This window comes from Chiloscyllium plagiosum, unplaced genomic scaffold (genome assembly GCF_037043375.1).
Source record: "Chiloscyllium plagiosum isolate Xiang-an unplaced genomic scaffold, Cpla_swu_hap1 HiC_scaffold_37, whole genome shotgun sequence".
Lineage (NCBI taxonomy): Eukaryota > Metazoa > Chordata > Chondrichthyes > Orectolobiformes > Hemiscylliidae > Chiloscyllium > Chiloscyllium plagiosum.
In genome coordinates this window covers 31,831,576-31,953,471 of record NW_028270175.1, presented here as the reverse complement: position 1 = coordinate 31,953,471, position 121,896 = coordinate 31,831,576, and the positions used below count along the sequence as shown (strand labels likewise).

The window sequence follows — 121,896 nt, the reverse complement described above, 5'->3', positions numbered from 1 at the left end:
GATGCTTCAGCTGTGCATGACATAGATATCTTAAATGGGGGGCTTTCCTTCCAGAGCAAATCTCCAACTCGTTAAGAACAAATGCTCTCTATGTTCCTAGTCAGATGCTGCAAATGTCAAGTAACAAGATCTACAACAGGCTCATAGGAAAAAAAAAACTTGTACTGGGACAGGAACAGTATGTCTCAATTCACAATAAATGATGGACAACTTTTTTTTAAAAAATGCTTTGGTTACAAGAGTCAAGGGCTAACTTTCTCAAGCCCAGTAAAGAGTGGGTTAACATCTTTCAGGTGGTTGTGATGCTATTCTTCCCATTTTCTAAAAAAAAAATCCAGATCCTCTGCCTGAAGGCTTTGATATACTGTGACATGGCTCCACAATCTAGGCTGTCACTGTATTCAAATGTGTTGTTAGAAAGTGTGCTAATTAGGACGATCACCAATTTTTGACAGCCATAGCAACAGCAACCTAACTTAGTTTGGGGAGGCAGGGAAGGAAGTGGAGATGTGTGCCAGTCAGGGTTCAGAAAGGAGATCTATACACAACAGGAGAGATAGCCAAGGTATAAAATGAGTTTGTGTGTTTGATTCCTTACACATAGGACAGGGGTTTTATTCAATGCTTTAAAATGTCGGATCTGATGCTTATAATTGTTTACTTCACTTTAGTTTTTGATTGTCAGGCACCACACTCTAGGAAACACACAGGACAGAAATCAGACACATTTAATCAAATATAAAAGATCCAAACCTTACAATTTATATCCTTATCAAAGAAGATGCTGCCAAAGTCATTGAAGGGGATAATTAAGATTCCTCATAGGCTGAAAATTAATAAACAGGGAGGTATTTAAAAGGATGATTGCCATAAACCTTTATAAATTATGACGAGATGGAATATATTGGAGGATGCTGAAGGGTGGGCAGTTTGAGTCATAATCTTCCAACTCTCCTTCGATAATGGGTGGTGCCAAAGAATGGAGAATTGCAAATATTATACCATTGTTCAAAGTGGGTTATTGGTTTGTACTTGCTAGATTCATCCTATCAGCTAAATGTGTGCGTTTGTGTCGGGGGGGGGGTAGCAGAAGTGAGCATTTAGAAATAGCATTCGAGGATAAAATTAAAAATTGCTTTAGCATAGGTTCAATAGTTAGGGAAAGTCAGCGCAGGAAATTTGTGTTTAAGTATCAAAAACTGCACAGGTGGGGGAAGAGATGTAGCAAGTAAAATCAATACAGCCTTCATGGACTTTCAAAAGATATTTCATAACATGTCACATCACAGATTTCAAATTTGAGCCGTGTAGAATAAATGTGGCATTGGCAGAATCAGTACAAATGTTACTGAATGACAGGAAACAGAATAGTGTGACTGGTTTTCAGACCGGAGAGAGAAACAGTAGTATGGCTGCCTAGAATTCGCAATTGGATTCACACTGATGTAGCACGTTTCCATGTACTGGAAACTATATTTATTAATAAGGAGGCCCCTCTCTTTGGAGACAGTAAGGACATTTACACACATTGCGCCTGTTTCAACTCACTGAAATAACTGATCGCCATTCACTTGTTCATTTTTCAAGAGAATGCCTTGATAAGTGAAGAGTTATGTAACGTAGTCAATGATTACCCCACCGCTGATTCACACAGATCAATGGGAGCACATAGAGGATCTTAGCTCGTGTAGATGCTGATAGAACTAAATGGTTATTTCAGTAAGGCCACAACTGGAACTTCATGCTGTATTCGTTTCACCCTGAAATCAGCTGTGCTCCCATGGTTTCCAACTCTATCCTGGGAACAGTACAAAGACAGATTGATTTGGTGTGGAAGGGGAGTCAGACAGCTGCTCAGAGACACTCAGACTGAGCAGTGACCAATGCATTACCACAGCAGGCAATTTTCCCATTAACGCAGCAGGCCGGACACCTCTCTGGTTTAGTATCTCAGACAGGAGAAAAAAGAAATGGGGCTTTATCAAAGCAGAGGCTTTGTATGCTCCAAACTCTGGATTTATATATTGTTTTATAGGCACCCTCTCATATGGCTTCCCTTCAGAATGTGACAGAATTAGGATAAAATTACAAGGAAACTACAAATAACAGAAATACCAAGCTTTATATAAAAATATTTGTTTCCCCATATTTACAATATCAAAATTAGGTGAAAAGGAAAATAGCAAACATTGGCGAATACTGATTGATCATAGAATCCCTAGCGTGGAAGCAGGCCATTCAGCCCATTGAGTCTGCATCAACCCTCCAAAAAGCATCCTACCTAGACCCACCCTAACTCCACATTTCCCGTGGCTAATCCACCTATCCTGTCCATCACTGGACAATATGGGCAATTTAACAATGGCCAATTCACCTAAACTGCACATCTTTGATCTGTGGGAGGAAACTGGAGCGCCCAGAGGAAACCCAAAGCAGACATGGGGAAAATGTGCAAACTCCACACTGAGGGTGGACTTGAACTTGGGTCACTGCTGCTGTGCGGTAGCAGTGATGCAGTTGAACAATTTATTTTCCTCATCACCGTCAATCCCTCCACTTCTGAAGGTATCAAATACAATCCACTTACAGTGGCACTAACTGCCCTCCTGTACCTTACCTAACACAATGTATTTCATGTGTAAGTTTGGACAGGAAGCAACAGACTCTGCAGTTACAACAGGTATCATTTCCAACATGGATCCTATCCTTTCCAATTGATCTATAGACTGTCGAAGGGCGGTACTGTTTCACCAACTAGAAACCTGGACAGTTTGATGTTATCCAACCTTCCAGCATTTCTTACTTAGGTTCTATAATGACCTGAATTAATAGCGCCTAATTCACCCCAGCCTGGGAAATGTCCAAACTGGGAATTTTCAGGGCATCAAATCTCCCCGCATTGAGTAAATTCTAGGCCTTTAAGACTCACTTGCATTAAAAGGAAACAGAATGGGTATTACCCTAGCAATGGTCTCAAAATTCTGCACACTCAACAACTCAGTTATTACACACTCAGCAGTAATCCTCAGAAGACAACCTCGCTGCTTGAAGAAGGAAGTACATTTAAAGTGGTACCAAACAGAAAGAGTTTAATGGCTGCACTGTGTTCAGATGACAAGTTTGCAGCAGCTATTTTTCAGACGTTATGTCAATCAGATAAGCATTAATGAAAGGTAAAAGCTGCCAGTTATCAGTGACAATATCAACCTTTGCCATATCGTGCGCCTGCTCCAGACTGAGCAAAAGGTGGACTCGAGGGGGTAGGAACAGAAAAACCTTGTAAGACTCTGGGTCTGACTGCTGCGAAACCACATATTTTTGAAAGTGCAGGTTTACGAGTTCACTCAGCGGTCTCTGAACTGTCGTAAAGCAGAAGCGACTGAGAACAGACTGGCTGGATCCAGTCTGGAGCAAGGATTCCCAGAACTGGTTAAAGAGTCGAGCCTTCATTTCCAGCGGCCAATTTGTCGGAACGGGAAGGGCCAGGAACAAACGGGCGAAACCGATGTCAACAGGTTCAAGCTGGCTACAACACGTACTGCCGTCCTCCCTGGTAAAGACTGCTCTCGTGTGTAAAGTGACGGGAAAAGGTAGATGCGGCTTGAAAGCCAAGGAGAAAACATGAGGGTTTCTGCTTAGGAAGAGACAGGGTACATGGAGATCACTCAGTGGCTCGTAGTGGGTACTCCTCAGGTCAAAACAGAGATGCACAGTGTAGATTTTGTGATACTCAGGATCGACTTCCTCAGCAAAAGTCAAATGGAATTTCATCACAATAGTAGGAGCAAATCCGACATTTTGGAATTGGTTCAAGTAGTTCTGTAAGGAATCTTCTTCAAAGTCCTTCACGGTTGTGTCTCCGGCAGGACCGAGATTGGAAAAGCCTTCTTCTGGGACTGGAATGAGTTTCAGTACGGGGTGTTTTATTGGAAGAACAGAGATGGAGTGATCTGCACTCTCTGACATTAGGGATGAGAGTGATCGCGCCTTTGCCCGAATACAGTTCCCTGTCCCCGGTGCCACGATTCCTGCGAGCTTCTCGTGGGAGAGGCAGGTGAGTAAGGCATAATAGAAATGGGCATGGTCCTGAATGTCAATGTCCTGGAACTGGGCATGAACGTGCTGCAGGAGGTCTGCAAGGTCACTGAAGATGGGCTCCACGTTCTGGTGATGCAGAATGCTTTTGCACACTGACAGCACTGAGTTACCCATTCTCCAATCACCCTGCCTGCACAGGTCGGAAGCTTGAACAACATTCAGTAAAAACTGAACTGTTGTCTTTTGCAATATGGTGGGTTCCTTGGCCACTCTTGCTAGGACCTTGAGGTGCCATATGAGTTTATGAGGAGACAGTTGCTTTGGTGGGAGTTCCACAATCAGCTTGCGCAAAGCCTCCCCCAGTGAAACAGGCCATTTGGAATCCTCAAAGAGGTGCTGAATGCTGTCTATGAGATTAATCATGTGTGGAGCTAAGGTGCAATGCCTCTGGTACAGCTTAACCATATATTGAGTCAGCTCCGACATATACATTTCACTGGCATGGAAGCAACTCACAAATATGTACACGGCTTGGAAAAACGTCACAGTATGTCCTCGGCTTCCATTGGCATCCACCAGTTTGTATAAGGACACAAGGTAGTCAAAGATCTCAGCAAGTCCTCTTTCCTCCTCAGCACTGTCAAGGCACATAAGACTCACCAGGTTGAGACGAGACATCATTGTGCTGCTGTCGTTAAAAAGTGTGGGGAAAAGGCAAGCCGCCATCTTTGGCGTGAACAAAACTGGAAGATTCTCTTCCAGGTTAGAGTTAATGGGGCGGTTTTCAGGAAAGTGAAGCAAGCAGTCCATGTAGAAGAGCTTGACAGAATTGCTGAGCAGTGGATGCTGGGCCATGCAGACCAGACGCTTCAACAGGAAGTTCTCATCCTCGGCACTGAAGAGACTATCAGTGAAGCTGGCCTTCATGTGCAGCATGCTGTGCATCAAGGAGATATCCATTGTCCCAAACAAACGCAGTAACTGGGATCGGAAAATGGCTGGAGAAAGCGAGCGCACCATAAGGACCACCTGGATCAATTCGTGAAACAAAGCAGCTTGGGATACTGGAGTTAGAAGGAAGGACTCCTCCAACAGCAGAGTCACTGAAGACTTCAACTCCTTTGTCTCAATGGTCGACGGTAATGGAGTCAGATCGGTGGTTGTGGTGATGGCTAATAAATCCTGTGGCTTTTCCATCACCTTCCATTTGATTTCCTCGTTCCTTGTCAACAATTCTCGGATGGCTCCATCTGACACATCGCGCGACCCCGAGAGTGCGCGGACTGCATTTTTCAACGCTTGGATATACAGCAGCGTGTAGGCCTGGTGCAGCGGACTGACTTCCTTTTGCTGGAGGGTGTGCAGAAGTTCCAGTTTTCTTGACAGGAGCCCTGGGTGACATGTTTCAAATTCTCGAAGGCAGTCGCACGCTAGGACCCTGAGGGGCCTGAAATGTCCCCCGTATTTGCGATCATTAGTGTCACACACTGCATCAAACAGTTGGGTCATCAGATTGTTCAATATTTTCGCATTGCTGGTCAGGTGATCAGTGGCAATGACTATAGTGGTGACTGAAAGCAGCAAGTGGCATTTCAGATTGACCGACTTGGGTACAAAGGGCAGCTGTGAGTAGATGCTGAAGATTGACTCTGCTGCCTGCTCAGCCACCCGAGAGCTGGTGAACAGCCATCCTGGGAATTCCTGAATTATCCCGAGAATCTGTATCTGAAATGCAAATTCAGACAAGAAATATTACAGACCCTGAGCACCAATCATTGTACAGCTCTCTGCCACATCTTTCTTAAGATCAGGTGACTAAATTGAGAAGCCCAGATCCCACTGAACGCAATCTACGATGAGGTCACGAGAACAGATGTGAGATAAATAAAGAGTTAGTGATTAGCTGACACCAAACTTGAATTCTGAAAGGCTGTAGATTCAAAGACTGGGCAGACGCTGGCTAGCATTAATAAACTCCTGAAAGTTACACTTTGGGGATGAATGAATTGATATGGGAAGGGGGTCTGATGAGACTTAATGTCAACGCATTGAGGATACAGAGAACGACAGAAGGTAAAGTCAGCATTATCCTAATGGACCAAAGGGCTGCTCTCCCATTAGAGAGAGATGATGGATGACTGTTTAATCTGAGGGTCACTATGCCTCAGGCGAGGGGAGAGAGGTTGAGAAGGAGAGTCTTTAATGGTAACTCGGCTCATGCGGGAATTGAACCCACACGGTTATTGTTGCTCTGTATAATAAACCAGCTATCCAGACAACTAACCAACCAACCAAACCCTGGCAAGTAAACAAATATATTAAGGGCTTAGATGTGACAAATGAGAAAAAAAGATTAATTGAGTGATTCAGCTGTTTAAAATGTTTGTAAGGAATAGATGAAAGATTACTACAGGACAATGCAACCTCATTGCCTGAATTTTGCAATGGCAGCACAACTATCCCAGTATAATCTAAAGTATTTCCTTTATCATTGCCCACTGGTTTTTAAAGATTTTGATTCAGTGACCTCTGAAAGCCAATAAGGAGATTAACTCAGAACCTGATCCCTGACAGACTGCACGTTTACACTGTTAATTGGAAACAGTTTTACAGCAAAAGGAGGCATCTTCCCAATAATTCAGCTGTCACGCTGCGCAGTGAGAGCTTTACATACTTCAGGAAGATCCCAGTTTCAACACCTGGTCAGCGTTTGGGAAATCAGCATTAGCCCGGGCAATAGACAGGGGATCCAGTTGACCTCCCCTCCCCCCCCCACCCAACTGCTACCCAGATGAAAAGAACACAATGAGTGTATACAGTGGATGATGCTTTGACAGGCCTCAGCTGCGAGATTAAAACAGCCTGCTGATCTCTGGGCTGAAACGTGACAAATGGCCACTTTGTTGAGGTATCAGATTGCATCTTAAACTGTGAATTTACAAAATTAGCAGAGAAAATTAAAGCATCAAAAGTCAATCCATGCGCTCTCTCAATACAGCAATCTTTCACTAAATCAGGAAAGGAAGGCAAAGTGACAGGGTGGTGTCGTACCTTTACGTTTTCACTGATCTTCTCATCTGCCAGGACCCTCAGGAGATCGTAAACAAAGTTCTCAGTTGTTGTGCTGGCAAGAAAATGTGACGGACTGGCATAGAATGCTGCTACTTTCTGGGACCATTCAGAATTTGACACTGCCATGGCACTGGATTACTGCAAAATAGAATACATTGCAAGTTGAGCGTGTACTTGTGCCACAAACAAACCGAAATTGCTGGAAAAAAACTCAGCAGGTCTTGCTGCATCTGGGGCCAGAAAGCAAAGTTAATGTTTCGGGTCCAGTCACCTTTCTTCAGAACGACTTCAGAACTACTTTTGTGCTCCTTCTTCCCTCCCACCAAGTACTCACTTTCAACTGAAGCAGGGCTGCAAAGCTAACCATCATCACTCTGGGCTCTGATCTTTCAGGGGCACTGAGATTAACAGCAGCTCAGCAAAGGCAATTAGTAAGTGTTACAGTCATCGTGCATTTCCCCCCAGCATTGTCGAATAATACTAACTCCCCAAACATGTGCCAATAAGAGAATCACACTCAATCAGGGCTGTTCATATTTGATCATTGTGAGCCCCATGTTCTGTGTTCTTCAGTTATTTTATGGGGGGGGTAGGGCTGGAGGGCAGGTGAGAGTACATAAAGTGGAAAAGCCTCATCCACTATGGTGGTGCATACATTTCAAGGTGCTCATACCAACATACCTTGGTGCTTTCATTTAGGATTTATTTACAGAAGGGGCAACAGCACTGAAGTAACCCCTCATCACAGGGGTGCAATAATTCAAATAAGACTAAGCAGTAGATCAGAACAGTTAGGGACTAGATTGCTTGGACTCAGAAACCAGATTTCTTGAAGTTCGAGGGATTACATGGATCAAGATGGCAGCGTGAATACCATGCCGTGGCTAAAACCTAGGCCAAGGAACGTGCTACTGGAGATAGTTCACCATTGTTCAGTAGATGAGTGGTAGTTGAGAAATAAATTGTATCACACTGGGTAAACATTTAAGCTCACAGAGGGGCTTCAATCAGGCTGATGTGCCTGGTCAGTTCCCCTCCAACAAGGAGCCTCTGTGGACCAGTTTGTTGCTGAAATTGTTCACTGTCCAGTTCCAAACGAGAAGCACTGAGGGTTCTCTCTAACTGAGTAGAACAAATGGATCTTTTGAGAATGTCATGTCCAAGCTGGTTTATGTTCAGCGCTGCACAGAATAGAGCTGCTGAGTCAGCTGGCTTCAAAGAATCCCACCCATAAGGTTAACCCTTTTCCTCTCCCTTTCAGTTGAATGAACTGCCTGCACATTTTGTCCTTCTGAGAACTTATCCAAAATGTTTAACATTCACCTCGAAAAGAATTTTTGTATTTTAACAATTCCTTGTATGCGAAATGCTTTAAAAAATGTTTGAGACTTCGAGGCATTAAACTGGCAAAGAATTTTTTTTTTAATATTCATGCGACTGCTACAAGTAAAGGAACAAAACAAGCACCATCTGGTATTTAGGTGACAGAAGACTATAAATTGAGTTTAATCTCTTGGCTTATTGACCTACACCAAACAAATGGTCTTGACAGACACCCTGTCCCTGCTGTTTCACATACATCTCAAGTTTCTTTTCAGAACTTATTCACAATTGAGCTATCAGCACGGATAAGTCAATTCCAAAACTCTAAGTTCCCAACTTCAAACAGGCAAACAAAAACTAAAACACAGGCGCAGACAGTAGCAAGTGGCCTGATGTTCAGTGACAAGACTATAGGGTTTGGGGTCCTTGTGACTGGATGCACATTCTTACATGGAAAATGTTAGCAAACCCTTGTACGTAAAAATGAGGGGATCAGTTCCTGCTATCAACAACTTGAATAGAAAAAAGGAAATAGCATTTACTTAGCAGCTTTAACACCACAAGCACATTACAAAGATTGACATCAAGCTACATGTAGGGCAAGATAGAAGCCAGGCTAGTCCAACTGGTTTATTGAAATCACAAGCTATCGGAGTGCTGCCTCTTTGTTACTGCGCCTGACTAAGGGTCAGCGCTCTGAAAGCTTGTGATTTCAAATGCATCTGTTCGACTATAACCTGGCATCAAATGACTTCTGACCTTGTCTACCCCAGTCCAACACCACATCATTTTAGGGCTGGAAATGAAAAGCTTTAAAGAATGCCTTAAAAGACGAAAGGGAAACAGAGACTCATCTGGTACAAATCCCATTTATGTTCAAAGTGCAGGCAAGGAAGAAAGATGGATAACAAATTCTACAACCTGAGGACATCCTGAAGTACTTGACAATGATACTTTTAAAGTGTATTCACTGTTGCAATGTAGGAAATTGGAGTTACTGATGACCAGCGTGCAGTTGCATCAGAGGAAGGAAAATGACTGTATATTGTACAAATGTAGGCAAACTGCGAGAGCACAAAATCAGCACAGGATTGGTTGGTGAGTGGGACTGGGTTTGTAAATGAGGCTCTACATTACCATATCAACAATAACTTACAATTGTACATTGATGCATTTATTGTAATGTGGGCCCTCCATCTTGAGCGCAATGATTCTGACACAGCAATATGACAGTATTCTGTGAAAATGTATTTCTAACAGTATAATGATTATGTAAACAAGACAGACTAGTACACATCCTTCAGAAGGCAACTGGCTAAGTATTTGAAAAGGAAACATTTGCTAGGCAATTGCAATCCTTTTTAAAGAACTGACAGACACAATGGGCTAAACCTTCATGTTGAATTATAGATGAATGCTTTGTAATTAAAATTGATATAGATACATCACCAGAAAGATTAGACAAGGTAGATCAAGATGGTCATGTGCAGAGTTGATTAATACCAATCTGGCCAGATTAAGGACAGCTACAATTAGCCATAGATTAGATCTAATTATAATTACAATTTCTACTTAACTTGAAAATGGACAGACAGCATTCACTGTTAAGGAAGCAAAGCAAAAACTACACTTCAACAAGGTATGGGAGCACATGCAGCAAGGGAGTCAACAACTTCAAGGAGGGAAGAGTGCAGCTGACAATGAGAGGGGAAAAGCAGCCATTAAAGACAGTACATTTCAGACTGGAAGAAATCCCACAATGACAGCAGCACATCAGTACACTTTCTCTCACATCAGTTCTGTAAAATGAGTTGTCCAGTATCTTCTAGTTGCAATTGCCCAAAGAAGGCTTTCTTTTCAAATACTTAGCCAGGTGTCTTCTGAAGGCTACAGATTGGTCTGTCTAATTTATATATTCATTATACAGTTAGAAATACTTGCTTTTTCACAGAAGACTGTAACATTGGAGTGTCAGAATCACTGGGCTCAAGTTGTTGGGCCCACATTTCAATAAATGACTCAAAAACAGCAGCAGCAACTTGCAATTATGCATCGGTTATGTACAGTCTCATTTCAAAACCTATTCCCACTCACCTACCCAATCCCGTGGCGATCTTGTGTTCCCAGAGTTTATCTGCATTTGCACAAATTTCTCCCATTCTGAACACAAAGTCCCTTTGTGCACCATTTTGGACAAAGTAAAGGGGTAATTATGACAGGGAGAAAGTGAGGACTGCAGATGCTGGAGATCAGAGCTGAAAAATGTGTTGCTGGAAAAGTACAGGTCAGGCAGCATCAAAGGAGCAAGAGAATCGACATTTCGGGCATAAACCCTTCTTCAGGAATGAATGACAGTATATTAAAGATGAAAGACTGCTGCAACTAGAAAAAAAAATCAAGAATCATTAAACATGGACAACAACAGGTTTGAAGTTTTGCTATCACAGCTCAGAGAGGAAGAATAGCCACATGGACCAGCTTCTACACAGTATACTTATAATCAGAAGGCTTCAAAAACACTAAACCCATTGATTACTTTTCATGAAAATGCACCCTGTTACATGGGCAAGCATTTCAAACCAGAATACAGGGTCCAATAACAGCAATCAAATTAATGACCAATTATATTATTTTTAATCAGATGTTGACCAGGAGTCTATGCTTTATGCACTCCTTGACACAGCATAAAGTGTGGCACTGGGAAAGCACAGCACATCAGGCAGCATCTGATTTTGGACATAAGCCCTGCATCAGGAATTTATTTTTAAAAAAAGTCACACTAGGTTATATTCCCAACAGGTTCTTCTCATTAGCACACAAGCCCATCATGTAAAGCACATCCTCCCCCACCCCCAGTTTTAAAAAAACCCAGGCTGGACTGGAAACATTAACTGGTTTCTCTTTCCACAAACGCTACCAGACCTGCTGAGTTTCTCCAGCACTTGGTCATCATTTATGGGTCATACTGGGAAGCAACGAGTGTGTCTGCCTGGATAGGAGGCCCGGTGGGAGCAGCGGGCTGGCCTGGGTCGGGAGGGCCGAAGGAACCGGGTAGGACACCCACCACCACAATCAGGGCGACACGCTGCTGCGAGCCCGGGAAAAGCCGCGACCTTCGCTCCACGAGTCACCTGATTGCAAGCACCGTCACATGACTGTAGCGGAAGGCAGTGACGTCATTGCGGGGCACGTCCCGCCGTGCTGCTTCAACGCCATCTTTGATATGGGCGGAAGCATTTACCCCTCCCCCCCCCCCCGTTAAAGGCAGCTTCTTTTTCATAGAAAATTAACCTTCATCTCCAATCTCTGATCTAGTTGTTGCTCCTTCCTTCTGAGCAGCCCAAGCAAAATATCTATTTATTTTCTTCTCAAACTGCTGAGAGATATTACACACTCTAGAGCAGGTGGGTTTTGAACCCAGGCTCAGAAGTAAGAACTTTACCACTGCATCACAAGAGCCTTTTCTGTTTAGTTTCTAACATTAGAGTGAGGGTGGCGATTTTACATAAATGCTCACAGGTCCCACTTAATAGTTTTCTATAATTTAACAGGTCTATAATGATAAATTGTAATCTCTGTGAAATTTTAAATTTCCATCACCAATTTTACAGTAAGTAAAATTCACTTTCAAATGAGTGGTAAAAGTGGTCACAACTGGTGTATTCATAAGCCTTTCAATTTCAGAGCAGGAGGAGGCCATCACAGAGTCATCGAGATGTACAGCATGGAAAAAGTCTCTTTAGTCCAACTCATCCATGCCAACCAGATATCCCAACCCAATCTAGTCCCACCTGCCAGTACCCATCACCCTCCAAACCCTTCCTATTCATATACCCATACAGATGCATTTTAACTGTTGCAATTGTACTGGCCTTCACCACTTCCTCTGGCAGCTCATTCCATAGACGTACCACCCTCTGAGTGAAAAAGCTGCCCCTTGGGTCTCTTTTATATCTTTCCCCTCTCATCCTGAACCTATGCCCTCTAGTTCTGGACTCCACCACCCCAGGGAAAACACTTTGTCTATTTATCCTATCCATGCCCCTTATGATTTTGTAAACCTCTATAAGATCACCCCTCAGCCTCCACGCTCCAGGGAAAACAGTCCCAGCCTATTCAGCCTCTCCCTTTAGCTCAAATCCTCCAAGCCAGGCAACATCCTTTTGATGTTTTATGCTATGTTGTATCACCCCTGGATTTTGAAATCATGTTTGTACATTAAGGTCTAGGGCATTTATATATATCAGGAAAGGAGAGTGTGGTGATTGGAACATGGTCATCCAAGTTTAGAATATCAGTCCTGATGAAGGGTCTTGGCCCAAAACGTTGACTTTCCTGTTCCTCATATGCTGTCTGACCTGCTTTTCCAGCTCCACATCTATTAACTTTGGTTTTCAGCATCTGCAGTCCTTACTATCTCCTATAGAATATAAGTTCCCTGACTGGGGCTGTAAACCTGGTCCAATCAGGGAGCCCTGGTTGACAGACATAACCAGAATGTTCATCCTGGCCAAACTGGCGATTAACAGGTCCAGGCAGCGGGCCGTGGAGGGGGTCGTTAGGGCCGACTGCCTGCCCCTCTTCCGCGGTTACGTTAGAGCCCGGGTGTCCTTGGAGAAGGAGCATGCGGTGTCGACCAACACCCTGGAGTTGTTCAGGGAGAGGTGGGCGCCGCAGGGAGTGGAGTGCATCATTTCTCCCTCCAACTCTATTTTGATTTAGTCCCTACCCTCCCCTTCACTGTTTTGATCACACAGCACTGCCCTTTGATGCGAAGGGCAGTGTTTGTCACTGGCCACCCGGGTGTTTTTCTATCTTCCTGGTGGTGGAAATTGAATAAAGATTGGTGCACTTTGTGTCTTTCACTGTGTCTCACACCTGCACACACACACACCATGGGTGCTGGGGGAAAAAATAAGCACTACCGCACTTAGGTGGTAGTGTGGGGGAGAAAAAAAAAAAAAAAATAAATAAACAGGAGTGTCAACATGATGTTCTGGCTTAGTTGGTTAAAGTACTAGCTCGGTAAACAGTGAAATTTGGGGTTCAAATCCTAGCTGTGCCTACACATAAAAAAAAAGAGAAACAGGAGATTCAGTGTTTGTCACTGGCCACCCGGGTGTTTTTCTATCTTCCTGGTGGTGGAAATTGAATAAAGATTGGTGCACTTTGTGTCTTTCACTGTGTCTCACACCTGCACACACACACACCATGGGTGCTGGGGGAAAAAATAAGCACTACCGCACTTAGGTGGTAGTGTGGGGGTTAAAGGGGAAAAAAAAAGAAGGAAAAAAAAAGAGAAAAAAAAAGAAAAAAAAAAGAAAAAAAAAATATAATTCAGAGGAAGGGCAGTACTTGTCAATAAAAAAAAAGAAACAGGAGATTTGGCGACTTGGGTGTTTTCCCTTTAAAAAAAAAAATAACCAGAATGTTCATCCTGGCCAAACTGGCGATTAACAGGTCCAGGCAGCGGGCCGTGGAGGGGGTCGTTAGGGCCGACTGCCTGCCCCTCTTCCGCGGTTACGTTAGAGCCCGGGTGTCCTTGGAGAAGGAGCATGCGGTGTCGACCAACACCCTGGAGTTGTTCAGGGAGAGGTGGGCGCCGCAGGGAGTGGAGTGCATCATTTCTCCCTCCAACTCTATTTTGATTTAGTCCCTACCCTCCCCTTCACTGTTTTGATCACACAGCACTGCCCTCTGATGTGAAGGGCAGTGTTTGTCACTGGCCACCCGGGTGTTTTCCTCTCTTCCGGGTGGTGGAAATTGAATAAAGATTGGTGCACTTTGTGTCTTTCACTGTGTCTCACACCTGCACACACACACCATGGGTGCTGGGGAAAAATAAGCACTACCGCAGTTAGGCGGTAGTGTGGGGGTTAAATTTAATAAAAGGAAAATAAACAGAAGTGTTCAACTGCTTGTTCTGAAAAAAAAATAACCAGAATGTTGCGGAGTGGGGTGGGCAGGTCTGAAGACCTCCTAGTGGATCTGCTCCTGGACCTGGCCAAACTGGCCATAAAGAGGTCCAGGCATCGGGCAGTGGAGGGGGTCGTTAGGGCCGACTGCCTGCCCTTCTTCCGCGGTTACGTTAGAGCTCGGGTGTCTCTGGAGAAGGAGCACGCGGTGTCCACCAACACCCTGGACTTGTTCAGGGAGAGGTGAGCGCCGCAGGAAGTGGAGTGCATTATTTCCCCTTCCAACTCTATTTTGATTTAGTCCCTACCCTCCCCTTCACTGTTTTGATCACACAGCACTGCCCTCTGATGTGAAGGGCAGTGTTTGTCACTGGCCACCCGGGTGTTTTCCTATCTTCCTGGTGGTGGAAATTGAATAAAGATTCGTGCACTTTGTGTCTTCCACTGTGTCTCACACCTGCACACACACACCATGGGTGCTGGGGATAAAATAAGCACTACCGCACTTAGGTGGTAGTGAGGGGGTTAAATAAAAAAAAATAAACAGGAGTGTCCTACCGCAGCAAAAAAAAATAACCAGAATGTTCATCCTGGCCAAACTGGCCATTAACAGGTCCAGGCAGCGGGCCGTGGAGGGGGTCGTTAGGGCCGACTGCCTGCCCCTCTTCCGCGGTTACGTTAGAGCCCGGGTGACCTTGGAGAAGGAGCACGCGGTGTCCACCAACACCCTGGAGTTGTTCAGGGAGAGGTGGGCGCCGCAGGGAGTGGAGTGCATCATTTCTCCCTCCAACTCTATTTTGATTTAGTCCCTACCCTCCCCCTCACTGTTTTTGATCACACAGCACTGCCCTTTGATGTGAAGGGCAGTGTTTGTCACTGGCCACCCGGGTGTTTTCCTATCTTCCTGGTGGTGGAATTTGAATAAAGATTTGTGCACTTTGTGTCTTTCACTGTGTCTCACACCTGCACACACACACCATGGGTGCTGGGGAAAAAATAAGCACTACCGCACTTAGGTGGTAGTGTGGGGGATAAAATAAAAAAAAAGGAAAAAAAAAAAACCAGAATGTTCATAGCAGGCAGGGCAGCGGTAGATGTCCAGTACATGGCCACCGCCATCCGACGCCTTAAAACGGCGGTGCTCGGACCCGACGTAGTGCACCAGTTGGACGATGCTCAGGTGTGCGGTGGAATCCCGTCCGCGCTCACCCCAGCCCGGATGGAATTTCACATTGGCCCCAAGGTCCCGTACTTCCCGCGGGAGCCTGTGCCCCACAACCTGAGCCGCCTCCGAAATTTTAATTTTGTCTCATTTAGGGATATAAAAAGGAAAGCCCTGTATAGACTGCTGCTGCACACCATCCACCTCTTCTCCCTCATCCACCTCCGGACACGCCTTGGCATGCCCATTTGCCACCGGGCGGTGGGGATCCCCAGTGGAGGGCTCTCTACGCAGGAGTCCTCCCCCTTTCTCTCGGGGATCTGGGGTGGAGGGTGCTGCACGCAGCAGTCCCCTGCAACCGCAGATTGCGGTGGTTCACGGACTCCCAGCTCAACTGCTTGTTCTGTGGCGCTGTGGAGTCCGTGGACCATATATATATTGGGTGTGGGCGTTTGCACTCCCTTTTTGATTTCCTTAAAAACCTTCTCCTCTGTTTCTGGCTGCACTTCAGTCCCACGCTCCTGATCTTTGGGCACCCAGTACGGAGGAAGGAGGGCAGGTCTGAAGACCTCCTCGTGGGTCTGCTCCTGGGCCTGGCCAAACTGGCCATCAACAGGTCGAGGCAGCGGGCCGTGGAGGGGGTCGTTAGGGCCGACTGCCTGCCCCTCTTCAGCGGTTACGTTAGAGCCCGGGTGTCCTTGGAGAAGGAGCACGTGGTGTCGACCAACACCCTGGAGTTGTTCAGGGAGAGGTGGGCACCGCAGGGAGTGGAGTGCATCATTTCTCCCTCCAACTCTATTTTGATTTAGTCCCTACCCTCCCCTTCACTGTTTTGATCACACAGCACTGCCCTTTGATGTGAAGGGCAGTGTTTGTCACTGGCCACCCGGGTGTTTTCCTCTCTTCCGGGTGGTGGAAATTGAATAAAGATTCGTGCACTTTGTGTCTTTCACTGTGTCTCACACCTGCACACACACACCATGGGTGCTGGGGAAAAATAAGCACTACCGCAGTTAGGCGGTAGTGTGGGGGTTAAATTTAATAAAAGGAAAATAAACAGAAGTGTTCAACTGCTTGTTCTGAAAAAAAAATAACCAGAATGTTGCGGAGGGGGGTGGGCAGGTCTGAAGACCTCCTAGTGGATCTGCTCCTGGACCTGGCCAAACTGGCCATAAAGAGGTCCAGGCATCGGGCAGTGGAGGGGGTCGTTAGGGCCGACTGCCTGCCCCTCTTCCGCGGTTACGTTAGAGCTCGGGTGTCTCTGGAGAAGGAGCACGCGGTGTCCACCAACACCCTGGACTTGTTCAGGGAGAGGTGAGCGCCGCAGGAAGTGGAGTGCATTATTTCCCCTTCCAACTCTATTTTGATTTAATCCCTGCCCTGCCCTTCACTGTTCGATCACGCAGCATTGCCCTTTGATGAGAAGGGCAGTGTTTGTCACTGGCCACTCGGGTGTTTCTTTGCTTCCTGGTGATGGAATATAAATAAAGATTTACAAACTTGTTATTCTTTGTTGTGCCCGACACCTACACACACACACAACAAAAAGAAAAGAAAAAAAGGGAAAAGAAAAAAAAGAAACAAGAAAATAAACAAGAGCGTCAGTAGTCCTGTTCACTACGAGCTCTGAGCTATCTGGGTCTGTGTCATGTACTCTGCACGTGTAAATAAAGAGTGACTTGGTGACGGGATACTGGCCTTCATGGAGCTACTTCAGTAAAGGTGCTAATACTGATCCCTGGGAACACCAGTACTAAGAGGAGAAAGTGAGGACTGCAGATGCTGGAGATCAGAGCTGAAAATGTGTTGCTGGAAAAGCGCAGCAGGTCAGGCAGCATCCAAGGAGCAGGAGAATCGACGTTTCGGGCATAGGCCCTTCTTCAGGAATGAGGAAAGTGTGTCCAGCAGGCTAAGATAAAATGTAGGGAGGAGGGACTTGGGGGAGGGACGTTGGAATTGCGATAGGTGGAGGGAGGTCAAGGTGAGGGTGATAGGCCGGAGTGGGGTGGGGGCGGAGAGGTCAGGAAGAAGATTGCAGGTTAGGAAGGCGGTGTTGAGTTTGAGGGATTTGACTGAGACGAGGTGGGGGGAGGGGAAATGAGGAAACTGGAGAAATCTGAGTTCATCCCTTGTGGTTGGAGGTTTCCTACGCAGAAGGTGAGGCGCTCTTCCTCCAACCGTTGTGTTGCTATGGTCTGGCGATGGAGGAGTCCAAGGACCTGCATGTCCTTGGTGGAGTGGGAGGGGGAGTTGAAGTGTTGAGCCACGGGGCGGTTGGGTTGGTTGGTCCGGGTGTCCGAGAGGTGTTCTCTGAAACGTTCCGCAAGTAGGCGGCCTGTCTCCCCAATATAGTGGAGGCCACATCGGGTGCAGCGGATGCAATAGATGATGTGTGTGGAGGTGCAGTTGAATTTATGGCGGATATGGAAGTGTCCCTTGGGGCCTTGGAGGGAAGTAAGGGGGGAGGTGTGGGCGCAAGTTTTGCATTTCTTGCGGTTGCAGGGGAAGGTGCCGGGAGTGGAGGTTGGGTTGGTGGGGGGTGTGGACCTGACGAGGGAGTGACGGAGGGAGTGGTCTTTTCGGAACGCTGATAAGGGAGGGGAGGGAAATATATCCCTGGTGGTGGGGTCCGTTTGGAGGTGGCGGAAATGACGGCGGATGATACATTGTACATTGAGGTTGGTGGGGTGGTAGGTGAGGACCAGTGGGGTTCTGTCCTGGTGGCGGTTGGAAGGGCGGGGCTCAAGGGCGGAGGAGCGGGAAGTGGAAGAGATGCGGTGGAGGGCATCGTCGACTACGTCTGGCGGGAAATTGCGGTCCTTGAAGAAGGAGGCCATCTGGGTTGTACGGTTTTGGAACTGGTCCTCCTGGGAGCAGATGCGGCGGAGACGAAGGAACTGGGAATATGGGATTCCCGTGTCGATTCGGTCACCCTTTCCATTTCTATCTCGGGTGACCGAATCAACATGGACATTTACTATAAACCGACCGACTCCCACAGCTACCTAGACTACACCTCCTCCCACCCTGTCCCCTGTAAAAACGCCATCCCATATTCCCAGTTCCTTTGTCTCCGCCACATCTGGTCCCAGGAGGACCAGTTCCAAAACCGTACAACCCAGATGGCCTCCTTCTTCAAGGACCGCAATTTCCCCCCAGACGTAGTCGACGATGCCCTCCACCGCATCTCTTCCACTTCCCGCTCCTCTGCCCTTGAGCCCCACCCCTCCAACCGCCACCAGGACAGAACCCCACTGGTCCTCACCTACCACCCCACCAACCTCCATGTACAACGTATCAATCGCCGTCATTTCCGCCACCTCCAAACGGACCCCACCACCAGGGATATATTTCCCTCCCCTCCCCTATCAGCATTCCAAAAAGACCACTCCCTCCGTCACTCCCTTGTCAGGTCCACACCCCCCACCAACCCAACCTCCACTCCCGGCACCTTCCCCTGCAACTGCAAGAAATGCAAAACTTGCGCCCACACTTCCCCCCTTACTTCCCTCCAAGGCCCCAAGGGATCCTTCCATATCCGCCACAAATTCACCTGCACCTCCACACACATCATCTATTGCATCTGCTGCACCCGATGTGGCCTCCTCTATATTGGGGAGACAGGCCGCCTACTTGCGGAACATTTCAGAGAACACCTCTGGGACACCCGCACCAATCAACCCAACTACCCCATAGCCCAACACTTCAACTCCCCCTCCCACTCCACCAAGGACATGCAGGTCCTTGGACTCCTCCATCGCCAGACCATGGCAACACGACGGTTGGAGGAAGAGTGCCTCATCTTCTGCCTGGGAACCCTCCAACCACAAGGGATGAACTCAGATTTCTCCAGTTTCCTCATTTCCCCTCCCCCCACCTCGTCTCAGTCAAATCCCTCGAACTCAGCACCGCCTTCCTAACCTGCAATCTTCTTCCTGACCTCTCCGCCCCCACCCCACTCCGGCCTATCATCCTCACCTTGACCTCCCTCCACCTATCGCAATTCCAACGCCCCTCCCCCAAGTCCCTCCTCCCTACCTTTTATCTTAGCCTGCTGGACACACTTTCCTCATTCCTGAAGAAGGGCTTATGCCCGAAACGTCGATTCTCCTGTTCCTTGGATGCTGCCTGACCTGCTGCGCTTTTCCAGCAACACATTTTCAACTCTAGTACTAAACCTTTATTTCACTGTTATGTGCTGTTTCCTATCACTCAGCCAATTTTATCTCGCTCTTGCTGCTTTGGCTTTAATTCCATGAGAAATAGGTTTGCTCACCAGTCTGCTGTGTGGCACTGTACCAAATTCTTTCTAGACTACCATGTGCACAACATCAATAGGATTGACTTAATCCTGAAAACATTCCAGCGAGTTAATTAAACACAATTTGCCATTAAGAAAAATCAAGCTGTCTCTCCCTAATTAACCTGCACTTGTGCATGTGACTGTTAATTTTCTCCCTCATTATTGTTTCCAGAGGTTTCCCAACCTCCTAGTCTGTAGTTGCTTGACTTTTTTTGAACAAGACGGTAACAATTTAAATTCTCCAGACCTTTGGCATCAATCCTCAATCTAAGGAGGACTGAATAATTGTTGCCAGTGCCTCTGCAATTTCCGTTTTCAATTCCCTCAGTAGCTTTAATGCATCTCATCCAGTCCTGGTGTCTTGTCAACTTTAAGTACAGATAGTCTGTACAACACCTCCATAATTTAAACCCTCATAGTGACTTAATTTCTTCCTATGGGACCATGGCCTATGGTGAATTGTAGGGAAAGGTGAAAAACATTTGTTTAATCCTTCAGCCTTGCCCTATACCTTCATATATAAAACCTTTTTAAGCCCTCATTATATAGTCCATACTTTTTTGCACATCTCTGTAACTTCCTTGCAGATTTGTTCATCTACATCCTTCCCACTGGTTTGTGACCTTTAGACTTAGCTCATGAAGTATTTTACATACTATGTCCTGGTGGAATCCTCTATCGTGTCCTCTGTCTTGACATACTTTTTTTGTATTACTTCATGTCTGTCTGAAAAAAGATCACTGGACCTGAAACATTAACTCTTTTTTTTCTCCACAGATACTGCTAGGTCTGCTGTATTTTTCTAGTAATTTATGTTTTTGATTCATATCTGTCAGTACATTGAATTTTAAAACCTTTGGTTGTATTTGCAAAATATATCTTGGTTTGAGACTCACTCAACTTCTAGAATTTCTTCCAGCCCTATGTTGAAACCCTTGAGTAAGTTTCTTTACTCCTGCATTACATTTATTTGGTCTGTTGATGTTCTGCCATCCTGTAACCTTTCAGCTCCTTGACCTATTTCGATTCAATATTTGCCACCTTTCTCCTTGTCTTCAAACTTATTCTCCAGATTATTATCTCACCCTGAAGCTCCATGGCAATGTTGTGTTGTTATCCCACTGCTGCAAAGAATCTCATTTTCTTTACCTGAATGTTGCCTCCAGGCCAGCATCTTACTGGTTCCTAGAGACTGGTGAAATACAGATGCTTATAATGGTGGCTTGTTACAATACTGAATGTTGACCATACCACAGAATCTCTGTCCGAAGATTTTTTTTCATTTTCCACTCTGGTGTTTCATACTCTGTAACAATTTATTTGGTGAAATATGTGATGCAATGATTTATATATCTTGTCCCCTCTGTACACTGACTGTGCATCTTTACTCTAACCATGGAAGAGCAAGGCAGTAATTTTTCCACCCTATATAAGACATTCTGAGAATACAGGTGTGAGGTAGCTTTCACGTTTGTGGCTGCTTGGGGGGAGCTGGATGAAATCCATGCAGAAGATTAGCTCTTGCTTTCAATGCAACGATTCCAACTTGAAAATGGGCACGTTTAGACATTTTGTTGGGGTCAGCTGTGACTGTTTTCATTCTCAGTCAAAATAGCTGGTTAATATTCACTGTCTTGACCAATAAATGAAGAATGGCCAACCGTATGCAATAATGGAAGGTTTTTATGTAGCAGTATTCTCATGGTTATAGGTAGGTAAGAGAGAAAACTGAGCCAACACGACTGCCTTCTTTGGCTCAATAGCAAAACTTCTGCCCCTTAATTAGAAGGGTTTGCATTTGTACTATACTTCAGAGTCTTGTACTCACAATCTTGGGTAATTCTTCAGTACAGCACTCAGACTGTGTGTCTTTTTCATTACATGAATGAGTGGCTCATCATTGTATTTACACACAAACTATGGGTTGGAATCAGAATACTTGAATTAGTTTGACATGATTTGGATATGTCAATGTTGGACTGGGGTGGACAAAGTCAGAAGTCTCACAATACCAGGTTATAGTCCAACAAGTTCATTTAAAATCACAAGCTTTTGGAGCACTGCTCTTTTGTCGGGTGAAGTGTGACATTTGATATGTGCATTACTGTTTCAAATTAGTTTGCAGTTCAAGGACTATCCAGACAAATATCAACTCCATCCTGACATACAATTACAATTTAATTGATAACTTGTCTTTGGTGTCCCAGTGCCTCAGTTAGGTTGTAGATAAGTGATGTTTGGTGTAGTGGTCAGAAACGGCTCAATCTTTATCTTTGGTCTGTACTGAGTTAACCAAATCATAACTGATACAGTTTTCACTCAAATCTATACTTAAGCCCTGTTTATCATTTCATGAAAAACCACTCGGGTCTTTGTTTAGTGGGCACTGAAGCCATTTGGGGTACGACTACGTCAAATTCAACCTGGAAACTTCTGTTTATTAATCCAATGGATTAATAATACACTGGCTAAGGCTTTTAATTAAAATGTTTGAACAGAAAGGAAGAGAAACAATACATGTTGGCAATAATTGGAAGTGTAACTCAGTTCCCCCAGGGATTATGATGATGAAACTTTGAATATAATTCAGAAAGAAATGCAGATGAATATAAACAAGTTTTAAGAACCAGCTATGTTCATATATATCCCTCCCTACACTGACACCATTTAAACAGAGTCAAGGTCACACTAATTAAATCAGTGCGTGTTGAACCTCTCCCTTTCACTGCCCTTTGGTTCTCAATTCTGAAACAATATCTTCCAAGCAGTAATTTTACAGATATCGTTATTGTGAGGACAGCAGTGAACCATCCCATTATTGTCCTCCCGCCAACTACATCACTCAGATCATTGAAGGGAAGACTTTCTTAATCCCTTCTTTGTGTGTTATTCCCTTGGGGAAATACTGACTTTGGTGCAGTGTTTCCGTGAAATTGGAACTATATGTTGCTGCTAAATGTTGATGAACTTTGTCAAGTATTCGGATGTTTTGTTCAAAAATAGCAGCAGAACAACAATAAACAACTCTTGCCCTAGACTCAGTTGGCAGTGTCCTGCCACCTGAATTCAAAGGAAGTGAGTTCAAGTCCAATATTAGGACGCATTATCACAGTTGTTTTCCTGAGGCCCTGTTACTCTTTTGGAAGATCTGCCCTTCAAAGGAAATATTTAACCGAATTGAAGTTTTCTCTAATGAGTCAAATGTTGAAAATTTCTTGGTCCTTTTGGAAATAGAATAGGGAATTTCCCTGGAGTCTTGCCCAGAAATGCTCTTTCAATCAACACTATTAGGAAGTGGATTGAAGTTCTGTTCTTATATAAAATAAATCAAAGGAAGAGTCATCTACTTACCAGAGCTGAAAATGTGTTGCTGGAAAAGCGCAGCAGGTCAGGCAGCATCCAGGGAACAGGAGAATCGACGTTTCGGGCATAAGCCCTTCTTCAGGAATAAGGAAAGTTTGTCCAGCAGGCTAAGATAAAAGGTAGGGAGGAGGGACTTGGGGGAGGGACGTCGGAAATGCGATAGGTGGAAGGAGGTCAAGGTGAGGGTGACAGGCCGGAGTGGGGTGGGGGCGGAGAGGTCAGGAAGAAGATTGCAGGTTAGGAAGGCGGTGCTGAGTTCGAGGGATTTGACTGAGACAAGGCGGGGGGAGGGGAAATGAGGAAACTGGAGAAATCTGAGTTCATCCCTTTGGTTGGAGGGTTCCTAGGCGGAAGATGAGGCACTCTTCCTCCAACCGTCGTGTTGCTATGGTCTGGCGATGGAGGAGTCCAAGGACCTGCATGTCCTTGGTGGAGTGGGAGGGGGGAGTTAAAGTGTTGAGCCACGGGGTGGTTGGGTTGGTTGGTCAGGGTGTCCGAGAGGTGTTCTCTGAAACGTTCCACAAGTAGGCGGCCTGTCTCCCCAATATAGAGGAGGCCACATCGGGTGCAGCGGATGCAATAAATGATGTGTGTGGAGGTGCAGGTGAATTTCTGGCGGATATGGAAGTATCCCTTGGGGCCTTGGAGGGAAGTAAGGGGGGAGGTGTGGGCGCAAGTTTTGCATTTCTTGCGGTTGCAGGGGAAGGTGCTGGGAGTGGAGGTTGGATTGGTGGGGGGTGTGGACCTGACGAGGGAGTGACGGAGGGAGTGGTCTTTTCGGAACACTGATAGGGGAGGGGAGGGAAATATATCCCTGGTGGTGGGGTCCGTTTGGAGGTGGCAGAAATGACGGCGGATGATACTCTGTACATGGAGGTTGGTGGGGTGGTAGGTGAGGACCAGCGGAGTTCTGTCCTGGTGGCGGTTGGAGGGGTGGGGCTCAAGGCCCTGAAGAAGGGCTTATGCCTGAAACGTCGATTCTCCTGTTCCCTGGATGCTGCTGACCTGCTGCGCTTTTCCAGCAACACATTTTCAGCTCTGATCTCCAGCATCTGCAGTCCTCACTTTCTCATCTACTTACCACCCTAGCCCAATTTTTGATAGGATATCAAGATCAGTGATATCCAGTCTCTTATCCAATCAAGGTGATTGCTTCATTTTAGTTTGTTTGATGTTCTTTGCTGGTTGTATGACCTTGCAGTGTGATCACTTAAAGGGGCTGTTTCAACCCTCCCTGGGAACAGCCTAGGTCAACTTCTTGAATGATAGACTTAGGAGCAGAACCGCCACTGAAATCACATTTGCCTGCCGTTCCATTTCTGACAAAAACATCCTGTTCCACTGCCCACCTTATTCAACATGTACTTCTTGTTTGGGTGCACAGAGAAACTGCCCAATTCTCTGCCTTACTTTTCTTTTGCTCTCTGGACTCGGTGTCCACTGAATCACACTCCATCACCCCACCCCTACCCATCCCCTGTCATAAATACTACCTTTTCCTAGCTACTGTCAGTTCTGAAGAAGGGTCACTGGACTCGAAACATTAACTCTGATTTCTTTTCAGTGACGCTGCCAGATCTGCTGAGTTTCCCCAGAAATTCCTATTTTTGTTGAAGAAGAAAGCCTAGATAGGAGAGAATGGGGACTACGAATGGGTGAAAATGAGTTTGCTGAGAGCAAACCATGTTGTGATAGGACCCGGGTGTGTAGGCACGTTGTAGACATAGAAGCAAGTGTTGAATCCCTAAAATTATTGTACTCTTTATTGAGGTCCTGTTTCTCCTGTTATGACAACAAGACAGCTGCATATTCACATTTAGGGACACCTCTATTGAAAACAACACTGGTGATAAAGCACTGTTTGATAAATAAAAGTTGTTTCATCTGGCAATTAATTAGTTAAGGGCCAGGTGACTAACAAGTAAATCTTGTCCGCAGCTAGACAGGGACTGTCGGATTATTATTGCCAGTGTCTAAAAGAGCTCATTGTTCATCCTTTAGGCTTGTTATCTCACACTATTTTGCATGTAAGGTGACATATTGGTTCAAAAACTTGCTGGAGTGTGCCTAACAGTCATTGGTTTCATTGCTGCTTATGGCACATACTGGTGCAGACAGCATGCTCTATTTACTCCTACTGTAACTGCTCCCTGGGAGGGACTGCATGGTAGAATTGTAACTGTTGTTTCTAGGAACATAGTTTGTTTTGTTTCAAAGCTTTTGATATACGTCTCACTTTTACCCTGAAATATCATTGCCAAGATGTGACCTTGTAAATGTAATGCACATTTACAGTGGCTCTCAGATAGGCAGCGAGATGGTTAAGACATAACAAGTCTGTCAAGTTTCACCTGTTTCCTGTGGCAACAATCTCTAACTAGAGGTTTCACTACGTGTATGAACAACCCTCGTTCAGCTCAAAATGTTTCTAAATCACCTCCCCCCTCCTCATCCACCGAATCGTTTCCAATAACTTGACCTTGCTGAATGCATCGCAGTTAATAGTTACACTTCCTGCAAAATAGTAACAATGTTGTAACAATCTTTAAAAAAATGTATTTGAATCATTCCATACCTCTCCTTCCTTGAGAAAGACTAACGTTTGCTTCAGCTACTCTCCAACAACAAAGAATCAACCATTACTGTTTATCACTCAACAGTGTTAACATCACTGACCCCCCTCCAACCCCCAAACATCAACACTGTGGTCGCCACTGAACAGATTACCTAACTGGATCAGCTTTGTACTGTGGCTGCAAGAGCAGGTATAATGCTGAGAATACTACAGCACTCATCTCTTGACTCCCGAAAGCCTTTCCACCATCAAGACACAAGTCAGGAATGTGATAGAACACTCTCCACTTGACTAGATGAGTGCAGCTCTAACAAAACTCAAGAATCTTAACACCATCCAAGATGGAATATCTCCAATTAGAATTGGAGGTCTACAGCATGAATGCAGGCCCTTTGGCCCAACTTGCTCATGCTGCCCATTTTTCACAATTTAAACTCGTCCCATTTGCCTGCATTTGGTCCATATCCCTCCATACCTATCCCATCCATGTACCTGTCTAAATGTTTCTTAAATGGCAAAATTGTACTCACTTTCACCTCTACCTCTGGCAGTCTTCTAGAGACTCAACAGCCTCTGTGTGGGAAAAAAACACCCCTCTGGGCCCTTTTGTATCTCATCCCTCTCACCTTAAATCTATGCTGTCTAGTTTTAGGTCCTTCTACCATGGGGAAAAGCTGTCTGCTATCTAACTTATCTATGCCTCTATAAGGTCACCCCTCAGTCATTGCTCCAGGGGAAAAGGTCCCAGCATATCCAACCTTGCCTTATAACTAAAACCTTCTGGTCCAGTTTGCATTAAAGTAAATCTTTTCTGCACACTTTCTAGTTGAATAATATGCTTTCAATAGTAGGGTGACCAGAACTGCATGCAGTACTCCAAATGTGGCCTCAACAATGTCTTGTACAGTTGCAATAGTCAATGTTCTGACCAATGAAAGCTAGCTTGCCAAGAGCCTTCTTCACTGCCCTGTCTACCTGTGACTCCATTTTTAAGGACCTATGAACCTCTACCCCGAGATCTCTTTGTTCTATAACATGCCCCAAGGCCCTACCATTAACTGTGTAAGCCCTGACCGGGTTTGCTTTACCAAAATGCACGTGTCTAAATTAAACTCTACCTATCTTTCCTCAGTCCACTGGCCCAAATGATCAAAATCTCACTGCATTCCCAGATAAACTTCTTCACTGTCCACGATACCACCAATCTTGATATCATCTGTAAATTTACTAATCATACCTCCTAAATTCTCATCCAAATCATTATAGAAATGATGACTAGCAGTGGAAAAGCAATCCCTGTGGCACACTGCTGGTCACAGGCCTCCAGTTTGAAAAGCAACCCTCTACCACCACTCTCTTCTACCTTCAAGCCAATTTTGTATCCAATTGGCTACCTCTCTCTGGACCTCGTAAGATTTAACCTTACTCAAAAACCTACCATGTGATACCTTGTCAAAGGCCTTGCTAAATTCCATGTTTACAACGTCTACCGCACTGCCCTCATCTATTTTCTTGATTGGTTAGAAACCCCATCCAACACATTGAACATTTCACCCTTCATCACCTATGCATTGTGACAGCAGTATGAACCAGTGATAAGATGCCCTGTAGCAATTCTTCCTTCCCCATCATCTTCCAAACTCAAAGCTGCTGCCATCTAGAAGGACAAGGGCAGGAGATATATTGGAACACCACTACCTGCAAGTTCTCTTTCAGGGCATACCAGGGAATATGTGGCTGTCCTTCCACTGCCACAGGGTTAAAATCCTTCTGTACAATCACATGTCCATTTACACCAGAAGGGCTGAGTGGTTCAAGATGGTGGCTCACCATCACCTGTTTACGGACAATTAAATATGATCTTATCATCGAGACTCAAATCCAAAGAATGGATAGAAAAGGGATGAAATGTTGAGTGTGGACTTCTTCATGAGGTGGATAAGAAACTAGTTCTGAAAGGTAGAAGGAATGAGAACTCCAACTTCTTGTCTGCAAGCACTGGGTCGAGCAAAGACATTTGTATGCTTAGGGGATGGGCTCGGAGTAGTCAATGATATGGAAGAGAGGTCACACAGGAAAGTTTTGGCTCAGAGGGCAGAAGAAATATGCAGAAAAAGTAATGTCATTTGAGATCAAGTTATTGATTCGAAAATGTTGGGTTTGGGCCTGAGGAGGTGGAGGCTGTTACAGCCAATCATCTCCTAAAATCAGTCATTAGTTCGCCAAGCAGCAGGGACTACATTGGATTTTGAATTTCATTTCCACGGGAAAATACCTCCCTTCAGTCTCACCCAGCTTATAAGTAATTTATACTGACGAGAACTATATTATTTAGACATGGGTCTTCTGGTCAATGTAATGTTACGATCAACGCTACACAAAGCATCAGGAGAACTGCAATAATATCAGAGTGTTTTGAATATATCAGTTGCAATGAAACGACACTCATGCTCATTTTAAACATTGCCTCTACTCCACATTTTCCAAGTTATTTCATATTTACAGCATTGGCAATTTAACTTTTTTCTATTTTATTCCCATTCTTTCGCCTTTTATATTATATGAACTTTGCATTATGGCTAGTTTTGCAATAATGACTTTAGTATTTATTATAAATCAGTTTAACAAGCTGAGGTAATTCATTATGAGCTGAACGATTCTTTACTTGCTTTTATCTCCTCTTCTCTCTCAGGTGCTGACTTATGCTGGGATACAGTTCAGCAAGCTTAGTGGGGCGATGACTTCAGGTGAACACTGAACAGTGGTGGGGCTGTTCAAACATCATAGACTTCACTGCCAGCCTATCCCTGTCCTCATGACTGTATCTTCTAACAATTGTTGGATAGTCGTGAAAAGACAAATATTATAGCCATGTGAAATACATTAGAAGAAATTACAGGAAAGACTGAAATAGATGGTGGGACAAATAGATGAGTTTGTCAATTTAGGACAAAATACAACAAAAGATGGTAGACGTGACACAGACATTGGAGAGATAGAGATGTGTAAAGATGAAGCATGTGTTCACTACATAAACATTCAAGCAAAATACTTATAAGATGCTACATTCTATTCACTGTCCTGAATATCTCAAAACCCTGGGCACTAAGATCAGTGGAAGAAATTAGCAGCTTGTGAAAAGTGGAAGAAAGATGTATACTTAAAAATTCCATACGTAGACTGTAAAACAAATGAAGAAGGACTTGAAATGGTAAGACCAAAACAAACTCTAAAATGTGACATCCAGGAAAGAATACAACAGCATTCTAGCCTTTGATTAGTGCTGAGAAGCTATAAAGATCCTTCCCACAAGGCAAAGTGGAGAGCTGCAATGTCAAGCTAATACGCGTTGGCCAAAGGTCAAGCAGAGCACATTCAGCAAGCTATATCAGAAGATGACTAGCTGCAACAGCTCAAGAAATCCTCATCTGTGGGCAAGTATCCAACATGTCCCCATGACATCATGTTCTTTTTGGAGGAGAAAGTGAGGACTGCAGATGCTGGAGATCAGAGCTGAAAATGTGTTGCTGGAAATGCGCAGCAGGTCAGGCAGCATCCAGGGAAAAGCGCAGCAGGACTGGAGATCAGAGCTGAAAATGTGTTGCTGGAAAAGCGCAGCAGGACTGGAGATCAGAGCTGAAAATGTGTTGCTGGAAAAGCGCAGCAGGAGCTGGAGATCAAGCTGGAACCCTTAATTCCTGAAGAAGGGCTCATGCCCGAAACGTTGATTCTCCTGCTCCTTGGATGCTGCCTGACCTGCTGCACTTTTCCAGCAACACATTTTCAGATCATGTTCTTTTTGGTAACTCAGAGACAACTAGGACTATCCAGGAATGTAGTCATCGAAGGTAAACAAAATCATATTTCACCAAATTACACATCAAGGGATGCCAGACTGTATACAAATACAAATGGGCACAGAAAAACCGAGAGGCTGGTGCATAAATCTATTTATTGATCTGGTATAAGGACATTGATTAACTAATACAGACATGGGAAACCCAACAAATCCATCAACCTCAACTATTGAGAGAATCTTTCCTTCCACATACAATTCCTTCTGAGCTATGATGTTTTCCATAACATAAGAACATAAGAAGTAGGAGCAGGAGTAGGCCATCTGGCCCACTGAGCCTGCTCCGCCAGTCAGTACAATCATGACTGGTCTTTTTTGTGGACTCAAGCTCCACATACCTGCCTGCTCACCAGAACCCTTAATTCCTTTACTATTCAAAAAAATCCATCTATCTTTGCCTTAAAACATTCAACTAGATAGCCTCAATTTCTTCACTGGACAGGGAATTCCACAGATTCACAACCCTTTGAGTGAAGAAGTTTCCCCTCAATTCATTCTTAAATCTGCTCCTCCTTATTTTGGGAATATGCCTCCTAGTTCTAGTTTCATCCGCCAATGGAAACAACCTCCCTGCTTCTATTTTATCAATTCACTTCATAATTTTATATGTTTCCATAAGATTGCCCCCCATTCTTCCAAATTCCAATGAGTATAGTCCAAGTCTACTCATCTCTTGTCCAACCCTGACAATTATGGAATCAACCTAGTGAACCTCCTCTACATTGCCAGTACATACTTTCTCAAGCAAGGAGACCACATTTGTAAACAGTACTCCAGGCGTGGCCTCACCAGCACCCTATGCAGCTGCAGCATAACCTCTATTTTTAAACTCCAACTGACTAGCAATGAAGGGCAATATTCCATTTGCCTTAATTACTTGCTGCACCTGCAAACCAACTTTTTGTGATTCATGCACAAGGTCACCCAGGTCTCTCTGCACACCAGCATGCTGCAACTTTTCACCATTTAAATAATAGTCCATTTTGCTGTTATTCCTTTAAAAATGGATGACCTCATACTTAGCAAATTGTACTCCTTCTGACAGGTTTTTGCTCACTCATCCACTTTATCCCTCTGCAGACTTTCCGTGTCATCTGCATACTTTGCTCTACCACTCAGTTTAGTGTCATCTTCAACATTTGATACACCACAATTGGTCCCAACTCTAAATCATCTATGTAAATTGTAAACAATTGCGGTCCCAACATTGATCCCTGAGGCACATGACTAGACACTGATCACCAACCAGAAAATCACTCATTTATCCCCATTCTTTGTTTTCTGTTAGTTAACTTATCTTTTATCCATGCTAATACATTGCCCATAACATTGTGCACCTTTATCTTAGGCAGCAGCCTTTCGTGCAGTGCCTTGTTGAATATCTTCTTGAAATCTAGATACACCACATCCACTGGTTCCCCATTGTCCAACATGCTGGTCATGTCCTCAAAGAATTCCAGGAAATTAGTTAAACATAACCTGTCTCTCATGAACCCATGCTGTATCTGCCTGATATTTGTCGGAACCTTTGCTATCTGTTTTTTATATTCTGAACTAGTTTACTCTCATAATCCATTTGACTTTTCTTTACAGTTTTCTTCGTGGCTTTGCGTTGACCTCTAAAAATTTCCCAATCCCCTAATTTCCCTCTAATCTTTGCCACTTTCTGTGCATTTGCTTTCAAAGACAAGATTACATCTAATGTCTATTTCACAAAATTCCCTTTTGCATTACAATGTGTAACTGTGATTAACATATTCACCACTATGTTCAGTACATCTGGTGTACCTCAACAAATTGTGTGTGTCAATGGTCTGCAGTATATTAATGCACCATTCTGAGACATGAGCAGGAAATGTGATATTCAACATGTTATCTCATCTACTCACTACCCTCAGTTAAATCGTCTTGCAAAATGCAATGGCTGTACTGTGATCATTAAATGTAAAGCAACTGGACAAGGTTTTCAAATAATTATGTTAATTCTATGTGCTACTTCTCTAGGCATTGGTTTACGATCACTAGCAACTCTCACAATTTGGAGGCAAACCCATGCAGTTGTTCCTATCCAAACCCTCTCCAAGCAATTGTAGAGTCCAACATGTTGTTGGAAAGAAGAGAGAAAATAATACAAGAGCATGGTCAATGAGTACGCAAACAGGTGTACTAAACTGGAACAGGACAAATGTATGAGTTCAACAATTTCATACAAACATGAATTCATGTAAAGAAACTAGTTGTAGTGCCCACTGTAGGTTGCATTGTAATAATGATTGTCAAGTCCTATGTAAAAAAAATGTCATATCCAAGTTGCATATCGTAAACCACTCACCACACAGGATCATGGCTCTGATACTGACAATAAACCTAATATGAGACAACAACGACACATCTACAATAAATGATACACATTCATCCTTGATGAAATATAGCTCACGCAGAATGAAGCTACACCGTCACATCGTGATAACTGTACAAAGATCTGGTTGTGTCGTATGCTCGTCAAGATATTATCTGAGTCTATAGGTATATCTATTATCATCCTATATTCTATATTCATGTTTATTGAAAAACAGGCTCCCATTCTTTAAATGGAAAAGTGTGGGACTTTGCATTGTGGCATAGATTTCAGATAAAACAGATCTGTACCTTTAAAACCCTTACATGACATCATGACCTGTGATGTTCCAGTACAAAGCTTACCTTCAATAACACTCTCTGTATCATGGAATGATTCAGCTTATGTGTGTGTAACATCAGTAAGCACAGAACCTAAACTATGGGTTGAAGTCTGTGATATTGCAAATATTTAGTAATGTAAATAAACTTGAAGATACCGGCAGTCTCCAGGTTGCAAAGGACTTCTGTTCTTGAATCTGTTCACATGTCAGTTTGTACACAAATCGGAAGGAGATAGTGAGGACTGCACATGCTGAAGACTCAGAGTCGATAAAGTATGGTGCTGGATAAAGCACAGCAGACCAGGCAGCACCTGAGGAGCAGGAGAGTCGACGTAATGGGCAAGACCTTCATCAGGACACAAGTCAGAACACAATGCAGGACAATGGAAAATAGCTGTTTGTGAGTATGTGGAAACAGTTATATATTGGATCTTTAAAATTAACATTAATGCACTTCTATAGGGGATCATGTTTGGAAGTACAAGTGCTCATAATTCAGATATTTGTAAATGGGGGTAAAATGGTTTGTAAAAACCCTCTGTATCTGAATTGTCAACCACCCAGTTTCGTGGTATATATTGTACAGGCTAATGTGGTAAACCACAAAATGCACCCTGACTCTGAGTACAAACATGGGTAAACCACTCCCAATTCGCAATTTAAATCCAAATAGTAATACATCATTTCAAAATGAATTTATCTAACAAATCCATTGTATTAAAATATCAGTAAAATGATTTACCTTAAGAAACCAGTACACCCACATCAAGTACTTCTCCATTTGTAATTTTTCTATTTTTAGCTTGCAGTATTTTCTTAACTCAGTCCTGTACTGGTAATGTCTGAAACATTAAACTGGGATTTTTCTTTTAAGTTTGAGAGCAATTTGGCAGCTAATCGTAAGGTCGCAATTAGGAGGCACCAATTAGGAAGCACACACAATTAGTCTATGCGGTGAATTTGCATTTGCAGATACACTGTACATTCTCTTTTGCTCAAAAAGCACACAGTCAATCAGTCAGTGTGACATTCTATAAATTCATACTTTGGAAATAAAACCAGTCTGACTCTAGGTTGGTATACAGACAGACTTGAACCTCACAGCTTTAATGCATTGTCTGAGCTGAGATGACACCTTTATTTTATATACTGATAAAACCTCAAGTTATCTCGGCATTGTGACTTAAAAAGATTCTAGGATTTACATATTAATCAATCCACATTCTAAGTAATTAATAACTTAACAGCCACCTAGGTTTGTCTAATATATTGTACCAGATGTATGACATTTTGATCTTTTACTTATAAATTCTGTGTTCTATGTATCCCGCCCCTGCACTCTGAAAGCTTGTACTTTCAAACAAACCTGTTGGACTATAACCTGGTGTCATGTCATCTTTAACTTTGTCCACCCCCGTCCAAAACCAGCACCTCCACATCATGCAAGTAAATGGTCATGGTAATAAAAATACAAAGTGCTGGAGAAACTCATCAGGTCTGGCAGCATCAGCAGAGAAAGAGAGAAACAGAGTTAATGTTTTGACAAATCACAATCTTGGTGATAGATGGTTATGGGTTTCAAAGCAGAACACAAGATCAAGCCCATTTAAGGTCAGTTTAGATCAACAATGAGGGATTGACTGAGGACACAGTGAATCAAGGCATAAAGTATGTGATGCATTGACAGAAAAATATTGTTTCATTTTTCTGGGTCATAAGCTGGGAGAAGTTTTTATTTAGTCAGGTGTTGATGCAGACAGCATGCAGGTAATTGGAGACATGTCAGAGGAGTGGTAAATCTGGGTATTATATTATGAAAGCTGAGTCCATGCCTACAAATGTTGTTAAGGAGCAATGTGTAATGAAGCAGGAGGAGGGAGCAAATGATAGGTCCTTAAGGAAACCCAGGAGATGAAAACAAAGGGACGCAAAGGAAAACTAGTACTGGAATCACACTGGCTGCCGTGAGACAGGTAGGAATTGAATTTCATGGAGACAGATAATAATGAAGTATGTTAGAGGAATAGGAAACGGTCAGGTGCTTTGAATAGTGTTGATGTGCCAGTGAGCATACAAAGAGATAATCCACCACAGAGACAAAGGAGGTTATTTATAATTTGGTTGTGAGCACTGAGAAAATCTAACTGAGGTAATTAGAAGAGGGAGCTTAGGTGTGTAGTGCTAAAGGATAGCAAAATGTTCCAGAACCTTAAAGAAGCAAGGTAAGTTAATAAGGATTTTTTAAAGTTGAAAATATTCACAATTGTGGTACTTAGCTTGAGTACAGAAGAATATCCAGTTTGAATTTTTGGTCTGTGCTAAGCTCAGGAATTTCTCTGTTGAAGTGGCAGGTAAAGATATTACAATAGTCTTCGAGAGGTGGTTTACAGAAGCATAAAGTCAGCCAGGATTCAGGGTAAGTTAGCTGAATTATTGTCCTGCAACCCTTGCTAGAAAACTTGAGGATGTTATTGCATGGTGAAATATTTGACTAGATTTATTGACTAAGCTGTTGTTGCTGCTTTTCTCAGAGGAGGACTAGGCTTTAAATCGAATTGGAAATGTTTAATTGTGATCAAAACAACTCGAGAATAATGTCATCAATTCACAGCTAAACGGTGTCTGGCACAAGGCTATTGATGTTTGCAAATGGACTTGCACAAAAATGCAGAAACCAAGAAGTGGACTTTGAAATAAGAACAGAAAAACAGGTCAAGCAGCATTTGTGCCAAGAGAAACATTTCAGATCCTTGTCCTTTTGCCAGACTGTATTATGTTTCTGAAAAAGTGGACCTTTCTGTCTGAGTTTCACTTCTGAAAATTAAAACCCAAAATCCATAATTGTTCCAGTTCAGATTAACAGATGAGGTTGGGATACTTGAGGATCAATGAATGGGTCATATCTAAGCAAAATCAATATAGAACAAAACAGAGTTGGGTGAAGGTAAAGGGGAAATAAATAACTGATTGGCCTTCTTGCATTGACTCTTTGATCAGGTTTATGAGATGTGGAAGCTGAGGCACTGCTATTGAGTTGACCTCATTCATGCCTTTTAGGGAAGGAAATCTTTTGTTTTTACATGATCCAGCCTAGAAAAGGTCAGCAAGGCAGTCTATGTGTGGAACTGCAGGAGAGGGGTGAGATACTAAACGAGTATTTTGCACCAATATTTACTGTGGAGGAGGACAAGGAAGCTAGAAATAAATAGTGGGGAAATAAGTAGTGATATCTTGAAAAGTGTCCATATTACAGAGGAGGAGGTGTTGAATGTCATAAAATGCATAAAGGTAGATAAATCCCCAGGACCTGATCAGGTCTTTCTTAGAAGTCCGTGGGAAGCTAGGGAAGTGATTGCTGGGTCCCTTGCAGAGATATTTGTATCATCAATAGTCACAGGTGAGGTTCTGGAAGACTGGAGGTCGGCTAACGTGATGCAACTGTTTAAGAAAGGTGGTAGGAAAAGCCATGTAACTATAGATCGGTGAGCCTGACATCAGTGGTGGGGAAGTTGTAGAGAGGATTCTGAAATATAGGGTTTTTATATAGTTGGAAAGGCAAGGACTGAATAGGGATAGTCAACATGGCTTTGAGTGTGGGAAATCATGTCTCACTAACTTGATTGAGTTTTTTGAAGAAGTAATGAAGGGGATTGATGAGGGCAGAGCGGTGGACATTGTTTATATGGACTTCAGTAAGACCTTCAAAAGGTTCCACATGGGAGACCGGTTAGCAATGTTAGATCTCATGGAATCCAGAGAGAATTAGCCATTTGAATACAAAATTGTCTCAAAGGTAGGTGGTGTGTAAAGGGTTGCTTTTTGGACTGGAGTCCTGTGACCAGTGGGTGTGCTGCAAGGATCAGTGCTGGGTCATTGTTATCAATGTTTTGGATGTGAATATAGGAGATATGGTTAGTAAGTTTGCTGATGACACCAAAATTGACAGAGTAGTGGACAGCAAAAATGGTCATCTCAGAGTACCGATGGCACCTTGATCAGACAGCAGGTGGAATTTAGTTAAGATAAATGAGGTGCTGTAGTTTGATAAGGCAAATCACTTATAACTTAATGATAAGGTTCTGGGGAGTGTTGCCAACAAAGAGACCTTAGGGTGCAGATTCATAGTTCCTTGAAAGCAGAGTCGAAAGTAGATAGGATAGTGAAGAAGGCATTCAATGTGCTTGCCTCTACTGGTCAGTACATTGAGTACAGGAGTTGGGAGATCATATTGTCGCTGCACAAGACACTAATTAGGCCATTTTTGGAATACTGCAGTCAATTCTGGTCTCCCTGCTATAGGAAAGATGTTATGAAACTTAAAAGGGTTCAGAAAAAATTTACAAGGATGTTGCCAGGGTTGGAGGGCTTGAACTATAGGGAGAGGCTAAACAGGCTGGGGCTATTTTCCCAGGAGCCTAGGCTGAGGGGTGACTTTATTTAAGTTTATAAAATCACAAGGAGCATGGGTAGGATGAATAGGAAGGGCTTTGAGGGATATGGGTCAAATGCTGTCAAATGGGACTAGATTAATTTTGGATATCTGGTCAGTATGACGGGTTGGACAGAAAGTCCGTTTTCATGCTGCACATCTTATGATTCAGTCCCAGGGGAAAAAATAATGGTCGGCTCTTAACTGCAATCTGAACTGCAAACTGCAGATTGCTCCAACTTGCAGATCATACTAGTTGAAAGAGGCTAGCAGCCTCCTTTTTGAGGGCAATTTGTGTTGTCTTTACCAGTGATTCTTACATCCAGAGAGTGAAGGCATATTAGTGGAGAAAGAGTTCCTCTTTGTTTTGCAACAAGACCAGTTACCACCTTGTGCAGGTGTGGACTATGGTGATAGCTGCTTCACTTTCTCTAACAGAACCAAGGCCTGCTTGGTTGGTGGTGTTCAGTGGTTGTGACACTGTATCCCAACATGAGGCAACATCTTCAGGAACGGATGGGGGCACCTTATCCACTCTTCTGATCCCTGATGCATTCTTCTGATCCACCTTCCTGATCTCAGATGCAATTCCCTGATTCGTGAGCCACTTCTCTGATTCCTAATGCAATCTTCTGGTCTATTCTCTTGACCCCTGATCCACTCTCCTGATCCATGCCTGATCCACTCTCCTGATCCCTGAAGCACTCCTGATCAATTCATCTGATCCTGGAGCCACTCCAGATCTATGACCCAATCCTGATCTCCTCTCCTGATCTCTGAGCCATTTCTGATTAATTCTCCTGATCCCTGAGCCACTCACCTGATCCATTCCCAATTTATTCTCTTGATACTTAATCCACTCTCTTGATCCCTGATCCACTCTCCTGATCCCTGAGCTACTCTCCTGATCCACTCCCTTGATCCTTGAGCCACACCTGATCCACTCTCCTGGTCCCTGAGCCACTCTCTTGATCTTTGAGTCACTAATCTGATCCATTCTCCTGATCCCTGAGCCACTCCTGATTTATCCTCTTGATCCCTGATCAACTCTCCTGTTCCACTCCCTTGATCCCCGATCCACTAACCTGATCCCTGATCCACTTTCCTGATTCCTGAGCCACTCTCCTGTTCCACTCCTGATCCCTCAGCCACTCCTGATCCACTCTCCTGATCCCTGAGCCACTTTCCTGATTCCTGAGCGTCTCCTGATCTCTGAGCCACTCCTGATCCCTGAGCCACTCTCCTGATCCCTGATCTACTCTCCTGATCCCTGAGCCTCTCCTGATCCCTGAGCCACTCCTGATCCACTCTCCTGATCCCAGAGCCTTTCCTGATCCCTGAGCCACTCCTGATCCACTCTCCTGATCCCTGAGCCTCTCCTGATCCCTGAGCCACTCCTGATCCCCTCTCCTGATCCCTGAGCCACTCTCCTGATCCCTGAGCTATTCCTGATCCCTGAGCCACTCTCCTGATCCCTGAGCCACTTTCCTTATTCCTGAGCCACTTTCCTGATTCCTGATCCACTCTCCTGATCCCTGTTCCACTCCTGATCTGAGCCTCTCCTGATCCCTGAGCCACTCTCCTGATCCCTGAGCCACTTTCCTGATTCCTGAGCCACTTTCCTGATCCCTGATCCATTCTCCTGATCCCTGAGCCACTCCTGATTCCTGAGCCACTTTCCTGATCCCTGATCCACTCTCCTGATCCCTGAGCCACTCCTGATCCACTCTCCTGATCCCTGTTCCACTCCTGATCACTGAGTCTCTCCTGATCCCTGAGCCACTTTCCTGATTCCTGAGCCACTCTCCTGATTCCTGAGCCACTCTCCTGATCCCTGAGCCACTTTCCTGATCTTTGATCCATTCTCCTGATCCCTGTTCCACTCCTGATCCCTGAGCCACTCCTGATCCACTCTCCTGATCCCTGAGCCACTCCTGATCCACTCTCCTGATCCCTGTTCCACTCCTGATCCCTGAGCCTCTCCTGATCCCTGAGCCACTCCTGATCCATTCTCCTGATCCCTGAGCCACTCCTGATCCACTCTCCTGATCCCTGAGCCACTTTCCTGATCTTTGATCCATTGTCCTGATCCCTGAGCCACTCCTGATCCACTCTCCTGATCCCTGAGCCTCTCCTGATCCCTGAGCCACTCCTGATCCACCTACAAGTCAGAGTTTGCGCAGACCGAGTGCGATGACGTAAGCCACCGATGCCTGCGGGGACCGCGTGATGACGTCATCGCGACGTGCCCTTGCTGCAGTTTAAAGCAGATCCGGAGACCCCGTGCATTTGCCAACGCCCGGTGGAGACGGTCGGTTTTCGGGGGAGGGGGTGAGTGTGGGTTATGGAGGGGCGGAGGGAGCGATAGGTGGACGGGCCGGGAGAAGAAAATCAAGGGGGAGGGAAGAGAGGAGAAGAGAGAGCGACAGAGGAGTGGGGCTGAGGGGAAAATGCCCCTCTCCCTCCTTCCCGGGCTGTGCCGCTGAGAGCCGGCCCGGCCCGGCCCCGGGCCTCGCTTCCTGCACCATCCTCTGGGGTTGGCGTCCAGAGCGGGGCGGTGGCGCCCTGGGGGGCGGTGGGGGGAGGAGAGCTGGGGCCGGAGGAGATGGGATCGGTGCGGTACCTGAGGCCTTGCCTCACCGGGTGTCGGTGTCGGAGCCGGTCCCGGGGCAGCGCCCTCCCGGCTCGCTCTCTCTCTCTCTCTCTGATCCTGCCGCCGCGGCGTTTGGAGCCTTGGGGTGGGGCTGTGTGGCCCCGTCCGGGCGCTTCCTGCCCTCAGGGTCTGGGAGGGTGGAGAGAGAGAGAGAGAGAGACACCGCCAAGGGGGATGAAGGGCGACGCCGCTAACTGCTGCATTTACTCGGCTCCCACCGAATGCCGCAGTTTGGAGGTGGTTTCCTTCTCGGAATTCCAGCTCCGAGCTGACCTTAAACAGCATCCTCCATCTCCTCTCTTTTTTTTGTGTGTGGGAGAGGGGCTGGGGAAGTGTCTTACTGAAAACTAAAACAAATGATCAGAAGTGGGTTTCCTGCTTTTAGTGTTGCTCAGAAATACAAACCATTTAAAGAGGAAGTTAAAAGAGTATGATATCTCAATGTTGCTATTTTCCCCTTTTTTTAAGTAAGGCTTATTTTGCAGTTTGGGGAAAATGAAAATGGGGCCAAGCCTGAGGAATAAATTGGCAAACTTTGTCCGTTTGGATGTCACTCAGTGGTCAAATGTTTGCAGATTTCTCATTTTCAGTTGGGGAGTTTTGATCAGGTAGGGTATTGTATAGAAAATGTTCTGTCAGCTGTTTGGGGATTTGACTGCAGTGAGGCTGTACTGCTACTGGAAACAATAGGGCAGTATGAACAGCTCGAGTGTTTTCCATAGAATCAGATATTCTGTACACTCTTTACAGCCTGCAGTAGAGCCTTTCTGTGCAATAGTCTGCTGTCCCTGTCATTGAAATATTCAAAAAGGTATTGCTTCATTAGGCTGATACCCAGTGTTGATGGAAAGTTGCAATATGGAGATTGTATGTTTCCTCTGGTGATTTGCTTCTGAATCACAGATCAACAGTTGTGAAATTGATATGATGAGGAAAGTCATAGTCTGCCATTGGTGAGTGTCACCAAATCACTCAGCAGTATTAGTAAAACATGTTGAATTGTTCTTTTCTTTGATTCCTGCATTGAATCAAATTTTCCTGGGATGTGAATTGTTTGTAGAACTGAGCCAGGTTGACGTGTGCAGTTGGTATGGTGTATGTGTTTCTTGGGCATGAACTGTTTCAGTAACAGGAAGTCTGCAAAACTGCTTCAGCTAATCTGTTGTAATCGTGACTGAATCTGTCTTTGAAAATGGGTTAGGTTTAGTTTTGTTTTTCTAAGTTGATGTTCGCTAGCATTCTAGCCAGAGTCCAGGATTAGATCTGGCTTCCATTTGAAATGGAAACAGGCTACTGCAAATAGTTGAACAGTAATAAAATGAGATTCCAGTTTTTGAGCATCAGATTGACCTTTATCTGACCAAATCATTGATCTGAACCATGACCACTCACTGTCCACAGTTGCTATGTAACTTGCTGAGTATTTTGGTTTATTCATCTTTTCAGCATTTGTTACTATTATTTCACTTGTATTTGAATTTCCTGAGTGTCCTCAGCTAGGAAAGGGGGAAAATGAATCCTGGCAAGACTAAGCCAGAAAGAATGTAGCATCTAAAAATCTAGAATTCTGTATCAACTGTTTTAAGCTTGATCAATTCAAGGGCACGATGATCAAATGTCCTCAGTGACCCAAATTTGAGTTGATCAATGTGGACACCTTTTTAATAATCTGGCAAAACCCATGAGTATAATTGAGAAATTGCCTGTTGATTTAATGTTACATTAGGCGCTCTCCCCCAAGGGAGAATTATGGAATCTTGAATGTGCTGCAGTATTTAGTCCATTATCAGTGTTGTCTCTTGCTTGAGTTGTCTGATAGGACTATTCCACTGTTCTTTCTCTAGTGTTGCAAATTTCCGTTCACTTGTTAAAAAATCTTAACTACTGCATGTAGATACACTTCGGGTAAGGCAACTTCAACCTGTACCTTTTTTGCTCAACAACTTTATTCAAAAGAAAGTCGTGATGTATCAAATTTGTGCCATGGCCAACTTTTTACCCCCTAAAATTAAAGGAAGAATAGATCCCCCCACTTCATAACAGATGCAGATTGCACAATCTGGAAAGGTGGTACTGTGATGCCATGTCCTTGTCTGGTTTTGTGATTATCAAAGCAAAAATGAAATTACTTGCCTTTTTTTTTTGAATTTGGCTTCCTGTGAGGATATATCACTAGTTGTTCAGATCTTTGCTATATCTGAATCTTGGTTCACTGATACATTTGTTGTTTGCAGGATAATAGGATGACTACCTACTTTCAAGTGTTTTGGTTGTAATTTCTAGTGAATGTTGTTTTCTATTGGTTGGACTGTCTCTAATATTAGCGTAGAAATGCAGCATTGATAACATTATAAACTCCAATAACCAAATTTGTTATGCTGGGAGCTGATCTCTGCAAACCAGGCAGCCCTGGGGTAAGTGTTTGAAAATTACCAAAGTTGAGATTTTGTATCATAGTTTCTGTATGACTGCATTGCTGGGATTCTTAAAAATCCTAGTAACTACAGATTCTTTCGGGGTTGGTGGAATTTAATAGTTACCACTTGAATCTAGGCTTTACTTTGACAAGTTGTTTCCCCCTGCCTATCTACCTGACCTCTCCGCCCCAGCTCCCACTCTGGCCTATCACCTTCACCTTGACCTCCTTCCGCCTATTGCATTTCCAGTGCCCCTCCCCAAGTCCCTCCTCCCTACCTTTTATCTTGGCCTGCTGGACACACTTTCCTCATTCCTGAAGAAGGGCTCATGCCCGAAATGTCTATTCTCCTGCTCCTTGGATGCTGCATGACCTGCGCTCTTCCAGCAACACATTTTCAGCTCTGATCTCCAGTCCTCACTTTCTCCCCTAAGTCTCTATTTTAAACTTGTATGTATTCATGTAATTTTTCTTGGTTACTGGATGCATCAGATTTGCTGTGCTTATCTTCATGTTGCAACTTTGCTGACCTAGATTCAGATACTAACAGTCTTCGGTGGATATCCTGTGTCTGGTGCACTTTCCCCACCTGTTCTAGCAGTTGGTAGTTTCTTGAGCCATCATGAAACTATCCAGGGATGAGTCTTGTGTATGTTATTAGTAAATGGATTTTGCATCTCCCAAACTGCAAGCTTTGCAAGTGATTAACAATTTTCATTGCACTGTTTTCTTTTAAACTGAGCTTTGGTTTGACTTTCATTAGTTTCAAGAAAATTTGGGCTGAAAGTTGCAGTCTTTAAATTGGCATTAATGAATGTAGTCTGACTTTCTAGTACCTTGTGTACCTCTTGGTAGCTTTTGATAACTGAGTTGGCCTCATCTTAGGTTCATGTTTTAGTTGTGATTTAGGTTTGGCTATCAAATGATTTGTTTCCCCAGAGACAGTCTGTATGGTATCTGGTGTTGGATAATGTCTGCTTTTCGTAAAGCTTTTGCTGCAAGTTCTTTGTAGTCTTCACACCACACCTGGATGGACAAGAAAACATTGTGCTAAATCGATTCTAAATGAGATTGCGTGTTGTAATGGTTCTGACCTTTTGGACGTTACAAATTGTGGGCCAATTTTCTCTGCTTGCCCACTCCAAAATAGGGTTGACAAATACCTTGGGTTTTGAGTCTTCTGACTCCCCTTGAAGCATTTCCACTTTCTGCATGTGCAACATCCTTGCCTGTGATAAACTCTATTTTGTTGTTTGTGCGTATTTGGGCACTACCAGTTTTTACTGGCAGTGTTTCAAAGTGTGCATGTGTAGAACCTGCCACATGTGTATTGAGAACAGTTTTTGCAGCAGTCAGGAGATGGAGCCTTTTCATTTAGTCAACTTAGACATTGCAATCGCTGTCATTTTCCATGAGAATCCATGGAACTGAGCAAATTCCCTCTAAAGGAGGGATGTTGAAACTGACATGGAGAGGGAACAGTGCTTTGTTTGCACTCACTTTTGAGTATTTCTTTGTCATTTTTCTCCAACTGATTCTCTTGCCTGTCATCATAGAAAAATGAATAAGGAAAACACTTACTTGATTTACTCCATCCAAATGCTTATGATGGTTAGACTTACTACCCACATCTTGGTAGGTTTGAAAAGTGGCAAAATAAAATGGAGTTGGTAGAGCTGGAAAAAATCCACTTTACCCTACTCTCTGGATGGTCAAACCAAGCCCTGTTGTGATAACCTAGTTAAGAAATTCTCATTATTAATGAACTGGCCTGAGAGCTCTAGTTTGACAAAACAGTGAATCCAAACTCCCTTAACTGTTACACAGGTCCCTCCTTCGGGAAAGAAATACTCTTCTGCTCTTGTGTAGCTTTGATTTTACTATTTTGTCTAAGCACTCCAGGTGAAATCATTGGTTTGCAAACAGCACATTATATGCCAGGTAATAGCTAGAGTTGAGTTTCTGTCTTACCATCCTTACAGAGAATAAAACTAGTGTGTTGATGCCCATGACTCTTCATCAGCTAATGATTAGCAAGGAAGTATTGTTAGACATTGGTTTGTTTATAGATTTGTAATGAAGTTTGGATGCTATGCTGAAATTAACTTTTGGTGCAACAAATTGACTTGAGTCAGAATAGCATGGTAGAGGTTTTTAAAGAAATTCTGTATTGGCACATAATGTCACTTCAAGCTTGCTTTTTGCAGTGAATGTTAGGAATTAAGCTCTAAATTTCAGACTCTGCCTTTACAGTATGTCTCTGATCCCCTGATGAAGATTTTGGTGCAGGAAGTCTCCATTTCATCAACAGAATTGACAATTGATTTGTGCACTTATTATTTCAAGTCAGGATGTAATGCATATTCTACTGTGACTCCATGGCCAAGACAACCTCTCAATAGTTGAAGCTGGAATTCTGTACAAGGAATGGTATGCTTGATGGTTTCTTAACTCTAATAAATTAGTTAAACTGGCAAAAAGGTTCTCTCAAACCTGTAATTTGGTAATGTATTCATTCTGTTATGCTTTGGTTCCTGACCTTGTATATTGCCAATTTGCTGAGATGCATGTACAAATATTGAAATGCAAAAGCCATAATTGCTTGAGTGCATGGCAGCCATAACATGACTAGGCATGAATGTATGTTAGTGCAACAATGGAAGTTCCAATTCTATTTTCTGCATGGAAAACATCTTAAACCTTAAGATAAGAACATGAAGTCAGGCCATAAATGTCTGGATATAGGTTTGTTTGCTGAGCTGGAAGGTTCCAGCTCAGGGAGCAAACCTACATCCAAAACTCAACCTGAGCTACAAATATTACCTTGCTAACTAGGAAGGTCACTTGGCCACTTGAACTTGCCCCACCATTCAACAGGATCTGACACTGTGTTCACTTTCTTGCCTTCCCATAATCCTTGATTCCTGTACTGATCAGGAATCTAATTTTCTCCCTTTTTTAAAAAATATACAAGGACTGCTTCCACAGTGCTTGATAAGGAGTTCCCCCACACAGTCCCTCTTCACATTGACACCTTTCTATTCCTGAGACTGTGCTCTCCAGTCCTAGAATCTCTCAGAAGGGGGAAACCCCACCCTCCAACATGTCAAGGGGAACCTCGATCAACCAAACGTCATGGGCAGACATTATTTCATTTGGATAATCCGGTTATTCAATTAATCGATTTAAATGCCTTTCCTCTGGGGCTCAGTTTTTAAAGTCTGCTCCCTGTTCAGGAGGCTGCACCAGCACAGTGCGTGAGACCTTGCCCCTGACACCACCTTTGCACATAGCCGCAACTTTTTACTGCAACATTTTGACAGTTCCACCTTTGTCTGTACAGACAAATGTTTGAGAGATTATCTGGGAAAGCAGGGTTTAAGATCTACACGTGTAGAACTCCAGGGAAAGTGTATGGGGCGAGAAGGAGGGTGGCAGACTGCCATTGGAGTCTCTGCCTGTTTAATCACTATAAACAAAAGACATGATCACTATTGGAAACGTCTTTGTAATGGTTCCATCAGGACCTCAAGATTTCATTCGGTTAATCGCGGTTCCTCTGTACTCTACCAACCTCAAGAATTCCATCTTTCATTAAGATCATCCCTCATTCTAAATTCTTGTGTTGAATTGTAACCTTTTTAGCCTCTGCTTGTAAGACAATTCTTATATACTAGGAGTCCATTCTAACGAGCCTTCTCTGAACTACCAATAGTATTTTGTTTGAGCATTTGACTTTTTTCTCCCACTTTGTAGGGTTCCAGATAACAGCTTAATTGCTATAAAGCCAAGTGGCTTTAATGTGCTTAAGTGAATTCTGTACAGATTGGCTATTGAGGATGTTGGCTCTGAGTGGGTCTGACAGCAACAGCCAAATTCTTTTTACATGGGCAATGCCACCATGAGTGCCAAAAGCTCAGTGACCCAATCTGTCCAAATATTTTCCTGTGCTCCATTGGTTGCAAGAGACCCACGTTTTGAAGGCTGGTGTTTACACCTCACTGATCATATTTTCAAAATGCTCTTCCAAAAGCTGTGCAGAGCAACAGCTTGTCTGTGACAATTGACTACTTAGTAAATTGTTACAATGTAAGCGTGTCCTCTTCCAAGATCACTGCTAGTTGTAATTAGTGAGCTTAGTTGATGGAAAACATTCACAATGAGGCTTCAGTTTTAGAACTTGAACTTTTTTCTAAATCAGCTGTTAATTAACATGTGAAAAGGCAACTATTTCTGTGAACTGTCTCAGGATTGACTTCCATGTTGATTTTAATGGGTAAATGTTTAGCCTTTCCAGAACCCATGTAGGATGGGTGGTGCCATGTAATCGGACTGTTCACGGGGCAGGAAGGCTTTTGCCTTCTAGGCTGAATAATTTAATGAACCAGAATGTAAATGTCTTCCTACTGAAAGGATGTTGTGAAACTTGAAAGGGTTCAGAAAAGATTTGCAAGGAAGTTGCTAGGGTTGGAGGATTTGAGCTATGGGGTGAGGTTTAATAGGCTAGGGTTTTCCCCAGAGTGTCAGAGGCTGAGGGGTGGCCTTAGGTTTATAAAATCATGAGGGGCATGGATAGGGAAAATAGACAGGTCTTTTTCCCAGGGTAGGGGAGTCTAGAACTAGAGGGCATTAGTTTAGGGTGAGAAGAAAAAGATGTGACCTAAGGGGTAACTTTTTCACACATGGGTGGTATGTGTGTGGAATGAGCTGCCAGAGGAAGTGGTGGAGGCTAGTACAATTATAACACTTGAGGCATCTGGGTGGGTATATGAATAGGAAGGGTTTGGAGGGATATGGGCCAGGTGCTGGCAGGTGGGACTAGATTGGGTTGGGATATCTGGTCGTCATGGATGAGTTGGACTGAAGGGTCTGTTTCCATGCTGTATACGTGCTATATATCTGACTGTTCTGATGTTTTGATATCGCTGTCTAGAGCTTTTACCTCTACCACTTAGGACAAGAGATTCTTTATGCCATGGGAGCACTGCTATCAGTTCCCCACTAAACATGCCACCCTGACTTGAAACAGTTGGATATTGCTGGGTGGTCATATACTTGAAGCCCCTTTCTAACAGTACTGGGGTGTACCTTTTGAATCCTGTCTCTTCCTGCATGCTGCCATTGTCTGCAGCATTCTAATCAGTAGCTTGCTCCCGTACATTTGAAGGTAACTGGATTGGCAAAAAAATCTATTGACATCCATATTCAGTGAAAATTAAGTTTTAGCCCAAATGCTGATTCTAGAAGCACAAATTCACCCTGAAAGTCTGACCAAACTTGCCTCCAAACTAAATGAAGTCCAGGTTTGAACAACCATTGATCAATCTGTTCTGTAATTTGTGTAAAGATTTATGGGTAGGTAAACAGTCTGATCTGTAATGTACTGCTACTTGAACTTGGAAGCATAATGGTCTGCAGTAGTAATGTACTGAGCAATGTTGAATGCACATTGCAAGAGTACTTGGGTGTGAGGTGCTTTAGGATGCTGTGGTTCTGTTCCTTGGTATGGTTTGCTGTCCTAACTGCAGTAGTACTTAAGATTTGAGTGAAGATTTAGGCTGAAGTGATGACTTTGCACTGAAAGTTGCATTAATAGAAATTGTTTTGTTGTTTGACTTAGCATGGTTGTTTGACCAGCAAATTTTGGTTTGTGTATAACATAGCTGAAAAATCAGGAATTTGTAGCTGAGCACCAAATCCACAATAAACATGAAAATCCAAATTTTAATGGAGGTTGGCATCACTATCTAAGGAACTCAGTTGAAATGACTGAAGTAGTTTGCCTATAGATTAATCCAACTCTTGTTTGCACATCCCATGTGTTTTGATCTACCTTGGCTTATTATTTTGGCAATGCTTTTTCACCATACTTGTTTAGAATCCCACAGCTACAATATTCTCTCTTCCAGCTGTACAGCCACTGATTTCTGCATTCTTCCAATTCTGAATTAAGCACCTGCCCTTCTGAATTTAAAAATTTTTATGATAACTCTTCAGCTGTCTAAACCTCAGGCTTTGCATTTCCTTTTAGATAAGTGTCATGGGTGGTTTAATTCAGGAAAACAGTTTTAGTCATTTTGCCTTCCTACATGTGCTTTATAATAGCCCACTGATTCTTCCCTCCCTCTCTTCTTCCTCCTCCTCCCCCCCCCCCACCCCCCCTGCCCCCCCAAACAAAGGAATGGGTCTAGACAGAATTGCAGTCTCTAGCTTTGACATCTCTAAACAGCTTTTATTTAAAAAAGCTATCTGTATGCTGTCCACAGCTCCAGTTCTCAAAACATTCAGCAAGCAGGCAGTAGCCTTGAAGGTGTTTAGCATAGAACCATAGATTCATAAAATCCCTACAATTAAAGCTTAGATAATGGATCAGGCCTCATCTAGGTTGTGACCTGGTCAGGAACTCTTGCATATCTGTGCAGTATATGCCCCAAAGTGAAAATCATACCCCAGACTAAAAACCCATTGACAGAAAAAGGGCCTTCAGCACATCAAGCCTGTACTAATCAAAAACCAGCACTGAAATATTCTAATCCCCATTTTCCAGCATTTGGCCCATAGCCTTGTATGCCTTGGAATCAGTGCACATCTAGATATACTTAAATGTTGAGTTCTTGCCTCTTACCATCCTCTTTTTTTTTTGATCAGGCAGCAAATTCCAGAATGAAAATGTTTCTTCAGTCCCCCTCTAAATATTGTGCCCCATACCTTCAATTGAATTGTGCCCTTTTCAGATTAAAACAAACCATGCAAGGACTTGTTCAGAAGTAAAATATTTTCCACCAATGTTGCATGAAAAATGGATGCTGACTTGCATTCAGGGACTCTTAAATCAACACCTTGTTGCCTTTTACAACATTGCATTTCTTAGGCAAACCTTTATCAACCTGCTTCATTTTCAGGCAATCTAATGATAGTGAGAATCATGTAGCAAACCAGTTGGAGGTTGTGGTGAAGTTGGTATTTCAAATTTCTGTGGAGAACACTGGTAAAATATTGCCCCTCTTTCACCTGGAAGTAATTATTTTGCCAGGAGAAACTTAGTTGGTGACTTGAAGTTTGCTTAAACAGAATTTAATTTTTTGTTTGGCCTGGCCACCTGTGTTGTGATGGAAGTTAAATCTTTGCATTTCTCCAGCAGGGAAAGAGAATGTCAGCATGGCCTGCTGAGTGTGGACTCCAAGTAAAGTCCCACTTTTTTCTTCCCAGCCATCTTTGTCACCCTACCACCTCTTCCTCTCCCCTCTCCCTTCTTCTTCTTCCCCCCCCCCCCCCCCCCCCCGAACAAATCAAAGGCATAAACCTTATCTTAAACCCAAGCTCTGAATTTCTTCCCACTCATTTTAAACCTTTCTTTCTCTGCTGCAATCCATCCAACTTGATCAATTGTCTTTGCTTGTCTCCCATAATGTTACCTAGTGAATAATTTTACTTTGAAGCTGCAGTTTCAGGGTTTGAATTATAGGATGAGGCTGAATAGACTGGACAATATTGCCTGGAGGCTGAGAAATGACCTCTTTGTAGAGGTTTATAAAATGTGTGGGTACGGTAAATAGGCATGGTCAACATGGTCATTTTCCTGGGTTAGGGGAGTCAAGAACTAGAGACCATAGGTTTATGGTGAGGGTGGAAAGATTTGAAAGGGTCTTGAGGGGTGACTTGTTCACACAGGGTGGTGTATGGAATGAGCTGCCACACAAAACTTAACATTAAAATTCCTCTAGATGAGTATATGATTAGGAAGGGTTTAAGAGGGATATGGACCAAATGCTGGCAAATGGGAGTAGATTGGTTCTAGGATATCTGATCAGCATGGATGAGTTGGATTGAATGGTCTGTTTTTGTGCTGTATATCTGACTCAGACTTCTGAAGTGCCTTGAGACTTGCATTTTATCTAACACCTGACATGACCAATGGACGTCTTGAATGCTTTACAGTTAAAGCATTAAGTGCAGTTTCTGAAGGGAGTGTTGCATGTCCTACAAACATGTAGGATAGCTACTGGATTGTAGCTGAGCATCAATTGTGGCACCTTTGAAAGTTGCTTAGTTACTAAAGGCACTCAGCAAATACTAAGTTTCTGTATCTTGGTAGGTGAAGACATTGGTTTGCAGCAATTGGCACTGAAGTGTGTTCATTGCCTGCAACAAGACACACTAAATACAATGTTTTGGTGGGGAAACTAACATTCCATGTTAAGGTTAGTTCTCCATAGATAATGGTTTCATAGTAACTTCTCTCCAAACATGGTGTATTTGTATGGTGAAAGTTTACTTGAGAACCTCCTGTCAATTGAGACTTTCCCTTTGGTTCAAGTCTCTGGATATGTCGCTAGTGCACTATTTAAACCATTGAGCATAGTCTGCATGTTGAAGGTCCTGTTGGATTTTGACCTTTCAATTCATGAAAATGTCCAAGTGAAGATTCTGACCTCATGGTGCATCTGTACACCTGATTATGGTGTTCAGAAACTACGCATGAATCTGAATTTTAACACTCTAATTTAGAGCTTTCACCAAGGAAGATTTTCTACAATCCTGATACTTGAGACTGCATTGGCTGAAGATGTGTTATAGCTTCGAGACATTACTTGTTTTATTCTGTTAAGGAATCTTGATTTCTTTTAATACGCATGGAAGATGGTGTATTAGTGTCCTGACATTTCCTGAAATATTCTTGGTATTGTGTGGAAACACTTGGGCTAGGCAGGATCTTGGTGAAGCAAAACTATTAGCATTTTAGTCCTTGTCGAACTTCAGCCCTTTCTCTGGTTATGGAGTGTTCTTACCACAAACACTTGGTGCACATCTTGTTTCTGGGTTATTTGTAAGATGCTACCACGCAAGCAGTTGACAGTTCTTTGCTCCTATTGTGGTGTATGTTGCAAGATTAGTTTTCCTCCATCTTGAAATTGCTAGCTGCTGTCATGAGGCCCTGATTTACAAATACCTGACATAAAATTACATTTTTATATATAGGGCATATTCTTACGTTTCCTTACACTTGCAGCTGTTTGTCCTGTGTTCTGACTTGCACACAGCTCCAGAACAGAACCAGATTGCAACCTAGAGATGGCATTACCACTAAACCTTTTTAGTAACTGGCATCAGGACCATACTGTTGGTTGAGATCCATATTGTTTTAACAAACAGTAAATATAATGCAGGGGTATACATTTATGCAAGTGATTTATGATTTAAATGCATCTTTGCCTGAAACTTAGTGGCACAGCTTTCTCATACCCTTAACTACAACAGATGTTCAAGTTGCCAGTCTCAATGTACAACATGGAAACAAGACCCTTTGGTCCAACCTATCCATGTCGACCAGATATTTTAACCTATGTAGTCCCATTTGCCAGTACTTGGCCCACATCCCTCAACCCTTCCTATTCATAATCAAATGTCAGATCATACCACCTCCGCCACTTCCTCTGGCAACTCATTCCATACAAATACCACTTCCTGTATGAAAGTTTCCCAATGTGGTCCCTTTTTTAACTTCCCCTCCCAGCCTAAACTTATGCCCTCTCGTTCCAGAGTTGTCGTTTGCCACCACCCCCAGGAAAAATACCTTGTCTATTTACCCATCCATGCCCCTAATTTTATGAACCTAAGATCCCCCTTTAGTCTCTGCTCCAGGGGAAACAGCCCCAGCCTATTCAGCCTTTCCCTGTAGCCCAAATCCTACAACCCTGGCAACATCCTTGAATCTCTTTTGAACCCTTTCAAGTTTCTCATCTCAATCATACAGTAAACGTGCAGTACTTGATGTATATTTTTGCTTATCTAAGGTACAGTAAGCTGTTAACCAGTATTTTCAAACGTTGTGCTGTGTTGGCAGTAAATGTGGGTTGTTTTACATTGGTGTTAAATCTTTGATTTGGATCACCACCAATTCTTAATACAAACTCCCTGCAAGAGCCTGTCTCCTTTTCCAGATGGAGTTTGAAATTCATTTTGCCAGTTATTCATTGGACAACAAATGGCCTTAAAGCCTATTTTTTTTCGCTAGTTTAGTACACCCTGGCAAATTTGAGTTTCCAACTAGCTTGGATTCAATCCATGAAGCCAGTACTAGTCATACAAATTTCTGTATGACAAGTGCAGCTTGAGGGTTATTCCAAGTAGTTTGTCTGAAATGTGGGGGGCTGGAGTCTTTGACATGATGAGTTGAGATGATGGGCATGCTCAGTGGATCTAAAAATAACAATCTTCCTCCCCCCCCCCCCCCCCCCCTTTTTGTCTAATGCTACTCAATGAGCCACTAACACTTTATGCAACAGATCTGAATGGTTGTGTACACAAATTCATTCCCTTCAAATTAAAGCTTTATGGATTTTTGGCTGAACATTTTCCCAAGCTGAATTTGTGTAAATTTTTTAGTTTAAGCACATTCCAGTTTGACTGGATACTTAAATGACCTCTAGCTGTTAAATGTCTGCAGTAAAGGGCTCTGAGATGCAGTCCCTATTCCTGGGCTGAGGCTTGTTTGGAAGGTCCACCTTCTACAGAGATGTGTAATATCTCCGAACAGGTTTTTTAGGAAAAAGGTGAACAAAAATGGGATTCCTGATTGTGGTATACTGTAGCAGGACACTTCCAGTAAACATTGATTGTCCCTTCCTGTGTTGAACAAAGTTACATCAAGTATTTTCAACTCTTAGAAACCCCTTTCAGATTCCCAATAATATATGCAATAAATTGCAGCATGGTGGCTGTGGCTAGCACTGCTGCCTCACAGCACCAGGCTGCCAGGTTCGATTCCAACATCTGGCGACTGTCTGGAGTTTGTGTTCTCCCACTATCTGCGTAGGTTTCCTCTGGGTGTTCTGGTTTCCTCTCACAATCTAAAGATGGGCAAGTCAGGTGAATTGGCCATACTGTTGCCCAGTGATAGGTGCATTAGCCAGAGGGGAAATGGGTCTGGGTGGGTTACTCTTCAGAGGGTTGGTGTGGACTTGGCTAGGCCGAAGGGTCTGTTTCCACACTGTAGGGAATCTAATCTCTAATTATTATTTTTTAAAATTGCTAGCTACCTGGGTGGAGTTTGTCTTCTCCACAAATACTTGCACTACTGTTCTCATTGCTTTTGCAGGTGGGAACTTCCTATTTCTACCTTGACCTCTATCATGCTTTTAGCTGCCTCATCCTCACTTCAGGCTTGTCAGTGTTGCTGATCTGAGGGTATTTTTGTTTTTTTAAAAACTTTAACATTGTAATACAGCAAACTTTTAACTGGTACCTGTGGGATCAGGAGTATGCTGTTTAATCAAATTCAAATGTATAAGTGCAGTAAACTCAAAGCAAAGCTTTGAGCCATCAGCATCTTTAATGACTTTCACAACATAACCAACAATTCTGGGGTATACACAGTCTATACTCTTGCAACATAAGTACTCCAGACATCACCTCGTGGTACTTAAGATGTATTATTTTAAACTAATCAAGGGTGCCAGTTGATCAGGTGCTGGTTATAAAGTTTGCTGTACAAGGGTCGAAAAGGTTATGTGCTATAACAATTCTGATTTCTCTTTCAGATCTGTAATACATTGGATCCAGTGTGAAAGTGGAGAATAGTGACCAACAACTATGCAGACTATTAAATGTGTTGTAGTTGGTGATGGTGCTGTTGGTAAAACATGTCTCTTGATTTCCTATACTACAAACAAATTTCCATCAGAATATGTTCCTACAGTAAGTAAAAAGGCTGCAGATATCTAAAGGTGTTTAATCTTCAGTGAACAAAATAAAGTTTGGTTCTAGTATGTAATTTGTTACAATTGGTATGATGAACCCCAACAAGCTTTTGAAGTTGACTCGGCAGTAGCTATGTTCCTCTCCATCTAGTGGTTGCCAGACATCACTTCTACTGCTTTGTTTTTCTGCGTGTTTGAAGGCAGTGACCTTTGGCTACATAAGCTAGTACTGTGTAATTGCCATAGTCTACAGTGTAGACGTTAGGAACACTGCCCACATTCTTGAAGGGGCATGTTCTTTAATCTGTCCACTTATGCCTGCTCCATTCACTTAAAACTTGGTCCCTCTTGGAAATGAAGTGCTGACATTGTGTTGATACAGTTGGTCCTTGGGGCATTTTTGGCTGGGATTTTTGAAATTCAGGCAGATTGGGAGTATGTTGAATACATGCTCATTTTACTTCTATTTGGAATAGGTTCACCGTAGTAGGATCTGTGGTGCCTAGTCCTTTGCATTAAGAGCTGAATTTGAAAGGAAATGTTTAAATCCAATCACTGACTTTAACCATAGGCTAGTTAACCTGACCATTATGTTGATCCTACGTTTGAATATCCTACAGTATTGCACTGCTCCAATTTGATACCACATTATGTAGCTTCCATATCCTCCAGTCTAACTTGTATTTTTTTATTCCCTCCATTTTATGTTCTCATGTGGCTGTTACGTACATTGGGGCATTCAGCAGCATGCTCTAGTGACTTAACTATTGTTAGCTATACCCGATCTCCTTTTGAGCAGCTATATGCTGTTTTGTATTCTTGTGCTGAATAATGTAGTGCTATCATTTTGTCTTGGCCAAGTCTGAGTTCAAGCAGATTCCCATTTAGCAGGACTTAATTTGATTTCTTGACCTGAATGGTTATTAGGTTAACTCCAAGTCTTAAACTTAAAACTAACATTTCATATTTTTTGTTTTACAATGATTTGCACAATTCTTGTGGAACCAGTTGAAGTCCAGTTCCTATGCTGATCCACTAGCTTTTGGTTGAGACTAATATAATTCATAACAAACAATGTCTGAAGAATAGAGCTGAAAACATTTAATGATCCTATGAAAGCTTAATGTCATTGTTTGTAAATTAAGCTATTTCATTTGAAGTCTACCATCACCAGTACAGAATTATTCACTATTCTGAAATCACTTGCTTTTGTCAAATATTAAAGCAGACTTTCCTGACTTACGGATCAAAACTTGAACTTGAGCTGACTTTTTATGAAACATCTGCAGTATGTTTTTGAAATTCCAGTGATACTGTCTGTCACATTTCCTCTGCCAGCCCACAAACCTGTCTCTAATTCAGGCATTTTTAAACATCCTCCATTTTAATTGCTTCCCTGTCTGTTTTCAGTTTGTCAATGCTCAAATCCTAAGAACAATATCTAACCTTTCCTAAAACAATCCTTTGACTTCAGCCACATTTTTGGCTGAGAATCTCACTATTTTGAGTGAAGAAACTTCTCCATGTACATTCATCCTTAAACTGACTCCTGGTGCTGGACTCTCCAGCCATTCACAGAATTCTACCTGTACTTAGCTTGTCTGATCCTGTTTAAAACATTTTTCTCTAATACACCCCTCGTTCTGTGAACTGCTCTGCAGTGAATATAGTCCTGAGTGATCTGTTCTCTAAGTCAGTCCTGCCATCCTAGAATCTATTTGGTAAATATGCATTGTACTTCCTCTGTAGTCAAACATCCATTCTCCAATAAGATCAAGACTGCACTGTACTCTGGATGTGGTTTTACCAAGGCCCTGCACAACTGCAGCAAAGCACTCTGCTATGCTCTGGTCCTGTCTCTGTGAAGGCCAATATACTACTAACCACCTCTATCTGCTGCACCTCCAACTTTGGCTGGTATACAAGGATACCTTTGCATCTGTTTCTTAATATATCATGCAGATGATCTGCCTTCCAGTTTGTCACTGTGGTCTAAGCTGGGTCAGGGAGAGGGTTGGTCAACAGCAAACCTTGAAGCTATTACATTTACTAACCTCACGCAAATCATTTAATATGTATTGAATAGCTGGGGTCCAAGTACTAATTCCTGAAGTGCCCTAATAAGCACTGCCTGCTACTTGGGGAAAAGACCAATTATTTCAAACTTCCTTTATTAACTCATGCTTGACCTATCAACTTTTTTCCTCATTTGTAAATCCATGCTGATCATCAATCCTGTCTTTTTCATAGAATCCCTACAGTGTGGAACAAGACCACTTAGCCCAACAGGTCCACACTGACCCTCAGTAACCTGCCCAGACCAGTTTCCCTAACCTATTACTTCACATTTTACCCCTGACTAATGCACCAACCTACACATCCTGAACAGTGTAGCCATGCTAAATTGGCCAATTCCCCTAACCTGCACACCTTTGGACTGTGGGTGGAAACAGAGCACCGAGGAAACCCATGTGGAATGTGCAAACTCCACACAGATGTCTGAGGCTAGAATCAAACCAGGACCATGGCGCTGAGGCAGCAGTGCTAACCACTGAGCCATTGTGCCCAGAGTATTCTACTTCCGTCTTTTGTGATGGACTCTAGCATTTAGCCCATTCTGTGACAAGCTAACCATCTATTATCTTTATCCCACCTTTTCAAAAATAGTGGGATCACCATACTAACTTCCCATCCAGAAGTGATCCAGGGTTTATAGAATCTTAAAATGCTCACCAATGCATTCACTATTGTTAGATCCATTTCTTTTAAGCATTTATCAGCCTTCAAAGCTGTCAATTTCTCTGATACCATTCCCTACAGATAAGGATTTTCAATTTCTTTCTAACCCAGATCTGATATTCAGTTTTTTGGAATGTTGTGGTCTTGTGAATACTGCTAAAGTGTGTTTTATTGATCTACCATGTTTCCCACCATGTCTCCTGTTTCTGACTGTAAAGGAACTACACTTGTCGTCTTTTTTCCACAACTCTTAAAAGCTTAATGTTCCTTAAGCTTATTCTTGTACACTATTTCCCTTTTAATCAGTCCTTTTGAAATCTGCACTGCTCAGTTCTTGGCTGTATTGCTTTGTATAACTGATTTGTCTGCCCACTTATTAGATGTAATATTATCCTGAATTTCCCACTTTGCAGCAGCCAGTGCACATGGAAAAACTAATCACGTGTCCTTTCTAAATGTTTGCCATTGCTTACCCACTGTCATCCCTTATATGTTCCCCAATTTATCATAGTCAGCTTGTGCCATTGAATCTAAATGAAAGGAAACTACAGAATCAATGCCATCACTCAAATTAAATTCGCAAGGGGTCTTGCCTAGCTAGATTACCAATTATTCCTTTCTAAATACTTAGTCTAAGATTGCATGTTCTCTGGTTCCAAAATCTCAATTCAGAGAACCATCTTGTACACTAAGTATTTCTTCTGTATGGCACTGTTACTAAACAGATTTTCTGCTCAGTTGCCAATTAGTAGCGACTTAAATGTTTGAGCTTTTTCCTCATCGTGCCTACAAGTCAAGAGGGTTTGCAGTTGCATGTTCCAATTAATTTTGTTTATTCTTTTAAAGGTATTTGATAACTATGCTGTAACAGTTATGATTGGAGGTGAACCATATACCTTAGGACTGTTTGACACTGCAGGTAAGAAGGTTCACCTAATGAATTTGGGGTGGGGGGGGGGGGGTAGTAGTCAGCTTTGATTGTCCATTGCTGCTTAAGTTTTAGATGTCGTCAGGAAATTGTAGCAGGTAGGTGTTTGGGATAATGTGCTGTTTGAGGTGCTAAGACTTTGAATTTTGCAAAGAAACTTTTTTGTTTTTTTTTTGCCCTGATATGTGGAAACATTTGCTAATCTCCTAAAATTGAGACAGGTGAGGTTTAGCACAAGCTTGTATTTTTCATAAGTCATTTTGGTAAGAATGACAAGTCCCTACTAAAGTATTCTTCTGATTCTGTGCTAGGTTTATGCAGATAGCCCTTTAATGGTCTCTCTATTCTTGTGATAGGATATAGTTGTGCTTTGTTTTGTGTAAGGTTTTTGGACCAACACCAATAGGCTATATTATTGGCATTTGGGTTAGTTTTTGTTTCCCCCTTTTGGAAGTGCTAATAAAACTTGCAGATTTTCTGCATTTTGTAACCTAACTTTTCTGAGCATTTGGATTGAATGCTATAGTTAATGTGCAAAATAATAATCCAGATTGAAACAGAATTAAAGGCCCAAATTGGATTGGGCAACCTTTTGGCGGATCACTCTGCCAAGCTGCCTGATCACTCCATGTTCTGTAATAAACTGCCACCTCATTTCCCCCTCACTTTTTTCATTGTGAACAGGTTGAGTTTTTCAACTCCACTTTGTCTATTTGAACAGCAGCTGTCTTCAATGTCAAGGGAGAAATTAATGGTATTACAATCAGAATCCCCACAGTGCAGAACCAAGCCGTTTGACCAAGTGAGTCTGCGTGACCCACTCTGAAGAGTATCCTACTTTGGCCCAGCCCCAGGTGAGGGTCTGGGACTGAGTGGGATGCTTTTTAGAGGGATGGTGCAGACTCACTTGGCCAAATGGCCCGTTCCTGCACTGGGGATTCTAATACCAGTTTTCTTTAGTAACTGTTCAGTATCCCTGCATTTCCCATGTTTAATCTGTCTAGCCTGCACATCCCTAGACATGGGTAATTTAGCATGATCAGCTCACATTTTTTTGGATTGTGGGAGGAAACTGAAGCACCAAAGGGATAAGTACAAAGAGCACAGTCCCCAACATTGGAACCCAGGTCTCTGGTATGAGGCATCAATGCTAGTCAATATGTTAACCTTGGGTGCTGTACTTCACAGAAGTATCTCTAGTCTCTAAGAGTGGGTGAATAGGTTGTGTGCATCAGTTTTCTACCTTGTATTCATCTTCAACTCCAACTCCAAATTAATTGTTCAAAATGTGGCGATGCCAACTTCCTACCAGCTAGAAAGAAATCTTCCCTAGTGTAATTAATGGATATCTTGTGCAGATATTAGATGTAATCTTTAGGTTTAAATTTCTAGCTTTTCTACCCAGTTTTTGCAAGCAATTTGATACTTGCTGTCAGTTTTCTTAATGTCTTCTATTTGTCCACAGGTCAGGAAGACTATGACCGATTACGACCACTGAGTTATCCACAGACTGACGTATTCCTCGTGTGCTTTTCTGTTGTGTCACCATCTTCTTTTGAAAATGTTAAAGAAAAGGTTGGTATTTTGTTTTTCCTTGGCCCAGTTCCTTTGCTTGCTGCAGATTTAATGTTTTGAAAACCATTAAACCTTTGCTCAGTTGCCTGCTCCATTTACCTGGAGTAGTCAGACCTTTGTTTCTGGTCCTCTCGCTCAAGTGAGATGAGTGGACTAGAATATTCTACTTGCTTTGCACTTCCCTCAAGTGGTGGTAGCCTTGTTAATACTTCCAAGGGATGGGAAGTGGTGGCTGATCATCCAAAACGAATAACGTGATTGCTACCTTTTGCTGTAGTACCTCTTGGAGCTTGCATTGGAGTGCTCACTTGTTCTCATCAGGGCAATTTGCAGTCATGGTGTGGAACTGTTCTGTCTGAGGCTACATTAAATGAGGTCTTATTCCTGCCTTGCCTAAAGAACATTAATGAACTAATTTGGGTCTTCCTGAACTAACCATTTCACAGCTGCTTTTTAGAAGACTGCTTTCAATTTCCTCCAAGTGATGTAACTTTACACTGGGATTATTTGGTCCACTCTAGCAACAAGCTGGAATGGAGGTATTCTAACTTTAACTTGGCTTAGTCCATATCCTCCTCCGAAGGCTCAGTTGTCAACTGGTTCAATGACAAATTCTCCAATGCAGAACTAAAAGCAAACAGCAAACTTACTTTTAATAAGACTTTATTACAATCTACCAATAGGCTTATATGCAGGGCATTGTTGTGTTAACAACAGATTGATCCATAAAGCAATGATGCTCTGTTTTGGTTACTGTTTCTAGTTGCTGGAGGTATCATTTGAAAGTGTTCTGATTTCTTTTTGCTGATTCTCTGTATAGTGGGTACCTGAGATAACTCACCACTGTCCAAAGACTCCATTCCTGCTGGTTGGGACTCAGATTGATCTAAGGGATGACTCCTCAACCATTGAAAAGCTTGCCAAGAACAAACAGAAGCCCATTATCCTGGATAATGCTGAAAAACTGGCCAAGGATCTGAAAGCAGTCAAATATGTGGAGTGCTCTGCTCTGACACAAGTGAGTGCTTAAACTATCCTTTGCACAGCAATAAAACATTGTTTATTTAACTATTTGCATACCTAACAATTTTTGGGGATGCAGAGTAATACTTCAGAGGGTATAAATGTTTGTAGTTCTACCCCTTTCCCCTCCTTTCTGCTGCACAAGGTGGATAGTCTCTTGTTGCAGGTACTAGACTTGCAGGTTTCTTGGAGTCAGCCACAGCATTCTCCCCCTGTTTTTGTGCTGGTAGTGAGCTAACTTCAACTTTACACTTCTGCAATGTTTAACTGCTCTCCTATGCAATTCATCTCCCATCAGTTGAGCTACCAGTTAGCATAGTTGAAACATGATTTTCCACATGTAAAAACTTGACTGCAAAGCAAATACTTCAGATTTTGAACACTGGGGCAGAAAGCTAGCTGACTTTACTGACATAGTTTTCAGATATAAATCTTTGGAATTGGCAGCTGTTTTTTGAAAATTTAAGTAACTTCCAAACTGTTTAATTATCCTATCCATTTTGTAAAATCATTATTAAAATTGCAGATTGAGGGGGTGGGGGGTTCATGGAAGTAGTTTTAAGCTTCCTCACATAATTTTATTTTAAGTTTGTGGGGGAGGGGGGAAGGGAACCAAGGTGGACTTGTGTGCATATGCCCCTGCCTTGCCATTTTGAGTTGCGGGGGAGGGGGGGATGTTGAGAACCTTTGACTGAATTAATGTGACAATTTTTAACTTGTATGGATATTTTGTCTGGATCTATTTTATCTTGCTAGCTTTCAGCCTCATTTTCCCTGCATAAATTGGAGCATGACTCCCATACTCAGTGGCCTTAGTCTTGCACATTTGGCAGATTTTGGACCAAACCAGAGGTTGGGTTCCCAATATTTAAAATGTGGAGGCAGCCTGTTCTGCTTTTAAATGGCTGAGTATTTGTCCTCTGCATCCATGTGAAATGAGCAGTGTAGCATAAAATTGAACACTTAAATCTGACTTTGATTTTATGACTGCTAATACTGATTTTTTTTTCCCTCAATTGTTTAATTGTATTTTGTAGTTCTCTGCTTAAAACTTTGACCTGAGCTCTCATCACTGCATTTTTCTTTATTCTGATTTAAGAACTTTCTGAACTTGATTTGCAAAAATGTCTTTTCCAAGCTGCTCTTGTTCAAAATTGGAACAAACCTACTTTGGTTAGACTGAGGTCAACTTGGAACTGGAGCTGTGGAATGTCAGTTTGGAGTAATGATTAAATGTGAAATATTGACTGAATTTTTTAAAACCAACTTAAATTTTGCTGCTATGATTCAAACTGCTTTTCACATGGTGAAAAACTGGATGTATGCATCCAGACTTTTAGCTCTCGAATCACTGATCAACCTTTTTGTTTTGAGGCTTTGTTGAATTTAGTGAATCCAAATAAACTGCTAACCTGGCCCTATTTTTTTTTTTTTTGTTTGCTGCAAGCACTCATTTCTGCCACTTGAAGTCATTTCTATTTTGCAGGGCTATAATTGCTGGAATATCATGGCCAACAAATTGTATCTGGGAATAACCGGTAGCTTGGCATCACCTTTCTATACACTGTTCTATCTTTGAGCAAAGCTGTTGCTACCCTCCACTTTTTATTGTGAATAAATGTTATTTCTTTAACACAAACTTGGAATCAAGTGAGTTAGTCAGCATCCAAGTTGTAAGTTGGTTTCCAGTGAGATTTGTCACAAAGCTTAAGTTTTTTGCTTGAAACAAAGTACCCAGACTTCAACCTGAATACTGATTTTTATTTTTGTTTTTAGTTATGCATGCTGGGTTCTCTTAAATCCCCTGGTTAAATGGGTACTGTTAAAACTGTCTTGCTTCTAACCTGAGTCTCTCCTCTAACTTCATGCTGTTTTTCCATTCCCATCCCTCTTTCTCTCTCTTCCTCCCTTCCAAACCTTGTCTTGTAGAGAGGTCTGAAGAATGTATTTGACGAGGCTATCCTAGCTGCCCTCGAGCCACCGGAAACTCAAAGGAAGCGGAAATGCTGTATATTCTAAGCATCCCTCCATCTTTTCTCTGTATCCAATCCTATAGAAATGCTCTTCAAATGCATCCTTTTTAAACTGTTCCATTCTCTCCTTCATATGGAAATGTAAAAGTTGCTGGGTGCCGTTTTGGACCTCTCCAAACGTTTCTACTCCTGTAATTGTGGTGTACTCTTCTAGGCATTGTACAGTTGCACCTTTTCTCCCTGCCCAGGTGTCTTCCTGTTAATTTGATTGAAATAAAGTTGGTTCAAATTAGTTTCCTGGCTCTCCATGTTGGAGACATGTATAAATGGAGCTGATGGCATTCTATATGGATATTTGATGTCTGCTTGTTTTCTTTCCCTCACCTGTGTGGGAAAACAAGGGTGTCCTTCATCTCTGTAGCTGTTAACAAATTGGCTAAATTTATTTCACCCGAGGGTAGTGCCAGTGTGGTATTTTTGCATTACTGCCTCTGCCATTACTGAGACTTCAATACCTGAGGCTTTAACAGCATATCTTTTATTTTTAGTCTCCTAGCAATAGTTGTTGCAGAAATTTTCTAAATTCTGTCCTACTTCCTGTCTCCTTTTTTTATTTAGAACATTGCAAGAAAAATCTCCAGTTTTGTTTTAAAGTACCTCCTTTCTTGACTTAAATTTCTAATGTATTGCAAAGCAAAATTAGATTAGTGCTGAAGATTGGGCAACAGCTTCAGTTTGTGCAGCTGGTAAAGCACAAGGAGATTCTCGCATGGAGACAGTTCTTTAAGCAATATTGCAAAAACTGCAGTTATGCTAAATACTGTTTAGCTACAGCCAAGTTTTGCAAAATGAGCATCATTGAAGCTGCTATCTAAATAAAACTTTGACAAAGTGCTTAGTGCCTAGAGCCAGCCTGTTGTACAAATGTTAGTTGGGTGCTTGAGTAGCTATTGTCTTTTGTCCCCAAGATTTAAATATTGAATGTCCTTAACCACTGAGTCCCAACAACTTTGCCAGTGGCAGGCTTTAAGTTTCCTTCATAGAAGTTGTCTTTGCAAAGCAGAATTTAGCTATAGGGACTTTTTTGTCCATTTGAGTTAAGGTGGTTAGTGGTAGCTGTTGTGTAGAATAGTGTACAGTAAATAGCAGCATGTTATGGTGCCAACATCCCAGATACAAGCTTTAAATTTGATGTATTTGCTAAATCATAAACATAATGAAAATGTGCATTTCAAGTGATTCATTCTGGTGCTGCTGTTGTGTAGGGGTTGGGGGGTGGGTAGTATTCTGTTGGAGTTGCAATCATTGGGTATAGTGATGGACTGTCCTGTTGGAACAAGCTTAAATTAAATGGTTTCCTTGCCTGGAGTAGATAGAGTCCAAGAAGTTTGTCTTTCATTTAGACCAAGTCTGAAGTGATAAACTATTAGTTATGACTAATTGTGGATAAAAGTAAAGCTTCCATGGTATGTTTTTCAATTATATTTAAAATTTGATATGACCTTGAGTGTAGCAAATTCCAGAGTGAGGATAACCTGGTGCTGTTTGGTCATGAGTTTAAGGTCAATTTGTGAAGAAACTATTCCACCACAAAGATGGTGACCTTGGTAAAGGTATACTTTTTAAAATCCTTTTGCGGTTGCAACCTTGGGTATTTCAACTTGATCAGTAGTAGCTCTTTAGAATGTCTTCTGTAACTGTGCATCTTTAATATTAATCGTGTCATCAAGATTTGTTTCCCAAATGTAGTTTCTTTTGGTTTGGTTCTTTTTATTTTTGAATCTGTAACAAATGAGACCCCACCTTTCTCTCCCACTTTCCAGAAAGGACTAAAGAATGTATTTGACGAAGCGATATTGGCAGCCCTGGAGCCACCAGAACCCAAGAAGAAAAGACGCCCTTGTTCACTGTTATGAGCAGTGCCTGCAGGCTGACCTATTGAAGCATTGTTTAAAAAAAAATCATCTTGCAATAACACCCTGCACACAACCACCCGTGCGATGATGGGAGGAATAGAATAGCCAATGGTGAATTTCCCCCTTTCTAATGTAACATTTTATGTAGTCAAAATGAATTTTTGTTCCTGATTTATTTTCCACTGGATACTTATCCATAACTAGGTTTTAATCTGCTGTTCTAAAATTCCTTACCACAAACATGAGACTTTGCACAGTAATTGCTTCTGTTTAACGATCAACTAATGGCTTTTTGTAAGATGTTGCCACACTCCCAAGTGCCACATCCAACAACCTAGCAGCATTGTTCCACGATGTGTTGACACCAAGCTGAGTTAGTCCTTTATCACAAAGCTAGATATTTAAAGTATCACTGGCCACCATATGCCTTGGTGAGCTGATTTTTAGTAGCAATATTTTGTCTAATGTCAGTTCACTTCAAATTGTTCCTGCCAATGATTTATATGGAATTTGTAACTGTCCCCAGAGGCAACCTAAGGTTTGGATGGGACAAAATCTCACTTATGTAAAGTCTGTGAAACTGTGCTAGATTTGCTTTAACTTAGTACAGTCCAAGTGACAGCACAGGATCCGTTTTAGAACCAGCTAGGTACTGGATCTGAAGTCTGACTACTATTTGCTACATGCTTGAGCTATTAAAAGGCTATTGATGGACTGTTGTACTTGGGAGTGGTGTGGGAGATACTTGTGCATAAGTGCAGACTGGGTTCCTGTGGGAATAATAAATGCTAAGGATCCTTGTAGAATTCAGTGTTAAAATTTTACCAAATTGAATTTCCATTTGAAGTGTCATGTTTCATTGTCCTGTAACTTTTTTGGTTAAAACAAAAGCTTTATTTCATGTTGAGTTCTTTGTATATGCATTTTCAAAATATTAAACTTGTACCTTTAATGGCCTTTATTGCTGAGTTGTTGTATTGAGATTGATTTGCCAATTGGTTAACTTGTCCACTTGTTAAAACTATATACTGTACATAGACTTGAGTAAATTAAAATGACATTGGCTTTTGTCCTGCATCTGTTGTACACATTGGTTGTGTTCAATTGAGATTCCCAGCTAATACTTGATCTTCTAACAGGGGCTTGGGTTTATCAAATCACTATGGCCACTTAATAACCAAAGCCTGCTGAGGTAATTCTAAGCTTCATGGTCCTCCAATTTGTGCATTTTCCTTAAGCTACAATGTTGATCCAAAGCAAATAATCCTACATAATAGAAGAAAAAGCAAGTTCAAACTGAGGTAGAACTTTCTTTGGTGTTAAGTTGACTAATACTGTGTAAAAGTGGTTCAGACTTGCATAACTTTTTTTTATAAACCTTACAGTGGAACAATAAGGCTTTGGGCAAACTTCAAGACAGTCATAACTATAAGCATTTCTGAGTAAGATCCAAGCAAGTGGTAGTGACTATGTTGAAACATCCAGTCACACTCTGCATTTGCTTAAACTCAGCTGTTTCATTTTAATAAGTGCACATTGACCATTTCAGGTGATAATCATACAGGCCTTCCAAATAAAAATGTGCCATGCAATTTAATACTGTTAATGGTGGCTTTCTCAAATGGCTAGGCAAGGGGATTGATTATTTTAGTAATGTGCACTTCAGGTTGCAGCATAAAGATCCCAAAGGGTACTGAACAACACATGCCAACTGTTCCTAGAAACTGAAGTTGCAATGACCTTTGCTAGTGCTTTCAAGTTCTCTCGTGATGTTTCACCTAATTTAACAGCAGCCCTAGTATATAGGATCTGGTGCCAGGGTTAGTGTTTGAATTTGTTCTAATGTTGCACACCGGTTTTGTCCCTTTTTAAGTATACATTTGTATGAAGGCCCACAGGTCACTGAGAATATTCCATACTCCCTACCAGAATGGTTTGAACACTATTGCATTCACCAAGCAGAATTTTAACCTGGATTTTTTTTTTTGGGCTTTGATTACAATCAGCACCAGAGTTGTCTGCAAATGCTGTCATCAAACCGTTACATCTAAAGCATTGGAAAATATTGAATGACTATTATATTTTACCCTTCAACTAGCTTCCATAATTTATGAACTGATCTTTGTAGTTTAGCAGAATGGTCTGGAAATTCTGGCTGAGGTGTCTGTATGGAAATATTGTCTTGAAGCCTAATGGTAATTCTAATCTTATGTAGCATGTAAGTAATGTATTTTTCCTATTCAACATTAAAATGGTACATTTTAATTTTTTGTCCTCATTAGTAGTATTTTTAATTCTAATCAACTTGATTGGAACCAAATCTCCAGATCTGTAAAGCATAGAGAAATGGAGAAATTATTGACTTAAACTTTTCAGCTTTTCAATGTTTTGAATGCCATAGCGCTTGCATTGTGACTTGCAACTAGTTTTCAAACAAAAATGGTCAAATGTTAAGCAGCATTGGATTGCTGTTTGGAGTGGGGGAAAAAATACATTCACTAGCTTCATGGTATCCAGAATGGTTATATGCAGTTTAATTCTGGTACACTCTTGTTCAAAACCAATGCAACTACACAGGAAGATCAGGAAATGACCCATTTAACTGTACAGTAGTAATGCAACGGCTGGGTTTTTAGGCTTAGTCTAAGCTTTCACCCAGTAGTCAAATGAGGTAGCACAATATTGTGGCTCTTAGTGCCCAGTATTCCTAGACATTAATTTGTACTGTTCTCGCTACAGCATTATTTAAGACAATTCAGATAATAGATGTCAATGCTCTGGCTTTTAGATTTATGCAAAAGAATTAAAATTTGAAAATGTCAGGTGAGTGACACAAACAACACATTAGTAACCATCTTGAAGGCCTGTTTCACAGGTGTTTGAGTTTGAACAAACTTAACATGCAATCGACCCACACTTCTCTCTCCCTAGAATAAACTAGCATCTGGGATTTATCATCCATCACTTGGCCCAATAATCAAAGAATTACTATTGGCTCTTTTTTTAAAACAAAAAAACCTGGCTGAAGTCAGTCTTGCTCCTGGTCTTGGATCTATCAAACTATCAGCTTGATGGTAGATTGTGGTTATACTTTCTATAACTGGTAACTCCACTGTTTTTATGGTTGAATTACAAGTCTAACTGGATTAGTTTTAAAAATCACACCTAGTTACTTGAAGGAGCTGCACTGAAAGCTAGTACTTCAATATAAACCTGTTGGACTATAACCTGGTGTTGTAATTTTGGACTTTGTCTACCCCAGGTCAACGCTGGCACCTCCACATGGATTAGTAAAGATCATAATTTTCTTCCTGATTACTTAAAATTGGCTTTTTGTTTTATATAGAATCCCTATTGTGCTAAGAGGCTATTTGACTCAGAATGCACCTCCAACCTAATCCCTTTAAGACCCCCAATAGGATTGTCCCCCATGGCTAAACCACACGTGGGCACCAGGGCAATTTTTTGTGCAAGTCCACTTATCTTATTCTTGTGGGAAGAAACTGAAGCACCTAGAGGTAACCTGAGCAGACTGGCAAATTCCAGTTGCCCAAGTCTAGAATCAAACCTGGGTCCCTGAATGTGAGGCAGCAGTGCTAACCATTCTGCTGCCCTTTTTTAAACTTAGCATTTTGTTAGGCATGAGGAAACACTAGCAATTATCTCTACATACTACATCAGACTGTTTTAAACTGTTTTTAAACTTCCAGTGCTTCTGCTGTTAAATCCTTGTCCATACTAAGTTAAACTACAAATCATGCTTGCTGGTCTCCCATCCTCCACATGAAACAAATAGTCCGTAAGAGGATGCAGACTGTCTTTTGCTGACCAGTGGTGCTTGAAGTTTTGTATTATGTAAAATTGTTGTACTTCCTCCAATATTTCTCCAGTTGAACTACTTGGTCTGAACACTGTTCCTGTGTGGTTTTGTTAGACATTCCCTGACCAGTGTCAGCTAACCCTTCATCTGTTTCTGTAAATCCCTCAAATCTCCATCTTTTCACTGTCAAACCTTCTCAACCCACTGGCCAAGCTTTTGTTTCTGTCACTACCCACCTAACTCAGTTTGTTTTTTTTTCCCCTGGTCTGTCATACAGCATGCAAACAGACCCTTCACTCCACTCCATGCTGAACAGAATTCCAAACTAAACTAGTCCCACCTACCTGCCTCTGCACATTCCTTCCCAACATTTCTTAGTCATGTATATATTCAAATGTTGTAATTGTATCTACATCCACCACTTCCTCAAAGTTCATTCCACACATTAACTACCCTCTTTACTTTAAAAAAAGTTGAGACAAGTTTTTGTATGTGTCCCTTAGCCTTGAAGTTCCCCATCCTAGGGAAAAGACAACTACCATCCACTATCTATACCCCTCATTACTTTATGACCTTAGGTTGACAGACAACCTGATATATGCTCCAGTGAAATGTCCCAGCTTTTCTTTAACTCCTGTACCCAGCAACATCCTGGTAAATCTCTTCTGAACCGCCGCAAGCTTGATATCCTTCCCATAACTAGATGTACTATTGCAGAAGAGGCCTTGCCAACCTACTGTACATCCTCAACATAAGCAATAAGATACAAAGAATTATGTACCTGCATCCCTCTTCTACAATCTTACCCCAGGCCCTACCATTGTTGCAGTGAGGGGAGTTTAAAAGTACTTCACCAGTATCTCACACTAGTTTGTTCAACACAGTTGGAGTCTCTCAAATGGCCTTTGCATACTCCACTGTTAAAGCAATCCCAAATAAGCTTAGCTTGTCAAACCCTCATTAATTTCAAAGAAATTTGTTCCTTTAAAATGTACCTTTTTTTTAACTTGAAGCTCTGAGCGTATCATAATCCTGATTGAGGATGATAGCCACAGCATTACATTTACCACAATGTAACCCTGACTATAATTGTAACTCACTGATTAGTGATATCTGGCCCATGTGAAGATGGGTGTAATTGCATTGTTATCTTTGCTTACCTGACATACCTACTAAACCCATTGGGGGGGGGGGGGGGAGAAACAGTGCAAGTTCACTATTTCAGTAGTGAAATACACAGGTCCATTTTAATGGACTCTTAATTACTAGCAATTGGCTTCCAACACAAGTGACATCTCATTGGTTTGATGAAACCAATATTAACATAATATTATTATCTTTCCCCTTTTGTTTCTCAGTGATTTGACATTGAATTCAATATCTGCATTTACTCTTCCCAGTTTTGACCATGCTTCACAATGATTGATAAAAGGATTTGCACAGCTTGATGAAGCTACAGACTGTTAAAATGCAACCCATTGCAATGGTGTTGGTGATTTGTCACAATCTGTTTCCTCTCACTCGACTAATATTTAAATGTTGTTGTTATCCCTGGAGTTGTGCTAATCTTTATCCTTCAATCAAGATCACGTAAACCGATCATCATGTTATCATGTTGCTGTTTGCAGGAACTTGCTGTGACCAAGTTGTTTCCTACACTGCTGTGGGGGCCACACTTTAAGAGGACTTCATTGCTGTAAAGAGCTTTGAGAGTTGAGTTCCACTTGTAATAAAGTACTGTACAACTGCATATTTTCATCCTGATTTATTCAGTCTTCTACAGTGTCTTGACTGCCATCACCTGTTCTCTCCCATATAACCTGTGAAGTAAAATAAACCAATTGAGCTATTGTAGTACAATCTTTTGTAACTAAAGATCAGTGCTTATCTGACCTAATACTCTGCTGGCTGCAAGCTGAATGTGCATAAAGGAAATAAGTATCAGTGGTTTAGAAATACTGATCATTATTGGAAGTTAATACTTTGTTTTCATACCGCATTGCTCTTCAGTTAAACATGTTCGATTTACTCCTGATAATCTATATTGAGGTTTTCAGCCCCTGTGACTGGGAACAGTGACTTCAGTTTACAACAGCAGCCTGCAGAGTGAAATGAGTTCAAACTCATTGTAGAAAGGAAATCCTGCAGAAGTGTCATGACATCTCACTTCATGCCTGTCAGTCTGTGCCCTCCCAAACCCATTACCTGGTTTAGCATTGATCAGTATTTGAGGAAAGTTGCAAACTTATTCTAGTTTCTGATGCACGGTGCTACGCAGAGTGCTATGTGATTCTGTGCTGCCTGTCCTTCGTCGCTCTGCTTTTTCCTTATTGCAGTATGTGGGTAACACTGGTTGGGCCTGTGTTGATTGTCCATCATGAACTTCCCTTCAGAAGATGGTACTGAGCCATCTTGAATCCCTGCTGTCTGGGGCACGGGCACCCATTGATACTCCATGAAATGTAACCTTCATGCCAAGGGCAGTTACTCACTCCTCACCTCTTTAGTTCAGCTTCTTTATCCGTGCTTGACTCAGAGCTGTAATGATGTCAGGAGTTGTTTCAGCAAATAGGCTATCGCTGCGTAAGTGCTCTTTAAAGACCCCCTTCTGTCACTTTACTGATCATGGAGAATAGGGCAGTAATTGGTTGGATTTGGATTTGTTCTGCTTTGTGTGGGCAAAACATACCAAGGTAATTTTCCTCATTGGTGAGTAGCTGTGGTAGATATTCTTTAAAGGATGTTTGACCCATTAAGAAGCCTGATTACAGCAGACCTGTCACTAGTGGGGTCAGGGTGGTACAGCAGACTGGCAGAGAGGAGCGAGTGGACATTACAGATGCTGCTTTCCAGGCTTTTCACTCTCATGGGCATGGGATTTCCTTTCCTTACATTCTCCCCAAATAGCCCGGGTCAGGGGCCAATGTTTGAACCAAACCCCTACTTGATAAAGCCCTGTCTGCAAAGCGGTGAGGTGAGGTTTACTTGAAACTACACCTTCTATGGAAGTAACTCAGGGATTTAGGTACTGTTGTTTATGGAGAGGGGCAGCAGTGACCTCAGGGTCCTCAATCACTGAACTCTCAATTTGGAGGAGAAAGTGCTGAGCATTCCTTGTGATTTTGTGACGGATTGCTGGGGTACCTCTGGCTGTCTGCAGGCTGGGGCTCTCAGCCGGTCATCAATGGGGAGCATATGAATGGCCTGGCCGATGTTTCTAACGGAGCCTGTACTCAATTATCATGCTGCTTTGTGTGGGATGTTGATGCTTCAATTAGCTGCTGTGTTTTTAGATTAGATTCCCTACAGTGTGGAAACAGGCCACACCGACCCTCCGAAGAGTAACCCACCCAGACCCATTTCCCTCTGACTAACGCACCTAACCTATGGGCAATTTAGCACAGCCAATCCATCTGACCTGCACATCTTTGGACTGTGGGTGGAAACTGGAGCATCCAGAGGAAACCCACGCAGACATGGGGAGAATGTGCAAACTCCACACAGTCACCCGAGGCTGGCATTGAACCTGGGACAATAGACAATAGGTGCAGGAGTAGGCCATTCTGCCCTTAAAGCCTGCACCACCATTCAATATGATCATGGCTGATCATCCTTAATCAGTATCCTGTTCCTGCCTTATCTCCATAACCCTTGATTCCACTATCCTTGAGAGCTCTATCCAACTCTTTCTTAAATGAACCCAGAGACTGGGCCTCCACTGCCCTCTGGGGCAGAGCATTCCACACACCCACCACTCTCTGGCTGAAGAAGTTTCTCCTCCTCTCTGTCCTAAATGGTCTACCCTGTATTTTTAAACTGTGTCCTCTGGTTCGGCACCCACCCGTCAGCGGAAACATGTTTCCTGCCTGGTGCTGTGAGGCAGCAGTGCTAACCACTGAGCAACCATGCTGTTTTACTAATTTACTGCAATGACAACAAATTAAAGTATTTATCTGCCTGCATTATCGCTTTGGAATGTCCTGAGATTGTGAAGGTGAGGCAAGTTTGATTTTCTCGTTTTTCCTCCATTTCCCCTCACTTTTCTCTCCCTTTCTCTGATAGGACAGAAGGAAGCCTTTTACTCCCTTGGCCTTGTTTTATCATTCAGTGATGATGTGGAGGGACTGGGGTGGATAAAGTCAGAAACCACACAACAACAGATGATAGTCAAACAGGTTTATTTGAGATCACAAGCATTCTGAGCATAGCTCCTTCATCAGGTGACTAAAAAGGGCAGTGCTTCGAAAGCTTGTGATTTTAAATAAACCTGTTGGTCTATAAGCTGGTGTCGTGTGTCTCCTGACATAATTCAGTGAGATCAGGAACAGAACTCTATTAATCCTAGATTTCACGCTGGCCAAATTAACCGTTCAAACTGAAAACAAAAAATGTTACAAATCACAGCCGGTCAGGCAGCATCCATGTATAGAGAGCAAACTGTCTGACCTGCTGAAACTTCAAAGTATGTTATGTTTTCAGTACAGATTCCTGTATCTGCAGTAATTTGCTCATCCATTTAAACTTCATGGCCCCAACTTTTAGACATTGTCCCCAGTCCTGGCAGAAACCATTTCTCACTCTGGCACTAAGAGATTCACTGAAAAGCTTGATTAATTTACTAAATGGCAGGAAATGCAACTCTTGTCCCTAGTTTGTGTAACCTCTTCTTGCTGTTTAATACCTGGACTTAGATATCATGTTAATGAATCCATGTTGCACCCTCTCCAGGTCTATGGCGCTTAGAGCTGAACACTGAACCGATCTCACCCAGAGTTTTGTTGAACCCAATATTCCTGGCTCAGCCAACTGTGTGTGTGGAGTTTGCACGTTCTCCCCGTGTCTGCGTGGGTTTCCTCCGGGTGCTCCGGTTCCCTCCCACAGTCCAAAGATGTGCAGATCAGGTGAATTGGCCATGCTAAATTGCCCATGGTGTTAGGTGAAGGGGTAAGTGTAGAGGAATGGGTCTGGGTGGGTTGCTCTTCGGAGGGTCAGTGTGGACTTGTTGGGCCAAAGGGCCTGTTTCCACACTGTAAGTAATCTAATACTTTCTTTGGTAATCTAATACCTCTCACCCCTTATAGTTTCAACTCATCATTGTGCATTTTCCTGGAGATTTGACCGGTGACGTTTAGTCACATGAACTTTAATCTAGAATCCCTACAGTTCAAAGCAGGCCATTCGGCCCACCACGTCCATGCTGACCCTCCGAAGAGCATCCTACCCAGACTCGTCTCATCCCCGTAACCCTGCGTTTCCCATGGCTAACCCATCTAGTCTGCACGACCCTGGAAACTACGAGCAAGTTAGCATTTCCAATCCACCTAACCTGCACATCTTTGGACTGTGGGAGGAAACAGGAGCAACCGGAGGAAACCCATGCAGACACGGGGAGAAAGTGCAAACTTCACACAGACAGTCACCTGAGACTGGAATCGAATCCAGATCCCTGGCGCTGTGAAGCAGCAGCGCTGACCACTGTGCCACCCAAATTAAGTTTCATCATGTGAAACTTAGCATGATGATTTTGGGTCCCCAAGGGTAGATTTGAGTGCTGTAGTGTATTCTAGAATTTTCTTCAGCTGTTGACAGAGAGGGTCATGTGGAAACAGCACAATAAACTACTGCAAAACTGAAGCAAGCAAATCCATCAATAGGATTAAGTCGCAGGCAAAGAGACAAGGAGAGGGGAAGAAGCCCATTCACCATGTTCACCCGAGTGGCCAGAATGATAAATCTTTTCAGAAACCTCCCTGCAGTGAGATCAAAGAAACAAATCAATGTTTTGATGGCTGTTTTCAGTGAGTAATGACTGGCCAGATATTGCACATGAATGATGAGGACTATCGCGCTGAGCTATCTCTTCAAAATCCTCAGATTGCTTTTGCCTGAGATCAAAGGAAGATACAGTGGCCATTGATATGGAGTGGTTAGCAACTCTCCCTCGGATCCTAATCCACGGGATTTAAAGACCAGCTTGTATAAAATTTTTGAAGCTGTCCCAGACATTTTGATTATCCGTGCACATGATTTCCCAAAACCTTCATTTCCCCAGCTTTTCCACTTTCAAAAAATCTATTTGGGAGGTGGGCATCAGATTAGATTACCTACAGTGTGGAAACAGGCCCTTCGGCCCAACAAGTCCACACCGACCCGCCGAAGCGTAACCCACCCAGACCCATTCTCCTACATTTACCCCTTACCTAACACTATGGGCAATTTAGCATGGCCAATTCACCTAACCTGCACATTTTTGGACTGTGGGAGGAAACCGGAGCACCCGGAGGAAACCCAAGCAGTCACGGGGAGAATGTGCAAACTCCACACAGTCAGTCGCCTGAGGCAGGAAATGAACCCGGGTCTCTGGCGCTGTGAGGCTGCAGTGCTAACCACTGTGCCGCCCAAAGGCCAGTGTTTGTTGTTCATCCCTAACTACCCTTGAGCTGAGTGATGTGCCATGCCATTTCAGAGGGCAGCTGGGAGTTAACTGGGTATCGCTGCATGGCTGGAGTCACACATCGGCCAGACCAGCTAAGGAAGGCAGATTTCTTTTCCTGAGGCACATTGATGGGTCAAATTGGTTTTGATGGCAATTTGAGACTGGTTCTAATTTTATTAAGTTAATTTAAAATGCACCACCTAGCAATGGTGGGTTTTGAACCTAGGTTCCCAGTGTATTTACCTCGGGGTTGCCAGTCTAATGCCATTACTGCGATTGCTCCTTCCTTGTCCAAGCATGTTGAAAAACAGGAGGATCTTGCCTTTATATAAAATCTCATATGACCTCAGGACACACCAAAGACAATGATATACTTTTGAAGCACAATCAGTAATTTTAATACATAGGAATCAGACCAATAGTTGCAGGCCAACCCACCACTGAGGTCAAGGTCAGCTAGCATAGCCCACATCTGCAGCAAAATGATCAGGGCACTCTTTATAAATGATGAAAAACTTAACTAGCACAAAGTTACAAATCATACTACACCACGTTATCGTCCAACAGGTTGATTTAGAAGTACAAGCTTTCAGATCTCTGCTCCTTCGTCAGGTAGCTAGTGGGATAGGATCGTAGGACACAGAATTTATACTAAGAGATCAAAGTGTCATACAACCAATGCGATGTTGTTAAGTCTTTAATCACTTAGAATGGGTTGGAGGTTTCTTTCATGTCATGTTTCATCTCAGCGCAAACATTGCATTAAAGGTGTAAGGTTAGAGTCTGTATCCCAACCTTGAGTCAGACTGATTGTATTTCCAAAGTAAGAATTTATACAATGTCACGGCGGCACGGTGGCACAGTGGTTAGCACTGCTGCCTCACAGCGCCAGAGACCCGGGTTCAATTCCCGCCTCAGGCGACTGACTGTGTGGAGTTTGCACGTTCTCTGCGTGGGTTTCCTCCGGGTGCTCCGGTTTTCTCCCACAGTCCAAAGATGTGCAGGTGAGGTGAATTGGCCATGCTAAGTTGCCCGTAGTGTTAGGTAAGGGGTAAATATAGGGTTATGGGTGGGTTGCGCTTCAGCGGGGCGGTGTGGACTTGTTGGGCCGAAGGGCCTGTTTCCACACTGTAAGTAATCTAATCTAGTCACATGGACTGTCAGCCTGCAGACTGTTTACTCTTTGAACACAATAGAATGTATCTGCAAATGCAAATTTATCCCAAAGACTTATACACGTGTGTGTGTATGAAAGTGACGGAGTGTGCGAATGAGTGTGGCTGTATGTGTGTCAGAGAGAGCATGTGTAGGAGAGAGGGTCTGTGTGAGTGTGGGTGTAAGAGTGTATCGTGTAGTAGGCCCACCTATGGTGTGACATGGACCCAAGATCTCGGTTGAGGCTGTCCTCATGGGAACCGAACTGTGTCCTATGACTCCACCCTGCTAGCTACCTGACAAAGGAACGCCGCTCCAAAAGCTTGTACTTCCAAATAAACCAGTTGGATGATAACCTGTGTTGTGCGATTTTTAACTTTGTTGACCCCAGTCCAACACCGGCATCTCCACATCTTAAATTAGTACAGAGAATGCAAAACCTTCTCCTTTCGCACTGGACATGCAATAATTACAAAGCACCAGCAGATGGCAGTAGACCTCCATTGGCCAAGCACACACACATTGCAGTGATTTACTGCACTAAATCTTTGCTCACAGCAGAGTGATTCAGTTGAGGTTTAGCCTTTGAAACATTGGTGATATCAAAGTGAAGCCTTGTCTCTTAAAAATTCATTCGTTGATAATATGACTTGATACTGACTGTGAGTTATTCCCCTCTCATTCCTTTCGTTGCATCCTTAACAAACCAACATTCAATTATTTATAGTGCTGGCAAACTATCCTCATATTAATTTGTGTGCACGGCAGATTCAATAATTTTAGCCCCTTCACAACTGACCAGCTAGAAGATCAAAGTGCTTTTCAATTGAAGTCAAATATCAGTTCCCTTTTTTGAAGGTTTAAACGATGATTCACATGAGGGGCGTACTGTAAATTATGAAGAGACTCTATTGCAGTTAGACTCTGTTCCTTTGATTCAGAATTATAAAATAATCCACTCACGCCATTGTACAAGATGCTATGTGCAGTTTTACTGTTTCAAATCAAGACTACATTGGTGTTTGTTAATGGAAAGGGGGTGCCTTCTAATCTCATCCCACTAAGATTAACTTGAAGTTCAAAATGAAATTTGGCATTTTTCAGAATTTCAGGTTGTCCTAAAGTGCTTTCCAATCAATGAAGTATTTTGAGGTGCCATCACTGTTTTAATGTAGGAATGAACAGTATCCTGGGAACAAGTAGATACTTGTGTGTTGCTGAAAAAAGACGCACGCTGTCTCAGCTTTCCATCACATTATGATCAGGGCAATATCATACACAGCCAAAACTCAACGAGAACCACAACATATACAGCATGTGCATCCTTCCCTTAAACAGTGTAAGCCATTGTTTCCTTTGGGATTTGGGCATATGATATTGTCCTGATAAATACAAAATGAAAAGCTTAGACAGCAAGTATCATTTAGTCAGAGTCCTGTACAACCAAGTGTCTAAGGAATCAGACAATGGGTTTGGTGATACTAGTGGGGAGATTAATATGATTCAGAACACCGAGAGGATCCTCAGACACTTCCCCAAGTTAATGTCAGGGGATCTTTACTATTCCCCTAAGAGACTAGGCAGCACCTCAGTTGAACATTGCATCTCAAAGACTTTGATTTGATTTGTTTATTGTCAGGTGCATTTTGATAAAAATAAAAAAGTGAGTAGTGCTGTATCATGTGGCCAATCTCCAGCGCCATGTTAAAACACAGAAAAGAAACCAAAACATACAATATAACTGCAGAAAAAGCAAGTGTGCAACTTCACAGTCCTTCTTGTAAAGTGCTCAGGCCTGGGCTCTTGGCCCGATGGCCAGGTACAAGTCTCTATCAACGTTGGAACAAAAGCCTCCCATTCCTCAGTGCCATCCCACCTTCACCAATGCCCTCACTCAGTATGAGTTCTCTGGGTATCGCATTCACCTCTGACGCAGCTCTGAATGACAGCAGCTCTGACAATGCAGCACTCCCTTAGTGCTGCACTGGTGTATCAAACTAACGTTTTGGGCTTAGGTTTCTGGAATAGGTCTTGAACCACGAATGTTTGAATCAAAGATGAGAGTACTAGCCGCGGGTGAAGTATGGTCGATGTTCAGAGCCATCAGGATGTCAATAAGCCTTGCTTCCGCTGAGGAATCAATCAACCCAAAGATGAGGAAGTTGGATTGTTATTCCGCAGTCAGCTGTAATGACCTGGAATATCCTGCCGGAAAGGGGAGTGGAAATAGATTCAATAACAACTTTCCAACAGAAATTGGTAAAGTACTTCAAAAGGACACAAAAAAAAATGCAGGGGTACGGGGAAAGGCAATTGCAGTAGGACAAACTGGTAATCTCTTTCAAAGAACTCGCGCAGACATGATACACCATGTGGACTCTTTACTTGCTGCATTGTTCTTTAACCCTGTGGTTCATGCCACATTTCACATATTGTATTGCAAAAGGTTAAAAAATAAGAGCTTATGAGAATAAACTTCGGCATAAAGACAGAGCGATGTAAAGACATAAACAAAGAGTGATGTAAAGATAGAGCAAGACAAAGACAGAGATATAAAGGTGGAATAGATGGAGTGATATAAAGGTGCACTCTGAATCCTGCTTTGCTATATGAGAGTGCTTTGGAGTTGGGTAAAAACAGGGACTTTCAACTCGTACATTAGAAAGGCTAAGTGGTAATTAAGATTAATTTTTAAGCTTCATTAGTTCTTTAGTAACTGAAAGCTGCTCTGCTAAACTGGGTTAGGTTTCATTGCATTTCTGAAACGGGAGACACTCTCAGGTGAAGCTGGTTAACTGAATAACTGGTTTGATCCAGTTCAGAAGTGTTGCTTTCGAGTCTGAGAAAAAGGAGTGACCCTTCGTGCTGATGGCTGCACAGCGATATAAGAAAACGGGGGGGGGGGGGGTAGGTGAGACAGACAGTAGATGAAGCTAGAAGTCTCAGTCTCAGTCTGTCAGTGACACAGTTCTCTCAGTCTCAGGCCTAACAGAAACAGCTAATTGGTAGGTGATATTTCCTGCCAGTTTTTATAAGTATAAAATATTACCTCAAATAGAGGTAGGTACATGTGATTATAATAAAAGTGTTTGAAACTGAGGAAGATCCCTAGCCTAATTAAATTCTCCGAAAGGGGGTAACTAGTTAAATCTAGAGAGCAGATCTCTGAGCTGTGGTGGGCTGCTCTTGGGAAAGAAGGGACGGTGTCCCTGACGAGTGTGTGTGCAGGAAGCGTGTCCAACTGGAGCTGTGGCTCCCTGCTTGTTGGGGCCGGTGCTGTGGGTGGCTCACTGTGGAGTATCCACGGTGATGAGAATGTTTCGCGAGGTGGTCACACTGCTGGTGAGGACACAGGCGGAAAGGGAATGGCTGACCATCAGGCAAAGTCAGAGGCTCAGGAAGGAAGTGCAGGCCAATCCCCCTCTCAAGCAGGCTGCTTTGGATATAGATGGGGAGGGGGATGGGGGTGGGGGTGGGAGAGGGAATGGCCTCATGGGGAGAGCAGCAATGGCCAAACTATGTACCAGGGAAGGGTTTGGAATCTTCAGGCATTGGGACTGTTTCTGGGGAAGCTGTGACCTGTACAAACCTGATGGGTTGTAGCTAGATAGAGCTAGGGCAAATCTCCCCTTGGGGACACTTGTTGGTTCCATTGGTGATGGGTTTAAACTAATATGGCAGAGGGAGAGAAACCAAAGTGTAGGCTTAACTGGGTCAGATTCTGGTCTGGTAATGGGAGGTTAGTGATGTAGTCAGTGACTTGGAAAGAAAACAGAAACAAGGGTTTAAAAGTGTCCAGCGAAGGTTGACATGTTGATGTGAGACATGTTACAAACAAGACAGATGAACTAAGATAGGCACATGACAGGACAATGTCATTGCTATAACAGAAACCTAGCTAAAGGCTAGGCAAAGGGAAGGTGACGGCCTAGTGGTATTATCGCTAGATTGTTAAACCAGAGACCCAGGTGATACGCTAAGGACTGGGTTTGATCCCTGTAAGGGCAGATGGTAAGATTTGTATTTTAAATCTGGAAATAGGAGTCTCATGATGACTGTGAAACAATTGTTAGGAAAAAAAATCATCTGGATCACGAATGTACTTTAGGGAAGGACACTGCCACCCATAACTGGTCTTGCCTACATGTGACTCCAGACTCACAGCAATGTGGTTGACTATTAACTACCTTTGGGCATTTAGGGATAGGCAATAAATGCTGGTCTAGCCATTGATGCCTTCACCCTGTGAATTAATGCCAGTCGACCATCTCCTACCCTGTAAAGGTGAAGACATTTGAGAAACAGCAGCAATAGACTAGATTCCCTATAGTGTGGAAACAGGCCTTTTGGCCCAACGAGTCCACACCGACCCGTAAACCACCCAGACCCATTTCCCTCTGACTAATGCACCTAATACTATGGGCAATTTAGCGTGGTCAATTCACCTGACCTGCGGGAGGAAACGAGAGCAAACCAACACAGACACAGGGAGAATGTGTAAACTCCACACAGACAGTCGCCTGAGGCTGGAATCAAACCCTGGGACCCTGGTGCTGTGAGCCAGCAGTGCTAACCACTGAGCCACCAGGCTGCCCCAAATATGGCAGTGCTATTTCCCAATGGAAAACACTGATGAAAATTCCATCATCTGCTTTTATTGCCTGAAACCTTCATGGCCTACTGTGATTTTTTGACAAGACCAGACACTGTCCTAAAAGAGCTGTCCACAGATTGAGGCGGATCTGGGGAACCCACACAGAAGGCACCGAATGGAATATACTGAAATTACCATCACACCGAAAAACAGTGAAATCAGACAACAAAGCCACCATCAAGAGATTTGCATCTCCTGTTTGATTCACACTAGATTGTTTAGTTCACATATTTGGGAGATGAACGGTTGCCCATGGAGTATTCTGCAGAAAAAGATAATAGAGCTACAACAAGGAGTATTCCATGACAATTCCAAGATGCTACAAATTTCACTGTCGCTGAAAACAGCAGCTAAACAACCGGGAATTCCGGTTTCACTTTTTCAACTCCAGGATTCGAAATATTTTAAACTGCATCTCCTTTTACCGTCCTTTTTGTGCTGCACACCCTCTGCATTCTTCTTAAACTTATTACCTGCGTTTGTACATGTGTTTGATGTTACATTTTATTATCTTATTTTTGGGATTAGAAGGTAATAAAATGCCTCTCTTTTTCACTCACGGGAAGTTTAGAAGTGGCCCCTTTGTTTTAATCAGTTTAATGATGCTTTAAAAAACATTTGTTGCAACTGACTGAGAGGGGACAAAATGGAGGAAGGCTGATTCTCTCTCCTCATCTAGTTGTAACTTGATACAAAGCAATGAGTTTTATGACAAACCAAGCTCCTGGATGTTGTGAATGGACCTCATAGTGGATCCACGTTAGTGGTAATATAGTTTACACTACTGTACAAGTTAAACCCTAAATTGGAACAGCCACATTGAGAAGTCCCTGTACTTTGGAAAGTTGCCATGGAAGAACCTATCGATCCAGGTTGTGGCTAAGGCAGGATTTATTCCGAAATCTAATCCTTCCTCGGTGGCATGTTTTCATGGAGCAGAGAGTTGGCTTCCTGTCTCAGCCAACATTCATCCCTCATCCAATGTCATCTGAATCAATTAATTGATCCTTCAGTTATTTATTCTTAGTGAGAAGTATACAGCTTACACTGTGCAGGCCACATCTCCCTAGAAATGAAGTGAACGCTAGTATTTTATTAGCAACAGGAAGCTTTGAAAAACAGAGCAAATGCTATACTTGCACCTTAATTCATTCATTTGTATTATAGTTCATTGCCTTGCAATACCCTGAATTGTCTCACGTCACAACTGCTGATAAAGTTGTAATTGCAGCTTCAAATGATTAATCTACCCTCCCCCTTCCAGTTCCCTCTTTCTGAAGGCAGGGTTTACTTTGGGACAAACATTCCTGGGTTTTCCCAGCTATCTGAGTCGAAGAGTGTGGTGCTGGAAAAGCACAGCCGGTCAGGCAGCATCCGAGGAGCAGGAGAGTTGACATTTCAGGCTTAAGCCCTTTGTCAATCCTCACCCTCTTCATCCTTTTTCTTCATATATTCATTCATGGGATAAGGGCATTACTGACTCGGCCAGCATTTATTGTTTGAGCGAGAAGGATAGGTTGAGGCTACTTTCCCTGGAGCATCAGAGCCTGAGGGGTGACCTTATAGAGGTTTGTAAAATCATGAAGGGCATCAAAAGGGTAAAAAGATAAGATCTTTTCCCCCAGGGCAGGGGAGTCCAAAACTAGAGGCATAGGTTTAAGGTGAGAGGGGAAAGATTTAAAAGGAACCTAAGGGGCATCTTTTTCACACAGAGGGTGGTGCGTGCCAGCGGAAGTGGTGGAGGCTGGTACAATTGTAGCATTTAAAAGGCATCTGGATGGGTATATGAGTAGGAAGGGTTTAGAAGGATATGGGTCAAATGCTCGCAAATGGGACTAGATTAATTGAGAATATCTGGTCGGCGTGAACAAGTTGGACTGAAGGGTCTGTTTCCGTGCTGTACAGCTCCATGACTCTACATTGCTGTGGGTCTGGAATCACGTGTAGGCCTTACTCGGTAAGGATGAGAGACAACAAAACTGCAGATGCTAGAATCCAAAGTAGGCTAGCAGGAGGCTGGAAGAACACAGCAAGCCAGGCAGCATCAAGAGGTGGAGGAGTCAACGCTTCAGGTGAAAAACCTGCTTCAGGACTGGGTAAACATGGCAGTTTCTTTCCTTAAAGGGAATTAGTGAACCAGATGGGTTTTTCCTGACAATCAATTCATGGTCATCATTAGATTCTTAATTCCAATAGTTATTAAATTCAATTACCATCATCTGCTGTGCCAGGATTTAAACCCAGGTCCACCAGAGTATTACTTGGGTCTCTGGACTAGCAGTCTATTAATAATACCACTAGGCCATTACCTCCCCTTTACTTAGATGGGTTACCTGTGTGCCCTAGATGTTGAATGTTTTTGGCATTTGCAAACCATGAAGGAGTGGACCAGCCCTCCCCCTATTCTGTGTATCCTATTGAGGAGAGGTCATGGGAGAATGACTCCTGGTCTATGGTTTTTTTTTCAGCATCTTCAGAACTTGGTGACAGTCACAATTCATAACTGCCCTGGGCAGGAAGTATGCCAGCTAGTCCAGGACAGGATTTCTACAAAATCTAAAGACATCTGGGTCTGGATTAATTGAGAATATCTGGTCGGCATGAACAAGTTGGACTGAAGGGTCTGTTTCCGTGCTGTACAGCTCTATGACTCTACATTGCTTCCTCGTGTTGCCTGGCAACAAACCACGAAGTCCCCATAGTTACCCCTCCCCCACAGTGATCCAATATTTGCTTTCTAATGAAAATATTCCAACAAGCTAAAAGAAACTTTGAAATAAACACTAACTGGCTTAACAACTCTTTCAAAACTAACTCCTCTGGTGACCTCATCTTCAAACACTTGTAAAACAAAAATATGAAGAAAATCAACAGAAATTTACCCCATCTGGGCACAGGCTTGTTTAAGCAAACATGAGTTTGTAGAAGTGTGATTTAAAAAACCCATTAGATTGAGAAAATTTAACCCTATTGTTACTAACCAACAACTTTCACTCACCATGGACAATTCAGTAGCTGTGGGTGGCACGGTGGCTCAGCAGTTAGCACTGCTGCCTCACAGCACCAAGGACCTGGGTTCGATTCCTGCCTTGGGCGACTGTCTGTTAGAGTTTGCACATTCTTTCAGCGTCTGTGTGAATTTCCTCCAAGTGTTCTGGTTACCTCCTACAATCCAAGGATGTGCAGGTCAGGTGAACTGGCAATGCTAAGTTGCCCATAGTGTTAGGCGGATTAGTAAGGGGTAAATGTCTGGGTGGGTTACTCTTCAGAGGGTTGGTTTGGGCTGAAGGGCCTGTTTCTGTACTGTAGGGAATCTATCCCTTGGTGCTCAGAGGGGTACAATCTGTGCTTTTTCATATCTAGCATGAGATGTGGGCATCACTGGCAAGGCCAGTATTTGTTCCTCATCCCTAATTGCCCCTGAACTGAGGGACTTGCTAAGTCATTTAAAAATCAAACATTTAGCTGTGGATCTAGCACATGTAGGTCAGACCAGGTAAGGAAGGCAGATCCCCTTCAGCAAGGGATGTTTTTAACAGCAATTGACCGTGCTTACATGACAGTCATTCAACAAGCTTTTAGCACCATATCTTATTGAATTCAAGCATTACCATCTGACATGGCGGGGTTTGAAACCCCGCCCCCAGAACATTTACAGATTACTAGGCCAGTGATGGTAATACAATGCCACCGTCTCCCCTACCTTCTTACTGAGGTGTGATGGTTTGGTGAATTAGTATACAGTTCAAACTACACAAGGATTAGCAGCAGACATCAACCATTCTGCCCCTTGAACCTCCTCTGCCATTTGCTAAGATCATGGCTGATCCAATTGTGGTCTCAACTCTACTTTCCTCTCTGTGCCCTCACTCTCAACCCTTGACTCCCTTGTCCATCAACATCCTGTCTGACACAGCCTTGAGTATATTCAATGATCCGTTGCTCTCTGGGATAGAACTTTCCAGAGCCTAACAACGCTCTCTGAGAGAGAAGAAAATCTCACCCCTGTCTTAAGTGGCAGACACCTAATATAGAAACTGTGCCCTGTAGTTCTAGACTTCCCCACGAGGGGGCACTCTTCTCTCAATGTTCGAAAAATCGCCTTTCTGTGCACCCTGAGCTGGGACAACGGGACCACTCATTTAACCTTCTCATTACTTTCTGACTGCACATGTCATCTCTAAAGTGCTGTCGGTTTATTGTTTTCATAACTGTCAGTGAGCAATGAATTAGATTTCCCCTTTTAATCCTAGCTTTTTCATTTGATGTGAGGAATTTTGTTTAAGCATCTCATTGTGGAATCTTTAGTGTATTGTCCTTGGGGGCTGTCCTTCCAGGGTCCTGCTGTTTCACAGAGAAAATGAGGACTACAGATACTGGAGATCAGAGTCGAGAGTGTGGCGCTGGAAAAGCACAGCCGGTCAGGCAGCATCCGAGGAGCAGGAGAGTTGATGTTTTGAGCATAAGCCCTTCATCACGGCGTGGAAGTTCCTGGAACCTTCATGGATTTCAGGTCCTTTCGCTGGATCAACATGCTCAATCACCCTCTTTACTTGTGCAGACGTTGACTTGGTCAAAGTCTTCCACCTCTTTTTGATTAAAAACCTTTGGGACCTTACCCCCATGACTGAAATTCCTGACGTTTGGACTTGAGCTGGTATCAACAAATCTTATCTGCTTGAGCCTAAACTCCACTGGCTCACATCTCCCTGCAGCCAAGTAGTTTGATTCAGTCCACTTTCTAAAAAGGGGCTGATTAATGTCAAGGGCTGGAGGAACTGCCTTGCTCTTCTGGTCTCTGCACGAACTCATGTGGAACCATGCACAAACGGCCCAGGTTCGTTCTGGGTTCGATGTGAGCTAGGGACGGGGGAGAAATGTCAGCAACAGCATGGCTAGACCATAAGCTCTGGAGGTTGCACCCCCCCGCACCCCTCCCTACACCTTTTAAAATGCATTGTGCAACCCACCTCTTCAATCAAGCTTTCACTCATCTTGTCCCAATAGCTCAAAGTTTATTCCTGTGATGCACGCTGTGGCCATATGAATGCAAGTTGTTGTTGTTTGGTTGCGCCTGTGAGCATTTCACTGGTGGCATCTAAGCGTAGATGTCAGTTGAAGACGGGAGTGAGTGAGCTTCACCAAGATAGCCCGTATCCACCACCATCACCCCCCCCCCAACCCCCACCCCCACCCCGACCCTGTCCACCAAATTCCGCTGTCCTGGAATCACATGCATCTCAGCGGCTTAGGATGAGAAGGCAAGTGGATAACGTGGTGACATGGATCACCTCATGTGTATCAAAAGAGTCATTTCAGTAAACATGCACATTTATTTACTTTGGATTAAGCTAAGAAATGATAAACAGCTTCGTGTTATTGAGATAATTGGAGTGACTACAGACGATGCACACAGAATGTTATTTTTCTGTCAGCAATAAATATTTCAGGTATATATATTTATCTAGATTCTTCTAAAACTCCATGCGCTATTTTTGGTGCAATCGTTGATCAAGAGAAACCACCTTTTATCTTTCAGCCTAAACTTGAAAGGGCTAAGTGACTTCTTGACGTCTAATAAACTCTATAAAAATGTCTCACTTGTTTGTTAAAAAAGGTTGTTATTGCTTATTTTGGCCCCAAAATCTAATAAATGGAGGAATTTATTAAGTGAAAATAGTACTTTTCCTGTCATGATGGCCCAGACTTTGAAGAAGATGATAGGAAACAGACTATCTTTTCTGGCATGTCAGCAAAGCCTAGTGATTAGGCCTAGTCTCTACCAGTCAGGAAACCGTACTTTCTGCAGTGACTGTTTCTGTGCTGAATACAGAAAACCTGTTACACACAGAAACCTCACCGCTGTCTCTTTGACTAACTTCAACCATGAGTTCTTTCGCTGCCTCTAACACTTTTGGCTTTGGAGGGAAATGAAATAGCAGCACATTAATCTTGGCATGAGGCAGCACAAAAAGAGGCCATTCGGCCCATTCGTGCATGTGCCAGCCCTTTGAAAGTGTTAGCCAAGAGGTCACCTTCTCCAGCCCTTCTCCCAAGATCCTGAAAATGTTTACTCTTTCAACCGGTTGTCAATTATCCATTTGAAAGTTGTTATTGCACCAGCTTCCAGTTCCTTGGCAGGCAGCACACCCCCAACCATCAGGCGAAGACATTAACTCCACATCGCATCTCTGGGTGGTCAACTAAAATCTGTCGGATTGAGATTAGATTCCCCTACAGTGTGGAAACAGACCCTTTGGCCCAACACGTCCACGCCAACCCTCTGAAGAGTAACCCACCCAGACTATTTCCCCTCTGACTAATGCACCTAACACTATGGGCAATTTAGCATGGCCAATTCACCTGACCTGCACATATTTGGACTGTGGGAGGAAACCCACGCAGCCACAGGGAGAATGTGCAAACTCCACATAGACAGTCGCCCGAGGCTGGAATTGAACCTGGGTCCCTGGTGCTGTGAGGCAGTAGGCCTAACCACCGAGCCACCGTGCCTTGCTTTTCCAGTCCTTGTGGACAGTTTCTCCTTATTTACACTTCTAAAATATTTTCATGATTACTCTCCCAGTAATATTTTCGGCTCCAAGGGAGAACAGTGGCAGTGTCTCGATCGCTCTGAGATGGTGGATGAGGAGCGGACATGGACAAACGTTGGCAACTCCATGGGGAGCTCTCTGAACTTGCCAGCTCTCTGACCCCTGCAACCACTCCTGGTGGCATGGCTGCAGCTTCAGAGCCATCAGGCCTCCGAGTTTGCGGACAGCCATTAGGGGACGATCAGTAGGACGCCATGTGTGGTAAAGTGGCCAAGCCTGTTTTTAAAAAATTATTTATTCATTTTGTGGGGTGTGGATGTCGCTGGCTGGCCAGCATTTATTGCCTGTCCCTAGTTGTCCTTGAGAAGGTGGGGGTGAGCTACCTTCTTGAACCACTGCAGTCCACCATCTGTGCGTTGACCTATGATGCCATTAGGGAGAGATTTCCAGGATTTTGCCCCAGCAACAGTCAAGGAACGGTGATATATTTCCAAGTCAGGATGGTGAATGTCTTGGAGGGGAACCTGAAGGTAGTGGTGTTCCCAAGTATCTGCTGCTGTTGTCCTACTAAATGGAAGTGGTCATGGGTTTGGAAGGTGCTGTCTGAGGATCTTTGGTGAATTTCTCATTGCATCTTGTACATAGTGCACACTACTGCTACCGAGTGCCAGAGGTGAAAGGAGTGAGCTTGTGGATGTGGTGCCAATCAAGTGGGCTGCTTTGTCCTGGATGGTGTCAAGTTTCTTGTGTGTTGTTTGAGCTGCACTCATCTAGGCAAGTGGGGAATATTACAACACACACCTGACATGGGCCTTGTACATGGTGGACAGCCTCTCAGGAGTCAGGAGGTGAGTTCAGAAGCAGTATTCCTAGCTTCTTGATGCCTTAGCATGGGGGTCTTGAAACCTGTTGGAAAGTTAATTTGATCCTGCCTCCCTGGTCTCACATCCCCCTCTGTAATTCTGTCTAAAGTGCACAACCCAGCACTAGGGGAGAACATCCCAGCTCTGGCCCAACCGTTGTTTCATAAAGATTTAACTTCAATTTGTCATGGTCCCTTTAATGATTTGATTAAATCATTCCCAGATCTCTCCTTTGACCTGTACCCTCTTTAGAATTTGTACTGCTTGGTTTAAAATCAATGGGAGTAGGCCATTCGGCCCTTCAAGCCTGCTTTGTCATTCAATGTGATGGTGGCTGACCTCATCATGGCCTCAACTCCATTTTCCTGCTCTCTCCTCATAACCTTTAACCCATTAACATACGTTGGTTTCTTCAAAATGATTCACTATCCTGGTGTCCACCTCTCTCTAAGGTAGTGAAATCCATGGATTCACAAACCAATGAGAGAAGTAATTCCTCCTCCTCTCTGCTTTAAATCTGCCACCCCTTTCCCTAAAACTATGATCACTCATTCCAGATTGTCCCTCAAGGGGATACATCCCCGCTACATCTACTTTGTCAATATCCTTTAGCATCTTTTATACCTCGGTTAGATCGCCACTTATTCTTATAAACTCTAGCGGGTAGATGCCTAAACACTCAACAGAAGACGAACCTTTCAACTCTGGCTGTTATACTGTCTCTTCTCATTTTCTTGCCAAACTTCTCATTTTACACTTTGTCACATTAAAATACATTTACCATGTGCTTTCAATTTGCTAACACATTGCTGACATGTATGAATCTTCCCTTGTTTTTATAGGGCCACTGGCAAAACGTTTCCGCAGTAACAAGAGTGAGAGGAGAAGAGGGAGGCTGGAGGATATAACAATGCAGGACACTTGGAGAACAGCTTTTAGATGATGTCAGAAAGCATCAAGTGAGCTGACAAGTTGTAGGTTTTGAATGTGAGAATTCTACAGCAATTGTGTGTGACAGAGAACTTAGAATACCTACAGTTTTGGAACAGGCCATTTAGCCCAACAGGCCCACACTGACGCTCTGAAGAGTAACCCACCCAGACCCATTCCCCTAACTAATGCACCTAGCTTGCATACCCCTAAACACTATGTGGCAATTTAGCATAGCCAATTCACCTAACTTGCACATCTTTGGATTGTGGGAGGAAACCGGAGACACAGGGAGAACGTGCAAACTCCACGCAGACAGTTACCTGAGGGTGGAATCGAACCCAGGACCTTGGCACTGTGAGACAGCAGTGCTAGCCATTAAGCCACTGTGCCTCCCTTTTGAGAGGGGAGGGAATGTAAAGTAATGTGATTTCATGAAGCTCTGGATGAAAAACCTTCAAGACTCTGAGATTTCTGCACTCCTCCAGTTCCAGCCTCTTGACCATCCTCAATTTCTTTGGCTACACCATTGGTGGCTGTGGTGTTTGCTATGTAGGTTCCAAACTCTGCAAAATCCTCTTACACCTTCCCCGCTTTCTCCTTTTTTATAACACAATCCTCAAAACGTACGACCTCAACCAAGCTTTTGGTCCCCTATCCTAATAAGGCTCAGCATCAAGTCTTATAAAATGCTTTGGCTCATTTTATTGCATTGAAACAGCTACATAAATGCAAGTTGTTGTTGTTGTAGACAGGGACAAGGATTTTGATGGGTTTGAAAGGATGGATGGGGATGTTAAAACTCAGTGGAAGGACAGGGGGTTGCTTGGAGATTGGGTTTTAGGTAATTATATACAGGAGAACACATGCTGTGATATTCTGATGGAAAGGTAACTTGGGGCGTTGGAATTAGGGAGGGATTTACGGACTGAAATTACAGATTCAGGTAAAATTCTGTTATGTGGTTTCCAAGATAAAAGTAGAAAATGGTACTCTGAAAGAAAAGGAAATCTTTCCAAAAATGATCAAAATTCTTTGTGACTGTGTCGGAGGAAAACGTCTATGATTTGAACTCTTTAGTTGGCCTCCCTTGATCTAAATCTATGATGTATCAGATTCTGAGGGCTGAGTGGCCTCCTGTTGTTCTTCTGATTTGTGACAGAGTGTCTTCCATCCTGGGAAAACACCCCCGATGCCTCTCTCTGAAGGCATGCTGGGAGCATGGCCAATTAACCTGGTGCACACTGAGCCAAAGCAAGTAACGTTAGAAAAAATATTACCAGCACAAGGCATCAGGATCAGACCAGGACTACTGCAGCCGAGTGAAGCAACTCTGAAACCCCATCCTCGTTTTCACATGCATTGCTTCATTCTTCCTGGTGAATGTCCGACTCTCTGGTCACATATCGTTGTCTCTCCACTCCACCTGGCACACACCCCCCCCCACCTCCATTCCATGTCCTACACCCTCTGGATTTGTATAACTGAAATCACTTTGCTTCCCTACTTGTACCCTTCCAGATCTTCAAAGTTTCCCACAGAAGACTTATCATCACTGTTTGTAGAACCAAGGTTGTGTGTAAAATAGTTCCCACCTCGGTCCACGTTAAGGCTTTGACTGTGGCTCAATATACAGCAATATATTACAGGTGATGTGCTGCAGATTAGTCAGAAATGTGGCAGCTGATCTATGGATAAACATCCCTCTTCCCTCGGCCACCCTGGCTCTGAGCTTCCTTTTCTTGAGTGCCACTGTTTTTTTTTGCCATCTTGTTAACCTCTCAAGGCCTTTCTACTTTCACGTCATACGGACATTGCTGGTAGCTGAGATGGAGCTCACATCCTGCAAAACCCCCATCTCTACCCCGACAGTTAAATACATGGAACCACATATACAGTATTGTATTTTCCACCAGCCGGGCATTAGCATCACATACTGACCTGAATGATTGCAGTCAAGCATTATTTACCTTGTTGACAACCCCCCTTCTTCATTTTCCAGGCCTCTCTCTCTCTCTCTCTCTCTCTCTTTTTCCACCCTTAATCAAGGCAGACAAATCCTGCAGGATCCTTAACTAGTTGCCAATTGACACCAGGCCACCAAAGGACTGAGGTAGTCAGTGCTCGGTGACCTGTTCTTCAGTTAACCTGCTCTCTGCAGTGCACTCTCTGCTGTAAATCTAAAAGCTGATAGAAACACTTTGGTAACATGCGTTTGCACACACAAATCATTCCTTTTTATCTCGTCACATCAATTGAACAAATGCCAGAGGATGTCAATTGGCACCGACATGGCCTGACATTGTCCAAAGCCCTGTAGTCGTTAACATGTTTGACTGAGTGAGCACTGTGAGACCCTGTTCAGCTTTCACAACAATAGCATTTATGTCGGATGTTTAATTGGGAAACTGTCCCGGTTTCTCTCCGAGTTTGGAAGAAACTAAACCTTTATGGTGTCTGGCACAATTTTTCCCACTCCTGTTCAGGTGGAGGTGTGTCCTGGTTAAAACAAGGGCCATGACTGTGGAAGGATACCTGAGTGAAGTGATAGTGCAACAGAAGAAAGGGCAAACTCCAAATTGCTCGGAATTTTAACTAGTGGCTTTGGTGGAGGGGAAAAGGGGACTGTGTGCCCTCCACAAGTGTCCAGGACACCCTCTGGACAAGACCAGTGTCAGCAGCTCATGGTATTAGTCAATGCCAGGAGTCAAGGGCACAGAGCAGGATGCAATGTCGCGAGAAAGCTCAATGAGCCTGCATGAATGGCCAGGATCAGTGGTTGCCGCACCCTGCCAACAAAAATTGTTGGGAAATCTCAATAGGTCTGGCAGCATTTCTGCAGAGGAAGCAGAGTTTACGTTTCAGGTCTAGTGACCCTTCTTCAGAATTGATTGCAATTAAGAAAAGGTTGATTATATATGCTGAAGATAAGGTTAATATTAGGTGGAGCCCAGAGGCAGAGAAAAACAACTGGCAGACAATGGAATGGGTCAAGATTAGAATGGTGCTGGAAAGGCAAAGCAGGTCAGGCTGCATCCGAGGAGCAGGAAAATCGATGTTTCGGGCAAAAGTCCTTCATCCTGATGAGGGACTTTTGCCCGAAACGTCAATATTCCTGGTCCTCCAATGCTGCCTGGCCTGCTGTGCTTTTCCAGCACCATTCTAATCTTGATTCTAATCTCCAGCATCTGCAGTACCTACTTCTGTGTAGACAATGGAATGGGTAAAGGTCAGCCTGGGAGATTGAATGGCTGGTAATGGGGCATTAGTGGCTGACAATAGGTTGGTTGTGGTAGCATCTCATATAATGGCAAGGCCTGGTGTGTGGGGGTTGGGGGTAAGGACATGGGAGAAGGTGCTCAGACCCTAAAAAGATTGAACTCTACGTTGAGTCCAGAAGGCAGTGCCATTCAGAGAACTGTGTCCAACACAGCAAGTGCAGCTTCCTCCTGGGAATGCAATATCGTGGAATTAGCCATATGTTTTCAGTTATGTAACCCTTTGTCGCATCAGAAAGATAAAGGCAAGTTCACTCCAATTACTGTAGGAATGGGCTATACGAACGACTGGGCAAACCAGCCAAGTGCAGTTGGTTCTGTTGGACAGAAATATTCATTCATTCGGACATATCTTTCCTCACATTGACTGTAATTGCAGGAAGTGAAAGTAAATTAGGCCCTATCAGGGGCCTGTTATTCACGGCGGTGCAAATGAAACCCCTGAATTTAAGCTCTTAATTTGAGTTGGGAACCAGCCACCAATCAATTCAGCCATAATGGTTAAATTAAATGAGAGGAGACAACAGTAATCAGAGAAGCACTACTGGCTGCTAGAATTGTTGGATCTTTGCTTGCGGTAGAACCCTGTCAGTGTTGTAGACACGGAACCACAGATTGGTCTTTTTACAATTCTGCATTTACATGTCAGGATTAAACCCTTGGCTCAGTTAGTGCCTTTCCTCCCGATGGTTCTACACCTTAAACTGGTCAAAGATTTCAGTCTGAAACCAAACTCTCAACAGCTCGCCTAGGCGAGATACAAGGCAAAAGCTGTCACCTAATAGGTCTTCATAGATAAAAGTTGCCATAGTACTACTGAGCCATAGAGGGATGGCCTGAGGGTCACCATGTCTCAAGTGAGGGGAGAGGTTGAGAATGACAGTCCTTCACAGTAATCTCAACCTGGGTGGGCATTACAAACCAGCTAACTAACTCCCTTCATAATAAGATAAGAAATAGGAACAGGAGTAAGCCATTTGGCCCCTCTAGCCTAGCCCAGCATTCAACAAAATGGCTGATCTGCCCAAGATCCCAGTGTCGTTTCTGTTCCAGTTCATCATAGCCTCTAAACTCCCAGTGTTTCAACGTTGTGAGATCGTAGATTTGTTCACCGAGCTGATGTGTTTCTCTGTGGACGTTTGAGCTACAAATCATGTCAGCATTGTACCTCACTCCTGTCAGTGATCTAGTTCCCATAGTCTCTGAGGTACAGAATTCCAAACATTCACTACCCTCTGGGAGCAGAAACTCCTTCACATCTCCATTTTAAACGAGTGCTTCAATTTCAGTTTCTCCTCTCTTAAATACACGGACCAAGAATGAACGTTATACTCTTGATGCAGCTGTATCAACACAGTGGTTCAGTGGTTAGCACTGCTGCCTCACAGCGCCAGAGACCCGGGTTCAATTCCCATCTCGGGCAACAGTCTGTGTGGAGTTTGCACATTCTCCCCATGTCCGTGTGGGTTTCCTCCGGGTGCTCTGGTTTCCTCCCACAGTCCAAAGATGTGCAGGTTAGGTGAATTGGCCAAGCTAAATTGCCCGTAGAGTTAGGTGTATTAGTCTGGGGTGAATGTAGGGGAATGGGTCTGGGTGGGTTGCTCTTCGGAAGGATGTTGTGGACTTGTTGGGCTGAAGGGCCTGTTTCTGCTCTGTAGGGAATCTGATCTGTACTGTTGTAAGAGACTCCTCTAGTTTTCAGCTCCAACCCTCATGCAATAAAGCCCAAAATTCCACTTGCTTTCTTAATTACATGTTGCAGCCGTACTCTAACGTTGTGTTGCCTGTAGAAGAACACTCAAAGCCTGACACTTGAAGTCTCTCTCTTTTTAACTAATCAACTGCCTTTTGATACTTCCTACCAAAGTGCATGGCCGCACACTTTCCTATGTTAAATTCCATCTGCAACGTTTTTGTCCACCCTTTCAACCTATCGATGTACCCTTGCAAATTCCTTTCGTCCTCATCACAGCAAGTCCTTCCACATATTTTTGTATCATCACCAAATTTGGATGCATTACCATCTACACTCTCCTCCACATCATTAATATAGATTGTAAATAATTGAGGTCTCAGGACTAATCCCTGTGGCACTCCACTCGCCACATCTTTCCAACCTGAAATCCTGACTGTCTGTCTCCTGTGTGTTAACCAATCTTCAATCCATTTTAATACATTATGCCTAAAACTGTGAGCTCCTATCTTGTGCTGCTAGAGGAAGTGGTAGAGGCTGGTACAATTGTAACATTTAAGAGGCATCTGGATGGGTATATGAATAGGAAGGGTTTGGAGGGATATGGGCCGGGTGCTGGCAGGTGGGACTAGATTGGGCTGGGATATCTGGTCAGCATAGCCGGGTTGGACCGAAGGGTCTGTTTCCGTGCTGTACATCTCTATGACTCTATGTGGCATCTCATCGAATGCCTTTAGTCTGTATCGAATCCATACAGACTAAATCAACCTTTTTATCAACTCTGTTTGTTATATCCTCAAAGAACTCCTGAGCAAATTTGTCAAACATGACTTCCCTTTCACAAAACGAAGGTTGAATCTGTTTTGCTGACGTTAAGCTTTTTAAAAGTCCCTGGTGTTATTTCCAATAATAATGGATTCTGGTGTTTTCCTGATGACAGATATTTGACTAACTGGCCTATAGTTTCCAGCTTTCTGTCTCAATCCCTTCTTGAACAAGGCATCATATTAAACATTTTCCAATTCACTGGAACCCTCTCAGAATTCACTGATTCCTGTAATATTTTGCCTAAGGTCTCCACTATCTCTGCAGCATTTTTATTAAAAGAGTACAGAATTCTTTGAAGTTTGCATCACATGTAGACTGGGCAGTTAAGAAGGCATGTAGCACGCTTGCCTTCATTGTTCAGACTCTTGAGGTTGGACAGGATGTTGGTGAGGCATCTTCTGGGGTACTGTGCCCTGGTTATAGAAATGATATTATCTGGAGAGATTACCAGGATGTTGCCTGAAATGGAAGGTTTGAGTTATGGGGATGGGTTGGATAGACTGGGACTTTTTTCACTGGAGTGTAGGAGGTTGCGGGGTGACTTTATAGAAGTTCTCAAAATCATGAGGTGGTGAATGGCAGGTGTATTTTTCCTAAGATGGGGGGTGGCTTTCAAGATGAGGGGATATATACTTTGAAGGTGAGAGGAGAAAGCTTTAAAAGGACATAAGGAGCAGTATTTTTAGGTAGAGAGTGATTCATGGAATGAATGTCCAGAGAAAGTGATGGATGCGGGTATAGTTACAACATTTAAAAGACATTTGGATAAATACACAAATAAGAAATATTTAGAGGCCAGGTGGGACTAGTTTAGTTTGGGATTATGGTTGACATGGATTGGCTGGACCAAATGGTCTGTCTCTGTTTAATTCTATGCCTATATAACTTGGATGCTGGATATCAGGTCCTAGTGACCTGTCTGGCTTCAGTCCCATTAGTTTGTAAAATGCTTTGACCCTCATGATAGACAATCTTTCCTCCTTAGCTATTACTCTGCTTTCTTTCCACAGATGCGGCATGATCTGCTAAGTTTCTCCAGCAATTCCTGATTTTGTTTCAGAGTTTTTGAATCCACATTTTGTTATACTGTTGTTTTATTGATTTCCTTTATGTATCTATGTAAGTAAGTATATGATGCTTTATTTCTTTTATGTGAGTTACAGGGAGAGGCTGAACAGGCTGGGGCTGTTTTCCCTGGAGCATCAGACGGTGAGGGATGATCTTCTCGAGGTTTATAAAAACATGAGGGGTATGGATAGGATAAATAGATAAGGTCTTTTCCCTGGGGTGGGGGGTACTCCAGATTGGAAGACATAGGTTTAGGGTGAGAGGGAAAAATTCAAAAGGGACCTAAGGGGCAACTTTCTCACACAGAGGATGGTGCGTGTGTGGAATGAACTGCCCGAGGAAGTGATGGAGGCTAGTACAATTGTAATGTTTAAAAGACATCTAGAAAGGGTTTAGAGGGATGTGGGCTAAGTGCTGGCAAATGGGACTAGATCAGGTTAGAATATCTGGTTGGCATGGACGAGTTGGACCAAAGGGTATGTTTCAGTGCTGCACATCTCTATGACGCTGCATTCGACAAGGTTCACCATGGAAGACTGATTAGCAAGGTTAGATCTCATGGAATACAGGGAGAACTAGCCATTTGGATACAGAACTGGCTCAAAGGTAGAAGACAGAGGATGGTGGTGGAAGGTTGTTTTTCAGACTGGAGGCCTGTGACCAGTGGAGTGCCACAAGGATCGGTGCTGGGCCCTCTACTTTTTGTCATTGACATAAATGATTTGGCTGCGAGCATAAGAGGTACAGTTAGTAAGTTTGCAGATTATACCAAAATTGGAGGTGTAGTGGACAGCGAAGAGGGTTACCTCAGATTACAACAGGATCTTGATCAACTGGAACAATGGACTGAGAAGTGGCAGATGGAGTTTAATTCAGATAAATGCTGCATTTTGGGAAAGCAAATCTTAGCAGGACTTATACACTTAATGGTAAGGTCCTAGGGAATGCTGCTGAACAAAGAGACTTTGGAGTGCGGGTTCATAGCTCCTTGAAAGTGGAGTCACAGGTAGATAGGATAATGAACAAGGTGTTTGGTATGCTTTCCTTTATTGGTCAGAGTATTGAGTACAGGAGTTGGGAGGTCATGTTGCGGCTGTACAGGTCATTGGTTAGGCCAATGTTGGAATATTGCGTGCAATTCAAGTCTCCTTCTTATCGGAAAGATGTTGTGAAACTTGAAAGGGTTCAGAAAAGATTTACAAGGATGTTGCCAGGGTTGGAGGATTTGAGCTATAGGGAGAGGCTGAACAGGCTGGGGCTGTTTTCCCTGGAGCGTCGGAGACTGAGGGGTGACCTTATAGAGGTTTACAAAATTATGAGGGGCATGGATAGGGTAAATCGGCAAAATCTTTTCCCTGGGGTCGGGGAGTCCAGAACTAGAAGGCATAGGTTTAGGGTGAGAGGGGAAAGATATAAAAGAGACCTAAGGGGAAACGTTTTCATGCAGAGGGTGGTACGTGTATTAAATGTGCTGCCAGAGGATGTGGTGGAGGCTGGTACAATTGCAACATTTAAGAGGCATTTGGATGGGTATATGAATAGGAAGGGTTTGGAGGGATATGGGCTGGGTCCTGGCAGGTGGGACTAGTTTGGGTTGGGATATCTGGAAGGCATGGACGGGTTGGACCGAAGGGTCTGTTTCCATGCTGTACATCTCTATGACTATGACTCTATGACTACGATAATATCTGCCTTATCTATAAACGTATTGTCTCCCAACTCTTTTTTAAAAATATATTTTTATTGAAAGCTAGATTTTTTAATATTACAACAAATACAAGATAATACAATTCAAAACAATACAATGAAAGAACATCAAAAACAATTTTAAGAACCCAAACCGTCCTCATGTACAAATGTATAAATAGATATAAACATATATTTTATACAATTCCCAATTAATGACTTAACTAAATAAATAATAACTAACAACAAATTCATAAATAATAATAGTACAGCTCAATGAAACAGTCTCTCATATATTAAGAGCATTAATTTTCACATATGATCGCAGTTCCCCCTCTCTGGATATTGGACTCGTAGAACAAAATAGTTACAGCGATATAAAAGCCCTTGTTAGTGTGACAGGCAATTCTGAGCCCAGGGCCATGATGTCTTATAGAAATTCTCAGTTTTGTTGTGTACCATGCTTGTGAGAAAATCCAAGGGGATACGCTCCATAACGATCTTCCGCCAATCCGACAGGCTCGGGGGATCTTTGGATACCCAACCTAACAAGATATTCTTTCTTGTGCAGAAAGGGAGGATGTTGAAAAGTGTTTTCTTATGCGCATCTGCAGGGAACACACTGGGCAGGCCAAGAAGAGGAGAGATCAGGTCCTTCTCCACCCTTACACCCAAAATCCTCTCCATTGCACCGGCCACAGCGCTCCAGTATGCTTAAAGCCTAGAGACAAGTGTAGGAGTGCCCGTCCTAACTTTATACTTGGGGCATGTTGAGGATACCTCTGGTTTAAATTTTGACAAATGATCCGGAGCCAAGTGGACCTGTGGAGAATCTTCAACTGTAAAGCATGGGTCCTATTGCAAATTGATATCTTTTTTGCGTTTTCTCAAATATCTTCCCGTGCCTCTGAGGAGACCTCAATGCCGAGCTCTCTCTCCCACACATTGCAGAGTCGATCAAACTCATCTGAGGGGGTGGCCCCCCCCAACTGATGATATAAGGTGCTGACAGAAAATGTACTCTTAGCACTGAGCACCCCCCTCTCAATGTCAGATTTGTAGGGATCAGTCAAAAGTGTAGTCTTTCTTTTGAATAAAATCCCTAACTTGAAAAAAACAAACGAGGTCCCTGTTAGATAGCTTGTATTTCTGTGCTAACTGATCAAAAAACGTCACTGTGTCTCCCTCAAATAAATCACCCATGAAAGACACATCACTAGCTGCCCAATGTTTGAATCCTGAATCTATCATCTCCAGTTGAAAACCCAGCATTCCCACTATTGGTGGAAGAAAAGACGTTTTGCCAATATTACCTTCCCTCTGCTGAATTGCCCTCCATGCTTTAACTGTATTGATACCTATTAGGTTATGGCAGTTTTCCTTAACTGTCCTCATTCTGTCCAAAAACTAGTAAGGGATTACTTTGCCTAAGAGGTTTTGATATCTAACTATATTGAAAAAGGGTTCCCACAAGCCCAATCACTCATGTAAGATAAAAGCCAGCTTAGTTGATGGTTTTTAATGTCTGGGAGATCCACTCCTCCTAGTCTGTGAGGCAATTGCAGTTTAGCTAAGTTAATAAGGGGCCGCTTATGATGCCAAATAAAAGAGCTGAACCAGCCGTTCAGTCTCCTGAATGTTTGCTTATCGAAAATCGAGGGGAGCATCTGTATAGGGTGCAACAAACGGGGGTGAATATTCATCTGAATAAGAACTATCCGACCTAACCATGAGACGGGAAGCACCTCCCGTTTTGAAGGCCTTGTTTGAATTTGTCGAATGATTGAACAAAATTAGCTTTAAACAACCGATCATCGGCTTTGGCAGTTTCCCAAAGGATGGACGGGCTACTAACCGAGCCTGAGGTAATGCCTAGGAACATCTGAAATTCCCCACTGAAGTACTCCACAAACTTATTATCCTTAAGGATAAAGGGATTCATTCGCCAGTGCCTTGGGCCCACTATAGCCTCCTTAATCTTAACCAACAGGTACACTGGAGCGTGATCAGAGATGGTAATATTACCAATCATAAAAGATGCCATCAGTCCAGGGTTGCCAGTGGGTCAGAAACAAAACAATCCTGTCGTGACATCTGTGTGGATTGGAAAAAATCCCTGCCGGTAGAATGGAGACGCCTCCAGACGTCCACCAACTCTAATTCCACACACAGATCAACTAATTATTTAGTTTGCACAGAAGGTATCAGAGGCCTTTGGGTAGTCTGTCTATTGTGGGATCCATAAGACAATTAAAATATTTCCCTATATGCTGGGACTCGAGACTGACCAATTTAGAGAACACATCCACCAGGAATTTGAGGGGATGGGCCCGAAGGCAGTAAATATTTAAAACACCATATTCTTCCCCATTTATAAGGCCTTGAGGATTACAAATAAATGGGGAAGAATATGGTGTTTTAAATATTTACTGCCTTCGGGCCCATCCCCTCAAATTCCTGGTGGATGTGTTCTCTAAATTGGTCAGTCTCGTACTCTAGTAACTTAAATGGGAGATTCCTCCTAACCAATATAGCCACTCCCCTACTTATGGTATTAAAAGATGAAAAGTAAACCTGATTCTGCTGTAGTTTCAAATGCTCCCTATCATCCAAGTACATCTTCTGTAACAAAGCAGAATCCACCTTTTCCTTTCTAAGACTCGAGAGTACCCTTTTCCTCTTAATTGGTGAGTGACTCCCCTTGATATTCCAGGTACACCATTTAATCAAGTCATTAGCCATAACCTTCTGCAGTAACATTTAGATTCCAGAGAGGAGGAATTCTAACCACAAATCGCCAAGCCTTAGTGTCGCAAGATCCATTGAATGTAAAAACTACATGAACTAAAACCACTTCAGTTAACAAACCTATAAAACTATCAAAGACTATATACAATAAAAACCAAAAAACAAACCAACATATAAAGTGTCAATGGCGCTGAATGGGGGAACTCACCCTCTGCCCAAAAGGGGCACTTATACATCCCAAAAGCCAACTTCCCATCTCGCTGCCAATTGTGCAACCAGGGCATTTAAATACCTGAACTGGGCATAAACTACCTGCAAGTAGGCATCTAGCCATCCCAACCATTTTCTCTCCTAGGTGGAGCCGCACCAGACACAAGCAGAAAGCAAAGAAAATACACCATGAAATAACAATGTGAACAAAGAAGTTTTGAAAAAAAAAGGTAAGTACCCCACCCATCCTTTGGTATAACTTAGAAATTGAAAGTACACATCCCCACCGTCCCTGAGCATAGTTCAGGCCAGATTATTACCAATAAAAAAAGGAAAAGAAAGCCCTGAACCGACTTCCTCTTTTTTTAAAAGAGACATGTGCAAACAATATTACTATTAGTAAATAATAAATTGTTCACAAGATTAAGTTAATTTGTCCACAAATTCTCTTGCATTCTCCATTGTGTCAAAGAGATATACAGATCCCTCTAAGGTGATCCAAAGCACCGCCAGATACCTCAGAGAGTATTGGATACTCGAGCTCCCTCAGTCTTCTCTTGACGTTGTCATAGGATTTTCTTTTCCGGATCACCACCACTGAGAAGTCCTGGAAGAACATTATCTCAGAGCTCTCGTAAACTGGGGCTTTCGGATCCTTCTCCTGGATTCTGGAAGGTTCCACGAATCTCTCCTTATGTCGATAGTGATGAAACCGTACCAAGATAGGATGAGGACGTTGACCCAGACCTGACCTCCGCACCATGACCCGATGAGCCCTCTCAACCTTCAAGCTTCTCATTCCAGCCTCCAAGTTAAAGAATTGTCCTCAATAAATTCCACCAGCTGCTCTCCTTCATTACCCTCCGACAGACCGACAATCCGAATATTTTTTCTCCTGCCCCTGTTCTCAAGGTCATCAACCTAGTCAAACAAATTACGGACCTGTGTCTCAAGGACCTGGATCCTATCCTTGGATGAACCAGTATCAGCTTCCACCACTGCGACCCTGTGTTCTATCTCATCCATCCTTTTCTCCAGGTCTCCCAGTGGCTGTTCATGCTTCTGCAGCATGATAGAGATTAGGGCCAGCTTCTCCTCTACCTGCTAGCCTAACATCTCGCAAGACTTTGCGAGTTCCTTCACCAGGACCTGGTCGGAAATTGAGTCCGAGGATCCTGCAGGGGGCCGTGGGCCCAGCCTCAGGCGTGCCTCTTCCCTTCTTCAGCATTCCTGGACGACGAAAACTGAGGTAAGTTGCTCTCTGGCAGTTTCCAGGGTCCCACGACCTTTCCAGAGGCCCAGGATATCACAGTGGTCCGGGTAGGGTGGGTAAGGACTTTGATCTGCATGCAATGTGGTACGGAGTTCTGCAATGTGACCTTCCTAGATCGCCGCCATCTTCGATCCCGACCTCAAATTTCTTTCATGGTTTCTTATAAATATATATTGAAATTTATGACACAATCAAAAATAAGTATACGTGCATTCACAGAGTTAATGAAGCCAAGGTACATCAATGTGTACACTTGCCAGTTCACTTCAGCTTTTAATATCATTCAGAAGTTGAGAACCTCAATGTTGGTTACACCTTGGATCAACAAGACCCACAGGCTCAATATCAATCCCACAGACTATCTTCACGAGTACTGGATCCCTCAGGGCTGTCTACGTTTACCTTTCCTTTTCATCCTCAAAACAAATGATTGGTGATCACAGATGATGACATGACAATTCTGAAGAATGTGTAATTATACAACTCATAAGAGATAACATAGAAAATGATCAGATCTTGGTGGACAGGTTTATTAATAAAAACAGAATAAAGGTAAAAATATTGTCTTTAGGAAAAGGCAAGTGATATTGTTAACTGTATATACCTGATTTGGAGGTGCTGGTGTTGGACTGGGGTGGACAAAGCAGTCCTCACTTTCACAATGTTAAAAAAATCACACAACATCAGGGTATAGTCCAACAGGTTTATTTGGAGGCACTAGCTTTCAGAGCGCTGCTTCTCCATTCAGAACCACCTGATGAAGCAGCAGCCCTCTGAAAGCTAGTGCCTCCAAATAAACCTGTTGGACTATAACCTGGTGTTGTGTGATTTTTAACTATATGTACCTGATGATCAAAGTATATGGTAATTTAATTGGGTGGAACAATATAGACAAATCATAGCCAACACATGACTACATTATCTCAGGAAGTTACGAAGCTTTCAATTTCCTTCTCTCAAGGGCATTAGTGAACCAGCTGGATCTTACATCAACAATAATATGGCCAATCAGAGACTGGCAGCTCTGCACAATGGCAGCGCCAAGCAGGAACGGTGGCCATTGCTGGGATTGCAGGCTGATCTCTGCTTGGCCAATCTAGTCATTATGACACTTTGCTGACTTCAGCCAGGTTTGGTGGCTATAGAACAAGGTTCAACTTACTTTCTTTTTGCCCCACCACCCTCATCACTCCGTCTTGTGTACATCTTCTCCCCCATGCATGACATTTACCCCATTTATAGATTAACCCCCTCCACTTAGAAGCCTGAGATGCAATAACTCTCCACACGTTGCAACCTCATTTCCCTCCAAAGTCCCAGGCCTCAGCCTTGACCTCCTCTCCTGGTCTGACTCCTCAGCACTGGCTGTATTCACCAGCCTCATCACCCTCCCCATACACCCAGAGGTGAAAGAGGTCATTGTCTGCACTGATCCTCAGAAGAACATCCCACCCAGACCCAGATCTGTGCAAACTCCACACAGACATTACCCAAGGCTTAAATTGAACCCATTGATACCTTGCTGCCAGCCAGCTCACTGCTCCTATCACAGGCTGGTTCTCCCGTGTGTTTGTTGCTGATTGGTTCATAAGAGCAAAATTATCAGCAAGCATGGGAGAGAAGCAGCCTGTGATTGGAGGAGTGACTTCTACCATTTCCTTCCATTCTATTTATGGGGACAATGTTCTCTGATGGCCACCCAATGGATTTTTGGGGCAATTTGGGGATTTTGGAGCTGGATCTGCCCATCGCCCTGGGTGTTTTGATAGAAATGTGTCACCTATGCTAATCGAAGCGAACTTTAACAACTTAATTACCATCACTTTTTATGTCACATGATCTCATGACAACATAGCTCTTCTCACACATGCTCAGTTGCTACTCTTACAGAAAAGTACCAAAATAAAGGAAATTGGTTTGTTGAATGTTTTTAAGGCAGAGCTAGAATTTATTTGTTAGGCAAAGCTGTCGGGAATAGATAGGAATGTCAAATTCAAAACAGAAACAGATTGGCCATGATCTGACTGAATGACATAGCAGGTTCAAGGAGGCTGAGTGGTCTATTTCGGCTCCGAACACACGTGCTTATCTGGTGCAATTAACTCCACAGTAGGGGGTGTACTTGGCAGCACACAGCGAGGGTGGTTGGGAGGAGGCAAATCAGTGAGAAGTGTTGGGCATGGGGCCTAGGAAGGAAATGTGACACATTTCACTGATCAACAGCATGCAGGGTTAAACCTGCCAGGCTGTGCATTGGGTAGAAGTCCTTTCCCCAGGCATTATGTAAGACTGATGGCTGGATGAAGCCATTAACTGGGGCATGGGTCAAGGACTTCATTTGACCCACTAACCCACTGGCAATTCTTTGGCTGCCTGAGGCACCATGGTCAAGGTGGTAGTGACAGTGGGTACACCGGGATGGGCAAGGTGCCCTAAAGGATCCATCCTCCTGGTTTCTTGCCAGCAAGAGACCCATAAAATTCACCAGTGAAATGAAGACCAGTCTTCTTCAGCAAGTGTGTCTCTCCCACCCCATCCCTCTCACCTTCTCACCCTCCCCATCTCCAGGACTAGGCTTTAGGCCCTGGATCTTTCAATGTTTCATCTCTGCAAATCTGGAAAGAATGTTTTGTATTTACTGAAACAACACAGTCCCATCTAGTGTTTCAAAGCACAGGACACACACTCACACCAGCCCCAAAACTTCAAAGCACATTTCCAAACCACTTCAGTTCCTCCAATCCCCGCTCAAAATATGATATTAATAAACAATGCAAATCCCACATTATCTGGATTGAATGGTTCCAGAACTTCCTTTAAATGTTGGCATTTAAAACCATTTGAGATCACTCGTGCATTAACCAGTGATTTATTTAAAGGGATAGATCACTTTAGCAGTTAGTCAATTCACCAGGTTTTTAAAATAAATTCATTCAAGGGACATGGATATTGCAGGCTGGACCATCATTTATTGCCCAAGCCTAATTGCCCTTGAGAAGATGGTGGTGAGTTGCTTTCAGCTCAGCCCATAAAACTGAGTGGCTTGTTAGACCATTTCTGAGTCGACCACATTGCTGTGGTTCCGGGGTTACTGTGGGCCAGACCAGCAGCAGAGACCCCTCCTCCAAGGACATTAGTGAACCAGATGGGTTTTTCTCCAAATAATGGTAATCATTCCAGATACTTAGTCAATTAAAATTTCATTGCCTGCCATTATGGTTTTTGAACTTGGGTCCCCAGAATTAGCTGAGTTTCTGGATGAATAGTCTAGCAATAATACAACTGGGACATCACCTCCCCCTGATGGGCATCTTCAGGTAGAAATGAAAATAACATCACTTTGTCAATTAACTCATGCATTCAATAACAAAATCAATATTAATTTAGAATGAAAATCACACTCATGATGTTTCTGATTGTGACTTTATTTTTAAATGATCAGGATCCCTTTCTGAAGATACTGATGACTCTCTGGTACATTATCTGAGCTGTTACCCTTACCTGCTGAGTGAGGAGCGGGATACAGTTCAGATACTTTCTTCCTCTCTCCATTCCTGAAATAATCACATGGCCTTTTCCAGTAGCAGTTTTCTGCATACAACTTAGGAGTTTGGCCCCTCGAGCTTTCCCTGTTATTTATTGTCATGGCTAATCTGATTGCTGCCTCAACCCCACATTCCCACCTATCCCTGACAGCCTCTCACCCCCTGGTTAATCCACAATCTTATTTACCTCTAACTTAAAAGCACCCAATAACCCAACATCCACCAATCTCTGTGGAAACGAGCTCCATAGACTTTTGAGATGAAAAATGTCTCCTCATTTGCCTCTTAAATTGGTAACGGTCAAGAGCAAGAATGGTCACCAATTTCTCTCTATGCTATGTGGCTACTGAAACAACGTGCATCAATAACTGACTGGGGTACTAGCCTGGATCTCAGTTTATTTTGGTCAGTACTGAATGGACGCAACCATTTACACATTGAAGAGAGAGTCTCATTTTCAATGGATTGTCAGGAACTGGATACCAATTTTCTTTAGAATCCCTAAAGTGTGGAAACAGGCCATTTGGTCCAATAAGTCCACACCCACCCTCTGAAGAGTAACCCACCCAGAGCCATTCCTCGACCACTCTACAATTCTACCTAATGCACCTAACCTACACATCCCTGAACAGTACGGGCAATTTAGCATGGCCAATTCACCTAACCTGCACATCTTTGGACTGTGGGAGCACCGGGGCAAAACCCACACAGACACGGGGAGAAGGTGCAAACTCCACACAGGTAATCACCCGAGGTTGGAATCGAACCTGGGTCCCTGGCGCTGTGAGGCAGCAGTGCTAACCACTAAACCACCATGCTGCCCCTGTTCTTGGGGCATTGATTTATTTCATATAGAAATCAACGTCAAACATTCCAAAATCAGATGTATGGAAGAATGTTGCCTTGACAATGTCCTGTCAAGTAATTTAGGACGGATGTGGCATGAATTTAGAGGCAGCACTCTCTACACTCTCTCATAAAGCACTTTCCACATCAGGCATTTACGCTTATGTTTAGGTGCATTGCATCGGTCCCTCTGCACTGTCTGACCAAGCCTTCCGAGATAGGTACAAAATGTGTTGTAAATCGGTCAAAAGTCCCATCAAAGGTACCGAGATCAGGTGTAGCACCAACAAATACAAAGTAAATCTCTAGCTATATTTTCTGATATGCACACCCAAAACAGGGCTTGCATATGTTAGGTCCAAGTTAAATCTCTCTGCGCTTTATGTCAGAATCTAATGTTGAGAATGGTTCTACAGGGGCCAGCCATTCTGTTGTACCACATCTCAATGTGTGCGGGCTATGTTGTTTAACCTTGGAGTTACAGACAGCCAACTGCTACCATCATTCACTCTTTGAAGTTGAAGGAAACACTCAGAAAAGCATCTCATTTTTGATACTAAGCTCTATGATGGAAGCTGATGATCAGCATCTGCAGAATGAATCTTGGATTCAGCAGGCTGAGGAGATCATGGCATAAATTCAGGAAAATATTCAGAATCACTACACTATTTGTCTCATCATTGGAGGTGCTATAAGAGGTATCATAAATACTTCCTCACCTTAACCTGGGCTAGTTATAAAGTCCAAAACAATCCCTTAATAGTTTGATGTCATTATCTCACCAGTACAATTAACTAACTCTAGTGTCTGTTTTACATTTTGAAACTTGCTAAAGGGTCTCCCTAATTCAATGATCGGTCCATTATTTTATTCTTCTTTGTCCCACCCTTTCTGTACGTCCATGTTTCACTTAGAATGAGTGATTGACCTCCACTCAATCCTCGGCCATGTTGGTTTTTGAATGAACAAACCCATGATTATTATCATCAGTTCGGGCATCTATTCTGCTCTTGTTTCAGAGTTCATTCCTCTAAATTAAATCGCTTGTGTGGCTCACCATAAAATGTGGCAATGTTTAGTTTGTGCATCAGATATTCACACACCATGACCTGCTACTGCTTCATTTTCACTCCGTTCTCCTGCCCTTTGTGTTGGTCAGGAATGTTGAAGACCGTTTGCTGCACTTCTGGTACTGTGCTGATTAATGGCTGTAAACCCAGCTGGAGAAAGCCTAGGACCTTCAGTACTATTCAATCCTCCTGCTGATCTGTATTTGATTATTTTAGCTTGGTAACTGACTCTTCTCACTGTGCTTGATCGATTAGCCCTGGGGGTAGATCTGGAGTTAACAGGAAGATCTAGAATCAAAGAGCATGGTGCTGGAAAAGCTCAGCCATCAGGCAGCATCCAAGGAGCAGGAGAATCAATGTTTCGAGCATAAGCCCTTCTTCAGGAATGAGGGGTTGGCCCAAGGGGACTGAGAGATAAATGGGATGGTGGTGGGGCTGGGGGGAAGGTAGCCAGAAAGTCATAGAAGCTGAGCCGTACATCTGGGGGCAAAGTTATGTGATTGTGGAGGCATTTTTAATGCACTGTAAATAAACTCATTGCTTTGAGGCAAATCAAACATATAAAATATGAAAAAAAAGCATCAACACGTAGAATCTTCCTTTTGTGCTGTGAGGTAGCACCCCAGTCAATGTTTTTACTCACTAAGCCATTGAGGGATCTTTTAGTCTTTAAGGCATTCTTTCAGGTCAGTGCAAGGAGAGATAGGGTCAGAGGTCAGGAAGCGGGCTGCAGGGAGTTCAAGGATTTTACATTTTGCTCACTTAAATATAATTTTAGTAGCAGCTCATGCCAGACATCAAACCACAGGAAAGAAAACATAACTGCAAGCCCTGGGACACGTGTGGTCTAAATTAATAACCGCACAGAGAGGCTGAGGTACTACTTTTTGGATAACCTGACGTTTCTCTCTGACTGTAATTTGCAATTCTCTACTCTGCAGCTGCTAACAGAGCATCTCTTTCTGTCCTGGGTCTGGGAGATGTCGAGTCTGTTCACTGGCATGCTTACAGGCCCCGAGTGCGCTCTTAAAGCCAAATCGAGCTCTTTTCTGTTATTCTTGGCAGCTGGCATCCGACATTTCGACACACGCTACACTTTTGCTCAGAATGAAAGGACACGGATTTAATTCAGCTGGGTTAATGCAGCCTGCCTGACAGAAAGCTAGACTCTGGCTAACAGGAGCTGCTGATTACATCACCTTATTTAACCTCACAGACTCACCTTTGCAGGTCTTCAAGAATCCGGTCCTCAAGAGCATCCCCATTGGCAGGGATTCTTCTAGAATAAGGAAGTTGCGGGGGCCCACCAGTGATGATGATGATTTGATTTATTGTCACATGTACCTACATACAGTGAAAAGCTTTGTTTACAAGCAGTGCAGGCAGATCATAGTAAGCAAGAACATAGGGTGAAAAAAAGACTTCGACAGAAGCAAACAGGTTACACCGCACGGGGCTTGCACGAGGCAAGATCAACATTAACAAGATCATCATTATTTAGAATTCGAGCCTCCATTCATCAGTTCAATAAAGGCAGGGAAGAAGCTGTTCTTAAACCTGTTGGTGTATGTGTTCAAGCTTCTGTATCTTCTGTCTGACAGAATAGGTTGGAGGAGAGCATTGCTGGGGTGGAAGGGGGTCTTTGATAATGTTGGCAGCCTTTCCACACCAATGAGAAGTGTAAATGGAGCCCATGGCCGAAAAGTTGGCTTCCGTGCTGGTCTATTGTCACTGAACCAGGGGTCACAGTTTAAGGATGCAGCGTCAGCCATTTCGGACAGAGCTGAGGAGAAATGTCTTCACCCAGAGAGTGGTGAGCCTGGGGAATTCTCTACCACAGAAAGTGGTTGAGGTCAAAATGTTGAATATTTTCAAAAGATAGTTGGGTACAACACTTAGGGTGAAAAAAAATCAAATGAGAAAGTGGAACAAGGTACTGAGTTGGACAATGATCATATTGAATGGCAAAGCAGGCTCGAAAAGCCAAAGGCCTACTCCTGCTCCTATTTTCTACTTTTCTATATTTACAAGGACTCAACTACTTTGTTTAATTAAGCCAAAGTCCCTCATAGGAAGTGATGTGATTGGCATTTAAATATCGAATGGTCATATATGAGTCAGTCGTGTATCTGAAATACAGATTTGCTGTAGTGACATTAAAACTGCACCTCCCACACACTCCCCTTCCCCCATGGACTGCCACAGTTTAAGAAGGCACCTCGCCAAAAGAATCATGAGGAAATTTAGTCCTGGGGAATAAATATTGTCCTGATCAGCGATGTCCACATCCATGAAAGAATAAAAGACAACATTATTTTCTCTGTGCCAACTTAGCAATGGGAAAAGGAAATATATGAATGATTATAATTTAAAGTGAGGAGTGCTGATCTCTCTAGGAAATTATACAAAGTTAAAAAAAATCACATAACACCAGGTAATAGTCCAACCTGTTGTCCACCCCAGTCCAACATTGGCTTCTCCACATCATAGGAAATTGTACACATAGGCTGAAGTAATGCAGAGGCAGTCGGGTAACTCTGAACAACGTGTAGATTAGGAACAAAATACTGCAGGTGCTAGAAAATGTTCTGCAAACAACAAATGCTGGAGATCACAGCAGGTCAAACAGCATCCACAGAGAGAGAGCAAGCTAACGTTTCGAGTCTAGATGACTTCACCATAGCATAGTGTAGATTAAGTCCATTTACACCCGGATCTTAGTCTATATGAGATTACAAACAAACTATTGGCCCCTAAAGCTTTTACAATACATTGTTATTGCTGAGAACTCTCACTGTGCACAACACATGGTCCGTGTCCAGTGCTCTGAGGTCAATGTATTGGGGATCTGCCCTTAATGTGATGTGCGAAGGAGATAATGTCATCAAAGCATGATGGGTTGACATAGCCTGTTTCCATCAGAAACGTAGACAAGGGGATTTGGGACTGAAAGTTAGCAGGAAATGCAGACAGATATAAGACCTCCGACACAAACAGAATGGAACAGAAAACAAGCAGCCAATCAGGTACGTCTCTCCATTCCTGCCATGTTGGTCCTGACCATCCTAATCCCCAGCATTCCATACCCACCATCAGCCATGTTATTTTCTGGAAAAAGACCAATATAACCGATATAACAAAATAAACTAGGCCAATTCAGGGAAATGAAAGAATTCCGCTCTCACTGTTAGAGTGGATCAAAACAAGATCAAGAATATACATGTGTTTTCAGAAAATGCCATGCAACCTCCCGCCTATACTGGCTGTGGTGATCTCTAGCTGTCCAGATCTCTGTTAAATATTTGTAGGAAATGTATCACTTATTTTACACATGTAATATCGATATGGATAAGAATGTATTTTGAGTGGAGAGCCAACATCACATAACGAGTCGAAAGGCTTTCTTCTGTCTGTAAATCCTTACAGTTCTACCAATCATAGAATCCTACAGTGTGGAAGCAAGCCATTCAGCCCATCAAGTACACACTGACCCTCTGAAGATCATCCCACCCAGACCAACCCCCCAACCCTCTCCCTGTAACCCTGCATTTCCCATGACTAACAAACCTAGCCTGCACATCCCTAGATACTGTGGGCAATTTAGCATGGCCAATCTACCTAACCTGCACATCTTTGGACTGTGGGAGGAAACCGGAGCACCCGGAGGAAACCCACGAAGAAATGGGGAGAATGTGCAAACTCCATGCAGTCGCCTGAGGCTGGAATCGAACCTGGGTCCCTGGCACTGTCAGTCAGCAAGGCTAACCTCTGAGCCAATGTGCCACCCCAGTCAAAGAGTCATCACAGGACAGAAAGAGGCCATTGTGTGGATTGAGTCCATGCTGGCTCTCTGTTCTGTAGACCTCTTAGTCCCCTTCCCTGGAGTCCTGCAAATTTATTTTACTTGAGTGTCCAGCCAATTTTTGAAATTATTGGTTGCCTCTGCTTCAAGCCTCCTCCAGGAAGCAAATTCCCGTTTCTGTCAATGTTTACATTTAACGTCCGAAGCTATTATTCTTAAAAGAAAAAGGAATGAAATTGGAGCAGTAATGCTGTTGATGAGGCAAATCAACAATTTCAGTTCAGCTTCCATTTAGTTTTAAATACTTCAGGGTAAAGAATGAAATATAATTTCACTTTGCCAGTGAGGAAGAGAAGACGTGAACACGTGAATGATAACAAAAGAATATTAAAAGCTGTTTGGTCGTATGGAACTTTAGCATTGCTGAATAAAGACCACATTTTGTTGAAGCTTTGCATCGTGCATTCATCAGGACAATATATAAAAACAAAAGGAAATTGACAACATCAGAACTAGGAGCAAGATTAGGCAGTTCAGACCTTGACCCTAGCTCCATCATTTGATTCGATTGCGTGTGATCTTATCTCGGCCTCAACTCCACTTTCTATAACTACTTAACCTGTTACTAATTAAAAATCTATCTCCTCCTTAAACCTATTGTCTCAGCATCCAACACATTCTGAGGTAGTGAATTCCACCGATTCATGACACTTTGAAAGAAATACTCCTTCCTCTTCTCTGTTTTAAATCTGCCATTCCTTACTGTAGTGATAGGAATGTCTTCAGCCAGATGGACCCCACAGAATATGAGTTCCCGGCTCGGTCCAATCAGTGAGCCCTGGCTGACAGCTGTAAAAGGAGAATCAGAGGCACTGCTCACTCCCGGAGCTGACTCTGAACTAGCTGGGTTAGTGTCATGTACTGGGCACGTGTAAATAAAGGGTGACTTGGTGATGGGATACTGGCCTTGGTAGAGTTATTTCACTTGGCCTAAAACTATGACTTTTCATTCTAGATTGCCACACAAGAGGGAAACATTGGCTCCATGTCTATTTTATCAATCCCCTGTAGCATCTTATATATCTCAATTACAATCCTTCTCATTCCTTGAAACTCTAGCAAGTATAGGCCGATGCTGTTCAATCCCTCCTCATAAGGTAGATGTTTCGTCATGGAGTCATTACATATATGAAAGGAGAGTGCTGATTGGTTAACAAGTGGACTCCAGCTGGCAACACCGCTACCACTTAGAGTCCACTTGCCAACCAATCAGCGCTGTCCTCTCTCCCTCAATGGTGAGTCAGCGTGAGACTCAAAGTGAGGGAGGGAGAGTACAGACCTGCAGGAAGATGGATAATTAGACTGAGGGGCAATCCATTTCTAACTCCGACTTTTGCGTGAATTGTGCAGAGGCCAGTTCAGGAATATGCACCATCAAAGGTGATTGCAAGTTCAACTCAAATCCTTCATTTAGCCTGAGTCACCTCCCTTACCCTGGTGACTTAGGATTTAGAATAGATTCCCTACAGTGTGGAAACAGGCCCTTTGGCCCAACAACTCCACACCGACCCTCCAAAGAGTAACCCACCCAGACCCATTCCCCTACCCCCTATTCACCCCTGACCAATGTACCTAACACTATGGACAATTTAGCATGGCCAATTCACCTGACCTGCCCATCTTTGGATCGTGGGAGGAAACCAGAGCAAACCCACATAGACATGTACAAACTCCACACAGACAGTCACCCAAGGCAGGAATCGAACCTGGGTCTCTGGCGCTGTGAGGCAGCAGTGCTAACCACTGAGCCACCATGCATTTAAAACCTGGTCTGTCTCTTTCTAACTCTACTTTTAAAGTGGAAAGGCAATAAAACTGTTTTATTCGTTACCTCCGCTGTTTGGCACATTGTAATGGTCAGTTTTATGAATTAGTCATATTTAAAAAAACATCAAATTATTACTTTGACATTTTATTTGGCTCGAAGTGTGTTTACATTAACGCCATGCCTTGATTTTTTTTTTCCTTGAAATTCCTGTTTAATGTGTTGCCAAACCACGTCTCTGGCGGCCACACCTGGTTCTTGCTGAAGGGGATCGAGAAGTTCAAAATGTGTCTATTGGCTTTTCAGAGGAGTGGAAAAAGGAGATGGTATTGCTTCAAACCAAATGGCAGGCATTGTAAGTGCTCAGATTAGAGTGGTGCTGGAAAAACACAGCAAGTCAGGCAGCATCTGAAGAGCAGGAAAATCGATGTTTCGGGCTAAAGCCCTTCATCAGGAATGAAGGCAAGGAGCCTCCGGGGTGAAGAGATGAATGGGGGGTGGGGGGGGTGGGGGGGGGGGGGGGGTGGGGAGAAGGTAGCAAATAGCAAAGAGTGCAATAGGTGAATGGGGGTGGGGGTGGAGGTGATAGGTTAGAGGGGAGGGTGGTGTGGATAGGTGGAAAGGGAGATTGGCAGGTAGGACAGGTCATGGGGACAGTGCTGGAACTGAGGTAAGGTGGGGGGAGGGGAAATGAGGAAACTGGTGAGTGCTCAGCAAATCTGGCAAAATTTGTGCCGAGAGAGAGAGAGAGAGGTCAGTAACCCCTCGGCAATGCTAGCACAAATGATGTTCACTCTTTTCCACTCTCGGGAGCTGCTGCCTTGGCTGTTGAGTATTTCCCATGAAGGCTTTAGCTCGGATTGCCGTTTCTCCCTTGTTGATCTTTCTACAAGTTCCGGCTGACGGCTTCTTTGTTCAAGCACATGCAGCTGCTGTAAGTCTGTATAATTTGCTCCTAAAAACAATAAAGACTTCAAAACTGAAAGCTCACGCAGTATTTTCAAAATTTATTCCTCACAACCAAATGGAACTTTTCCACCAAGAGTGACAATGCCCATCGCTGATCACCATGTGGTATTTGTGGGTAGGAAGTTGCTGCCACCGTTCCTCCTCCCTTGACTGGATCTAATTATCTATTCTGTTTACAGTAGGAGATGAACTAGTAAGCTTGAACAAGAAGAGGCCCCTGTCTCTTATGTTTGCTCCTAAATCTACTTATTCTAATCAACACATGCACCTTCTAAAAATTGGTTAACAATCAAGAGTATTAACCATGATGAATGTTTAGTTCTGAACCAAATTGTTACTGTCCTTCCTCTTTCGAGCGTCTTTCTTTTGAACGTATGATCGCCACCCTTTAACTGCAGTTGATGTTTTTTCTCAGATAATTATTTGCAGTAATCCTGGACACCTGAACATGTCTGGGAAACAGAGCCCTTTTCCTCCAGCAATGGTCCTCTTTGTTGCGTCAATTGCTCAACAAAATTGACCGTCTCTGAAGGGGATTTCTGGGAATCTGCCGAAAATGTTTCTTTTTCAGTCACCAAGGCTTGATTGCTAATAGATGGGCCTTTAGACCTGCAGCCTCTGTAAAGTAGTTAGACTGGCTATAATTCTGGTTGAACGTTGATTGTTTGAGCTACTTTTGTCAAGACACTCTGTGTCTCTAGTGTTATGACACGGGGTAGACCCTCCCACTTAATTTAAAGCCTACAACACAGAAAAGATTTATCCCGTGCAGTAATCTGTAAAACTTTGAATGACCAAGAACTGTTTAAAATTAACAACTTTATTTCTTAAAGTATAACAGAGAATAATTAACTAACAACTATGTACAAGTCCTTACTCTAACCTGTCTTTTACCTACCCTTCAGTAATAGTAGTCCGATAAAACTCCCAATTAAGATTTACAAAACAATATTTCTTATCTCTAAACCAGGCAGGTTTCAGTTTTTCTATTTGGATCTTCCCGTGTCTTCTTTTTTTCTTTTTTAGGAATTTCTGCATCACAGGTTACTGATCGAAAAGGTACCTTTTAAGAGAGCTATTTCTCAAGCAGTCTGTTACATGCTGGGGCTTGGCAGTTCTCCTCTCAATTGTTCAATTTTCCAAAGTCTTATACCCCAGAGCAACAGATTGTGTTATTGGCTTTTAAGATTGTCACACTCAATTCAAACTGGATTGGAGATTGGTATTTTTCGGGGTATAAATTAAACTGATTGGCCGAATTTAAATTTGTTTTTGTCTCCAGGCAATGAGCTAATTGAGTTGTTCGACCAAGTGTTACATTGTTACCTTATTGAGAACTCTTGGTGCTGTGTCCAGTAGTTCTGCTGTTTTTAACTGTCTTAAAGTACACTCACATCTTCATAACACTATAAGTTCTAGTTCTATCCTCTTTCTCTATGCTGAACGAAGGCTTGAGTGTTTCTGGAGATTGCTGATGGGGTATCATTGCAGGTTTCTGCTGTGTTTATTTAGAATAACAATTTTTTGAATGGTGAAAATTGGCATGATCCAGCTGAGAGCCAACCATATCCTTTTCCCTGAACAGCTCTTTCGTAGCAACTTGTAGCTGCCTCTCCCCACCCCACCCCCTGCAGAAAGAATATCCCTTGATTCTTGGTAGTAGCTGCTCCTTGCACATTTGCAGACTGAGGTGGCCTGATTTGAAACTTCCTTGCTGTAGTTTGAAATCTCGTATTCAGCAAGGCACCTGAAAATGACCAACCTCCATGGCATGTGTGACATTCAGCACCACTCACTGGCACGGTTGGCATCAATGAGAGCCTTTTCCATCATAATATGAGCAGGAAGCAACAGTGGGAGTGATACCCCTCATCTTTGTAGCTGCTGTCTTCCAGTGTGGATGACCAGCCCTCAGATTAATGACGTGGACCATGTCAGTGGGCTAGAATCAAAAAGTGTGGCACTGGAAAAACACAACACGTCAGGTAGTATCCAAGGAGCAGGAGAATCAATGTTTTGGGCATAAGTCCTTCATCTATCTGGTGGACATTACAGTTTATGATAATATAAGGTCTTCTTTAAACTGCAAAGTTTCTGATGAAGTTTCACCTTGCATCCCTGCTTTAGTGTTGTCTCATATTAATCCTTTTTCAAGATTCCATACTGGCAAATAACCACCTGGTGGTACAATTTTTTTATATAGAGAAGTCAATGCTATCTTTGCTACACTGATTCAACTTCATAATGGGATTTTGCTTTAAAGTCAAAGCCCACATTCCTGATGAAGGGCTTATGCCCAAAGCATAGATTCTCCTGCTCCTCAGATGTTTTCCAGCACCACACTTTCTGACTCTGATCTCCAGCCCTCATTTTCACCATGTCAGTGTGCTAGTCCCATTGAAATGATCTGTCTCCCCTGATAAGAATTCCATTCCGCTTGTGAGGAGCAGCCAAACTGGTGGGTTACAGTTTGCGATAGTCTAATGTCTTCTTTAGACTGCAAAGTTTCTGATAAAGTTTCATCTTACATCCCTAATATAATGTTAGCTTATATCAAACCTTATTTCAATATTCCATATTGGCCACAATCCACCTAGTGGTACAAATTGTTTATAAAGGAATCAATGCTGACTTTGCTATACTGATTCAACTTCATAATGGGGTTCTGCTTTAAAGTCAAAGATAGTAATTACATTGTTGTTTGTATCATCTGTAACAAATTACAGATGACCATGATTGCACATGAACAGGGAATTATAGCAAATAGAATGATGCAAATATTAATATCATGCTCTCTTTTTGTCCAAAGATATATTAACTGATTAATTTTAAATAGAATATCATGACTTAAATCGGGAAGACAAAGAATTTTGTACAAACACAGTAAGCAATATTGACAGAGGTCAGCATCAAGTAGTTTCTATTTGGAAATTAAACAATTTTGATAACAAGGAGTGAAAATGCTGGTTGACCATCAAGCCATTTATAATTAACATAATTTCTGTAGTTACATTCGCTAAGCTGTATTAATGGATATAAATAGTGAGCATGGAAATTACATTCGATAAGATAAGGGTCAACAAAGTTCCACTGGAGGAAATCCTGACTTATTTCCAACAGTCATTTTGAGAAACTACAGCAAGTTCATCTGGTGCAACACAAAACACCAGCGTAAGAGAGAGCCAGAAAAGTCAATGTCTACAGGAAGGTCTCCATGACAATGGGGCAGAGGGACTGCAGTCTGTGGAGATGGTCTCCATGAAGGGATGGGGCAGAGGGATTGCAGTCCACAGGGATGGGGCAGAGGGATTCTAGTCCGCAGGGATGGTGTCCATGAGGATGAGGCAGAGGGATGGCAGTCCAGAGGAATGGGGCAGAGGGATTCCAGTCCGCAGGGGTGGTGTCCATGAGGATGGGGCAGAGGGATGGCAGTCCAGAGGAATGGGGCAGAGGGATTCCAGTCCGCAGGGGTGGTGTCCATGAGGATGGGGCAGAGGGATGGCAGTCCAGAGGGATGGGGCAGAGGGATTGCAGTCCCCAGGGATGGTCTCCATGGGGATGGAGCAGAGGGATTGCAGTCCAGAGGGATGGGGCAGAGGGATTGCAGTCCCCAGGGATGGTCTCCATGGGGATGGGGCAGAGGGATTCTAGTCCGCAGGGATGGTGTCCATGAGGATGGGGCAGAGGGATGGCAGTCCAGAGGAATGGGGCAGAGGGATTCCAGTCCGCAGAGGTGGTGTCCATGAGGATGGGGCAGAGGGATGGCAGTCCAGAGGGATAGGGCAGAGGGATTCCAGTCCACAGGGATGGTCTCCATGGGGAAGGTAGAGGGATTGCAGTCTGCAGGGCTGGTCTCCATGGGGATGGGGCAGAGAGATTATAGTCCACAGGGATGGTCTCCATGAGGATGGGGCAGAGGGATTGCAGTCGCCAGGGATGGTCTCCATGGGAATGGGGCAGGGGGGTTGCAGTCCACAGGGATGGTCTCCATGGGAATGGGGCAGGGGGGTTGCAGTCCACAGGGATGGTCTCCATGGGAATGGGGCAGGGGGATTGCAGTCCACAGGGATGGTCTCCATGGGAATGGGGCAGGGGGGTTGCAATCTGCAGGGATGGTCTCCATGGGAATGGGGCAGGGGGGTTGCAATCTGCAGGGATGGTCTCCATGGGAATGGGGCAGGGGGGTTGCAATCTGCAGGGATGGTCTCCATGGGAATGGGGCAGAGGGATGGGGTACTGGGATTGCAGTCCACAGGGATGACAATAGCTGCTTTGAGAAGTGTTCTCCCCAGAGGCTTCTGTGCTCCGCTGATCTCAAGCTTGTATCTGGCCTCTGTGTTGCGCGCTCCTTAATCCTGATGCTGTCTTCCTGTGGCCCGGCTACCTCAGCAACGCGCAGACACATTGACAGCTCCACTCACTTGGAACCACTTGCACTGCAAATCAAGTGTGAATTTGGGTGAATCTCCAGGATGAGACTTCAGGAGCTCCAGACCAGTTCAGCTTTGCTGCAGATGGTACCATCTGACAGTTGGGTTTTGTGTGTTCAAACTAACATTGTCTTTGCTGGTTAGGTTTCTTGGACTCTGCTTCAGTTGTGTTCAGTTTTTAACTAAGTCACTGGGGTGGCACGTTGGATCAGTGGTTAGCACTGCTGCCTCACAGCGCCAGAGACCCAGGTTTGATTCTGGCCTCGGGTATATGTCTGTGTGGAGTTTGCACATTCTCCCCGTGTCTGTGTGGGTTTCCTCCCATAGTCCAAAGATGTGAAGGTTAGGTGAATTGCCCACAGTGTCCAGGGATGTGTAGGGTAGTGGAATGGGTCTGGGTGGGTTAGTCTTCAGAGGTTCAGTGTGGACTTGTTGGGCAGAAGGGCCTGTTTCCGCACTGTCGGGATTCTATGATTCTTTGTGCAGACTTTGCTGCTTCACAATGTTACAAACGCTTGGGAACTTTGAATGCACAAGGTTTTAACTTGTTCCAAATCCAATTCACTTCACAATTAGCATTAGGCCGAGTCAGCAATACACTCCGTTCAGGTATAGCATGGTTAATCAGCCTTGCCCGTCAGGCATAGTCTATTCAGGTATCATAGGGGTGAAACACAAATTTATATCCCCACTTAGGGCAATGTCCCTTCCACCTTGTGCACCAACCACCCCGTGGTTTAACTGAGATTAAGAACTTAGTGTCAAGATGAGACCAAGGCAATGGCAGCTTTGAGCTAACTGGAGCCTTCCTTATGATTACGCAGTGCCATTTCCCACAGACCCCATCCTGTGTGCAATTGTGGCACAGTCCCATCCCATCAGCTCCCAGAGCTGAAAGCCAGACTCAGAAAACAGTCCTCGTCTCTGAATGAAGGAGACAAAGCCTCATGTTTACATCTCTTTTCTGTAGCTTGGAGGAGGTCACAGATCTGAAGCTAGAGGCTGTGGCTTGAGGAGTACCATTCCACAACAAGCATGGCCAACTGACAGACTAGATCTTAGTTAATCTAGACAGTGTGGAAACAGGCCCTTTGGCCCAACAAGTTCACACCGACCCTCCGACCAGTAAACCACCCAGACCCATTCCCCTACTATTCTAGGCTTACCTCTGACTAATATACCTAATCTACTCATCCCTGAATACTATGGGCAATTTAGCATGGCTGATTCACCTAACCTGTGCATCTTTGGACTGTGGGAGGAAACCCACGTGGACATGGGGAGAATGTGCCAACTCCACACAGACAGTTGCCCAAAGCTGGAATCGAACCCGGGTCCCTGAAGCAGAGCTAACCACTGAGCCACTATGTCGCCCTCCATGCTTCCTCTTCCATTCTTACTGCCTGCTGTTGGACGGTTGGTAATCGAGCTGCTTGCTTGTTTATGGACAGACTTTCATTACACATCCTAAAGCGGGACTCGAACCCAGACCTTGTGACTTGAGCGCAGGGAGACTACCCACTGCACCACAACCTCCCCAGAGGTGAAAAGGAAGGGCATTTTCTTCTTCTCTTTCAAGCGCTTAATGTGCCTTTCGTTGGAAGAAGGGAGGGCTGGTGACTTGCTGCCAAGCCTCCGTCTGGTTGTTCTCCTTTAGAAGTTCTGCTTTCCACTTCCCCCGGTTTGTCAGCCTGCTGTGGGAGCCAAATGTCATTTTCCCTCATGGGGGCTTCAATCCCTTCCTTTGTTTGACTCGCCAGCGGATGAGTATGGGCATCTTCTCATGGAGACTCCTGTCCTCAATTTCCAAACGTGTGAGTTCTATTTTGTATCATAGGCCAGTGAACCTAACAATCAGGTATACTACAGCACAAAAATAGGGTTGCTGTCATCGAGTAACGTTCCACAGATGATGTCCACTCATGATGGAAACCCATTTGAGAGGACGTTCTTCATGTGAGAGCTTAAAATAATGACCATGCCAGCAAAACTGATCCGAATCCTTGCAATACACTACCTCCCTCTGACACTGACCTCAGCCTCCTGCAATATTCCAGTGATGTTCAATTCAACACTGGAAGAACAGCACTTCTCCTTTTGATAAGATATGTTATGGTCTTCTAGACTTAACATGGAATTCAATGATTTCAGAGCACAACCTCTGGCCTCCATTTTGTTTCCTTCAGGATTTGGTTGAAACACATATTTTTCTTGCTTTTGGCTTTTGGAGTCCAGCTGATCATCATTTGGCCATTCCCACCTGGATTCTCTACAGTGTGGAAACAGGTCCATCGAATTCACCCCGACTCTCTGACGAACATCCCTGGGCAATTCACCTTGGCCAAGCCAACATCTTCGGAGTGTGTGAGGAAACCGGAGCACCAGTGGAGACCCACGCAGACATGGAGAGAACAGCAAACTCCACACAGACAGTCACCCGAGCCTACAGTCGAATCCAGGTTCCTAGTGCTGTAAGGTAGCACTGCTAACCACTGCTAACTACTAACCACTGCTAACCACTGCTAACCACTGAGCCAGCACACCATCCCTCCTCTAGCCACATCTTTTGTTTCTTTATTTGTCCCATTTGACTTTGAGCACCATTTAAACCAACCTGTCTTCCACCAACCACAAGCTTTCCTTTTTGTTCTTTATTCCTTCTTTCTTTCTTTCACTTTCTCAAACGCTATTACACCCCTATCCTCCCCCAGTTCAGCTGAGAATTTGTCGACCTGAAAGGTCAACTCTGTTTCTCTCTCCAAAGGTGGTGCCAGAACTGCTGAGGGTTTCCAGAATTTTCCATTTCTACCTCAGTCCTTCCCTCCACTGTCTGACAAACAGAGCAGCTTTCACTAAAACAATGCTGATACCTTCATCGGAATAGGACAAGGCTCTTCAAAGCCAATGGGTGACTTTGAGCAGTGCAGTCAATGATTTTTATGTAGTCTGACTGGGGGCAGCCAGAATGTGCACAGAAAGCTGCCACAAACATCGAATGTTGACAAGTTAACCTGCTTCTCTTTTGCGGTGGGGTGAGACAGGAATATTGGCCAGGACTTTGGAAAACACCCTGCTCTGCTATGCATAGTGCTTTGGTGTCCATTTCAACATATCGAAGAGGGTCTTCATTTGAAGAAAGGTAATGCAGCAGTCCCTGAGGTGGCCCTGTGATCAAACTCAAGTGGGACTTCAATCCATGACTAACTGGACACTTACATTCTCCAGCAGTAGATGCCAGATAGCAATAGATGGGCTAAATGCAGTGAGGATGTTCCTGATGACTGGGGAGTCCAGAACCCAGGGTCAGGCTGTTTAGGAATGAGATGAAGAGAAATTTCTTCACCCAGAGAGTGGTGAGCCTGTGGAATTCTCTGTCGCAGAATAAGATTGATGCCAAAACACTGAGTGTTTTCAAGAAGGAGTTCTGAGGGTTAAAGAGATCAGAGGGTACTGGGTGAAGGCAGGAACAGGGCACCGAGTTAGATATGAGCCATGACCATTTTGAATGATGGAGCATGTTCGAAGGGTTGAATGCCTCTATTTTCATTTCTTCTTTGATGAGCAGGAGTCCTGGCTGATCTCCACCTCATTGCATCTTTTTCTGCCTCCTGTCTCCCACCCCCAGAATCCTGAGGCTGACTGACACCATGTACTTTTGAGCTCTGTTAACTTGTTCACAGACCAGACATCAAATCTGGGATCATTTTGCTCATCTGGACTGTTAAATACTGAGCACTCTCTGCCACTGACCAACTGGGGAAATCTTTTCAAAGAAACACAGGGCTTTCATTAAAGGTGACAGCACTATATGTGGCTTGATTCCCTGTTTAGAACATGAATCACTTTCAATTTAAACGAGTTAAAGGGAGGTTTACACTCAATATAAGCCTGTGTTGTCCCTTCCCTGGGAATGGGAACATTGTCAAGAGAGCTTCAACTTCAGCTTAAAAAGGTAGAGGGACATTTATTTTCAGTTTAAAAGATTAGCGAGAGCTTTACTCTAACCCTGTGTGGTCCCTATCCTGGGAGTGTTTGATAGTGACAGTGTTGAGGAAGCTTTGCTTTCTGTTTAAAAGAATAGAGGGAGTCTATATCTAACCCTTTGCTGTTCCTGTCCAGGAAATGTTTGCAGGGGACAGTGTTGAGGGAACTGTATTTACAGTATAAAAGAGTGGAGATAGCTTTACTTTCATGTTAAAAGAGTAGAGGAAGCTTTAGTTTGTTTCTAACCCCGTGCTGCTACCTGTCCTGGAAATGTTTGCTGGGGACAGCATAAAGGGAGTTTTACTTTCGGTTTAAAAGAGTAAAGGGAGTCCTCCTTTCAAGTTAAGAGAGTAGAAAATGAGCCACAAGAATCTGGGGCTGCAAACCTCCTAGAAAACACCAGATGGCGCCCTCATACCCTGTTGCTGGTTTCCCAAGTTGTTGGCATATCTACTCCCCACTCCACTGCCCGTGGGTCATAGCTGTCTGCTGCTGTCAACAGGCAGCGACTAGCTTGTAAATAGATCTAATGAATTCCATCTTGTTGTGTTTAAATCAAGGCTTTCAGGAATTCAATATATGTACGTGTG

The 121,896-nt window shown here is 43.3% G+C and overlaps 2 protein-coding genes across 11 annotated transcripts; one reads left to right on the top strand and one right to left on the bottom strand.

The window, feature by feature from the left end:
* Positions 1–712: 712 nt before the first annotated feature.
* ap5b1 (adaptor related protein complex 5 subunit beta 1) lies at positions 713–11,564 on the bottom strand. 7 transcript variants are annotated; one of them, XM_087980569.1, is made up of 4 exons: positions 11,356–11,464; positions 10,528–10,815; positions 7,090–7,248; positions 713–5,763 (listed from the first exon to the last, which is right to left on the bottom strand). In XM_087980569.1, exons 3-4 carry the CDS (start codon positions 7,234–7,236, stop codon positions 3,130–3,132), a joined length of 2,781 nt encoding a protein of 926 aa, XP_087836695.1. In that variant the 5' UTR covers positions 7,237–7,248; positions 10,528–10,815; positions 11,356–11,464; the 3' UTR covers positions 713–3,129. The 7 variants fall into 7 exon arrangements, with proteins under 7 accessions (XP_087836695.1, XP_043531548.2, XP_043531547.2 ...); XM_043675613.2 differs by lacking the exons at positions 10,528–10,815; positions 11,356–11,464 and adding an exon at positions 11,498–11,564; XM_043675612.2 differs by lacking the exon at positions 10,528–10,815 and having other exon boundaries at positions 11,400–11,522.
* A 22,673-nt stretch (positions 11,565–34,237) lies between these two features.
* On the top strand, positions 34,238–64,595 carry cdc42 (cell division cycle 42). 4 transcript variants are annotated; one of them, XM_087980567.1, is made up of 6 exons: positions 34,238–34,261; positions 53,327–53,483; positions 57,071–57,143; positions 58,618–58,727; positions 59,548–59,745; positions 63,547–64,595. In XM_087980567.1, exons 2-6 carry the CDS (start codon positions 53,379–53,381, stop codon positions 63,637–63,639), a joined length of 579 nt encoding a protein of 192 aa, XP_087836693.1. In that variant the 5' UTR covers positions 34,238–34,261; positions 53,327–53,378; the 3' UTR covers positions 63,640–64,595. The 4 variants fall into 4 exon arrangements, with proteins under 4 accessions (XP_087836693.1, XP_043531552.1, XP_043531551.1 ...); XM_043675617.2 differs by lacking the exons at positions 34,238–34,261; positions 63,547–64,595 and adding exons at positions 38,950–39,048; positions 61,680–63,540; XM_043675616.2 differs by lacking the exon at positions 34,238–34,261 and adding an exon at positions 38,952–39,048.
* The last annotated feature ends 57,301 nt before the right edge of the window (positions 64,596–121,896 follow it).

Bases quoted from the DNA above. Each gene is read 5' to 3' on its own strand.
- ap5b1 (XM_043675613.2), bottom strand. From the start codon at position 7,236: ATGGCAGTGTCAAATTCTGAATGGTCCCAGAAAGTAGCAGCATTCTAT. The intron at 5,764-7,089 runs GTACGACACCAC...TTTGCATTTCAG, and splicing joins AGATCAGTGAAAACGTAAAG to ATACAGATTCTCGGGATAAT.
- cdc42 (XM_087980567.1), top strand. From the start codon at position 53,379: ATGCAGACTATTAAATGTGTTGTAGTTGGTGATGGTGCTGTTGGTAAA. The intron at 53,484-57,070 runs GTAAGTAAAAAG...ATTCTTTTAAAG, and splicing joins CATCAGAATATGTTCCTACA to GTATTTGATAACTATGCTGT. The intron at 58,728-59,547 runs GTTGGTATTTTG...TTCTCTGTATAG, and splicing joins TTGAAAATGTTAAAGAAAAG to TGGGTACCTGAGATAACTCA.